This window comes from Bos mutus, chromosome 19, assembly GCF_027580195.1.
Source record: "Bos mutus isolate GX-2022 chromosome 19, NWIPB_WYAK_1.1, whole genome shotgun sequence".
Taxonomy (NCBI): Eukaryota; Metazoa; Chordata; class Mammalia; order Artiodactyla; family Bovidae; genus Bos; species Bos mutus.
Genome location: NC_091635.1, coordinates 30,546,780 through 30,690,958, shown reverse-complemented (window position 1 = coordinate 30,690,958; position 144,179 = coordinate 30,546,780). Strand labels below are relative to the sequence as shown.

At 40.9% G+C, this 144,179-nt stretch overlaps 2 protein-coding genes across 2 annotated transcripts; one reads left to right on the top strand and one right to left on the bottom strand.

Moving 5' to 3' along the window:
• Window positions 1-494: 494 nt before the first annotated feature.
• Window positions 495-3,336, bottom strand: FZD2 (frizzled class receptor 2). The gene has a single exon (XM_070389940.1). It carries the CDS (start codon window positions 2,984-2,986, stop codon window positions 1,289-1,291), a length of 1,698 nt encoding a protein of 565 aa, XP_070246041.1. The 5' UTR covers window positions 2,987-3,336; the 3' UTR covers window positions 495-1,288.
• A 43,385-nt stretch (window positions 3,337-46,721) lies between these two features.
• On the top strand, window positions 46,722-141,822 carry GPATCH8 (G-patch domain containing 8). The gene is given in 9 exon segments (XM_070389937.1): window positions 46,722-46,957; window positions 67,972-68,046; window positions 76,296-76,368; window positions 96,272-96,339; window positions 97,733-97,819; window positions 117,696-117,839; window positions 130,848-130,978; window positions 135,677-139,104; window positions 139,107-141,822. Coding segments are annotated over 9 exon segments (4,527 nt in total). The 5' UTR covers window positions 46,722-46,912; the 3' UTR covers window positions 139,583-141,822.
• The last annotated feature ends 2,357 nt before the right edge of the window (window positions 141,823-144,179 follow it).

Here is a 144,179-nt window from a genome sequence, read left to right as displayed (position 1 = left end):
TCTGTTATAAACATTCTATCAATCTTGTGATAGAGAATGTCATGTAAACACTCAACCCCATCCCCACAGTCACAAAGAGCCTGCCCAGAGCCTGTGTCCAAAGCAAAGATACCCACTTCTCCCCTCCCCTCCCTTTTCTGGGCAAGTTTGAAAAGAAACCAGTCTTTTGTCAAAGAAAAACTAAAAATCCCACCAGCCCGTCCATCCGTTCCCTCCCTCCAACCCAACCCATTTTATTGCTTTTTGAAAAAAAAACCAAAAACCCACACGGACCACACAAACCACCCACAAACGGCTAACCTGGATGCCAGAGGAGACATTCAGTTGGGGGCGGGAGTGGGGGAAAGAGCAGGCGTGGAGTAGACAGCAGGGGAAAGGACAGAGATGCAAGGTATCTCCAGACCTATACATCTGAGAACTTGATGATGCTCCCCCTAAAAACGGAGGCAGTCAGGATCCGTACTCAACCTAGTGGGGTGGGGGTGGGGGTGGGGGGTTGTTTCAAAACACACATCACAAAGCACTTTCTGCCCACTCCTAGAGTTCCGGGCAGCCAGTTGAAAAGAAGAAAAGTCAGAAGAGAAAGATCTTCCTGCCAGCAGTGGGGTGGGCCTGGGATGGGGGTGTGTGGAGGCCATTCCTCACTCGATCTCCGCCCTCTCCCCACCACCCCACCCGTCGGTTTGGGTTAGATTTTTTTTTTCCCTCCACGTCTTCATCTCCGTTGGGAGGTTTCCAAAGACTGAGTGAAGGAGACAGCACAAGTGAGGAGAGAAAGGGGGAATGGGAAATCAAAATGAATCCAAGTCTTGTTCAAAACTATCCAACAGCTTCCATAGGCCCAGCGTCAGTGAGAAAGCTCACAAATTTGGCTTGAGAAGTTGAATGTGCCAACTCCTCAGAGCCAACACCTCTTCCAGCAGGCCCGGCCCTGTCAAACCAGGGATGGTGTTTGAAAGGGCCCTGGAGAAAGGAGAGAACCCCTCAGATCCCCCACCCCCTACTCCTCAGGCCCTGGCGCCCTTGCCCTCCCCCCTTTTTTTTTCTTTTAAATACAAAATATATAATTAAATTTACAAAGACTATTTACAGTTTTAATTACAAACCTGGTGGGGCTGTTGGGCAGAGTTTTCTTTAAAAAGCGACCTAAAAAAGAAATGGTTTCGATTGTTCTTTATTTAAAAAAATAAAATAAGGAGTCTGTAGGAGCCCCCGCCCCACCCCCTCCCCGCGGGCGGTGAGCGCGCGGTGCGGGCCCGGCCAGGGACGCGGCGCACAAGCGCCGGGCTCACACGGTGGTCTCGCCGTGCCGGCTGTTGGTGAGACGGGTGTAGAACTTCCTCCACGAGTGCAGCGTCTTGCCGGACCAGATCCAGAAGCCCGACGTGATGCCCACGATGAGCGTCATGAGGTATTTGATCATGTAGACGGTGAAGTCGGGAGACATGCGCGGCGTGTAGTGCGCCGGGCACGGGATGGCCAGGCTCTTGCAGTGCTGGCTCACCCACGAGCGCTCCCAGTGCTCTCGGAAGGCCTGCTCGTAGAAGTAGCAGGCGATGACGATGGTGGCGGGCACCGTGTAGAGCACCGAGAAGACGCCGATGCGCACCATCAGCCGCTCCAGCTTCTCCGTCTTAGTACCGTCGTGTTTCATGATAGTACGGATGCGGAAGAGGGACACGAAGCCGGCCAGGAGGAAGGACGTGCCTATGAACAGGTACACGAAGAGCGGCGCCAGCACGAAGCCCCGCAACGGGTCCAGGCTATTGAGGCCCACGAAGCACACGCCGCTCAGCAGGTCGCCGTCGATCTGGCCCATAGCCAGGATCGTGATAGTCTTGACGGCGGGCACGGCCCACGCGGCCAGGTGAAAGTACTGCGAGTTGGCCTCGATGGCCTCGTGGCCCCACTTCATGCCGGCCGCCAGGAACCAGGTGAGCGACAAGATGACCCACCAGATGGAACTGGCCATGCTGAAGAAGTAGAGCATCATGAAGAGGATGGTGCAGCCCTCCTTCTTGGTGCCCTGCACCACCGTGCGGTAGCCGTCCTCGGAGAAGCGCTCGTTACACACCACGCGCTCCTGGAGCACGAAGCCCGCGATGTAGGCCACCGACACCATAGTGTAGCAGCCGGACAGAAAGATGATGGGCCGCTCGGGGTAGCGGAAGCGCTGCATGTCCACCAGGTACGTGGTGACGGTGAAGAAGGTGGAGGCGCAACACAGCACGGACCAGGTGAGGATCCAGAGGCGCGCAAAGCGCGTCTCCTCCTGTGAGAAGAACATGGAGCCATCCGGCCGCGCCGGCTCGCAGGGAGCCGCGCAGTCGCGCTCGCCCAGGAACTTGTAGCTGAGATAGGACGGCACCTTGAGGACGCGCGGACAGTGGAACGGGTGCTCCAGCGTGGCATAGCGCGGGGGCGAGCCGCCGCCACCCGGGCCGCCCGGGGTGCCCCCCGCACCCGGCTGCAGGCCGGGCGGCGGCGCGGTGGTAAGAAGCGCTGGCGCGCCGTCCTCCGAGTGGTTCTGGCCCACGCAGATCTGCTCCGCGCCGTGGCGAGGGAAGTGCTCGCAGCGCAGGCGCTCCGGCCACTGGAAACCGAACTTGTTCATGAGCGCCTCGCAGCCCTGGCGCGCGCGCTCGCAGATGGAGCGGCACGGCGGGATGGCCTGCTCCAGCACGGTGCACACGGGTGCGTACATCGAGCACAGGAAGAAGCGCAGTTCGGGCGAGCACTGCACCTTTACCAACGGGTAGAACTGGTGCACCTCCAGTCCGGCGTCCTCTTGGTTCGTGTGGCCCAGAAGGTTGGGCATGATGGTCTGGTTGTAGGCGATGTCCGTGCACAACGGGATGGAGATGGGCTGGCAGAAGCCGTGGTCCGGGATGGATATGCCCTTCTCTCCGTGGAATTGGGCCGGCCCGGCGGCGGGCAGTAGCAGCAGCGGCAGCAACAGGCGGGGCAGGGCGCTGCGGGGCCGCATGCTGGCCGCCGCCCCCCACTCGGCTCCCGGGCGCCCCCCCGCCCCCGCCCCCAGCCCGGAGACCGCGCGCCTTCCCCGCCGCCTCCTTGCCGCGGCCGCAGCCTCCCGCGCCTCTTTGCAAACTTTGCTCTCGGCTGCCGAGTTGGGGAGGCCGGGCGGGGGAGGGGGGCGGCGCGCCTGCCCGCTAGCTCGCCGAGGTCGGACTGAGCCGCCGGAGACACCGCGCGCGGCTTGCCCTCTCTCCTCCTCTTCCTCCTCCTCTCGCCTCTCCCCTCCCTTCTCCGCCCAGCGACTCCTTTGTGCCTTCCTCCAGCCCTCACCTCGGCCTCTCCGATCCCAATTAGTCGGTTTCAAGGGGGCCCCCGCCGGCGGCCCCGCCCTCTCCTCAGCCCCCCAAAAAAGGGATCCTTGAAACCGCCCCGTCGAGCTCTAAGCACCATCCCAAAATGTTCTCTCGGCCAATGAGATTTAAACCCGAGGACCAGCCCCGAGGGCTGGATTGGTCAACCACAACATAATGAGATCAGAAACCAGATGCCAACAAAACTTTCCCCCCCTCCTTTTGCTTTTTAAAGAGACAAGCTATTATTATATTAAGGGCTTTTTGCCCAACACGGGATTTCTCTGGAGTCTCGGCGGCGAGATTCGGAGACACACGTTCCTCAGAACTGCGGAGGCCCGCGTCACTCAGCCCTGGATCACTCTTCTTCCCGGGGCCACGGAGCTCTAGGGGTACAGCCTCTTTAAATCCGTGCCTCCGCGCCTGCTCCTCGAACCCCACTTATTTCAGTCCAATTTTTCAGAACAAGTAAAAATAAATCTCAAATTTGAAAAAAAAATTGTTTAAGGGAGATTTTTTTTTAATTAAGCTAACAGTTTACAAAGACGCTTCTCTCAGCCCATTTTCATGGCATCCAGACAAAAGTTTCACGTCGCCCTATATGTAGACCTCTAGGAGTTTGCCTCGCTTCTCCCTCTACATGCACCCTTAAATAACCCTCTGAAAAATGAGAGCTTGTCTCTTTAAGAGGCTCTTAAAGGGGCCTGGACTCCGGGGCGTAATTGCCCCGTAGCGAGCACAAAGGAGCCCATTATGGTTCTTTGTGTTCGGTGGCACCTCAAAGTGAGAAAACTCAGGAACTCTAAGGCCCTGAGCCGGAGGGTTGGGGCGGGGGTGGGAGGGGTGAGATGAAGGAGAATGGCCTAGAGCTGCGGCTTCTCCCTCCCCTTTCTTCCGAGGCAAATCTTAATTATGCAAAGTAAAGTTTAGTTGCCATAAAGAGGAGGTCTTAATCGGAGGTTAATGGTGGGGGGTGGGGGATGACGAGCAGTTTTCAGGGAAGAGATGGCTCTTTTAGGCCGTTTGGGGGAATTTTCCTCCTCTCTCTGCACCTCTGCCTCCGCCCCCTAAAAGCTTCCAGATATGGTCTCCTGGGAGAGAGGGGAGTTTTACCCAAATCTTAAGTGATTCCACACCAGAAAGGGGTGGTGTGTGTGGCGAGGAAGGAGGGGGGGTGGTGTGTGTGGCGAGGAAGGAGGCTGGGGGTTGTGGTAGTTGGAGTGCCCCCCACCCACACACACACACACACACACACACACACACACACAGTGCCCCCCCCACACACACACACACACACACACACACACACACTTCTCTCACCTGACTAGGGGGTGGAAGGCAGTGGCCAGCAGGGTTCCGGTTGGTTTAGAAAGGTTTTCTTCTTGGTTTAGAAAGGTTTTCTTCTTTTTTATTCATTCTTGGATTTTAAGTTTGGTGGGGAGGGAGTTCTGGGGCGGAGAGGGGGAATTTGCATGTAAATCTCCTGGGCCTGGTGGTGGATGATGGATCAATTATTTCTATTGTTTCTCAGTTAGGGGAGGGAGGCACTTAAAAAGAGGAAAGAAACTTGAGTTTAGAAAATCTCCTTCTCTTCTCTATATGGTCCAAATCCTCCCAGCCTGGCGAGCTGTTTCCTAATTCAATCTAGAAAAGGATTGCTTTAAAAACAAGACAAAAAACCAAACAACAACAAACGAAACCTAAAAGGAAAAAAAAAAAAAGGAGAGATTAGGAAAAAGGAAAGAAAATTCTCAGTCATAGATACAAACAATAGATCCAGGTTTGATAGGATTCAATTTTTTCCCCCTCCTTGGTTGAATGAAATACGGATTTTCAGGTTCTTTACAACATGAAAATTGGCCTTATCATTTCCTGGAGAGGTTGACTTTTCACAGCTTTCGGAAGAAAGAGTTCCTTCAAAATCAGGGAGGCTATGCCTTAGCTCTTCCGTTTTATTTTCATTTCACCCACAAGTCCACCTTCACCCCAGAGCAGTCTAGGGATGGGAACATTGTGCTGTCTTGCTCTGTGGGGCCCAAACTAAGCCCAAGGTGCTGTGCCTTCAAATCTCCCCTCTTATTCTACCCCTAGGACATCTAGAGCTGGTACCAAGCCTCTGAGCTGAACAGTGAAAAAAAAAAAATGAGTAAGGCACACTCCTCCACTCCACTCAGGAAGAGCTCACAGTCTGATAGGAAATTGAGAGTAAATCTCCAATAGAAATGCAGCATCTTCAATTTCCTTCCATGACAAACCTGTTTTCCTACCCTAGGGCCAGGCTTGAGTGCCAGTTATCCCTTCCACCCCCAAGGCAAAGTGGGAGCTGAAGCTGCAAAAAGAAAAAAGAAATGAAAGACATTCATTCATACAGTCAACCTTTCTGTATGCATCACACTTTTACTGAGTTTTCTGATTTTAAACCACTGTGGTAGAGGTTGTGGCCAAGACAGAGAAAAACGGCAGCATCCCTGCCCTTGAAGAGTTGAATTGAGGTGGTTGAACCTAGAGCTTGTCATTAAGAGTAAAATAAGTCGAAAGAAGAAAAACAAATATCGTATATTAACACATATATATATGAAATCTAGGAAAATGCTACTGATGAGCCTATTTTGCAGGGCAAGAATAGAGACACAGACATAGAGAACTAGACTTGTGGACACAGCAGGGGAAGGAGAGGGTGGGAAGAACTGAGAGTAGCATTGTAATGTACACATTAGTGAAAGTGAAAGTCACTCAGTCGTGTCCTGAGTGACTGTTTGTGACCCCACGGACTGTAGCCCGCCAGGCTCCTCTGGTCATGGGGTTCTCCAGGCCAGAATATTGGAGTCGGTAGCCATTCCCTTCTCCAGGGGATCTTCCTAACCCAGGGATCTAACCCAGGTCTCCGCATTGCAGGCAGACTCTTTACTGTCTGAGCCACCAGGGAAGAATGATATATATACATTACCATGTATAAAATATGATAATATAGCAACTTATATAGTGGGAAGCATAATTGGGAAGGGAATTTGAGTTGGAGAGGGCAGAGGAGTGGGAAGTTGTGGGAGAGATTCACAATCATCAAAGTCACTTAAATTTATGTAAAATGGCCACAGGATTCAGTGCTACAAAGGGAAAGGCGGTGGTGCTAGGAGGCCTCTGTGGTTGGAGTGAGGAGTTAAACAGGATGAAACAAAGGGAGGTCAGCAGGTGTCACACCTTCAGGGCCTTGCAGACCAAGTGTTAGGTGCTAGACGTAGAAATATGACCTTATAATCTCAAGGTAGGGATAGGCATTTCAGACAGAGGGAATAGCATGTGCAAGGGTGTAACGTGGTGAAATGGATGGACTGGGCAGGGGGCACAAGTGTACAAGTACTTTGGTCCTGTTAGAGACCCATGTACACCTGGGAGAGTGACAGCAGAGGAGGTTTTAAATAAGGCAAGACCTGAGATACTGTGCACACAATCTGGACTCCTGGAGATAGAGATGCACTGGCGTATTTAGGGAAGCAAAATGTTTTTTTCCCTCTTAAGTTTTAGATGGTATATTTGGACAGTTAGGTGGAGCATAATTTGAGTCAGCTAAGTCAGAGATTCTAGTTAGCAATAGATCATAAGAGATCAGGCAAGAGATGCTGAGAGCGTGAACTGAGCTGAGGCAGTATAGATGAAGAGAGAGTGAGGGAGGAGCCCAACCAATGTTTCTGACTTAGATGACCTGATGTCATTAACCAGGATAGGAAATGCAGGGACAGGAAGATAATGAGCATAGTCAAGCGAGGTCAAGCCTATATTATGTTCAAAAGAAGATTGTATGTTCAATAGAAGGTGACTATTCTAATACAGGGCTTTCCAGGTCGTGCAATGGTAAATAATCTGCCTGCCAATGCTGGAGAAGCAAGAGACTCAGGTTCAATTCCTGGGTTGGGAAGATCCCCTGGAGAAGGAGATGGCAACCCACTCCAGTATTCTTGCCTGGAAAATCCCATGGACAGAGGAGCCTGGTGGGCTACAGTCCATGGGGTCGCAAAGAATCAGACATGACTGAAGCGACTGAGCACACACACACGTTCTAACTCAGGGGCTTGGAAGGAGCTCTTGATGGATTTAGATCTAGTACCTTTAGCTATAGTTCAAGCTATGAGAGCAGCTAAGATCACCTAGGGAAAGGGGATTGAATGGGAAGACTCAAGTTTTGGGGGCATCAGCATTTAAGGACCATGGGCTGTGGAGAAGGGAGACAGAGAAGGAGCGGTGGGGCCAGGAGACATTCTAGTCAACAGAAGGATGTCCCTGGCTTGTTTTTCCTGGGTCTTGAGACCCTCAAGTCAGAATTTTTTAATTTACCTTGTTTCAGTTGTGAGACTGAAATGAGATAGATTATGGCACTTGCTTGACCTAATGCTAGGCAAAAAGCTTGGTGAGTAATAGCTATTATTTTAATCCAACAAATTATTGAGCATCTACTATAGGCAGAGTAGACTAAGTCTGCAGAGACCTAGGCTGCAGGTTCAGGGACTTAAAGTCTAAGGGGTGATGGTCTGCAGAGAATTGGGCTGATTTTCCTTCCTGAGAAATATTTCTGGTTGGTCTGGGGCTTCCGCAATAGACTGGAAGCCCACGTTGCTTCCAATGCCGCTGCCACTTCTGCCCCAAACCCTGGGACACTACTGTCAATTATCTCTTGGCTTACAAATCTGGTATCTAGGATAATTGTTGAGTGCCCACTGGAAAGATGCCACCCACTCCATTCAATGGGAGCAGAAGTCTCAAGTCAACAGGAGAGCAGAATAAATAGCTGGTGGAGAGGAAAGAAGCCTGCTCTGGGGCTCATTGAGTGACCTCAGGCAAGACATTTTCCTTCCTTAGCATCAACTGCCTCATCTGCATGAGGGGATTATTTAAAAAAAAAAAAAAAAACCTACCGATTTTACCTTTGGGCCAGATGTAGGGGGCTGTGAAAATAATACTTTGGGATTATCACAGCTGTCCTTACTAGGTGCCTCCTGGACAAGGTGAAAGGCTTGTGTGCTGGAGCCAGTCAACAATAGCCAACACGCCACAGGGGTACTGAGAGCACAGGGAACTTCTCCCAGCTAAGGAAACCTGGGTGGCTGGGTGGGGAGGAGGGGTCTGCCCACTCTTACAACACAGCCAGGCTTATGGGATCTTAGTTTCGTGACCAGGGATTGACTGGGCCCTCAGCAATGAAAGCGCAGAATCCTAACCACTGGACTGTCAGGGAATTCCTTCTGACCTTTCATTTTGCCAAGAAGAGTCCTGGAAATTGCGTGTGTCCCTGTCTCCTTGCTTACAGAGAAATCGTCCCACCTAGCAGCGTTAGGAGTCCTCCCTTTGTTTCCTCAACCCCGGTCATTAGGTCAGTATTCTTTCCCTTCAGAAGCACTGAGGTCCCTCCACCCTGAAGGGAAGGGGTGTGTGTATCCATTCAGGAGGGGGAGGACTGAGGCTGAGCCCTGAGAATGAGAATCTTCATACCACAGTGAAGATCCTGAGGCTGGAACTAAGACCCAGTGTAGCCCAATAAATATTTTTAAAAAATACTCTGTTCTCAGTGGGGTAGGTTCTGGATGCCTGGTGAAAAACAGATTTGAGTCTTCAGAGACTCTACTTGGTTACCCCCATCTTCAACTTACAAGGTATTCCTCTGCTCTTCCAGAATCTTCCTTGTCTTCCCTGAGCCTAGAATCTACCTTCCGGTGAGATACCAAATTCCTTCTCCCTGAACTCCATCCTCCATTTAGTTCTTCAGGTACAGAATAATCAGGAGGTCTAGGACTCCTGGAACCCCCACTTGTAGATCTCCTTCAGTGCACTTCAGCCTCCCCCCTGACAATTCCCAGGCTGCTCGGCTCTGGGGACAGAGGCGGGTGGGGAATTGGCAGAGTATAGCTCTTATCCCCTTTATCTCTCCAGCACTCTTCCCCCAAGCTCTCTGGATGGCAAAATGGGCCATAAAAGGATTAAACAGATATAACAGATGATGTATTAATTAAGGACTTTAATTAGCCCAGGCCTCAGCCAAGCAAAAGCACCGTGTGGGCTGCTAAGAGCAGACAGGGGAAAAACAAGCTGAAAAAAAGCAGTGCTGAGTTTGGTTAGTGAGGTTCTTGGGGGTGACTCTGCCTTCTTGGCCCAGGAAATAAGTGTCCCTGGGACTGAATGAGACAGATAAGTTTTCTCCTGGAGACTTCTAGAACTGAATGTCAAGAGGAGTGGAATGGGGGAGCCTGAATCATTGACTTGTAGATGCGGAGGGCCCCTCAGAGGGGATGAGTATGGGGGTGCTCACTGGGGAAGGAGAACCGAGACAAAATTGCTTCTAGGTTGGGGGCTCCCCTCCTGGGCCTGCAGAGCATACCCTTCCTTTCCTAGGATGGCACCCCATCTCCTAACTTGCTCTCCCCTCACTTTTTCTTTCTTCCTTTCTTTCTTCTTCCCTCTCTCCCTTGTCCCCTTCCCTTCTCCCAGAATTTCTCTCCTTCTCCTCCAGGCTGGGCCACCTCGCCCCCCTCCCCTTTCTCTTTCCTGTAACTTAAGCTGTTGTTGGGAGTTGGAGGAGCTGGGCTGGTTTGAAAGGAGGCCCCACTGCTTTTCAGGGAGGAATTGAAACCATGGAGCTGGGGGTGAGGGGAGCAGAGGGGGAGGGGGGGCAACTTGAGAAATCAAAGCGGCTGCAGCTCCATCTGGGAAACCAACATTGATTTACTAGCAAGGACCTGGCTCTCCAACCCACACCCCAGCCCCAGCCCTGTCCCTCCCCCTCCTTCCCTGGACTTTGCTTTGTGGTGATAACTGGGGGGATGAGGAGGCCTGACGCCCTCCCCGAGCCTGAAAGCCTGTTCCTGTCCTAGAAGAACCAGCCTGGAGGAGCAATGCTGCCCCCCCACCCCCGGGGACCCTGGCTGAGCAGGGCTGCAGATGCTTCTAAAGGAGCTGGGTGTGGGAGGGGACCCTCAGGAAGGAGGAGAGCCCCTCAGTCCAGGCAGCCTAGCCTCACAGACTCAGCCCTGCTCTGGCTTGAATTGACCTCCTTCCCCAGAGATGTGGGGCTGGGGGTGCTGACAGGAGGAGGCCACCGCTGCTTCATCTGTTGTGGCCTTTCCCTTGGAACAGGGCGGGGTTTTGGGGCCTGGAGTGGAAAGTAAGAACTAGAAAAAGAAAAGGAAAATCTACTTGAGTGAATTCGTTTGTGTTGAAGCTCAGCATGGGCTGTGGACACCCCTGGGTTTGAGGGGAGACTCAAGGCCATTCTAGATGGCAGTGCCACCTCCCTCCTCCCCACCTCGCCCTTCCTTTTCACTTTGCTCTTCTTCTGTCAGGTCCTTAAATTCCTTGAGGTGTAAGAGCTCTCTAAAGGAGCCTCTGCAATGGGAATAGGGTCCCAGGAGTCCTAGACACCACTGCCAGATGGAAGTAGAGATCAAAGTGAGTCACAATCCCAGGAAATGTTTGTGCAGGTTTTTGACTGACTACCTGGTCCTCCTCAGTTGGGGAGAGGGGTTGGTTTTGTTTTGTTTGGTCTGTGCTATGGGCCTGTGGGATCTTAAGTTCCCCAACCAGGGATCAAACCCTTGCCCCCTGAAGTGGAAGCATGGAGCCCTAACCGCTGGACTGCCAGGGAATCTCCAAGGGGTGGGGGGTTAGATCCCTGGACTCATTCCCCTGCACACTCACATCATTGGTATTTTTCAGGGTTCAAGCATCCAAAATTCAGGGCTAACTCTCAGGAAGAAGAGGAAAAAGAAAGTAATAGTCGCTCAATATGTCCGAGTCTTTGTAACCCTGTGGACTGTAGTCTGCGAAGCTCCTCTGTCCATGGGATTTCCCAGGCAAGAATACTGGAGTGGGTAGCCATTCTCTTCTCCAGGGGATCTTCCCAAACCAGGAATCAAACCTGGGTCTCCTGCATTGCAGGCAGATTCTTTACCTTCTGAGAGATCAGGGAAGTCCAGTTCAGCGTGTGCCCCCCACAAATCGAAACTTTTTAGAGCTCGTAGGACTCTATGGGATGGACCCATCAGAGTCAATGGGAGAAGGGCGCCCAGGCAGGATCTGCCTATTAGAAACACAGATTCCTGGGCCCTCCTAATTATAATCCCCAAGTGATTGTGGAATTTTAGTTCCCTGACCAGGGATTGAATTCTGGGCCCTTGGCAGTGAGAGCACAGAGTCCTAACCAATGGACCCCCAGGGTCCTCCCAATTGATTCTTATGCACGCTCTAGAGCTCTCTGTTTTCCAGACCAGTCAATTCGCTTTCAGAGCCCTGGTTAATCTTGGCAGCTGCCCAGGCTTGCTCTGTCCCCCATGGCAAATGGCAGACCCATTCAATCACCTTTCAAAATCTGACCCTGAAGTATCTTTCCAGCAGTAATTTCTCCCGCACTTGCCCCATTGTGGACAAGATGGACTGGCCCTTAGCATCCATTCTCACCTTCTTCTAGGTACCTTCCTATACTGCAGAGGTTGGAAAGCCAAAAACCTGAGCCTCCCTTGCAGCTAGAGTTCTGGATGCAAAATGCATTCATTCAAGACTTGGAACGTGGAAGGGAGATAAGGTGATAAGGCCATGTTCTTGCTGCTCTAGCTATTTCTGCTGGCAAAGTCCTAGAGATGGGTTTTTTCCCCAGCAACAACACGTCATTCAGTCTCTTGACGACAGTAGCAGCCTTGCATGTATTCCTATGGGGCCCTGAGGCTATAGAGGTGTATCTGTGACCTCAGTTCCAGTGGCAGCCTCATCGTGGTTCTCCTTACCTGATTCTGGCAGAGGAGACTGCTTCTATTGGAGGCTCATTTCTATGGCTACATTAGAAAGTCTGCCCCTCCAGTCCCTCTCACAATTTTGCATGCTCTAATTTCCTGTCATCTTAGTCTGCTTTGGCCACCATAACAAAATGCCATAGAGCAAACGGCTTAAAAAATAGGAATTTATTGTCTCCCTTCTGGAGGCTGGAAGTCTGAAATCAGGGTGCCAGCACAGTTGGGTTTTGGTGAGGGCTCTCTTCCTGGCTTGCAGATGGTGTCTTCTTGCTGTGTGCTCACATGGCTTTCCTTGGCATATACCTGTAGAAGAGAGAAAAAAATCTTCTTGTCTTTGTTTAAAAAATTATGTATTATTTTTATCTATTTGGCTGCATTGGATCTTAGTTGTGGCAGGACGGATCTTTGATCTTCGTCGCAGCATGCAGGATCTTTAGCTGCAGCATGCAAACTCTTAAGATGTGGAAAGTGGGATCTAGTTCCCTGTCCAGGGATCAAACCCAGGCCCCCTGAATTGGAGCATGGAATCTTAGGCGACCACCAGGGAAGTCCCTCCCTCTTCTCATAAAGTCACCAATCCTGTCAGATTAGGACTCCACTTTTATGATCTCATTTAATCTTAATTACCTCCTAAAAACCCCTCTTTCCAAAAATATTCACATTGAAGGGTAGAGCTTAGGTATGTGAATTTCAGGGGGACACAATTCAGTCCATATCACCAGTATTAAATATCCTTCTGCATAAAGCACCTAGAATGGTGTTCATTTCTTGCACTGAATCCTGACTTTACCCATGAATTACAGCATTTAGTATGTGTTACTTATGGTGTCTAACTAGCATCCACTCTCAACAAGATCATCTCTTGAGGGCACAGGTTGTATCTTAGTTTTTATACACACCCTATGCTTATATAGTAGGTGCTCAGTAAACTTTTGTTAAGGAATCAATGCCCTCTATAAGCAGGACAGAGCCTGAAGCACTTCTTGGGTTGAGTAGTCTAGAAATTCAAGCATCCTGCTCTGGATGCCTCAGTCCAGCTCCCTTACCCTGACCACCTTGCCCCATTCTGGAACCTATACTTCAGAAGGGGAAGAGCTAAGTTCTCAGGAAGAGAAGTGAGCAAACCAGGTCTGGGTTTCCAGTCTCCATTTTTGACAAGATTATCCAGTTCCTTGAAGACATATTTAATTGCAAACATGTTCTTGTCCCTAATCTTGGAAGGGATAAACAACAAATTTGACATAATGGTGAGAACTCATGAAGTGGACCCAGGAAATCTAAATGCTCAGGCCCTGGCCTTAATAGGCCACAGCTGACCTACTTCCTAGCTCTCCAACTTTCTGTGACTCACTTTGCTTTGGAGTATCAGTTTCCCTATCTGTAAAATGGGTACAATAAACCTTATTCCCTTTGAACTGAGGACTGAATGATAAAATGGACTTGCAGGAACAATTGCTTTGGGAAGGGACACTTGACTCTGTAACCTGGAAGCAGAATGTCAAGCAGAGGTCACTCAGAGGCCTGAACACAAGTACACAAGTTGGACCTCCTAACAAGGCGGTGTGTTGGAGCCCGGCATAGGCCTCCACAGCGGAAGAGGGGGTTTAAATCTTGGCTCCACTTCCTTGCTACATTCCCTGAGATGGGTCACTCACACTCTCTGAAGCTCAGTCTCTTCATCTACAATATGGGATATTAACCTTCTCTCTCTGAGGGTTGGGAGGATTAGATGAAGTGGTAAGTGAGCTGTAACATTCCTTAGTAGACACTCGGTACAAGTCGTTAGGAGTTATATTTTCTCCTTTCCCTCAATCAGGTAAAGGCAGCTGAAAGGGAGGCTTCCAGGGAAACTGGAGCAGGTGTCAGACTTCTAATAAGCCCTGAGGAGTTCAGGAGGCTTTGCTCCATGGCTGGGTCACTCCGATTAACCCTTGAGGGATTCTGTAGTCTGAGAACTGGCAACATAGACGAACAAATATGTTAATGTTGGGCTAAAGTAAAAATCTACAGGGGACTTCGTTTTGGGGGACAGGGAGACAAGGCCTCTTTGAAGCTGAGGCTGACCCAGTCGTTCTCCAGGCAGCTGTCTTTTGACACCCTCCTCCACTCCTCCAGACAACTCTAAGCGTCCCAAAAGGAGAGAAGCTGACTCATTAGAAAGCAAAGAAAGCGATCAGGACCTCGCCTGAGCCCTCTAAATACCTCCATTTGTTGGGAAGGGCCTTCCTGTTGAGGGTGCCTTTGCAGGAGGGGGAGGTGTAACACCGAGGATAGAACTGGGAGAGGAAGGCCCTACCTAGAGGGTGGGGGTCATTGGGAGGAGAAAACCCACTTCCCTCCTCTCTCCAGGAAGCTTTCCTACCCTGCAGCTGGTGCCCTAAGGATTCCCCCGCTCCATCCCAGGCCCTTTCCTTAGAGAGAGCCTGCTGAGCCTGGAATGAAAAGAATCTGAACTACAAACAGACCTCCCGGAGGCACCCCCAACTCCCCTCCAACCACTCCAAGGCAGCTAGAGACTGGCTTCCTGGAGCGGGAGACCCGGACTGAGAGTCTGGGATGGGGTGTGGGCTATGCTGGGCTTGGAGATGGGGCCTCAGTGGGGGGACCTTTCTCCTGGAGGGGGATGGGGTGGGGGAAGGATTGAGGGGAGGGGAGGGACTAGGCCATACAAAAGCCATATTTTTTTCAAACCCCAAATCAGAACTGGGAAGAGTATACCGGCAGGGACCATGGGATTGGGCGTTTGAAATCAAGCCTGGCCCTAGCTGTAAGGTCTCCACCCCAGGAGTGCAAGCAGTCACCCAAATATATGAGGAGAGAAAGAATCCAGTCTCTCCCCCTCCCACCCCACCTCCAGCGTTCTCTGTCTCTCTGGACACTGGGGCGTGGTGGGCCAGGGAGCGTCTTGTTTGGTCACCCCTCCAGGAGCCAGACGCTCCCAGTCCTCAGTCTGGGCTGTCCAGCTGAGTCTGAGACAGCTGCAAAAGAGCTTTGAGGAGTCGGAGGGCAGGGGCTGGAATCAGAGGAAAGCTGGACAGACCAGCCAAAAGGACCAAAGGCACCGCGCCAGAGAGGCCCCCTCCTGTCCACCACACTTCCCCAGCCCCTGGCCTCCTGCCCGCTGTCCCCTGGGAATCCCTCCCCCCTCCCTCCACCTGGATCCAGCCTAGGGCTTGGATGTGAGTTAGCCAGGGCTGTCAGTGGCCACGGATGCCCAGACAGGGCATTAGTGGGGGAAACCCTGGGGAGATGACCAGAGAGGACAGGCTGCTGAAGCTGGAAGCTGCCTTAGGCACGATGACCTCTTTGCAGGGGCCGTTCTCTCCGGCTTGTATAACACAGCTCCTGCCAAGGGTGGTATATAGAAAGGCACGGAGCCCACAGCGGGCTGGGGAAGGCCGCTGAAAAGGCAGCTTAAGGGCTTCCTGCTGGGTGAGATGGATTAGGGGCCTGTGGGGAGAGAGCCAGGCAGTAAGAAAGGCACTGGCCCAAAGCCAGAGCCCCTTGGCCCAAGGCCCTCTGGGATCAGGAGCCCCTGGGTGTCTGGCAGGCGAGGGTCAGCGCGCTCCACCTGGACAAGGGGCGGGGAGGATGGGGGCCCAGTCAGGGTGACACATAGTGTTGAGGAGATACCATGGGGTCCCTGTAACAGAAGGGGGAAGGAGACACTCCTGAGTGAACTAACCAACTTCTAGTAAGAAAAGGGAGAAGAGACAGAGCTGATAGACCCTGCTCTTTGACACAGGAAATTGCTGGGTCTCCCTGCTACCTCCCAGAGGAAAGTTTCATCTCAGAGGCTCCCAGGATGGAGGGGGAACGAACAACCCTTCCTACCCATAGATGGCCCCCTCTGCTTCCCAGGGACCCCCGATATGGAATAAAATGAAGGGGACTCAACTGGTCCTGAAGTTGCCACACAGACATTGATTTAGGGGAAGAGTCTAGGTGGCCACCAAGACAAAGTATCTGATTGAGAAACCCTGGCTGGTGCCCGGACTGTGCCATGGGGACTGGCTTCACTCTGGCCCTCAGCTCCATGGTCTCATCTGTGAGATAATATCTCTTGAGGCCACACTGTGGAGTGGGGTGAGCAAGTGGTGGAGAAGTCAGGAGATCAGACTATCCCGCTGAATTTCAGTTTCATCACCAGTCAACTGTGGAGAAAAAAATCTGTTCCACTTTGTGTATTGTCAAGAGCTGACACAGGCAGTCTGGAAAATTTAAATGTGAGGTTCCAAGACACCTTTGCCTGCCAATGCAGGATTCATAAAAGATGTGGGTTCGATCCCTAGGTCGGGAAGATCACCTGGAGAAGGGCGTTGCCACCCACTCCGGTATTCTTGCCCAGAGAATCCCATTGACAGAGGGACCTGGTGGGCTACAGTTCACGGGGTCGAAAAGAGTTGGACACAACAGAAGCGACTTAGCATGCACGCACACACCAAGACTTCTTTATCCCTGGAGTGTGTGTGTAAAATGATGAGTGTTTCCTAAGAGGGGAGATAACATGGAGAATAGAGACCGCCCCATGGGCTGCTTTCCATCTCTTTCCATCTTTACAAGGACATTTAGAGCATGATATTATTGCCCCCTGTTTCACAGATGAGAAAAGTGAGGCTCAATAACATTATGCAATTTCTTATCCAGGTTTATAGAAGCTTATATAATGGAGCATCCAAATTAGAAGGCAAGACTCTTGGGTCTTTAAGAGGTTAAATGGCCCCAGGGCCTGGAAGCTTTATTCTTCTGTTCCTATGCTTAGAGGATTTCTCTCCAGGTTTTATTCCTTCTCCTTTCGGGTTGGGCTCAGACAGGAAGCAGGCTTGGATCTCAAGACGCTTCCTCATGGTGCAGAAGGGTTGAAGGGTTGGCAAAATGGATGAGGAAGTCAGAGAAGGTACACGTGGCCACTGGGGCCCTTCTCTGGGGAGAAGGGGCTCCAGCCATGGGTACTTCAAGCTCAGGACATCCCTGGATCAGAGCTGCCCTGTCTCCCAACTCAGCTGGGCCAGCCCCCTTCTTTGTGCTCAGTTTTTTCCCACAGCCCTGTAAGGCGGGTGCTGGGATCCCAGGCCCACCCCCTCCTGCTGGGCAGCACCCCACCAAGCCTCACCGCAGAAAGCTTGAGAGTGGAGCAGGAGGGGGGTGTCCTCATTCCAAGGAGGCCTCGGCACCCTTCTCCCTTTCTGGGGAACAAGAAGCTTGCTAACGGCTTGGGCCCCTTCCCCAGCCCCTGGCCCCAGCCCTGGCTCCCCCAGACAAAAAGCTGCTTTACATGAGAAGAGCAGACTGGCCTGGCCTTACCCGGGCACTCAAAGAGACGGTAGCCCCTGACAGCCGGGAGACTGCCCCTTCCCCCACACCGAGGTCTCGTTTAGTTGCAATTAGCAATTCTTTGCAACCCACGGGGCTGAGGGGGACGAGCCCCCTTACCTCGCAAACCCTAGCCTCCCTGCCTGGGCTCCTCTTCCCCCTCCTCTCTCCTCTCTCCCTCCACCCTCTCCTCACCGCTCCACCCGCCAGCTCTCCCGCTAGTCCGTCGACTTCCTTGGAGTTCTCCAAACAAGGAAGCACCTAGAAGTGCCAAGCCAGGGGCGGCTTGGTTCGGGATGGGGCGGGGGTGGAGAGGACCCCCTCCTCAACCCACACTGCACTGCCTCTTCTTCCTTCCTCTCTTCCCACTTGCCGCCCCCTCTCCGTAGCAGGCTTAGTTTTTGGATCTGGAGGAGCGGAGAGACGGAAGGAAGTTTTTAGAGATCTGAGGACGGGAAAGAGGGTGAGCGGCGGTTCAAGCACCGGGTGATGAGGGAGGCGGAGGTTCGGTCTCAGAGAAAGTCGGAAACTCGCCTCTTCTCCGTTGGCTGCCCGCCCCCCCACCGCCGCCATCCCCGCCGAGGATGCTGCAGTTTGGGTTCCCCCTTCATTCACCGAGCCTCAGTGTAGGGCTGGGGGCCTAGAGCTCTGATTCAAGCAGTGGGAGGGTGCTGCCGCTAGGGAAATGAAAAAGGTGAAATCGGATCCCAGAGCCCTTTTTCAGTTCAGTTCAGTCGCTAGGTCGTGTCCGACTCTTTGCGACCCCACGGACTGCAGCACGCAAGGCTTCCCTGTCCATTACCAACTCCCGGAGCCTGCTCAAACTCATGTCCATCGCGTGGGTGATACCATCCAACTATCTCATCCTCTGTCGTCCCCTTCTCCTCCCACCTTCAATCTTTCCCGGCATCAGGGTCTTTTCCAAGGAGTCGGTTCTTCGCATCAGGTGGCCAAAGTATTGGAGTTTCAGCTTCAGCATCAGTTCTTAGGCTCACACAGATCCGTTTCTTGGCGTCTGGTCCCCGCGGAGGGTGGGGGTGAGTTGAGGGGCGGGGTCCAAGCCCCTTACTCCTTTAGTTGTTTCGTCCTTGGTCCTCTCCTCCCTTCGGTCAAAGTCTCTGGTAGTAGGTTTTTCTGTCGCCGCCAGGGGGCAGCCTGGATACAGTGGGGGCTCCGGAGCCGGCGGGGAGTCTGTACCCTATCGCTAGTGCGGCCTCCCTGCACCCACCCGCCTTCCTTTCCCCTTGGACCGCGACTGAGCATCCCCAGAAGAGAAGATCCCATCCTTTAAGGGAGTTCGCCCTGATTTTAAAGAGAGGTAGAAGAAAATGTCCAGCATAATGGTTCAGCTGGCCATCGAGGGACATAGCAAGGTGCAGCGACAAAGGGCTCCCCTGGGGTCATCGCAGCTCGCTGCCTCACAGCTTTTTGGGAGGAGTTGGGGATGCTTGTTGGCACTGGGGTCCTCAGGATTTATGAAGGGAATAGGACAAGAATGACTTGGAAGTAGAGCAGGGGATTCATAGTTGAGCTGAGATGAGCTGGGTGGTTTTGGGTGGCCCCCTCCCCTGGAGGAGGAAATGGCAACCCACTCCAATAGTCTTACCTGGAAAATCCCAAGGACACAGGAGCCTGGTGGGCTACAGTCCACGGAGTTGCAAAAAGTATGACACAACTGAGCGACTGAGCACAGCACAGCTTGGCTCCCTGTTTTAAGTATTGATACTATACTACCCACCTCAGGGTGTGTGTGTTGCGGGGGAGGCATGGTTTAGGCTTGGGAAGTAAGGAAGATCCCACCCCTATTACCAACCTTCAGTGGGCTCTCAAAACTCACATCCTAGGAGCCTCATGACCTCATGACCTAGGAGCCTAGGTGACTGCAGCCATGAAATTAAAAGAAGGAAATCTCCTTAGAAGAAAAGCTATGACCAACCTAGTCAGCATATTAAAAAGCAGAGACATTACTTTGCCAACAAAGGTCTGTCTAGTCAAAGCTATGGTTTTTCCAGTAGTCATGTATGGATGTAAGAGTTGGACCATAAAGAAATCTGAGTGCTGAAGAATTGATCCTTTTGAACTGTTGTGTTGGAGAAAACTCTTGAGAGTCCCTTGGACTGTGAGGAGATCCAACCAGTCCACCCTAAAGGAAATCAGTCCTGAATATTCATTGGAAGGACTGATGCTGAAGCTGTAATACTTTGGCCACCTGATGCGAGGAACTGACTCATTGGAAAAGACCCTGATGCTGGGAAAGATTGAAGGCAGGAGGAGAAGTGGACAATAGAGGATGAGATGGTTGGATGACATCACCAACTCAATGGACATGAGTTTGTGCAAACTCCAGGAGATAGTGAAGGACAGGGAAGCCTGGCATGCTGCAGTCCATGGGGTCGCAAAGAGTTGGACATGACTGAACGACTGAACTGAGAAGCCTCACAGCAGAACAAGGAAGGAAATTGCAAATGGAGGCCCCAGATGGTTCTAGGGAAGGAATCACTTAGCACTGTTTCCTGTGGAATTTGCACACACCCCCCTTTTACAAAGCCCTATCCTCTGTTGGGGAAGAAAACCTGCCCTATAGATGAAGGAGGGATGTGAGTTCCCACCCAGAGCTGAGGGGTGCACAGGGGTAAACAGGCCCAAAGGAAGGAAAGCGAGATCTTCACCCCAGGGCAGAGAGGCAGGGTTGGCTCTCGCCTCCAAAATCTGTCCTCGGGGAGTTTCACTGCGAGGCCTGGACTCCAGGTCCTCAGAAGGGTCCGGGGAGGTTGGGCCTCTGGACACCTGGGATTCTGCCTCCTTCTGCGGCGGAGGTGCTGGTCTCAGGATCTGCGAAACCCAGGAGGCCCTCGTGGCCACCCACCTCCCCTGGGAGGAAGGGATTTAATGGGGGTCAAGGGTTTGGAGCTCTGGGCAGGAAGTAGTTGTGAGCCAAAGGCAGGAAATGCTCCTCAAGAGCCATCCTCCCACAGCTAAACTCCTCGGAGGAGTCTGTTCTCCCGCACGCCCCTCTAGGAGCTGGAGGAGGGGCGACCTGGGAAGCGGAGAGAAAGCTGGGAGGAGGAGGGGGGCGGGGCCTGACACTCACTGCCCCGCCCTCTCTCCCGTCTCCCCAGGAGCCTCGCACTGGCAATTTCCCCCGCCCCTCCAGGTCCTCCCCAACTTTCAGTGTCTGGAGTTCCGTCCTGCCTAGAGCCTTTGGCCTCACAGTCAAAGCCCCCCGCAGTCTGAGGTCTCCTGGCCTTGGCTTCCACTACTTATCCCCGGAGCATGAGCTGCCCCAGCTTCCCTGTCTTGACTTGCTGTTCCGGCTGCTTGGCTGCTTTGGCCTTTGCTGTCCCCACCTCTCCTCTCTCCAGGATCTTGGGAAGTCTGCTCAAAGCTACCTCCACGGTGAAAGCGGCCCTGGGCTCCTTTCACACCACCTTGTTTTCACTTGCCATAACACAAGCCGTGTTTTCCCTTATTTTAGAACTGAGAGCCTGTCTGTCTTTCCACCGAGGTAAGAGTTCCTAGACCTCTTTTGTTTCCCACGGAGATAAAAGGTGAGCCACCTAAGCCATTTAAAAAGTTCTTTAAAAAATTACTAAAAAATAAAAAGTTCTAGTAGTCACATTAAAAAGAGTAAAAGGAAACAGGTGAAATTAGTTTTGATAATAGATTTTATTTAGCTCAATAGATTCAAAATATCATTTCCACATGCAGTCAGTATTAAAATTATTATTGCTATATATTATATACATATGTATTTCAAGCTAAGTCTTTGGAATTCAGTGTGTATTTAACACTCACAGCACCTCTCAATTTAGATTTGCTCAGTAGTCACATGGCTAGTGGTTACCGTACTGGATATCCATATTGGATAGCACAGTTATAGAAATCAGGGATGGAGCCCCAGGTCTATGCTAAAGGTTCAGATAGCATCTTGTTTAAGAAGACTGGTTGTCTGAAATAGACTTCCAGGCTTTGACTACCAGCTCAGCTATTAGCTGTATGATCTTAGATATGCCCCTGAACCATGCTGTGCCTCAACTGTCTCATCTGTAGAATGGGTCTAACGAGCCTCACAGGATTATGTCAAGTGGTTAGAACAATATCCGGAGAAGGCAATGGCACCTCCCTCCACTACTCTTGCCTGGAAAATCCCATGGATGGAGGAGCCTGGTAGTCTGCAGTCCATGGGGTCGCTAAGAGTCAGACACGACTGAGCGACTTCCCTTTCACTTTTCACTTTCATGCACTGGAGACGGAAATGGCAACCTGCTCCAGTGTTCTTGCCTGGAGAATCCCAGAGATGGGGGAGCCTGGTTGGCTGCCGTCTATGGGGTCGCCCAGAGTCGGACACCACTGAAGCGACTTAGCAGCAGCAGCAGGAGCAAAACAATATCTGGCACAGTAGTAGTTGCTCTATAAAGATTAGACATCTTCATTTCTGGAGGAGGCTAACTTTGGCCCCAAACAATTGTTAAGCCAAAAGACAGAATGGAAAAATAAAAATAAAAAAATAGTCCTTTGCCTTGCAGCAGCTTGAGGCAAAAGTAAGCTGGGTGGGGTGAGTGAGTTTTTTCTCGAGAAGCTGGAATAGGATGGAAAAGGACAAGGCTGTGGGCGGCTGGCAGAAGGCTCCTTCGAGACCCAGACCAAGGTTTACGGCTGTGCTGTCATGGAATTTGGAAACAGTAACAGGGCTGGGATGATTCACTGCTGAAGTGAAGCTTCAGGGGTTCAAACAAGGGGAGGTCTGGAGGGCTGCAGCCTTGAGTAAATGCTCCAAGGAGCAGCGTGAAGTCTGGAAAACCAGCTGGTGGTGGGTGCCAGAGAGTTTGCCCAGTGCGCGGTGAAAGGGACTAGTTGGGACAAAGGGTCTGACTGGAGTCAGGCCTACCCCCGTCAGGTACTCTCCCTCCCTGGCTGCAGGCTTCCAAGGAAACGGAAGCGTCTGCTGGTTGCATTTTGAGGCCCTAGCGCCCTCTGCTGGACACGGGGACCTGGGGCAGCGGTAGCCGTGTGAAGTGCTGGAAATAAGGCGTTGCTGTTCAGTCAGGTCGTGTGCTATGAACTACAGCCCACCAAGCTCCTCTGTCCATGGGATTTCCCAAGCAGGAGTACTGGAGTGGGTTGCCATTTCCTTCTCCAGGGGATCTTCCCGACTCAGGGATCAAACCTGCGTCTCCGGCATTGGCAGGCGGGTTCTTTACCAGGGATAAAGGGAGAAGAAAGTTCTCTGCTGGATAGGGTCCTTCCTGATCCCCAGACACCACTGAGGCAACCACACAAACAGAATTGACAAGAATATAGGAAGCTTAAGCAAAATGAGCATCCCCCAAGGTGTAATTGTCTATTGGATCATCTTTCTTTGCTCAGTCGGTGTAGATAAGTGTATACATACTAATTTCACCTCCTAATGCTTTGGAGTAGCCCTCCAGGCTCCTCTGTCCATGGGATTTTACAGGCAATAATACTGGAGTGGGATGCCATGCCCTCCTCTAAGGGATCTTCCTGACCCAGGGATTGAACCCGCAGCTCCTTCGTTTCCTGCATTGCAGGCAGAGTCTCTACCCACTGAGTCATCTGGAAGCCCCATGCTACCTACTGCTTCTCTTAAATGCTCAGGACTGCTTTCCCCCTTTCATGAGATATGATAAGTCTGTGTGCTGCATGAATCTGAACCTTCTGAGTTTGTCTCTGAGTCTCTGAGCACCGCAAACTGATGTTGAAAAATCAGGCCTAACATTTATTGATTTGTTGTGTGCTAAATACATGCCAGGCCCTGTGCCAAGCACGCTGTTGGTTTATCTCATTGAAGCTCCATAATGGCTCAATGAGATGACTACTATAATCTCCCCTCTTTTACAGATGGGGAAGTGTATTAGTTTTCTATCGCTACATGACAAATTGTCATAAACCTCATGGCTTAAAACAACACATATCAGAAGTCTGAGGGTTTGATTTCTGATCGGGGAACTAATCCCACATGCTATGCAGCGCAGCAAAAAGGAAGTCGAGGCATGGTTTAGTGGATGGGCCTCTGCTCAAGGTCTCATGAGGCTGCGGTCAAGGTGTCAGCAGGACTGTGTTCCTATCTGGAGGTTTGACCAGAGAAGACTCTGTTTCCAAATTCCATCAGGTTTTTGGCAAAATTCATTTCCTCCAGGGTATACTGACCATCTCAGTTTCTTGTCTGTTGTTGGCTGAAGGCAGTTCCTTTCCACAAGGGGTTTCCCAGTCTATCAGTCAGTGTCCTCCAGAGAAAAAGCACCAGTAGGATGTGCTTTATACCCAGCACCAGTGGGTATAAAGATATTTATTCCAAGAAGTTAGCTTACATCCAAAAGGGGGCTGGCAAGTATGACATTCACAGGGCAGATCAGCAGGGTAGAAACAGTCAGGCAGGAGCTAAAGCTGCAGTCTTAAGGCAGAACTTCTTTATTCCTCAGAGAAACTTCAGTTTTGTTATTCTTTTTCTTTTTTTCTTGTTTGGCACAGCTTGCAAGTTCCCTGACCAGGGATGGAACCTTTGTCCCCTGCAGGGTAAGCCCAGAGTTCTAACCCACTGGACTGCCAGGAAACTCCCCAGTTTTGTTCTTAAAGCCTTTTGATTGATGGGATGAGGCCACGTGGCGCTAGTGGTAAAGAACCCGCCTGCCAGTGCAGGAGACATAAGAGATGCAGGTTCGATCCCTGGGTGGGGAAGATCCCCTGGAGGAGGGCATGCCAACCGACTCCAGTATTCTTGCCTGGTGAATCCCAAGGACAGAGGAGCCTGGTGGGCTGCAGTCCATGGGGTCGCAAAGAGTCAGACACGACTGAGGCGACTTAGGATGCAGCACACACCCACATTACCAGGAACAATCTCCTTTACTTAGAGTCAACTGTAGTCTTCACCACATCTACAAATTACTTCCACAGAAACATCTAGATAAGTGGATGGGATTGAATAAGGGGGTACTAGAGCCTGGCCAAGCTGACACGTGACACTTGCCATCACACCTCCCATGGCCTCTTGCTTCCCCAAGCCAGCAAGCAGCTTCTCTCCAGTGAGCTGTCTAGCAAGGAGTCATATATAAATCATATATAAATGTAACCAATCATGGGCCTGACATCCCATCCCCTCTGCCAGATTCTACAAAATTAGAACCAACTAGAGGGATCCTCCCACAAGCAAGGAAAGGGGATCGCAGAAGAACATAAACCCCAGGAGGTGGGGACATCTTAGAGTCTGTCCACCACAGAAGCAGAGGCTAGGGAGAGGCCTGGGATCCTACAGTGGTAAAGCCTGGGGTCTGTTAAGGGCTATGCTGGAAGCCCCCTCTCCTGCTCTCTGCTAGTTCCACGCCCACGGGCTAGCCCAGCTGTGTGCTGTGCTTCTCATCTTTCCCTCATGCTTTTTCCCCAGACAACTCGGCCTCTTGTAGGTTCAACTGTCACTCGCAAGCTGAGGATGCCAAATCTGGGTTTCCTGGCTTCTGACCGTCTGATTCTCATGGGCCCATATTTCCACATGGTTGTTAGCGTGTCTCTAATGCTACATGCTACATTGTGGTGAAGAGACCCTGGTGCAGTCTCAGCCTTGGCTCAGCCACCAGCACTTTGAGGAGCCTGGGAAGTCCCTGGACCTCTGCCTCTCAGTTTCCTGGACTCTTCTCCCCTACTCCCCCCAGTCCTCTCCATTTACTCTCCCACATCTGCCCAACGCACTCCATTCTCCCCGTCTCTCAGTGAGATCTCTATTATGGTTCCCCTTACGTCTCCTCCCAAGTCATTCTGCACCCCAGCTGGCATGATCACCTCATCCACTCCCAAAAACCTGTCAATGACTTTCCACTGCCCTTGGCATCAGTGGTGAGCTCCTTGCTCTGACCTACCAGTCTCTGTGCGGCTGGGCCCTGGTTCACAACTCCAGCTTCCTCTCCGGAACCTACAGTTCCCTGAAAACTGAGTTCAGGCACCAGTGTGGCCCCAGTGCCGCTCAGCACCATGCCTGGAACCTAGGATGAACCACCGCATACCTGGTCATGTGAAAGAGAGCAGTGAATCAGGCAACCCTTCAGGTCCTCCTTATGATTCCTCTAATCTCTGTCCGCTCCAACCAGTAACAGGTCCCGGGCAGCCAGTGTTATTGCGAATAGATGGATTGGCCACACCGGGCCTGATTGCCATTTCCATGCCCCTTGTTCCTATTCCTTTATTGATGATTCTACAAATTATATAATTACATAGAGGGCATATTGTTTTGGCCTGTACCCTAAACACTACACTGTGCATCAAAGTCTAAAGCTAATCAATATATTTACTTGCTTTCCTCCTGGACCAAAGAACTCTTTAATATAATTTACCATTTATGTTGTACATTTTAATTCTCTTCTTTAACCTCACTGGACATTATTATTATTATTATTTATATCATCAATACTTATTTAGATTTGTGTACAGATCTTTTCACTTCTTAAAAAATTTCTTTGAATTGAGATAGAGTTCATCATTGTAAGTGTAGAGTTCAGTGGTTTTTAATACAGTCACAAGATTGTACAATCATCAGACACTTTCATAACATTTTTATCATCCCCCAAAATAAATCCTGTACTCATTAGTAGTCATCCCCATACTTTCTTACCCTAGTCTGGGCAACCACTAATCTACCTTCTGTCTTTATGGACTTCCCCATTTTGGATATTTCACATAAACAGGATCACTCAGTATGTGACCTTTTGTGTCTGGCTTATTTTATTTAACTTAATGTTTTAAAGATTCATATGTATCATCAGATCAGGTCAGTCGCTCAGTTGTGTCCAACTCTTTGCGACCCCATGAATCGCAGCACGCCAGGCCTCCCTGTCCATCACCAACTCCTGGAGTTCACTCAAACTCACGTCCATCGAGTCGGTGATGCCATCCAGCCATCTCACCCTCTGTCTCCCCTTCTCCTCTTGCCCCCAATCCCTCCCAGCATCAGAGTCTTTTCCAATGAGTCAACTCTTCGCATGAGGTGGCCAAAGTACTGGAGTTTCAGCTTTAGCATCATTCCTTCCAAAGAAATCCCAGGGCTGATCTCCTTCAGAATGGACTGGTTGGATCTCCTTGCAGTCCAAGGGACTCTCAAGAGTCTTCTCCAACACCACAGTTCCAAAGCATCAATTCTTCAGTGCTCAGCCTTCTTCACAGTCCAACTCTCACATCCATACATGACCACAGGGAAAACCATAGCCTTGACTAGACGAACCTTTGTTGGCAAAGTAATGTCTCTGCTTTTGAATATGCTATCTAGGTTGGTCATAACTTTCCTTCCAAGGAGTAAGCGTCTCTTAATTTCATGGCTGCAGTCACCATCTGCAGTGATTTTGGAGCCCAGAAAAATAAAGTCTGACACTGTTTCCACTGTTTCCCCATCTATTTCCCATGAAGTGATGGGACCAGATGCCATGATCTTCGTTTTCTGAATGTTGAGCTTTAAGCCAACCTTTTCACTCTCCACTTTCACTTTCATCAAGAGGCTTTTTAGTTCCTCTTCACTTTCTGCCATAAGGGTGGTATCATCTGCATATCTGAGGTTATTGATATTTCTCCCGGCAATCTTGATTCCAGCTTGTGTTTCTTCCAGTCCAGTGTTTCTCATGATGTACTCTGCATATAAGTTAAATAAACAGGGTGACAATATACAGCCTTGACATACTCCTTTTCCTATTTGGAACCAGTCTGTTGTTCCATGTTCAGTTCTAACTGTTGCTTTCTGACCTGCATACAAATTTCTCAAGAGGCAGATCAGGTGGTCTGGTATTCCCATCTCTTTCAGAATTTTCCACAGTTTATTGTGATCCACACAGTCAAAGGCTTTGGCATAGTCAATAAAGCAGAAATAGATGTTTTTCTGGAACTCTCTTGATTTTTCCATGATCCAGCAGATGTTGGCAATTTGATCTCTGCTTCCTCTGCCTTTTCTAAAACCAGCTTGAACATCTGAAAGTGCACGGTTCACGTATTGCTGAAGCCTGGCTTGGAGAATTTTGAGCATTACTTTACTAGCGTGTGAGATGAGTGCAATTATGCAGTAGTTTGAGCATTCTTTGGCATTGCCTTTCTTTGGGATTGGAATGAAAACTGACCTTTTCCAGTCCTGTGGCCACTGCTGAGTTTTCCAAATTTGCTGGCGCCCTTTCACAGCATCATCTTTCAGGATTTGGAATAGCTCAACTGGAATTCCATCACCTCCACTAGCTTTGTTCGTAGTGATGCTTTCTAAGGCCCACTTGACTTCACATTCCAGGATGTCTGGCTCTAGGTCAGTGATCACACCATCGTGATTATCTGGGTCATGAAGATCTTTTTTGTACAGTTCTTCTGTGTATTCTTGCCATCTCTTCTTAATATCTTCTGCTTCTGTTAGGTCCATACCATTTCTCGGAGAAGGCAATGGCACCCCACTCCAGTACTCTTGCCTGGAAAATCCCATGGACGGAGGAGCCTGGTGGGCTGCAATCCATGGGGTCGCTAAGAGTTGGACACGACTGAAGCGACTTAGCAGCAGCAGCAGCAGCATACCATTTCTGTCCTTTATCGAGCCCATCTTTGCATGAAATGTTCCTTTGGTATCTCTGATTTTCTTGAAGAGATCCCTAGTCTTTCCCATTCTATTGTTTTCCTCTATTTCTTTGCATTGATCGCTGAAGAAGGCTTTCTTATCTCTTCTTGCTATTCTTTGGAACTCTGCATTCAGATGCTTATATCTTTCCTTTTCTCCTTTGCTTTTCGCTTCTCTTCTTTTCACAGCTATTTGTAAGGCCTCCCCAGACAGCCATTTTGCTTTTTTGCATTTCTTTTCCATGGAGATGGTCTTGATCCCTGTCCTCTGTACAATGTCACGAACCTCATTCCACAGTTCATCAGGCACTCTATCTATCAGATCTAGGCCCTTCAATCTATTTCTCACTTCCACTGTATAATCATAAGGGATTTGATTTAGGTCATACCTGAATGGTCTAGTGGTTTTCCCTACTTTCTTCAAGTTAAGTCTGAATTTGGCAATAAGGAGTTCATGGTCTGAGCCACAGTCAGCTCCTGGTCTTGTTTTTGCTGACTGTATAGAGCTTCTCCATCTTTGGCTGCAAAGAATATAATCAGTCTGATTTGGGTGTTGACCATCTGGTGATGTCCATGTGTAGAGTCTTCTCTTGTGTTGTTGGAAGAGGGTGTTTGTTATGACCAGTGCATTTTCTTGGCAAAACTCCATTAGTCTTTGCCCTGCTTCATTCCGTATTCCAAGGCCAAATTTGCCTGTTACTCCAGGTGTTTCTTGACTTCCTACTTTTGCATTCCAGTCCCCTATAAATGAAAAGGACATCTTTTTTGGGTGTTATTTCTAAAAGGTCTTATAGGTCTTAATAGAACTGTTCAACTTCAGCTTCTTCAGCGTTACTGGTTGGGGCATAGACTTGGATTACTGTGATATTGAATGGTTTGCCTTGGAAACGAACAGAGACCATTCTGTCGTTTTTGAGGTTGCATCCAAGTACTGCATTTCGGACTCTTTTGTTGACCATGATGGCTACTCCATTTCTTCTGAGGGATTCCTGCCCGCAGTAGTAGATATAATGGTCATCTGAGTTAAATTCACCCATTCCAGTCCATTTCAGTTCGCTGATTCCTAGAATGTCGACATTCACTCTTGCCATCTCTTGTTTGACCACTTCCAATTTGCCTTGATTCATGGACCTGACATTCCAGGTTCCTATGCATCATAACATATGTCAATACCTCATTCCTTTTCATGACTGAATGATATTCCATCGATGGAAGTTCCACTTCTGTTTATCCTTTCATCTGTTGATAGATGTTTGGGTTGTTTCCGCTTTTGTATACAAGTCTTCATTCCTTCCTGCATCTTAGACCTTCCCTTTGGCATCCCTCTCCTTCTGCTTGAATTGCAACCTTTAGAATTTCCTTCAGTGAGGCTCTGCTGGTAGCAAACTTTCTTAGTTTCACTAGTTTTCTTTGAAAATTCATGGTTGAACTCTAGGTCAGAAGTTACTTTCTTCCAGCATGTTCAAGGTATCATTCATTCCACTGTCTTCTAGATTCCATTATCGGGTTGAGAAGACTACTTTGAAGGTTTTCTTTCTAGATTTGTCATTCTGAAGTTTCATTGTGACGTATCTACATGCAGGTTCTGTTTTATGTATCCTGTTTGGGTATTTGGACTCCTAGAACTTGTGGATTGATGCCTTATCAATACTGGAAAATTTGTAGTCATTATCTTTCAAATCTTATCCTTGCCACACTGTCTTGTCTTTTTCTTCTAGAACTCTGATTAATCTATGATTGACTTTTTAAAATTTATCCTCCGTGTCTGTCAGTCTCCTTTCTCTTTTTGCCCCTCTTTTCCACATTCTGGGTAATTTCTTCTGCTCCATCTTCCAATGCCTTTCTGGGATCCCACTTCACCTTAGGCTTCACCTGGAAATTCATTAACTCTTTTGTCAAATATCTGTGATATCGTTGAGATTTAAAAAATCTTTTATGCATCATTTGCTGTTGTTTTCAGTGGGAAGGTTGGTCTAACAGTAGCCCATTATTACTGGAAATGGAAGTCCTTTATCCTCGTTCCTCCTGTTTGTCATATATTCTCCCTTCCCTGCTGCCCCAAATTGGAGCCATTCTCTGAGGACTGGCTCCCTTCCACCAGCCCTTTCCCTTCCTGCCCTTTAGAACTTTCCTACCGCAGAACTAGAACTGACCGTACCCCATTCAGCGGCAGCACCCTCGGACTTGTCTTGCATGATTCACTTATCAAACAATTTGGGGAATGACTTATTATCTCCCCCACTAGATGATCATCTCAGGGAAGGCAGGAAAAGACCCTACCAGTGGCTCCAAATCCTAGCAAATCAGAAGATGTGGGGATGGGGGAGATTCGAGTTCAGGAAGTTTGAAGCCGTTTCTGGGTCTGACTAGACATCTGGAGGTGCAGGCTAAGAACTCCTCCCCTCTCCGACACACACACACACACATACACAGTGGATCTTCTGCCCAGAGCTGAAGGCTTCTGGGAAAGATTGTTTCTGGTCTGGACCCGCCTGGTCTAGTCTGAGATCTCCATTAGTCTCCTCTGAGAAGGCTCGTCCGCACTGCCTCTAGTCGACAGTAGGTGGCAGCACACACATTCTCATTGCAGCCCTGCAGCTGTTCGCGGACTTCCGGGTGGGGCTGGGACAGATCCGAACATGAAGGAATGTGACTGTCCCAAGTTGGACCTCCTTTTAGTCCCCGGTGCCCAAAACACAATACAGTAAACAAGTTTTCCTCCAACCCTCTCCCTGTCTCCTCTCCCCTAAGGCTTCGAGCTACGGCGATCCCCACCAAATCCCCGTCTCCTGTCCAGTGTTGTTTTTTTCCCCTACTTAATTTTGCCCTGGCTGACTGTCTTCTCAAATGCTCACTCTTTCGATCCACTGTCTTAACCATTCTACGTTCAAAAAAAATTTTTTTAATTGATTACAATGATCTTAAACTTTACAGATGATAATGAGTGCCAAGAAAACTATGAAAAGGAACAGAATGAAAGAGGTCTTGCCTTACAGACTATGAAGCCCCCAGAGTTAAATCGACATAGTATTGGTATGGGAATGGATAAACAGATCAGAACAGAATAGAGAATCCAGAAATAAGTCCCACTACCCAGGTTCAATCCCTGTTTTGGGAAGATCCCCTGGAGAAGGGACTGGCAACCCACTCCAGTATTCTTGCCTGGAGAATTCCAGGACAGAGGAGCCTGGCAGGCTACATACAGTCCATGGGGTCGCAAAGAGTCTGACAGGACTGAACGACTAACACACACAAACATCAGTTTCTAAGATATAACACAGGGGGTTGTTAAGTTAACCAGGGAAAAAAAAGGAAAATGATTTTGCAAAAGCAGGCTTTCCAAATGAAAGAAATAAAACTAGAGCTTTATCTTACACCAAATACAAAAAAGAACTTTAGATGCATTAAAATTTTTAAATGTAAAAAAGTGACTTATTTTACAACTAGTGGATAGAGAAGTTCTGGAGATCTAATTCACAACATAGTGAAAGTATGCAATAATACTGTATTATAAACTTCAAAAATGCTGAGAGACTAAATCTTAACCGTTCTCAACACACACAAAAATGAAATGATAAATATGATGGAGGTTTTAGCTAACACTACTGTAGTGATCATATTGCTATATGTAAAGGTATCAAACCAATAATTTGTACACCTTAATATTGTATGTCAATTGTATCTTGAAATAATTTCATAAAATCTTGTATGAAAATCTAGAAGCCTACATGTACAATGTAAGGATGAGAAAATCTTAACCAAGACTAAAAACTCCAAAGCTGTAACAGAACTATATACGTTAAAAAAATCATTTTGCAATATACACATCTATCAAATGATCATGATGTACACCTTAAACTTATACAATGTTATGTGTCAATTATATCTCAGTAAAGCTGAAAAAGGGCTTCCCTGGTAGCTCAGCTGGTAAAGAATCCACCTGCAATACAGGAGACCCCAGTTCGATTCCTGGGTCAGGAAGATCCCCTGGAGAAGGGAACAACTACCCATTCCTGTATTCTGGCCTGGAGAATTCCATGGACTGGGGTCCACAGACTCACAAAGAGTCAGACACGACTTTCACTAAAACTGAAGAAAGTTCCATTTTTGGATGGAAAAATAGACCATAAACACAGTTGTTTAGATTAACAATAGATTTTTTTCTAAATGTGCAATGCAGTTGGGAAATCATAGGTTAACAGCTCTACCATACAGAAAATTCTTACAAATTCAAGACAACCCCATAGAAAAATGGCAAGGTCATGCTCCTGCTCAGTCATGTCCGATTCTTTGCGACCCTTTGGACTATAGTCTGCCAGGCTCCCCGTCCATGGGATTTTTCAGCCAGGAATACTGGAGTGGGTTGCTATTTCTTTTTCCAGGGGATATTTCCAACCAGAGATCAAACCTGCAACTCCTGCATTGCAGGCAGATTCTTTACCCGCCGAGCCATTGAAATTCATGAAGAATTACTTGAAATTCATAAGTAGATAGAGAAATGGAACATTAAATAGCAAAATAACATGTCACTTTATACCCACCAGACTTACCAAAATTAAAGGATGCCAAGTCATCACTTTCTGGAAGGAATATGGAGAAAGGTGGATTCTAGGATGTTGTCGGGTATTGTTGAGGGAAGGAGGTGGTGCCACCGCTCTGAAAAGTAACCTGACAATATCTATTAATATTTAAAACCCTTCTACTCTTTAACTGAGCAATCCCACTCTTGTGAATTTATCTGATGGAAATGAAACCACCACTACACAGGGACAAGTGTATGAAAGTGTACAAAGATGCTCAGTGTAGCATTAATAACAAAGACACTGAAAACAGTGAACACCCGTCAGTGAGTGGTTGAATAAAGGATGACACACAATGGAATATTATGCGGTTTTTAAAAAGAATGAGAGCTGTACCAATTGTCTTGGAGCAATCCTCATGAGGAATGGTTGTATAAGAAAAGCAAGATGCAGGAAAGTGTGAATAATGTGAACATGTATTTTTAAGACTAACAACAAAAATATTTCACATATATGTGTATATATATGTGTGAGTATACAATTATATGAGTGTGTTTTTTTTTTTTTAATGAATGAATACATGGAATTCCCTGGAGGTCCTATGGTTAGGAGTCAGTGCTTTCACTGCTGTGGACCAGGGTTCAGTCTCTGGCTAGGGAACTAAGATCCCACAAACAGTGCAGTGTGGCAAAAAAAAAAAGAGTGAATACCAACTGGGGCTGTAGATATGGATTAGCTGGTCAGGGAAGTAGGAGAGGGAAAACCATGTTATTTTTTTAAGAAGAAGACTGCTTTAAAAATTTGGGGGAAGATTACACTTGTATGTGTAGATTAAATTATTTATGATGATATGTGGAAAAAATAAACACATTTGACAAGAATAAAATTGGAAAATATCTATTTCAGACATTCATCATGTTCTGTCTTCTCCTATCAAAAGGGGGTGACATTCCCAGATTTCAGCACCAAAAAAACCCCAAACCCAAAAAACAAAACAAAGTAACAACCAAGAGTTGACTTTTCCTTTGAACCCACACAGTACCCCTTACAAACTCATTCCTATCCCTACACCTGGCCTGGGAACATTAAGAATTATATCTAAATCACGTTTGTCTCCCACAAAGTTTGGGGGTCAGGGGACATTATTATCACAGTTCAGTTCAGTTGCTCAGTTCAGTCGCTCAGTTCAAACTCTTTGCGACCCCATGGACTGCAGCATTCCAGGCCTCCCTGTCCATCACCAACTCCCGGAGTTTACTCAAACTCATGTCCATTGAGTCAGTGATGCCATCCAACCATCTCATCCTCTGCTGTCCCCTTCTCCTCCTGACTTCAATCTTTCCCAGCACACAGGTCACACAGGTCAGCTGAAGGTTAAATATTCAGTAAGTCTCCCTAAGTGCCTGGTTCATTGCTCAGCCTGAAGAATCTGCAGAAAGGAAGTAGATGCTGTGGGCTCTGACCTCATAGAATCTCTTAGAGTAGCAGGCTTCAGATTTTCATGGTCATCGGAATCATGTTTTGGGGGGTGGAGGTGGTGTTCAGATTTGGCAGAACTGGAGACAGGGGACACCATAATCTGCATTTTAAACAGCACTCTTGCGTTATTCTGACCCCATTTTGAGAATCTCCTCTAAACTCAAGATCCACATGGACAATTTCTTTTCATCTCCATTTTAATTTTCAAAGACATCTCAGGCTTATCACATCCAAAATGCAACTCTTTATACCCTCTAAATTTGTCTGCCACCCACCCAACCTTCCCAATCTCAGCAAATGACTCCACATTCCATTGGTTATTCATACTAGGAACGTGGAAGCCGTTCTTGATTCTCTCCTTTTCTTATTAGCAACATCTAATCCATTATATTCAGAGAAGGCAATGGCACCCTACTCCAGTACTCTTGCCTGGAAAATCCCATGGATGGAGGAGTCTGGTAGGCTGCAGTCCATGGGGTCGCTAAGAGTCAGACACGACTGAGTGCCTTCACTTTCACTTTTCAGTTACATGCATTGGAGAAGGAAATGGCAACCCACTCCAGTGTTCTTGCCTGGAGAATCCCAGGGACGGCAGAACCTGGTGGGCTGCCGTCTATGGGGTCGCACAGAGTCGGACACGACTGAAGTGACTTAGCAGCAGCAGCAATCCATTATCTTACCAAATCCTTCTTCAAAATGTACCTTAAGTTACTTTCTCTCCATATCTATTGTTCTGTCAGTCGCTCAGTCGTGTCTGACTCTTTACAACCCCATGGACGGCAACTGCCACCTTAGTCCAGGTCATCACCATTTATCATCTCTCATGGAATTTACTGCAGTAGATGCATTTCTGTTCTTCCCACGTCCATTCTTGCCCCCTTACAATCCATACTCCTTATAGGCAATGACGGAGCTCTTGAAAATGTTAATAGGGTCACATTGCTTTTTTCCTCTAGATCTGCCAAAGACCCCGCCCTGTGTGGAGCTCCAGCTTCTTGCCATGACTTTGAGGTCCTCCTAGGTAAGACAGTCCCTGCCTCCCTTTCTGTTAGAGGACCCTTGACTGAAACCACTGCCTTGGCCAGGCTTAATGATAACCACTTGCATGAGTTGTCTCGCAATAGGAGGTTTCTCCTTCCCTGGTGGCTCAGGCAGTAAAGAATCTACCTGCAGTTCAGGAGACATGGGTTCGATCCCTGGGTTGGGAAGATCCTCTGGGAAGGGAATGGCAACCCACTCCAATATTCTTGCCTGCAAAATCCCTTGGACAGAGGAGCCCGGCAGGCTACAGTCCATGGGGTCACAAAGAGTCGGACACGACTAAGCGACTCTTTCACTTCACATAAGTAACATGGTGCTGCCACCCAAAACTAACCAGGAAGACTTGGGAGGTGCCCAAAGGAGGGAGTTCATAATATTGTTCTACCAACCTCCCAGACTCCTTTGTGCTGGAATCCATCTTGGCTGAGAGATGTGCACACCACCAGGAAGGACCCTGAGTCAGACCAATATGGACCAAGCGAGATGACTGGCCACAGACAACCCAGAAACTAACCCCATTACCATAAAACCTGAGACTGTGAGCCATGTGGCAGAGCAGTTCACCTGGGTTCCCTTACCTTTCTGCTCTCTGCCTGGGAGCCTCTTCCCAATAGTCTTTTGCTTTATCAGCATGTGTGTCTCCTTGGACAATTCATTTCCGAGTGTAAAACAAGAGCTCAAGTGAAAAATGAAAATGTGGGCCCCTTATTTAAAAATTGTTAAGAATTTCAAGATATGTTAGCAGAGTATTAAACCAAGCAAAGAGCCCTTCTGAGTACAGATCCTTGTGCGACTGGCCCTGTCTCTGTCTGGAACTGTCTGCCCCAGTTTATAATAGCCAGCTCTCAGCTCAAATGTCACCTCATCAGAGGTGTCACCTGATTGTCACTGAATTTAAAGTAGGCTCATCCAGTTCTTCTCTATCACATCACTGGGTATAATTTTCTTCCCAGCACCTGGCCATATCTGAAATGATCTCATTTGTTTACTTGAGTATTGTCTGTCTCTCCCCACCTTCTCCCCATGACCAGAATATAAGGTCAATGAAGGACCTTTCTTGCTGTGCTCAGCTCTGTATCTCCAGCAGCTAGAGCAGGGCTACTTCAGACTAGGTACAGGATAAATATTTGATGAATAAAGGAATGAATATGCTAACACAGTCCAGGAAGCTGGTCTAGCATTGACCACCTACCATGGGGGAATCCAATGGCCAGCAGTGTTTCTTTCTTTATATATATATATGTATATATAATTTTATTTATTTATATATTTTTGACTGTGCTGGGTCTGTGTTGCTGCACAGGCTTTTCTCTGGTTGTAGAGAGCAGGGGGCCACTCTAGTTGCGATGCACGGGCTTCTCGTTGCGATGGCTTCTCTTGTTATGGAGCACAGGCTCTAGGGTTCATGAGCTTAGGTAGTTGTGACTCCAAGACTCGAGCACAGGCTCAATAGTTGTAGTGCACTAGCTTAGTTGCTCTGCAACATGTGGGATCTTCCTGGATCGGGGATTGATCCTGTGTCTCCTGCATTGGCAGGTGGATTCTTTACCACTGAGCCATCAGGGAAGCCCCAGTGTTTTCTTTTTATCCTTTGTGTATTGCGAATACCTTAGGCTCTTTTTCTCCCATTGCCTTAATTCTATCCCAAGTCTCACACTTAAGTTCCTATCTTTCCTCTGAGTGAGGAGGGATGAACAGACTGTGTTTGAATCTGATTAGCTGTGTGACCAAGAACAAATGATTTGACCTTTCTGAGACTTGCCTTTTCATCTACCCACTGAGGAATTTTTTTTTCAATTTTAAAATTTTATAATATGTATATATTATTAGTGTAGTTGACTTACAAGGTTTCAGGTGTACAGCAAGGTGATTCAGTTATACATATACACATATATAATTTTTCAGATTATTTTCCATTATAAGTTATTACAAGATATTGACTATAGTTCCCCTGTGCTACACAGTAAATCTTTGTTGCTTGTGGCATATCTATTTTTAAAATTAAAAATCTAGCATTCTACTCATGCTAAGTCAAACAAGTGGAGTCAAAATATCATAACTTTTTAGTTTGGCAAAAATTCAGAACTTTACTAAGATATGTAATATGCATACTATTTATATATTTGTACACAAAACTTTTGTATTATGCTTGATAAAGGCTTGAGAAAGAATTTTTTAAAAAAAGAAGAGATGGAGAAATGGAAAACAAACTAAATGAAATGGGAGCACTGGATATGAAATAGAAAAAGTGGAACAAGCTAGATAAAAGTAAACGATCATCATCCAGTCCAGTTGTTTTTAAACATGGCTGCTCATTAGAAACATATCTAGAACTCTGGAGAACAGAGCAATAACTGAGCATATGTATTTTTCAAAAAATTTCAAGGTAATTCTGATATGCATCTAGATTTTCAAAAGTAATTACAGGTTTTTCTATTCGATCCTAGTTTTGATGCTATAGGGGCTTCCCAGATGGTGCTAGTGGTAAAGACCCTGCCTGCCAATGCAGGAGACGTGAGAGACACAGGTTCGATCCCTGGGTCAGGAAGATCCCCTGGAGGTGGGCATGGCAAACCACTTCCGTGTTCTTGGGCTTCCCTGGTGGCTCAGACAGTAAAGAATCTGCCTGCAATGCACGAGACCTGGGTTCAAGCCCTGGATTGGGAAGATCCCCTGGAGAAGGGAACAGCTACCCACTGCAGTATTCTTGCCTGGAGAATCCCATGGATGGAGAAGCCTGGTAGGCTGCAGTCCGTGGGGTCGCACAGAGTCGGACACGAATGAAGCGACTTGGCGGTGGCGGCGGCGGCAATATTTTTGCCAGGAGAATTCCATGAACAAAGGAGCCTGGCAGGTCACAGTCCATGGGGTCGCAAAGAATCGAGCATGACTGAACGACTTTCACTTCCCTTGTTGATATAGAGTTCTATTATTTTTCTGTTGACCAATCATGATACATGGTATTAAGTGAGTAATAGTTACATAATCACAATAGTAAAAGATGTTTGTCAGTTTTCACAATCAACAGCCAGAACCGCCCCCCTAAAAAAAGATAATTACAGTTGCAAGCCATAATGGGAACATGATTAACCTAACAATATAAAATAATTACATACAGTTCGAGGGCGTCAAGCAGAGTGATGTAGTAAGTGGAAGTGCATACATGCACATGTTTTCATTCGCCCAGCTAGTCTATGTCATTTGGTTGGTGCATTTAATCAATTTACATTTAAGGTAATTATCAATATGTAAATTCCCCAAGCCAGGCTTGTGAACTTCCAGATGTTCAAGCTGGTTTTAGAAAAGGCAGAGAAACCAGAGATCAAATTACAAACATCCGTTGGATCATCGAAAAAGCAAGAGAGAGTTCCAGAAAAACATCTATTTCTGCTTTATTGACTATGCCAAAGCCTTTGACTATGTGCATCGCAGTAAACTGTGGAAAATTCTGAAAGAGATGGGAATACCAGACCACCTGCCCAGACCACCACCTGCCTCTTGTTGCTTCTTCTCTCTAAAGGAGGAAGCTAAGAGGCTCGTGTAAGCTTCCTGATTGGAGGGACTGGGAGTGGGAAACCTAGGTTTTGCTCTGGTGGGCAAGGCCTTGCTCAGTAAAGCTTTAATCCAATCATCTGCTGATGGGTAGGGTGGTACTCCCTCCCTATTGTTTGGCCTGAGGCAACCCAGCCCTGGGGTCTACAGGTTCTATAGTAGGGTTAAAGGCAACCTCCAAGAGGGCTTATGCCAAAAGGGGCCTTCCAGGACTGCTGCTGCCAGTGCCACTGTCCCTGTGGTGAGCCCCTGCCAACCCTCACCTCCACAGGAGACCCTCCAACACTAGTAGGTAGTTTTGGTTCAGTCTCCTGTGAGGTCACTACTCCTTTCCTCTGGGTCTTGGCGTACACAAGATTTCATTTGTGCACTCCAAGACTGGAGTCTCTGTTACCCAGAGTCCTGTGGAAGTCCTATAATCAAATCCTGCTGACCTTCAAGGTCAGAGTCCATGGGGATTTCCAGGCCCTTTGTCAGATCCCCAGGCTGGGAAGCCTGATGTGGGGTTCAGAACCTTCACAACTTCTTTGGTATTATTGTTCTCCAGTTTGTGGGCCACCCACCCAGTGGGTAAGGGGTTTGATTTTATTGTGATTGTGCCCCTCCTACCATCTCGCTGCAGCTTCCTCCCTGTCTTTGGATGTGGGATATCTTTTTTTGGTAGGTTCCAGCATCTTTCTGTTGATGGTTATTCAACAGCTAGTTGCAATTTTGGTGCTGATATTTATGTTATCAGCTATTTAGATGATTTTGAGATTAAATATGTGAAAATTAATGAAGGGTTGTTGTTATTGTCATGTTATTGTCATCGCTAAGTCATGCCTGAGTCTTTGCAACCCTGTGGACTGCAGCATGCGAGACTTACCTGTCCTTCACTGTCTCTCAGAGTTTGCTCAGACTCATGTCCATTGTGTCAACGATGGCATCCAACCATCTCATCCTGTCACCCCCTCCTCCTCCTGCTCTCATTCTTTCCAGCATCATGGTCTTTTCCAATGAGTCGGCTCTTTGTATCAGGTGGCCAAATACTGGAGCTTCAGTTTCAGCATCAGTCCTTCCAATGAATACTCAGGGTTGACTTCCTTTAGAACTGACTGGTTTGATCTCCTGGCAGTCCAAGGGTGCAGTCTCCAGCACCACAATTTGAAAGCATCTTCAGCACTCAACCTTTTTTATGGTTCAACTCTCATATCAGTACATGACTACTGGAAAAACCATAGCTTTGACTGTATGGACTTTTGTCAGCAAAGTGATGTCTCTGCTTTTTAACAAGTTGTCTAGATTTGTCATAGTTTTTTTCCCAAGAAGCAAGCATCTTTTAAGTTCATGGCTGCAGTCTCCATCCACAGTGATTTTGGGGTCCAAGAAAATAAAGTCTGTCACTGTTTCTATTTTTTCCCCATCCATTTGCCATGAAGTGATGGGACCGCATGCCATGATCTTAGTTTTTTGAATGTTGAGTTTTAAGCCAGCTTTTTCACTCTCTTCTTTCACCCTCATCAAGAGGCTCTTTAGTTCCTCTTTGTTTTCTTCTGTTAAAGTGGTATCATCTGCATATCTGTGGTTGATGATATTTCTCCTTACAATCTTGATTCCAGCTTCAGATTCATCCAGCCTGGCATTTCATACGATGTACTCTGCATATAAGTTAAATAAGCAAGGTGACAATATACAGCCTTGATGAACTCTTTTCTCAATTTTGAACGAGCCCATTGTTCCATGTCTGGTTCTAACTGTTGCTTCTTGACCTGCATAAAGTTTTCTCAGGAGACAGATAATGTGGTCTGGTATTCCCATCTCTTTAAGTATTTTCCACAGTTTGTTGTGATCCACAGAGTCAAAGGCTTTAGCATAGTCACTGAAGCAGAAATAGATGTTTTTCTAGAATTCTCTTGCTTGCTCTACAATCCAATGGATGTTGGCAATTTGACTTCTGGTTCCTCTGTCTTTTCTAAATCCCTTCAGGGCTCACCTAGGGGGATGTAGTGGCTTGACGGCTGCATTATCTTTTACCTGATATGGCAGGCAACATTTTTTCATTCACAATATGAACAAGGATCCCAACAGGAAGAGATGTACAGTAAACAAAGGATGTTGCATCCATCAAGTCCACATTATAACCTCCCTAACCACTTCAGTATTCTTGCCTTGAGAACACCATGAACAGTATGAAAAGGCAAAATGATAGGATACTGAAAGAGAAACTCCCCAGGTCAATAGGTGCCCAATATGCTACTGGAGATCAGTGGAGAAATAACTCCAGAAAGAATGAAGGGATGGAGCCAAAGCAAAAAGAATACCCAGCTGTGGATGTGACTGGTGATAGAAGCAAGGTCCGATGCTATAAAGAACAATATTGCATAGGAACCTGGAATGTCAGGTCCATGAATCAAGGCAAATTGGAAGTGGTCAAACAAGAGATGGCAAGAATGAATGTCGACATTCTAGGAATCAGCGAACTGAAATGGGTGAATTTAACTCAGATGACCATTATATCTACTACTGTGGGCAGGAATCCCTCAGAAGAAATGGAGTGGCTATCATGGTCAACAAAAAAGTCCGAAATGCAGTACTTGGATGCAATCTCAAAAACGACAGAATGATCTCTGTTCGTTTCCAAGGCAAACCATTCAATATCACAGTAATCCAAGTCTATGCCCCAACCAGTAACACTGAAGAAGCTGAAGTTGAATGGTTCTATGAAGACCTACAAGACCTTTTAGAACTAACACTCAAAAAAAGATGTCCTTTTCATTATAGGGGACTGGAATGCAAAAGTAGGAAGTCAAGAAACACCTGGAGTAACAGGCAAATTTGGCCTTGGAATACGGAATGAAGCAGGGCAAAGACTAATAGAGTTTTGCCAAGAAAATGCACTGGTCATAACAAACACCCTCTTCCAACAACACAAGAGAAGACTCTACACATGGACATCACCAGATGGTCAACACCCAAATCAGACTGATTATATTCTTTGCAGCCAAAGATGGAGAAGCTCTATACAGTCAGCAAAAACAAGACCAGGAGCTGACTGTGGCTCAGACCATGAACTCCTTATTGCCAGATTCAGACTTAACTTGAAGAAAGTAGGGGAAAACCACTAGACCATTCAGGTATGACGTAAATCAAATCCCTTATGATTATACAGTGGAAGTGAGAAATAGATTGAAGGGCCTAGATCTGATAGATAGAGTGCCTGATGAACTATGGAATGAGGTTCGTGACATTGTACAGGAGACAGGGATCAAGACCATCTCCATGGAAAAGAAATGCAAAAAAGCAAAATGGCTGTCTGGGGAGGCCTTACAAATAGCTGTGAAAAGAAGAGAAGCGAAAAGCAAAGGAAAAAAGGAAAGATATAAACATCTGAATGCAGAGTTCCAAAGAATACCAAGGAGAGATAAGAAAGCCTTCTTCAGCGATCAATGCAAAGAAATAGAGGAAAACAACAGAATGGGAAAGACTAGGGATCTCTTCAAGAAAATCAGAGATACCAGAGGAACATTTCATGCAAACATGGGCTCGATAAAGGACAGAAATGGTATGGACCTAACAGAAGCAGAAGATATTAAGAAGAGATGGCAAGAATACACAGAAGAACTGTACAAAAAAGATCTTCATGACGCAGATAATCACGATGGTGTGATCACTGACCTAGAGCCAGACATCCTGGAATGTGAAGTCAAGTGGGCCTTGGAAATCATCACTACGAACAAAGCTAGTGGAGGTGATGGAATTCCAGTTGAGCTATTCCAAATCCTGAAAGATGATGCTGTGAAAGGGCGCCAGCAAATTTGGAAAACTCAGCAGTGGCCACAGGACTGGAAAAGGTCAGTTTTCATTCCAATCCCAAAGAAAGGCAATGCCAAAGAATGCTCAAACTACTGCATAATTGCACTCATCTCACACGCTAGTAAAGTAATGCTCAAAATTCTCCAAGCCAGGCTTCAGCAGTATGTGAACCGTGAACTTCCTGATGTTCAAGCTGGTTTTAGAAAAGGCAGAGGAAGCAGAGATCAAATTGCCAACATCTGCTGGATCATGGAAAAATCAAGAGAGTTCCAGAAAAGCATCTATTTCTGCTTTATTGACTATGCCAAAGCCTTTGACTGTGTGGATCACAGTAAAGTGTGGAAAATTCTGAAAGAGATGGGAATACCAGACCACCTAATCTGCCTCTTGAGAAACCTGTATGCAGGTCAGGAAGCAACAGTTAGAACTGGACATGGAACAGTTTCCATGTCCAAATAGGAAAAGGAGTACGTCAAGGCTGTATATTGTCACTCTGTTTATTTAACTTATATGCAGAGTACATCATGAGAAACGCTGGACTGGAAGAAACACAAGCTGGAATCAAGATTGCCAGGAGAAATATCAATAACCTCAGATATGCAGATGATACCACCCTTATGGCAGAAAGTGAAGAGGAACTAAAAAGCCTCTTGATGAAAGTGAAAGTGGAGAGTGAAAAAGTTGGCTTAAAGCTCAACATTCAGAAAACGAAGATCATGGCATCTGGTCCCATCACTTCATGGGAAATAGATGGGGAAACAGTGGAAACAGTGTCAGACTTTATTTTTCTGGGCTCCAAAATCACTGCAGATGGTGACTGCAGCCATGAAATTAAGAGACGCTTACTCCTTGGAAGGAAAGTTATGACCAACCTAGATAGCATATTCAAAAGCAGAGACATTACTTTGCCAACAAAGGTTCATCTAAAGGCTATGGTTTTTCCTGTGGTCATGTATGGATGTGAGAGTTGGACTGTGAAGAAGGCTGAGCGCCGAAGAATTGATGTTTTTGAACTGTGGTATTGGAGAAGACTCTTGAGAGTCCCTTGGACTGCAAGGAGATCCAACCAGTCCATTCTGAAGGAGATCAGCCCTGGGATTTCTTTGGAAGGAATGATGCTAAAGCTGAAACTCCAGTACTTTGGCCACTTCATACAAAGAGTTGACTCATTGGAAAAGACTCTGATGCTGGGAGGGATTGGGGGCAGGAGGAGAAGGGGACGACACAGGATGAGATGGCTGGATGGCATCACTGACTCGATGGATATGAGTCTGGGTGAACTCCGGGAGTTGGTGATGGACAGGGACACCTGGTGTGCTACAATTCATGGGGTGGCAAAGAGTCAGACACGACTGAGCGACTGATCTGATCTGATCTGAACAGGGAGCCCTAAGGGAATTCAGGTTGTAACAGAATGTCCATGGCTGCAGCCATGCCCAAGGGTTCACCCTCAGGAAACTCAGGATGAGAAAGCACAGGATACCGGCACCAGAGAGCTGAGGTGCATTATCACTGAGCCCAGACTCTTGCATCTTCCCATACATAGAAAAGTGCTAACTTCTTTAACTTGAGGTATCTGGTTTTCTTTAATTAATAGTAATCTTTTGATGTCCTGACTACCTGGTTTACTGCAAAAACTTCTATAGATTCTGGCTCTTCCCCTCCCCCCCTCTTCAGAGAAGTTCCTCAGAGTGACCTGAGAGTCCTATCTCTCAGGCTTGAAGTCCTCAGAATATCTGCTAAATAAAACATGCTGTGCTTAGTTGCTCAGTTGTGTCCAACTGTTTGTGACCATAGACCATAGACCATAGACCATGGACTGTAGCCTGCCAGGCTCCTCTGTCCTTCGGGATTCTCCAGGCAAGAATACTGGAGTGGGTTGCCATGCCCTCCTCCAGGGGATCTTCCCAACCCAGGGATCGAACCCACATCTCCTGCATTGCAGGCAGATTCTTTACCTTCTGAGCCACCAGGGAAGTCAGAATAAAGCATTAACTCTTAACTTTTAGGTTGTGCTTTTTTGTTGTTGTTGTTCCAGCCTCCAGATGGTATAGTCTCTCACTGGGGGAAGCCCAACTCTGTGATCAGAATGTTGCCATCTACCAAAACTTCCCATTTTCAACATATCTCCCTCTTTTGCTATCACATGAAGCCTCACTGGTTCAGTCTTTTCAGAGACCAACCCTCCAGTTGTTACCTGGGTGGGAAAGGGATTTACAGTCTAACTGCTCCCTGAACTGCTTTGTAACCAGTCCTCTTGTTTTTAACCCCATTTACACCCTCACCTTCAGTGGTACCTGGCAATTCCAGGTCTTGAGCTTCTCTGCTACACCTTAGCTTCAATCAATTTGTTTCCTGGCTTCTCTACTCCAAGACTTTGTTTCTCCATTCTGCTAAAGCCATTTCCATTTATCTATGCTCTCCAGCTTCCAAATGTTGTTGACATCACATCATTTATTTGCTATTGTCCCGTCTTCAGATCTGTTTGTTCATGGGAGCTTATGCCCTTCTCATCCTTTTAAGTGTCATTTCAGTGGGGTTGGCAGAGGGAGAAGAGGTAAATGTGTCTTGTGACTGCATGGAATTCAATCTACCCTATTTACCCTCAAGTCTCTTTATAAAATGTTTCAATTATGTGTGTTCTGCCTCTCCTTAAATAGAGAGCTCTTTTCACTGCTTAGCATTGTATTCTGCTTGGACTGGGGGTAACGTGAGGCAGAGGGTAATAACAAAGGAATAGAAGATACACACGTTCTCAAAACATTTCATTTGACTCTCTCAGGGTAGGGTAAGAGCCATTTTTCCAACGTGTGATTTCTGTCAACTACTATTTTCAAGGTGGCACTAGTGGTAAAGACCCCACCTGCCAACGCAAGAGAAGTTAGAGATGCAGGGGTTCTGTCCCTGGGTTGGGAAGATCCCCTGCAGGAGGGTACTGGCAACCCACTCCTGTATTCTTGCCTGGAGAATCTCATGGGCATAGCAGCTTGGCAGGCTACAGTCCATAGGGTTGCACAGAGATGGACAAAACTAAAGCGACTTGGCACATCACACTCTTCTTTTAAAAGTCCTGCCACCTCTCCTGTTTTATGTATTTTGGCTAAGGAGGCTGGAGGGCTAGGTGTGGTGCTCAGGAAGTTCAAAGGATGGAAAAATCTGATTCATAAACCATACAAAGTCAGTGCTGGGCAGGGGCAGTAGAGATTACCGAATTCAATTTTCTTATTTTTAAAATAAATTTATTCAATTGGAGGCTAATTACTTTACAATATTGTAATGGTTTTGCCATACATTGCCAAGAATCACACACTCCAGTACTCTTGCCTGGAAAATCCCATGGATGGGGAGCCTGGTAGGCTGCAGTCCATGGGGTCGCTAAGTGTCGGACACGACTGAGCGACGTCACTTTCACTTTTCACTTTCATGCATTGGAGAAGGAAATGGCAACCCACTCCCGTGTTCTTGCCTGGAGAATCTCAGGGACGGGAGAGCCTGGTGGGCCGCTGTCTATGGGGTCGCACAGAGTTGGGCACGACTGACGTGACTTAGCAGCAGCAGCAGCAGCCATGAATCAGCCACGGATGTACATGTGTCCCCCATCCTAACCTCCCTCCCACCTCCCTCCCTGTCCCATCCCTCTGGATCATCCCAGTGCACCAGCCCCGAGCACCCTAATTTCCTTATTTTTTAAAAAAGGAAACTTAAGTCCAGAGAGCTGTAGTTTATTTGGATCAACTGTGGTCTCTTGAGAAATACTCTCAAGCGATCGCTTGAAAATGCCACGTTATTAGCAGTCTTTGGCCCTTTGGGTCTAAAGGTTCTCTCGGTCCCAAAGCAGCGTGCCCCTTGCTGCTTCTTGGATCAAAGGTCGTTTCGGAGGTCGTTGCTCTCATCACCCTGTTTGTTTGTTTTTTTTTCCCCTAGCACTCGTTAACTTTTAAAATTATGTAATTATTTTATTATTTATCTCATTTTCCCCACTGGAATATAGGCCTTGTGAGAGAAGGGCTATTTCCTGTCTGGTTCGACGATTAATCTTCAAGGTAAACAAGGATTCTAAACTAAGAAGTCTGGCTCCAAAATCTGCGCTTTCGGCCACTACATTATGCTGTTATTTGGTGAAGAAAGTAGAGGGTGGGCTTCTGTGTATTCAGGCAAACAAGCGGACAAAAAGAGAAACCACTAACAGAAACGAGCTGAAGAAAAACATCCGGATCCAGGAGCTCAGCGCCCGCTCGTGACCTTTCTCTCCGGAAGCGCTTGCGGCCCTCTAGCGCGAGTACGCACGCGCGGCGCCGGGGTCGCTTTGGGTCGCGCGCGAAACCGAGACGCGAGGGAAGGTTCCGCCTCCAGGACAGAAAGGCGCCTGCGCCGTCGGGGCACTGGTCGGGATACGCATTCTCGCTTCCTCCCTCCCTCGCATGCGCGCGCGGGTGGGCGTGGGAGGAGGCGGGGAACACAGAAGGAGAGCGAGGGGGCGGGTGTCGCGGGAGGGAAGGAGCGAACCGGAGAGCGTCGTCCTGAGAGCAGTGAAGGCGGCAAAATGGCGGACCGCTTCTCCCGCTTCAACGAGGACCGAGACTTTCAGGTAAACACGGGCGTCGCCGAGGTCCGGGGAAGGCGCTGGCCGAACCAGAACCTCTTCATCCCCCACTCCCAGTTTTCTTTCGCTCGGGGCTCTGCTGTGGCTTCCGAACCTGCTCCCTTTTCTCCCGCCTCCGATTCCTCTAGGGGCCTCCGGGTTTGAGGCGAGGCCGCATCTTCTCTCACTCTGTATCTTACGTCTTTAACTCGGGCCGCTGGGTTTGCGGCCTCGTCCTGTTTGGCCTGCGGGTTTGGGAGCCCCAGCCTGGCCGCTGGGTGGGGTGGCTGTGCTGCCCTCGGGTGTGCCCAGCGTGTGCGGGCGCTGGGATGGCTCCCAGGGGAAAGCGGGGGTGGGGGGGTGGGTGGGAGGTTTTGGGGCGAGTGTTGCTGAGACTGGGGCTCCTAAACCCCTGGATTTTGCTCGCACGGCTCTTCATGGGATCGGTCTCCCTCCTTGCTCACTGTAACAAGTCGCTTTCATTGTCTATTTTTCCATTTCCTCACCCGGAAAAAGGGGGCTTTAGTTATCAGACGCCTCCATGGTTAGTCAAACATTGAGATTTCCCAGAGCGTAAATGTTGCTGTTGTCATTACGTCGTTAAATGGGCTTGCAAAACAGTAAGTTACAGGAGGATGGTCGATGTGAGCTTAGCCCCAAATGCTACCTTGAGAGATTGTAGAAAGCGTCATGATAATGGACTTTACAAGCGGGTGGTGACTGCTACCAACAGCTTGATTTTTCTTTTCTTCAGTTGCAAACGTTGTATGGAAAAATGTCCTTGCCGTGGCCAGCATGATTGAGGAAAAAATTAAGGCCAAATTAGAACAACACGTCTTTCGGCTGCTTCGAGTACCTTCCTGTTGAGCGTTGTTAACGCAGAAATCTCAGCGACTAAAAGGGATTTAGTAGAGATGGGCTATTTCTAGGGTAAAAGACGTCCTTAGTCTCAAAGAAATCCCTGCATTACTGCCGCAGACCCTGGCAACAGCAGTTTGGTTCAAGGGATGAACGTCCGAACTCAAGTTATTATCCCGCTGCAGCTCTTTCTCAAAGTTACGTGGGAATACTCTAGGTAGGTTTAGGAAGGTAGTTTGAAGGGTTTGAATTCCGCCGAATGTTTGGGTTGGTAACTAAACAGGTAAAGCATTGAAGGCAACAATGTAACAATGTAGCAGCTAGAACGCTGAAGAGAAGTTTTGCAACAGTAGAAGACCTAAGGCTGTTGAAAAGCCTTGTGATCATGCGCCTGCTGAATAGCTGCAGCACAATACAGGATCTCAAGGTGTTTAAGGCTGGAATGCAGGTCCTGGAAAGTTTAAAGCCGTTCTTATTAGCTATTTGATCCTTGGGAAAGGTGAGGTTTTTTGTTTGTTTTTTAGGGAGCACCATAAAATAAGAGTAGGCTGCAAGATGTGGGGGTTTTATTGGTAGTTTTTAAGGAGACATGTTGATAATTAAAATCTTCTAGTGCTTTTCAGAATTTGAAGGTCACTTAAAATTGAAAATAGATAATACGGACAAATAAGTTTTGTGGGAAAATGTTAATTAACCACAGGATTTCAGCAGTGTTGAACAGGCAGGATTTTTAGGACCTTAAAAGATTTGAAAACTGGAGAACAGAAAATGAATGCAGTCACCTGAATAAATTGAGGAAAGCTTCTTTTTCAAGTTAAATGACTTTCTCTTCTCATGCTTTAGTTGTGTATATATGATATGCTTTTGGTTGCTTGGTAGGCCTTTGAAGATATTACATATGTTTTATCTTCTGCTTCTATATTGGTATAGCCAATTTCTGCTGTATTGTGTCAGCCGGGTAAATGTTGGTTTTTAAGATTCACATGTCCCAGCATTATGGGTAAATAGGATATTAGTAATGAAAACCTATTAGACAATTACAGGATGCTAAAACTTCTGTAAATTATTGTGCTAACATTTTTTTTAATCATTCATTTTAAAATATTTTAAGTACTATTTTTTCTGAGTGTTTCAATAAAGGGGAAAATGTAGGTGAATTTTCATTAATGATGTCATTTGATTTAAAGTTATTGGAGAGAAAATGCCCTAGGAAGCTCCTGCATATAGCTTATCTGAAACATTGTTCAAGCTCAGGTTATTCAAAATTAACTTGGCCTTTTAAGGCTTTAAGTGATAAATGAGGTGAAGCTACTCAGTGCACTTGAAAACAAATCCAAAGTAGGTTTCCAGATACAGTACATGATCCTGTTTCTTTAAACAGATCTTCTAGCAGTGGAAATTTTTCTGTGCACCTTCTCTGGTAAGTTCTAGATGACTATCATTTTCTTTGCCTTTAATTTGGCAAGGGAATTTAGAATTGTAGAATTTCACTCTTTACCAGTTTACCATTAGGTGCAAATTTTGGAGAGTTTAAGGGTTGTCTCTTGAATTTAGTATGGAGTCAGAGGAGGCTTCACTATTAGATTTTTTTTTTTCACTATTAAATTTTGTGAACACTTAAAAGTTTCAAAGGTGTTTTATATAATATAGAGAGGAGCCTAATTGGCATATTACTTGAAGCACTTAATGAATATAAAGAGTAATCATTATTATCAGGGATATGTTTGAAAGCATTTGATAACTTCATTTTAATAATAAACAGGTACTATTCTGTGGACTTTACATATGTTGTCTCCTAATCTTCCAATAACTCTATGAGGTGCGTAGTGTTACTCTTACTTTCAAACTATCTGTACCTGAGGCAGCTCAGGTACAGATAGTTAAATAACTTGGCCAAGTATCCGCAGCTGGTAATGGCAGAACCAGGATTTAGACTCCTGCTTTTTGACTTTGAACCTGTGCTCATGACCAATAACTTTACTGGCAATTGTGTATTTTACATAACTGTAACTGAGTCATCAAATATGGAGGATAAACTTATAGGTCACAAAGAATAAATGAGCTTTCAGAGAGGTGATACAATTACAGTTTCTACTCTGTTGCATTTTGTCCAGATCTGTTTCTTGTTGGTCTCCCAAGGGCTTCTAGGAAGGCTTCTGACAGTGATGTTACCCTTTGTCATAGAGGATATATTGTTAACTCTTGTCTTAGTTCTGACATTATTTAAAAATACCCCCTTTAAGTGGTGTTTTATCTTTGGAAACCTTTGTGGTTTGGGCTGATGTATTTATTTTTTAAATGTTTTAAGAGTTTTAACTACTTCTTTAAGAATCTGACCTCAATTTCTGAATGAGACATGACTTCTGCCTACATTTACCAGATTAAGGCATATTTGTTCACAGATTGAAATGTTACAGAAACTAGTGGAAAATAGCATGGTATAATTTACAAATGTAGATATATTTTCAACACTTTGAATTCCAAGTTCACTAAAGAAAGTATTTTTTGTACTGTGATGTATAGCAAGCAATGAGGTATATATACACACTGCTTAGCATTTAGTGGTTGCGCAGCTATTAATGATGATGCAGCTGAATGTTAGTGAGGAAATGTTCCTCAGCTTGTGTGCTTGCAGAGGACTGGTGATTTCAAGTAGCTTCTCATTTCCTCTTGTTCTGAATGCATTCTGCTTGAGGTTTCTAATGAAAAGAAGCTACGGTAATAGATCAGTAGGTGATAAAGTAATGAAAAAAACAACTATCTTAAAGGTCATAATAAAAGTGTAGAAATTACCCAAGAACTTTCTGTAACGTATATAGTAATCATAGTGGTACACAGCAATAAGCTATATAACTTTTATGTAGTATGTTTTTTGTGTTTCATATGTGACACCAGGATGTGACCTTCAGATAATTCTTAAGTGAGACCATTGTCAGGAGGTTTACAGTTTTAAAATATTTAGGTCATAGAAGTATATTAATATATTTTCTATGTGGGACTGTGTAATACAGTTGGCATTCTGATGCAGACATGCCAGAGATCACACATGGGCAAATGTTCTAACCTCTGTTTCCTATCATCTGAAAGATACCACTGCTGTGAAGATCATTGTCAGCTTTGCTTAGGATATTGTAACTTACGCAAAATCATTACTGTTTCGATTCCCATACACAGGATAATAGGTGGAAAGGCCTGGAATCAAGGCTGTACAAACTTCAATATACTTACCATGCATTGGTATAGTTATTAGCAAATGCACCATTACTGGTTAGTATATTCTCAAGGGATTAAGAGTGACCAAAGTAAGGTAAACATAAAAGAAGTCTCCCTAGTTGTGATGTCAAGGGTACAGGGTATATATTTAAGGCAAAAGGCATTTAAAAACATGAGACATATTAAGAAATAACATCAGAGAGAAAGACATTTATTACAACCTTCCTCGAAGGGAGGATGGGGTTGGCAAGAACTGTGATCATAGGGCTTCATTTGATGGCAGCCTTACTTATTTCATTTTAAAGTAGGTATGGAAGACCAAGAAGAAAGATATCTAGATAAATATATCATTAGGCTGAGTGCCAATAAAGTTATGGAAAAATAAATGTTCTGTTGTAGTCCTTCCGTTTATTTTGTATATGTCACAAACTTCTCATTAAAGTACTGCGAGAGATATTTTTATTACATTTTCTCAGGTCTATTTATAAGTTAAATAACCAGAACTAACATTTGTGACTTAAAAAATTTTTTAAAGCATATATAACTGGCTACCTCGATTGTGCTGCTTCATCTCTGGGATAATTTCCATATCAATTCAATCTATTTGGATAACATGATAAAATGAATAAAGGACGGTTTGTTTTCTTGATGTGGTCAAGATTACCATTTTCGGAAAAAAAGCAAAAGTTCATGAAATCTTGAACCCCTCCATGTAGAGGTTTCATCTTTGCTCTTGTGACTTAATAAGTTTCTAATGTTTTATTAATGAAAATGAATTCCAGCTTGAGGTAGACATCCAGTTCTTGAATTCTGTTAAAATTCCTTCCTTGAAACTACTTGATACTTATATGTCTGGCATTCTCTTTTCATATTAGCACTGGCATTTAGTATTAAGTGAAAGCTGACTCATGGCAGTTACTAAAGGCATTACAAATGACCACCACAAATACTGAAAGAAGGCATTGATTTGATATTGCAGTGAATACCAGAAGATGTTGTAATGATTTTCCAGTTATAAAAAGTGAATTGTCCATTTAACTGTGGAAGTCTAACCAAATGTGCTTAATACATGTTGTATTAATCAGTGCAAAAAATTAAATATGCCCAAGCTGAATATAGTGTATTGTTATGCCTATACAAAATGATTTCTTTGAGATTTAACATACACTTAGTATTTTATATCTAATTTAGGAATGTTTGGGAAAAAAAAGTATAGCTAAAGTTACTTTGGCATTGTACACAAGTTAAATGTTTTAGTATGTACTATAGTGAGTAAGAAATTAACATTTGGGCCCCAAACAGAGTTTCCTGTTATTTGCCTGAATTCTTCTTTTTACCAACAATGTTAGAGTAAGGTAAATCTTGTATTTTGTGTCACTCAAGTGACCAGAAAGTTACCTTTGTAATATTACATTTACTCTTGTCTCATGAGTTTCCAATTATTTTTGTGATCCTTGCTAAAGCATTTTATGTTGATTTCAAGGGGGCATTTCAGTTTATGTCTCTGTTTATTAGAACTGGAATACAAAATAGCTCTCCAGGTTTAAAGTTATTATAGAGAAAAGTGATTGATCATGTTCTGTATCTGACATTTTAAATAATGATTGTTGGAAAAGTCAGTATTCATATCTCATGGTTCATTCAATATTATTTTTCCAGAGTTGATGAGAGGGAGAGGCTTAATTTTTCACCCTTTTTATAGGCAGTACTGATAAAATCAATAAATTAATATGATACTTTAGGTCTTGACTATAGAAGAAACTAAAGCTGATGCTTGTGGATTATATGCTGTAGTGTCAATAACTTATCTTGTTCCTATGAGTAAAATTATGGAGTATAAAAGGGACAAAAGTAGTTGAAAATCTAATTAATACTACTTTAGGGATTCATCTGCACAAGAGATACAAAAAGGTATATTTACTTCAGAAATATTTTTTAGAATATAAGTTAATTTTTTTGAAAAGTTGTTAAAACAGTATTTGAAGTGTTTGTTTTAGGAATAGTATATATGATTATGTCTTTGGGGGAGTTGATTAAGAAGTGGTGTTTTTCAGGGAGCTATTGTTACAGCTGGAGAGACACCAAAAGTAAAAACAGTATGTATTATACACAAGACTAACATGATTATCAGATAAATAGTATTACAGTAAATAAATGCAAAACCCTAAGGGAGAAAGAGAACCCTTAAAGTGGGATGATTAAGTGTGCCTTTATGAAACATTTAAACTGAGTCTTGAAAGATGGGTTTGCATCCTTGCAAAGGGAAAGATTGGGAGGCATTCAGCTGGAGAAAATAGCCAGGGTAAAAATGTAGAGGTAAAACTAGCAGAATTGGTTGTGGGTTTTCTTGTTTTTTTTTTTTTTAAGGACAATGAATAAACCATTGGGAATGGGAAAAGGAAAAGCTAGGGCTACAAAAGTTTTATTTTAATGCTGTAAGCAGGCATGCACTAGCTATTTAAGGTGTTAAGCAGGGGAAAAGATGTAGGAAGACTGATTTAGATAGAGTTGTGTTAGATGTGCTACACATACTGTTAAAGCTGTGATGACCAGTCTCCATTAACTGGAATTAATGTGAATGGGGGCAAGGGAGTAGAGTAGAAGGTGTATACAAGGGAATGATTATGATAGTGGGCTATGTGATTTTAAGCTTGACAGAGACACAAGTGAGGACTTCGAGGGTTAAGGGTAGAGAAAGTTGGATCATTGGGTCGTAGGTTCTGATGAGGCTGAAGGATTCTTGGAATGGAGGTTCTAGAGGAGTTGGAAAGACAGAAGGTTGTGGCTGGAGAGCACAGCGTTTGAAATAGAGATAATGGAAGAGTTGACATCGTAATGACCATGAGAGCGAAATGGCTACAGTAGAATGGACATCAGGGTCATTTTAGGAAAGGAAGTTTGGAAACTGAGGCACCGGGATGTTGTAAAATCGTCTAACCTGGATCTTAGAATGGTAATATTGTATAGTTGCATACTGTCATGACAGTTTAATAAGTGCCCTTGTAATACAGTCTTGTCTAATTCTCCCAGTAACTCAGCAAGGTAAATAGAGTAGGTAGTAAGTCTATTATAGATGAGGAAACTTGTGTAGTACAGACCTGAGTTTTGAACTTTAATCTTCTCATTTCTTTTATAGCATTCTTTATGCTGTGACTTATAGCCCCTTTGAGGTGATGAGTGTTGGTATGGTCTACATTGTACAAAGCATTGTTTCTCTTTAATACTTGGCAGCATTTTCTACCAGTTAACTAACTGGTCGGAAATAGTTGGTATGCTTATCGTTAATTTTTTCCCCCCAGGAGTATCTTACCTTTATAAGCGTAATTGGTCGTTTATAACTTCTTGCCTGCCTTTTTGCTGTTTATAGGTCTACCAGAAATTCCATTCCATTTCCCAGTCATTTATTGAGTTCCTGTTTGTTGGCACGGCATCATAAAATATAAAAAAGGATAAGAAAAGGTTTTAAAAAATCAGTCTATTTTTTTCATTTATTCCAGTAGAAGAGTAGATGGCAGAGAAGAGTGGTACTTCTACTGGATACTGTCAAAATAAGGTGTCAAAATGTATCCATGACCATTATAGCATCAGAAGTTGACTGCTGTGGAATCTAGTGATGAAACTATCAGCTACTGTTTGTTGAATAGTATTAAATGACAGGCTTTGTGCCAAGGCATTTTGGAGATGTTTATCTAAGTAACCATCCAAGCGAGGTGGTAGTATCCTTCACTTTACAGAAGAGAAAACAGAAATTGAGGCCACACAGTAAACTCAGATTTGAACCTTGTTCTCTCCTTAGATAATGACTTTTCCTGTCATTCCTGATCGTTTCAAGAATAAAATCCAAATGCACTAATTTGGCTTTTGAGACTGTTAAGCATCTGGTGCCATTGTAACAGATGTGTTTCTTTTCTTGCCCTGTCATTGTCTTGCCATCCTGTAGTTTCTGTTTTTATCTGGACCTGCTAGGCTTTTTTGTTGTTTTTGTTTTTGCATGTCCTCCTACCTGTCTGAAATTCTTACCACTCATTCTTCAAGACTCAATTTGTTGTGTCTCTGACATCTTCCCTAGGCAGTTAGTTGCTTATTTTCTTTGGTCATATTTCAGTAACAGCATTTTTATTAGTAATAGTAGCAGCTAACAGTACAGAGTGCTCTCTGTTGGGCACTATGTTATGCTTATTATCTCGTACAGTCTCCCAGTTAGGTAGATTCTATTTTTATCTCCGTTTTACAAATGAAAAACTTACCCACTTCACACAGCTAGTGAGTCGAAGAGATAGCTTTCAAGTAGTTTGGACTAGTCTCAGCCTTTAACCACTGTGTTGTTTTTATCTCTCCTACTGTATAGTTTATGATACTTATTATTTTATTATATTATAATGCTTATAATTTATCTCATCTCCCTGGATGTAGAACTCCTTGAATGCAGATTCTTTCTTGTTCATTTTTCTAGAATTGGTTCAGGGTCTGGCACCTACAAGTTGCTCAGATATTTGAATTAATGGTTAAGTAGAGGCACATACAGAGAAGGCAATGGCACCCCACTCCAGTACTCTTTTGCCTGGAAAATCCCATGGATGGAGGAGCCTGGTGGGCTGTAGTCCATGGGGTCACTAAGAGTCCGGCACAACTGAGCGACTTCTCTCTCACTTTTCACTTTCATGCATTGGAGAAAGAAATGGGAACCCACTCCAGTGTTCTTGCCTGGAGAATCCCAGGGACGGGGGAGCCTGGTGGGCTGTTGTCTATGGGGTCGCACAGAGCCGGACATGACTGAAGTAACTTAGCAGCAGAGGCACATGTGTAGGAAGGAAAGACTGTGTAGAGTCTGAGGATTATGTCTAACTTGGGGGATCAACTTCCTGCTGTGTTGTGGATTATCTAAGTTGAACTGTTAGTTCTGTGATATCCTATAAAGCCAACTGAACGATATTTCAGGAATGGAAGTTGTCTTATGGAGAGTTGTAGTCTCACTTTATATTGTATATGTTAATGATAGCAATCTTAGTTGTGAGTTTTCTTTTGTGTGACATATTGTATATACACATTGTTATTCTGTGGAATAGTGCAGAATTTTTGTCACATGTCTAAATAGACATTTATCGTACCAGCAAGTGGCGAAAGAAATAATAAGCATTGATGTGGATCCCATAGGACTTGTTAACTACTGTCTCCATATCTTTTTGAACACCTCAGAAATTGTTTGCTGATTTTGCCCGCATTTCTGAAAAAGGTCTATTTCTATTGTGGGGTTTTTAAAAGATACTAATTTTTCAGTGTAGTGAGTTTTTGGAAACCAGTCCTTTCTTGGTCTGAAGTCCAGTTATCCAGAAAATTTGATATGTCAAACAGATGTACATGTATTTTTAGACAAGGGTGTGATATGCTCATACCCTTGACTCAGTGTAGTGTGTTTTCAAATTCTTAGATACTTACTGAGATTGCTTAGCCAATTATCTCTCCTACCAAATTACATAGAATTAAATTTAGTAAGTGGATTTATTTTTCTGGGTTACTGACTGGCCTCAACAATGTCTTGAAACAATAATTTATTACTTTTTTTTAACTCTTTAAATCTCAAAGCCTGTGCAGTAATACAGTAGTGTCATCATCTGGATTTGATAGCTGGGGAAACAGGCCTAAGCCCAGCGAGTGGTTTGGTAATCTGCCTAAGGTTATAGATGGCTCAGCGGGTAAAGAATCTGCCTGCAGTGCAGGAGACAGAAGAGACACAAGTTCAATCCCTGGGTTGGGAAGATCCCCTGGAGGAGGAAAATGGCAACTCTGTCCAGTATATTCTTGCCTGAAAAAGCCCATGAATAGAGGAGCCAGGCGGGCTACAGCCCAGGGTCCCAACTAAGTGAGTAAGCGCGCATGTGCGCAAAAACACACATACACCCATAATTGGACACAACTGAATGAGTAAGCACACACACACACACACCCCCCCCAGCAGACACACACACACACACACACATCCCTAGCAGACACACACACACCCCTAGAAGACACACACACCCCCACTCCCATCCCCACCCCCAGCAGACTGCTTTGATTTCTGGTGTCTGACTTCAGAGATCTTTGGCTTTACAGTAATGTACTGAAAGTCATTGGAAATCAGACTGTATGATGATGAAAACAATAGTGAAGAACTTGGGTTTTTGAGGAATTGACCCCAGTGGTGTTTCTAAATTTAAATATGTTTTTATTATACTAGTAAAATGATATCAGTAATCCCCCAGGATGTTCATTTCTTTATTTTTATGGCCAAGCCATGTAGCTTGTGGGATCTTAGTTCCCCAACCAGTGATTGAACCTGGGCCCTCAGCAGTGAAAGCTGAGTCCTGACCACTGGATCACTAAGGGATTCCCCAAATGTTCATTACTTTTTGGATATGTTTTTCATCCTGAGATGTTTTCTTTCTGATTTGAGACCATACTAGAATTAGTTTATTTGGCAGGGGTAAGGGAGAGGGAGACAGAGATGAATTCTCATTATTTGTTGTCAGAGGAGAACAAGTTTTGTTCATAGGTGAAATACGAAGCTGTTCTGTATGGCTCTGTACACTAAACAAAACCATTTTTAATCCATGACAGGTGAAATCCGCATCATTATATGTTTTGAATTTAGAAACTCCAAATTATAAACAAATATATTATTTGAGTTGTGATGTAGGGTTACGATTAATATATCTACTTTGTGACTTTAGACAGTCTCTAAGGGGATAATGGTAAATACAGTAGAAAAAATAAATTTTGATTGCAGAGATTTGGAGCCGAGACAGGAACATCTATAACAGGTAGCTTAATAGCTAGAGACAGGGGCTAAGATGGGTTTGCATGAGTGGTACAATAAAGCTGACAAAGAAAACTTTAAACTTGGCTCATACCTAGTCTAGGTAGGAAAGCCAGACAGGATTTAAATTTTCAGTCTGTATAATCCTCCTGTTAATAATGGATTTGATTCAAATTGGAAACTTTGGATCTGCCGACTTTTACTATGAGTAATACTTTTCATCAAAAAAATTTTTTTTAGAAATGGTATGAAATTTTAATAACTAAGAAGACGGAAGAGGCTCACCTCTTCGGGGTCTTAAATATTTTGTTTTGCTATTTGAAATTACGGGTTGTTGGTTGTGATCCTTAAAGAGTGGTCCCACACTTTTCTTTATTTCTCATTTTCCGTATTAATTACCATATAGTTAATTACTGGAAAAGCTGTGGGATCATGTAGATTCCAAAATCAGCACTGGTTAGCAAATAACAAGATTCATTTATATGGATAAATTTAGGGCAACCTTAGTCTCTATTTATATTGAAATGATCACTGCAGCTAAATTTATAATAGAAAATTTCCACATTTGTCCTGTGCTTGGAAGCAGAATCCTTGACCTGTAAGGAACTAAAGCTACCATGTACTTCAATAATACGCAGGTCAGTCAGGTTCTATTCATTTGTAGTTAAGACCTACCCCAAGTTGATCCTTTTTTGAAAGAAGAGGCAGTTAAAAGAAAGTCAGCTGGCAGTATGTATATGTGGGTGTGCATTTAAAAATCTTTGACACATTATGTGTATGTCTGATCTTTTTGAACTTATATTTCTGATCAGCATAAATGAAAACCTATATTTCACTCTAAAAGCAGGTAATATTTAAAAAGGAAGAATTGATTTGGACAATGAAATAACTGTTCAAAACAGTGATCATTGAAATCAAATTTTAAGAATGCCTTAATAATCACAGGATCTGTGAATTTTCACCAGGATGACTGTTTATACCTCTTGTCCAGGGGTAATTAGGATTAGCACACCCTCTTCCTCTGTCTATGCCCTGGTTTGTATGATACAGTCATCCTAGCTCTAATGGGATTTCAGAGATCTAAATGTGGTTTTGGAAGCAGGGTAAAGCAGAAAAAATTACTTCTCTTCAAATCCCTGTTGAGGCCAGCAGATAATCAGATGTCTTGCTGATTATTTTTGGAAAGAACAATCTTACTAAATTTATCAGAATGACTTGGAAAAAACTTTTGTGGGGGAGAAAGGCAAGAAATATTATCATCATCATCACTGCTACTGCTACTATAGTTTGTGCCCTGGGAGTTTGAAATCGCTTCTTATATCCCATCCTTCATTTTGCTTTTCTAGTACAACATTCAGAAGAGACAGAAGGATTCAGAGTGAAAGGTTAAATCACTTCTTCTCAAAGACAACCACTGTTTAATTATACGTGGATTCTTTCAGAGTTACTTAATATATACAAGCAGTCTCCATTCTACCTTTCCAAAAATACAGTTTTTAGCTCTTTGATTTTTTTCTCATAATATGCTTTCAATAATAATGATAACTAAAAGGTTTTTGCTTTTATTTTTAACTAATTTTAGACTTACAGAATAGTCCCCAAAATAGTGTAGAGGGTTTTGGTATACTATTCACTCAAGTTCTTCTGCTACAATATTTGTATAATAACCATAACATAATTATCAAGACTAAGAAATTATCTTTGGTAAGATAATATTAACTAAATCATAGACCTTATTTGAATTTTACCAGTTTTTCCACTGATGTCCTTTTTCTGTTCCAAGATCCCATCCAGGTTTCCACATTGTTTACATTTAGCTGTTTCTTGGTTGTCTTCTCTCATTTGTAATACATCTTCAATCTTTCCATGTATTTTATGATAACTAAATTTTAAAAAATTTATTGGAGAAGTGAGTTCCAGAAAAACATCTATTTCTGCTTTATTGACTATGCCAAAGCCTTTGACTATGTGCATCACAGTAAACTGTGGAAAATTCTGAAAGAGATGGGAATAACAGACCACCTGACCTGCCTCTTGAGAAACCTGTATGCAGGTCAGGAAGCAACAGTTAGAACTGGACATGGAACAACAGATTGGTTCCAAATAGGAAAAGGAGAACGTCAAGGCTGTATATTGTCACCCTGCTTATTTAACTTATATGCAGAGTACATCATGAGAAACGCTGGACTGGAAGAAGCACAAGCTGGAATCAAGATTGCCAGGAGAAATATCAATAACCTCAGATACGCAGATGATACCACCCTTATGGCAGAAAGTGAAGAGGAACTAAAAAGCCTCTTGATGAAAGTGAAAGTGGAGAGTGAAAAAGTTGGCTTAAAGCTCAACATTCAGAAAACGAAGATCATGGCATCCGGTCCCATCACTTCATGGGAAATAGAGGAAACAGGGTCAGACTTTTATTTTGGGGGGCTCCAAAATCACTGCAGATGGTGACTGCAGCCATGAAATTAAGAGACGCTTACTCCTTGGAAGGAAAGTTATGACCAACCTAGATAGCATATTCAAAAGCAGAGACATTACTTTGCCAACAAAGGTCCGTCTAGTCAAGACTATGGTTTTCCCTGTGGTCATGTATGGATGTGAGAGTTGGACTGTGAAGAAGGCTGAGCACTGAAGAATTGATGCTTTTGAACTGTGGTGTTGGAGAAGACTCTTGAGAGTCCCTTGGACTGCAAGGAGATCCAACCAGTCCATTCTGAAGGAGATCAGCCCTGGGATTTCTTTGGAAGGAATGATGCTAAAGCTGAAACTCCAGTACTTTGGCCACCTCATGCGAAGAGTTGACTCATTGGAAAAGACTGATGCTGGGAGGGATTGGGGGCAGGAGGAGAAGGGGACGACAGAGGATGAGATGGCTGGATGGCATCACTGACTTGATGGACGTGAGTCTGAGTGAACTCTGGGGGTTGGTGATGGACAGGGAGGCCTGGTGTGCTGCAGTCCATGGGGTCTCAAAGAGTCGGACACGACTGAGCAACTAAACTGAACTGACAGTTGATTTACAGTGTTGTTGGTTTCAAATGTACAGTAAAGTGAGCCAGTTATATATATATATGTCTCCACCGTTTTGGTTTTTTTAAGATTCTTTTCCCATATAGACCGTTACAAAGTATTGAAGAGAGTTCCCTATACTGTATATCCACCCATCTGTACAGCAGGCTATTATCTGTTTTGCATATCGCTAACTAAGTTTTGACTATTCTGCTTTCTATAGAGAATATTATTTCAGAATTATGGAGGTAAGGTTATTGTTTTTTTAATCTTTGGGTTTTGTATAGTAGAATACAGTGGCAGGAATATGGGACTAAGAATCAGAAGCCTTTGTGAATTTGTGACAATCTCTGTATCAGTTAATGTATCAGTTCTCTTGTTTGTAAAATAGAGATGATTAAAAAAAAATCCCCTAAATTTAACTGGTTCCCAGATCCTGTATTGAGTATATCATGAGCTTATTAGGGTAAGATTTCTAAAGGATTTTATAAAGCTAAAGAAAGCTATACATGTCTGTGTCTGTGGAATGGTATTGATCCTTCCCAAAACTTTTAAAAATAAACCTTTTATCTTAGAACAGTTTTAGATTTACAGAAAGTTTGCTAAGGTAGCACAGTTTTTTTATACACCACACCTCTCATATACTCTGTGCCTGTTTCCCCCTCATTAACATCTTTCATTAGTACGGCACATTTATTTCTGTATTAATGTCTCTAATCACCATGACCATGATGAATTTTGCCTTATGCCTTGACTCCTGCCATTTTCCATGAAATTAATACTGTTATTCTTTTCCCTTGCATTTTCCTGATATGCCTTTACTGATCCATTTGCTGTAAACCTTTTGTAATTTCCATGTGTCAGATGTTACCAGCTTCTAATTGGACATTGCCTTGGTACCCAATCTAAGTTTCACCCATTTGCATAGAAAAATGTAAAGTTTTAAAGCAATTAAAAAGCAAAAATCAGGAAAAAAAAAAACCCTCCACTAAAACAGAGCAAGTAATACAAATGTAAAAGTAGATATTGTTAAAAGTTCAGGCTACATTGTAATAGGAAAAAGTGAAAGAAAGTGCTACTTTATTTCATTTCTTAGAGATAATCATTGTTATCAATTTTACAATTTTGTAGTCAAGTTTTAAAATGAACATACTATTTTGAAGAAATGCTTTGGAAATTTTGACTATGGGTTTACTCAGATTATTAACTTTTTTGTTGTTTACTTTTTAAAAAATACATAGATTTTATTTTTTAAGTCAGTTTTAAATTAGGCTCAACGTTCAGTTTCCATATATCCATTCCCTCCTTCACATCAGCTGTAATCAACAATTCCCACCAGAGTGGTACATTTGTTACAAGAGGTGAACCAGCATTGACACCTAATTATCACCCAAGGTCCTAGTATATCTTAGGGTTCACTCTTGATGTAGTTCTGTAGTTTTGGCATATGTGGTATAATGACATGTATCCACCTTTACAGTATCATATAGTTTCACTGTCCTAAAAATCTGTGTTCCATCTGTTTATCCCTTTTTTCCCTTTAAGCCCCTGACAGCCACACACTGTATGTGTGTGTACCTGTAACTGTTTCCATTGTATTGCTTCTTCCAGAGTGTTACTTACTTGGAGTCAAAATATGTTATCTTTTCAGATTGGCATCTCTCACTTAGTAATATGTTTTCAGGACTCCTCTGTGTCTTTCTGTGACTTGATAGCTCATCTTTTTAGTGGTGAATAATATTTTGTTGCATAGATGTATCATGGTCAGTTAATCTGTTCATCTCTTCAACATCTTGGTTGTTGCTAAATTCTAGCAGTTGTGAATAAAAACTACTGTAACTGTCATGTACAAGGTTTTGTTTGATGTAAATTTTAAACTCATCTGGAAAAATACCAAGGAATGCAATTGCTGGATGGTATGGTAAGAGTATGTTTAGTATTGTAAGAAACTGCCAAACTGTCTTTTGTATTTTGTTTTCCCACCAGCAGTGAGTGAGAATTCCTGTTGCTCCCACATCCTTGCTAGCATTTGATGTTGTCAGTATCTTGGATGTTAGCCATTCTCATATGTAGTGGCATTTCATTTTAACTTGCAGTTCTCTAATGAAATAAGTTGTTGAGCATCTTTCCATATAGTATTTGTTATGTGTATATTTTCTTTGGTGAAGTGTCAGTTTAGATCTTTTGCCCATTTTTTAGTTGTTTGTTTTCTTATTGTTTGAGTTCTTTGTATATTTTAGATAACAGCTCTTTGTCCGATGTGCTTTTTTGCAATATTTTCTCCTGATTTGTGGCTTGTCCTCTTATCCTCTTGACAGTGACTTTCACAGAGCAGACGTTTTACATTTTAATAAAGTCCTTAGCAGTTATTTTTTTTTATGCATCATACCTTTTGTGTGCTGTGCTGTGCTAAGTCACTTCAGTCGTGTCTGACTCTTTGTGACCCTGTGGACCATAGCGTGGCAGGCTCCTCTGTCTGTGGGATTGATTCTCCAGGCAAGAATACTGGAGTGGGTTGCCATTTCCTCCTCCAGAGACTCTTCCCGACCCAGGGATCAAACCTGCGTCTCCTGCATTGGCAGGCGGGCTCCTTACCACTAGTGCCACCTGGGAAGTCCCGTGCCTTTTGGTATTGTATCTGAAAAATCAACAGCAAACCCAGGATCACTTAGTTTATTTATTGCTTGCTTTTACTTGATTTTCATGTCATTATGTTTATTTTGGTGTAGATGAAAAATGTTTTATGCTTCACCACTAGGGATTATTAGCTTTTTGGTTAACATTTTACTTTTGGTAGTAATTAGGTTTTTGTAGTGGCAAATTTTAAATGTCAGGTTTTTTTTTCCCTTGTAGGATACTTTTAATTCACTTTAAATCTGCAAATTCGTAGAATTTTAGGCCAAGAAATGACATGAGTGTCTAGTTCAAGTTCATTTTGCAGATGAGTACAGAATGGATGAAAACTATAACATGATTTGTATGAGGCCAAATACAAGATAGTAATAAAAACAGGACGCTAATTGGTTTATTATGGCAAATCAGATACTCAAAATATTGAGAAGTGATCTCTCTCAATTCCCTAAGTTAGTTATGATAATTTGTAGGATATTTCTTTTCAGGCTGTTTAAATTCAAGTGCTATCACTAAAGTCAGCAGATACTTAAAAAACTAAACTTTAGATGTTGGTTAGTTTTTTTTTCCCCCCCCCAGAAATACTTACCAGCTCCTGTCATATTTACGTAACATTGCTTGTTTAATTTTTGTCCACATAGTCTCACACAACCTTTTTGAGTTTTTCCCTTCCATTTAACTTCAAATTAACATACTTCCACATAGTTTTAAAACTTTTAAATGACTCCCTAATTGTTGCATTAATAAAATAGAATTAAACTCTTCCCTTGTTGGACATTGGTCTCTACTTTTTAAAACAAAAGAGAAATGCTACAGTATTATCTGCATTTTAAATATGTAATAGCTGTGGAAAATGTGATACTCTTCTCTCAGTGTTCCCCCCCTAGTACCTTTTACTTCTGGGGAAAAACTCCCAAAGAACACAGCATAATACATAACTGTATTTTTGAATTAACACCATTTAAAATTTCTGGGGAAATATTTTAAAATTTATTTTAAAGTGATACTGATTCAAAAATACATAGAGCTTTCATTTTAAATATTCAGAGATAAAATACAAAGTGATTGTGATTTCTATTAGGATATTTGAGTATTGGGTAGTTAAGTATAAAATTCAAAAGAAAAAAACATGTGCAGTTAAAAATGGCCTCTGTCTCATCTCTTGTCTCTTAAACAGATTTCTGAGTTAACTTCTAGAATCAAGCAGTTTTTAGGGGGCTGAAAAAACCACTAGTTGGTGTTTTCCTCTAGTTTTGCTTTTTTCAGAATGCTATATAAATAGAATCGGGTAGCTTCTTCAGCATGACCTCTTTTACTTAGCATAATGTGTTTGAAATTCATACAGATGTTGCTTATATGAGTAGTTTGTTCCTTTTATTGCTGAATATTTGTCCATGTATGGGTGTACTATAGTTTTTACATTCCTTTCCCAGTTGAGGGACATTTGAGTAATTTCCAGACATTCACAGGCAGGTTTTGTGTGAACATAGGTTTTCGTTTTTCTTGTGTGAATACCTAGTGACAATGTTGATGGGCTATTTGGATAAATGTGTGTAGAAGTGTGTAAGAAACTGCCAAACTATTTTCTTAAGTGGCTGTACCATTTTACATTCCTACCAGCAAACTTTTGCCTACTTTAGAGCTAGATTTTCTTAATATTGTGTTCTGTGACTTCTTTATATATTCTGGATACAAATCTTTTAAGGTTTGTGAATATTTTCTCTCAATTCAATGTTTCAATTTTTTCTTTCATAAGTTGTGCTTCTGGGATTGTATCTTAAATCCTTGTCTCACCCAAGGTCTGCTTTTAGGTCTGTGATACATGTGCAGTGTGGATTGAGACTTTTTTACATATGAGTACCTAGTTCTAGCACCATATATGGAAAATACTTCTCTAATTGTTTTTGAACCTTTTTGAAGAACAATTAATCAATTGTCCTAAGTCAAATAAAGGTTTAGCTGCTTTAAAAAATAGTAGCCAATTATTGTTGGTAGTTTGAAATTATTCTTTTATAATTAAATTATATCAAGCTATAGAGTAAAAGAACTGACGTGAACATGAGTTTGAGTGAACTCTGGGAGTTGGTAATGGACAGGGAGGCCTGGTGTGCTGCAGTCTATGGGGTTGCAAAGAGTCGGACACAGCTGAGCGACTGAAGTGACTGATAGAGTAAAAGAGAATTATGAAATTTGGCCAGACATTGGTGTCCTATGGGCTTCCCTTGTGACTAAGCTGGTCAAGAATCTGCCTGCAATGTGGGAGACCTGGGTTCGATCCCTGGGTTGGGAAGATCACCTGGAGAAGGGAAAGGCTACCCACTCCAGTATTCTGGCCTGGAGAATTCCATGGACTGTTTAATCCATGGGGTTGCAAAGCGTCTGACACTACTGAGTGACTATCACTTTCACTTTGGTGTCCTATACTGTGAGATTTGGGTTAATCTAATTTATCCGGATATTTATTATTTAGGAATTTAGATGTACTTTGCAGTTAACAACTTTTAAGTAACTGTTAAACTTAAAAAATAAATTTATTTATTTATTTATTTTTGGCTGTGCTGGGTCTTTGTTGCTGCACAAGGTTTTCTCTAGTTGCTGTGTGTGGGCTTTAGTAGTTGTGGCACATGGGCTCAGTGGTTGTGTTTCCTAGGCTTGGTTGCTCTGCAGCATGTGACATCTTCCCAGATGAGGGATCAGACCCATGTCTTCTGCATTGGCAGGTGGATTCTTTACCACTGAACCACCAGGGAAACCCCAACTATTAAACTTTTAAATGCTAGAATAGAAGTTAAATGCCAAGAGGCAGGTGTTACTTTAAAGAGATCATTGGATGAAATATTGGAGATTAAGACAGACTTTCAGGATTAATGGCTATTTTTTTTATATTATTTGTTGATGGTTGTTTTTTCATCATTCTGGGAAGGGAGAGTTGTAGTGTTAGTTGCTTAGTCATGTCCGACTCTTTGTGAGCCCGTGGACTGTATGTAGCCTGCCAGGCTCCTCTGTCCATGGGATTCTCCAGTCAAGAATAATGGAGTGGGTTACCATTTCCTTCTCCAGGGGATCTTTCCAACCCAGGAGTGGAAACCAGGTCTCCTTCATTGCAGGCAGATCCTTTTACTGTCTGAGCCCCTCTGCTCTTAAATCCTGTTCCATTTTTAAGATTAGCTTTTATCTTTGGAAACCCCACTCCTATCCTATTACTCCTTTCTTCTTTTGGATAGACTTTACCATACAGTTTTATTATCTTTAACCTGGTAAAAACAAATAACATAGCATTTTTTCATTTTAATTAAAGTGCATAGTCCAGTGGCGTTAAATACGTTACCAGTGTTATACAACCATTATTACCACTGTCTAGTTCCAGAACTTTTTCGTCACTACAAGACCCCATTCTTGTCCTTAAGGACTTCACAGTCTGGTTGCGAAAATAAGTAACTTAATGTTTACCATATAGTGTGGCAAATTACATGTCAGAGCTTGCTATAGTTAAGCTGTATTCGTTCAACTAAAATTTTACTTTGAAAGAGCAAAGTAATTTTTGGTTAGGTTAACATCCGGGTTGTCCTACCACTCCATACCTGAATTAAATTTAGGCTAGACTGAAATCTTTAGTCTTCTTGGCTTAAATAAATTCAGGACTCACAACTCCTCATGCTCTTACTTTGTAAGATCATTTGAGGAATAGCTGTATTTGGGATGGTAAAATAATCTGCCTGCAGTGCAGGAGACCCAGATTTGATACTTGTTACTTTATAACAAGAAGGAAACTGAAAAATTGATATTCTGATTTAAAGCTAAATTATGAACTCTTCCTTTTCTCATGGAGCAGAAGAAAAAAACAGAGAGAACTTCCTAGTTGTCTGTTCCCACCTCAGTTGAGCTGTTTTGACTTATTCTAGTTGTAGTGACAGCTTCCTTGATTATGGTCAAATATAGCGTTATACAGGCATGCTTGTGTCTTTTAGCAGATCATTTGAGGAATAGCTGTATTTAGGATACTGTGTCAAGAGATTGTGTTTCTGAACTCCTTGAAGCTTTGGAGTTGGAAATTGATGATTTAAAGTTGACCATTTTAGCAGTTTTAGTGAAAGGCAGTGTTAGCAACATTGAACAGTGTTGTAATACAGATTTTATTTGCATTCTGCTGTCAGGGTTTGTTTGCTGTAGCACAAGATTGTTTTGGAAAAGTAAAACACAATACAGCCCTTTGTTTTTAAGATTCTGCAGTCTTCCTAATATAGTCAGTCTAAGAAAGAGTTGCTATCCCAAATGATGGTTAATATTTTAGTTAGCAATTTCAATGTTTATCATAAGAAAAGTTCATATTACTAGATCTAGACTTCTAATAAATTGTGTTTACAGATTTAAGAAAGCCTGAATTTGTGACAGTTTTGGTTGTTTATTCAAAAAGAATGAAAAATTAAAGATAACCCCCTAGTTTGATTAGTTTTACTAATAATTTTGGCATTTGCTTTTAGAAAAATAACTGTAGTCTTGTTTTTTTCAGGGTAATCACTTTGATCAATATGAAGAAGGACATTTGGAAATTGAACAAGCATCCCTTGACAAGCCTATAGAATCGGTAAGATCAGTGCTTAATTTGGGGTCGTAGATAGTTAGATAGGTAGTGTTCGTGTGACACTTGATGTGAATGAAGTTAAACTTATTAATTAACTTATAGTACAGTTTAGAGCTGTTTTCTTGCATGCCCTACAGTAATCAAGTAGAGTTTGAGTTGTAATCTAATATTTAGTATGTTAGGAAATCAGTGAAAAAAATCTAGAAACACTTTAGAATTTTGATGGAAAAATATCATTTTTGGCCCATACTCTGTTAAAGATAATAAGTTTAAGTTTAGTTGAAGTTTTTGTAAATTGAATAAAGGAGTAAAATGTATTTTGATCCTTTAAAAAACTTCACCTTTCCTGGCAACACAATCATGTGTGAAATGTTCCATTAGGAACAGTTAGGGGCTAATATTTTTATTTACCAGACTCTTGTGAGACATGGTAACTTTGGTTTCTATGGTTTAAGAGATGTCTGGTTTTTGTCGAAAGTTGATTGTATCTATTCACATGACTTAATTTTAAATATTGATATAATGCAACAGAACAAGTAGATTTGTTTTCCTGACTCTTTAATTTTTGAACATTATTTTTATTTTGAAAAGCCCTTTATTTTCAGATTACACAGTCCATTGTTAAAATGTCTAAATTTGTCAGTATTGTCAGTATTTAATATTTGTTCTTAAGTGTATGTATTTAGTAAGGGTTTCAGAGTTATTGATTAACTAGAATGCAAAGTCAACAGAGAGAGAGTCTCTATAACAGTCAAGACGTTCCCCCTTCTCCTTTTAAGAAATACTAGCTTCTCCTCCTCCCTCAGGAAAATAAGGCAATTTAGAGAATACAGATATTTTAACTTTAGCTTTTATTTTAATAGCTGTAGCATAGTAAAGGATCAACATATATTTATGTTCCTAACTAGGTTGGTGTTGTGTGTGTTTGTGTGTGTGTTTAGATGTTTACAGAAATTTACACAACTTGGGGTGTTCGACATTTTTCTTCCACAGCAGTTGGCCCATATTAGCTAAGCAGCCATGATCTGGTTTGTATTGCACGGTCTGCCTTTTTTTAATTTCTTCTCTAGGGTTTCTTTCTCCCCACCTCCCCTTCTTATTTCTGTTCTTCTGGTCCAGTGAACACTGCATATAGTACCTTCTGTCTTAATGTGCTGGCATGATGCTAGACTTAGGCATGGCAGTAATTGATGACGCATGTGATAATGCTGCAGAGGGAGAATTCACATCTGATGTTGTGCTGAAAGCCCAGTCTTGTGTTTTGACTTAAGGATGAAATGCCAGGCCCACTTTGATGAGTTAAAAAATATTTGAAGTTTTTGTCTTATTTTACTATCGTCTTGGGAATTATCACAAGGTGGAGTTTTACAGTGAAATCTATGGGCTAGCTAGGTCAGTATTTTATACTTGGAAAATAACTTTTCCATATCATTTAAATGTTTCTTTGGGTCAAAGTTTAAGAATAGATAGCTGTCAAAAGAAAGGCCCAGGTGCCATATTCTGCAAGGTACAAAGTTGAATAATATTATACAAGCTATAATTCAGTGGGTACTCTGACTCAACAGTAGCAGGAAATTTAGCTGGACTAAATTTGCGGCCTAGTATTCATTATTACTTTACTCAAGAAAGTTTTAATAAAAGCATGAAATTAAATGATTTTAACATTTTAAAAGCCTTCTTTTAGGACTGCATTTAAAGGTTTTTGGAAAGTTCATTCCTTCGGCATGTGGGACTAGTGCTCTTTTTCCTCTCACAATGTCCAGGAATTTTCCCAGCATATGTCATAGAAAGAACACTATCATAAGGCAGTCTGACTGAGTAATCTCAGTGAGTAGGAGTGGAATTGATATATGCCTTATTTATTAAATAGTATTATCTTCTCCACTAGAAATAGCAAATATCCTTGGACTGGATGTTTAATTTTTTATGAATAAATACATGTTCAGAGATGTATAGTAGTAAATTGTACTTCTAATGAAAATCTACTCCTGAAACACATTAAAACATGGATTATTTGTGATGTAGTAGTTTAGGTAGTAAGGTGCTTCATAGCCAACGTGGTGTTAGATAGAAGTGGGGCAAAAAGAGAAGGATTTTATTTCTGTTCCCCAATCATTTGGGGGTAAATTTAAAGTTTTAAAAGAAAGTCCTAAAATGATTGGCATAAAAATAGATAGTGTAGTAACCTCCAAGAGCCCTGTCACCTTAGAAATGCCCACCAAGTAAGTGTATATTAGTTACATGTCTGGCTGGCTGGCTATCTTGTTGAGCACTATTGAGCTATCTTCTTCTTAGGGGGAAATAGAGGTTGCTTCTAACACACAGAAAGAGTCTCTGCTGAATTAAAATCTTTCTCTGCAGCAATATCTATTGAGAGGTGCTGACTGTTTTGCTACAGCATGCAACTCAAAAGTGGCTGGAAATATGCAGCTTTGGGAGTCTACAGATCATTGCAGGAGCTAAAGGTCTAGTCATTTTTTTTTTTTTAAACGAAGGTAATCTGCAGCAGCTGGTAACCGAGGAAGTCTCTGCACAGGTTTGTGCCAAGAATATGCCCGTGTAAGGGGTTATTGTGAGTATAGGATTAAGGTCTTTTTGTTTTGTAATAGGGTAAATGTGTTGCAAACCAGCAAGATAGGAAATGAGATACAAAGATGTAATAATACATTATGATTTTGATAAACTCCTGAAGCTTAGATTTGTTCCTGAGATGATACAGGTATTTCAGTTTCAATCTGGAAATGTTGAAAATACATCAAAATCCAGCATTAATGAAATAGTTCAGTATCTTTGGTATAAATTTTTATTTTCCCTGGTTTATTTCAACCAACCAGATATCTTTCAGTGAAGTTTCTGGTCAATAATAAAACAATGTTCCAAGAAAATTATTAAAGAATTGCCAGATAACTTGTTTATCTGAATTAAGGAGAAGGTGGGAAGTATTAACATTTTGCTCTTATTACAAAAAACTTTTTAAAATTTATGTTTTAATGTAGCTACTTTATGAGATTTTTAGGTCCCACCTATGATTATGATCTCCACTTTATACTGAAAAATAAAGCGTTTAAAAACCAAAATCTTAAAACCATAACCCAGTCTAGGATTCCACCATAGATCCAAAAATTGGTTGATCTGACTTAAGGTATATGGTTTGTTGTGGTCTTTACCATAGAAAGAAGATGAGAAATCAGATGGGAGAGTGATTATAAGCTGTACAAAAGGCAAATCCCTGCGCCATAGACTTAAAATATGTTGTCATTGTTGCAGTTGGAAGTGAAACTGCCTGTCATCCAGTACTTGGTCTTTGTTCTACCTGACTGATTAAAATTCTGTCTTTATAGTTGTCAGGTTGACTGAGCAGGTTTAAAAAAATTAAGTTTTCAAATTCCAGTTGCTGATGTTTACTTTGCATATCTAAGGATTTAGAAGTGTATGTATAAGTGGGTTTTGTCATGTTGCATATCTGTTTAGATCTGTGGACTCCACTAGTTCCAAACTGTAACTCTATAAGACTGCTGATTTGATATTTAGCAGTGACCATATGTGGACTGCACTATAAATAATGTGCTTCTTGGAGCTGAATGGTGTAGCATTACTATATGGCTTTTCTCTCTAGTCTTCATTGTGTCATCTGTAGTGAGCTGTAGATTTTTTTGTTGGGGAATTTTTACAACTTGTTGTTTGCATGGGTTCACCTAGTAGCACTTGGTTTTTGCTTATAGAGTCTTTAATACACAATCAGCAAAGCTTACAATCCACTCAAGAGATTTGCCATTTTTGTCACTGTTGAAAATGAGCTAAATGGTGTAAATTGAATGTGGCTGTCAACTAAAAGAAAATTCAGTGTGGAATTAGTATTCATCTAGTCACTGCCATAATTGTAGTATAGTTTTCTCTTGAGACTTGGTATTCTATTTCCTATTATTAAAAAACTTAGAAATCAGCCCCACGCAATGAAGTGAATTTTAGTCTATATTTTGGCAGACTCCTATTATACAGGTTTGGTGGGGTTTGGCAGACTCCCGTTATACAGATTGGTGGGGCTGTTTCCCAAATGGTTATTGTTTCTTTGATGGTATACAGCTTCAGGGAGCAGAGAGAAGTTCCTGGGAAAGTTTTCTACTTGGTATTTAATTAATAAAATTGTTGAGGAATGGCTGAAACAATAATGAGATGGTTTTTTGTGTTTGTGTTTTGGCTGGTATTGTGTTTTTAGCATATTGGTAGTTGTTTCTAATACACATTTCTTGCTATTATTGATGTTCCCATTTAAAAATTATATCCTCCTTTCTTGCACATTTAGTACAGAGGATTAAAATATAGCACTTTAATTTACATTTGAGTTTAGAAACAGAAAAACCATAAAGGCCAATTTAGGTAATCTAGATGAAAAAAGTTTTGAGTTTTTAGCTCAGCTTCATAGTTTAACTAGAATTAAGAACTTCATTCCTAACCAAATAAAATGCCACATTGCCACCATTTTTGGAGTCTTAAGGACAGAGAGTAATGAATAGGTCATGGGAGGAATTCCCTGGCAGTCCAGTGGTTAGGACCTCTGCACTTTTAACTGCCAAGAACCCAGGTTCAATCCCTCATCAGGGTACTGACACCCCACAGGCTGTGTGGGACGGCCAAACAACAACAAATAGTTTGTGGGAATTCTTTATGAATGATCTGGAAAACCACCCTTTTGCCTACCTCCCTTGGGCAAAGTTAGTTGCTTTATTAATTGTTTAAAATTAGTATTTCCCTGCATTTTTTCCATGTGTAGTTAAATTATAAACAGCCTATCACTATACATGCCCCTTTGTCAGTCACAAACCAGGCTGTGTTAAAAAAAGTTATTTTCAGTTCTGTAAGATTATAACTAAACTTCAAATTATTTATTTTGCTTAAAAATAAAAAATCAAGTTTTTTTAGTCACTTTTGTAGTAACCAAAATAATAAACTGTTATTTCAGGAGTTAAATAGTGCTCATTGCCCTTGTTATGTCTAGATTACCAGTTGAGGCCACAGATTGCTGCAGTTTACTGTTATAAATGACATTCATAGAAATGATTGACACCCTAACCAGAGTAATGATTATCACCAGTTGGCCACTGAATTCCTTGCTCTTTCACAGTGAAAGTTCAGTGAACAGTTTGATCACTTCAGATTAGACAAGTCTGCTTTGTTCTATTAATACTTTGTTATGAGATATTTTGACGTGCCTTTCTTGTGTTACCCATCATCCTTAAGCCTACTGGATTTTTCACTAGTCTTTATAAAACTTTTTTCTTTTGGTAGGAAAAGGGACCATAGTGAATACTAGTCCTTTCTGCAGAGTTGCAGAACTGCCATTTTTTCTCCAAAAACAGATAGTCTGAAATGATAGGAAAGGCTCAGATTTTCCGTAATAGTCATTCACTTAATCTCAGAGGTTGGTGAGTAGAAGACTTTCTGGGAGATATGCCTATTATTATTGTTGCTTTTTGTTATAATTGCAAGGTCATAGAGTGGCATATTAATAATATTAATACATAACCCCTGACATTTCATTCCCTGTTTATACTTGGGGAAAGTGAAAGAAAATGAAGTCACTCAGTCGTGTCCGACTCTCTGTGACCCCATGGACTACAGCCTACCAGGTTCCTCCGTCCATGGGATTTTCCAGGCAAGAATACTGGAGTGAGTTGCCATTTCCTTCTCCAGGAGATCTTCCCAACCCAGGGATTAAACCCGGGCCTCCCGCATTGTAGGCAGATGCTTTACTGTCTGGGCCACCAGGGAAGTAGATTTAATTAAAGAACAGTTTTCGTTTAACGATTTAGAAGAGAAGTACCACTGCCATTTTGTATCAATAGCTTTTTTTGAGAAGGTGACAGCCATCTTGAGTGGTTTTGTAAAAGTGATGCTAATGTGTATAACCCTAAATTTTTCTTTTTTCTCCCTCTCCCTTTAACATTTGCTTTTCCTTTCACTGTTGTCAGTCACAACACGCTGCTCTTGAATCTCTCAGCTGGTCTTGACTCGTGAATTTACTTATGCTTTCACTCTTCTTTAATAAATACATTAATTGCAAGCAGTGAATTGAAAACAAGACAAAAAAAAAAAAAAAACGACCATTAGTGATTGGACAGTTTCTTACTTTGTGTTACATTTAACTGTTCTTTTGACAGCCCAGTTTTTAAAGCCAGGTTCGTATGGAAATGCTTTCACTCCACTTGCACTGCTTTTGGAAATAGCATACTGCTTCATCTGTCTGTTTATTTTAGTGCATTCATAATATAACACGGTCAGCATAATGTCTCATCTCCACTTAGCCAAAAGATAGAGTTTTCTTAATTTAAAAAAAGGGACAACAATTTTTGTCAGCATGGTTTTAATACCCTAAATCTGTGCCTAGTTATAAAATTAGCCTATTAAGAGATTAAACAATACTTTATTCAGCTACCTTATCTTAGAGTCATTCTGCTATCCTTGTCCTTTCTGTAGTTAATTTAGTTGTAGGAATTATGATATAAAACAAGGATTTTATGTGCAGGTAAGTGTATTTCCACAGTAGTACTATAAAGGCCTCTCTCTTTATCTTCATTTTCTGCTAAAATTAGTTGTGTTAAGACTTACAAAAGTTTTTTTTTTTTTTTTTTTACAGTAAGGTTATTTATATATAGGCATTCAGTACTGGGATTACATATAACCATAGTATTTTCTCATTCTCTCAATTTCTAGCAAAAAATAATCTCTAGTGACCTTTTGTGTACAGTAATGACTGTGTATATGTATGTTTAAAGTAATTGCATGTTTTGTTATAGAAACATTTTCATTATCATTTGCCCATTTTTTCAAGTATCCTGATCTTTGTTCCTCTAATCAATAAAGTAATAAGCTGCTCAGTCCAGTTTTCTAGTTGGCATCCTGTCATAATACTCATAGAAGGAAGTTGACCTTTTTTTTTTTAAACAGAGCATTAAAGAGACCTAATCTTCTTCTTATAACTTACTATCAGAGAATATAATAGTAACATATTTTTTCCTATAATTCCAGAGCATTTTACCATTGAATATGTAGCTGGAAGATAAAAATCAATTTAATATGTCTGTTTTTAATTCAGAGATTTATGGTTTAGTTGACTTCATAATTTGATTTTAGGAAATACAAGATTATTTTCAAGTGGTGATACCCAATTAATATTATAAATTACATTTTAATGCATACAGAACACTTTCTGTTTACAATTTTTAAATGTTTTCCTTTTGATAAGTAACATCATTTTATCAGATACAGCTAAATGATTATTTTAGTGTTCTCTCCGTATTTGTAAAAAGTAAAGAATTGGACAAAGGTCTGCAGAGGTTTCTAAGATCTTGAAACCTTACGCAAAAGCTGACATTTAATTGTTGTTTCTAGTGTCTTTACATGTGATTTACATTGAATGATCTTTTCCACTGTGCTCCTAGGAAGATGAGACATTATGTATATTGGTTTTTTTCCCCTACATGCACTAATGGTTCTTTACTGTTAACTTATTGCTAGGCCTGTTTCATTCTAACATTTTAGCATTTTTGTTAGATTACATGTTGAAATGCATCACTCAGTCTGTGCTTGAGCTCATTTTATTTTTCTGTTTAATCAATTTAATTTCTCGTTTTACTAACCTCACTGTTTTTTCAGTTTAATATTGGCTGCATGCTAGTTAAATATTTATATTTTATATATATGTATTAAAAAACCAATCAAGTCTAGCCTGGATTTTGCTCTGATTGTGTTTTCATTTCTAGTGGTGGGGCAGTCTTACACTTACAACTTACTTTGTATCATGAAAGCCTGACACATAAGCAAAATAACTAAATACAATGTAGATTTTCTTTATTAAAAAAAAAAAGCTCTTAAAGTGGTGCTGTCTAGGTGGTGGATATGATTGTATAAGTACTTTGATTTTATGCTTTTTAATGTTAGTTTTAAACTTCATAAGTGTATTCTTCCCCCTTTCCCCTTCCCTTTTTTCTCTTTTTAAAAGTGTTGTGTATAAAAATTGCCCAACACACCATCAGAAAGGACCCTTTCCCTCTTTGTTCTTCCTGTATAAAATACTAGCCAGTATTTCTTTTTACATTAATGCCCCCTTTATTGGGCACATTTCCCCTATTAGCACCTTTTTTGCATGCATATATGTAGAATTATCTCTTGTTCATCACCTGTTAAATATCACTAGGAAGGGAAGAATATATTATTGGAATATTTTTGGTTTGTCTCTCTGTTCTGTCTGTCAGGATAATATTGGACATCGCTTACTCCAGAAACATGGGTGGAAGCTGGGCCAGGGATTGGGAAAATCTCTTCAGGGTAAGTTTTTTAAATATACCAAGAAAAAAGAAAGAAAAAATGTTTCTGATGCAGATCTTATGCCTGAATATATTTTTTGTCTTTTTGAAAAAGTTTTTGGGCTTTCTCCCACTGCCTTTTATCCCCTAGAGTAGTCTGTTTTTCCTATAACTGTATTTGAAATCACTGTTAAGCTAATAATTTGCAAGAGTAAGCTGCTGTGTCGTGAATACTTTCAGGAAACATACTGTGTATGGCTCAGTCTGTTTTAAATTTCTTTTGGTGGAAGTGATGGTTGGGTAAAGTAAATGAAATACGTAGTATCAGAATGTACTCTCTTTGTATCACTTAGTGATGTATTATGGCTGCTGTATTTTTAAGAGAATTAATTTCAACAGCAGAGTTTAATTTTTGCCCTCCTGAATTCTTCCTGAAGCTGGTGATTGCCCTTGTTCTTTGTCTCTAATCAGAATCCATGCAATAGTAGAATAATTAACCTATATGAAACATAAAATTGAAACAGAGATTTCCTAGGGTTCTCTGAGAGGCCATTTCTCAAGTTCAGGTCAGTCTCTGGGAAATGTATGGTTTACAGTTTACATTGTATGTAATTTTTTCTTTTAACTGTACTAATCATTTGGATAACAAACACTGCTAACATTTCTGCTTCTGAGTTCTTACTAGTTGAAAACCAGTCAACCAACTCCATTTACTTATTAGCTCCGTCGTATTCAAGGGCTGCTGTTCTCTGCAGATGTGAACAGTACCTCAGAAATGATGGAAATCATTGCACTTCTACATTTGGTCATGAAGGGTCTCATTGTATAAAGGGATATTTGGGGAGAGGTGCACTACTGTTGACTAATTTTTTGAATTTGGGAAATGAATTTCCATAATATGAGTGGGCAGTCTAATCAGTTCAAATGTCTGTATTAAGGGCCACAATAGGACGGGGCATGAAACAGGATGTTTCAGTCTTTAAAGCCTTTGCTTTTTAAAGTATACATCCACAAATTCTATTCAGTTGTGACATGAGAAATGCTCAAAAATATATTTCAAATGAATATTTATTACTAAGCATTAACCTATCCTTTGGGGGAGGTAGAAAGATTTGATCACCACTAAACTTGTTTTCCAGTGGTGCAAGAACTCATTGTACACAGTATAAAGAATACTCAACAACTGAGAGCAATTTGTATGGCATAGACCATAGATTTTCTAAGAGACCAGAAAAGAGAAAGCGTCATCAGGACTAAAGTAGAAATGACTTCTTGGTAGGTTTAGTCCCAGTGGTTTGCACAGTTAAATGTTGGGTTGGGTTGAATGGAGGTGATAGTTCAGAATAAGGTCTGAAGATTTTATTTGATCTTTTCCCCTACTATTTGAAACCTCTCTTCCTATTCAGAGATTCCCAGGAGCATTGTTGATTGTTACTGTTTTTGTTCAGGTACAGAGGGGAGTAGAATTTGGGGACATTACGTAGGGGACTAGTGAATCTGTTTGAATCCCAGAGTTTTCCATTGTAAGCATCGGAGACTTCAAAGTACAACTAAAACTGGCAGAGAAGAAGAGTGAAAGAGACGTGTAGCAAGCGAGTTTAGAAAGGTGCTCTGTGATGGTCTAAAGAGGTGGGATGGGGAGGGAAGTAGGAGGGCGGTGTAGGAGGGGAGGGACATATATATACCTATGGCTGATTCATGTTGATGTATGGCAGAAACCATCACAATATTGTAGAGTGATTATCCTCCAATTAAAAATAAAGTAAAATTTAAAAAAGATCAGGTAAACGGGTGCTTAACTATTTTTGGGTGATGGAAAATTATTGTTTCATTTTAAGAATACTTTCAAATTTGGGTGTCTTTAAACTTTGAACTCCTTGAAAAGAGAAATCAGATTTTATCCATATTTCACATTCATCTCTGTGGTGATTGGCATGTAATAAGCACTCAATAACTCATCAATCCATTATTTATTTAAAATAGAAATTTGAAGCCCTTCCTTTTTTTCTTTTTAATTGTGGCAAAGCCCACATAACATAAAATTGTCATCTTACCCATTTTTAAGTGTACATTTCAGTAGTGTTTACTAAATTCACAGTGTTGTTCAAAGCCCATGTGTCTTGAATGGCTAGTATGGTCTCTACCCTTCAAAAAGAATGAGACCTTATTCTCCTGCCAACAAAATGGATTTCCCTGGTGGCTCAGACGTAAAGCGTCTGCCTACAATGCGGGAGACCCAGGTTCTATCCCTGGGTCGGGAAGATCCTCTGGAGAAGGAAATGGCAACCCAATCTAGTACTCTTGCCTGGAAAATCCCATGGATGGAAGAGCCTGGTAGGCTACAGTCCACGGGGTAACAAACAGTCGGACACGACTGAGCAACTTCACTTTCACTTTAATTGTCTTGGAAATGGCTCTTTTATTTTTTTAGTGTCACATTCAACATTGTCCAGGCATTGAGTTGATTTCTCTTACATAGCTCTTTCTGTAATACCCACATAGTTTGGCTAGAATATAGCCACATTTATGACATATTTAGATAATTCATGACAAATTTTTTTCATTGTACCAAACCTTTGCTACAAATAACCACTGAATAAAGAAAGCCCTGTTGCTCTGCAGAAAATCATAATGCCTTCTTACTACTGCATAGACTAATCACTGCAAATAATTTCTAGATTCATGGCTTTGTAAGTTCTTTGCATTTACTTGTTTATTGTCCACTTTTAGTTGCTTTTGTTTGATTTTAGGCTCTAACATTTTTTAACATGCAGTCATCCACTGAATTTAAGCCTGATCTTTTCGAGATTTTGTTAACATCTAAAAATTATTGAAAGCCCTGTGAGACTTTACGGAGTGCTAGTCTTTGGGGCTGCGGTGTATGTATATAACTTGTCACTGGATAGGTTGGAGAATAGGGCATGCTAACTCTGAAACAGAATTCTTTGTGGCACGATAGAAAATTCAACTTTGTTAGGTGGGTTTAATTTTTACTTGAATTTCCCTTATTTACCTTTTGTTCTCCCCTAATTATTAGGGCTTCCCTAGTGGTGCTCGGAGAAGGCAATGGCAACCCCCTCCAGTACTCTTGCCTGGAAAATCCCATGGACGGAGAAGCCTGGTAGGCTGCCGTCCATGGGGTCGAGAAGAGTCGGATACTACTTCACTTTCACTTTTCACTTTCATGCATTGGAGAAGGAAATGGCAACTGACTGCAGTGTTCTTGCCTGGAGAATCCCAGGGACGGCGGAGCCTAGTGGGCTGCCATCTATGGGGTCGAACAGAGTCGGATACGACTGACTCGACTTAGCAGCAGCAGCAGTAGTGCTAGTGGTAAAAGAACCCGCCTGCCAATGGAGGTTAGACATAAGAGACACCAGTTCGATCCCTTTCGGGAAGATCCCCTAGAGAAGGGAATGGCATCCCACACCGGTATTCTTGCCTGGAGAATCCCATGGATAGAGGAGCCTGGAGGGCTTCAGTCCATGGGGTCGCACAGTTGGACACAACTGAAGCGATTTAGCACACATCACAGTGTTTATTAAAATATTCAAAAGTTAAAATTTATATGTGGCAGATAAGTGATTGTTAGTATTAAAAAAAAAGACTTGTAGAAAAGGTTGTTGCCAAGATACCTGAAGGAAACAACAATAAAGAAAGGCCTGCTGATGAGAAATATTATGAATGGTTGTGTGTGTTTTTTTTAATGCAGGCAGAGGGTATGTTTAATTTGGAATAAACAACAGCAAATGATAGTTGTATTTTGTGGCTGTTGAATTGGATTTGGTTCTTGAAATTGTTTTATGACCTTGTGGCAGCTTTGAAATGGAATGGAATGTAGCTCAAAATCTTTATTTTGCTATGAAATAGGTAAGTAGATGTAGCCCAGAAGTGGTTCCTAAACTTTCTTTGTTATATTGTCTAAGAGCTGTTTGATGATGTGGCTGATTTTTTTGGTCACAAAGACAAATGAAGAGGTATGATATATTTCATATTCCATATTTAGAGGGTTCACTCAGTGACAGTCAATCAGCATTAGCTCAGCTATGAGATAATAATGTATTCTAGTTATACCAGCTGTAAATAATGTAAGTCATGGGCAAAGTAAATAAGATTGTTCCTGCTCTTCAGGTTTATTTTCCAGTCCTGTAAGTCTTGCTTTTTAAACTTACACTACACTTTTGAAGGTTTTTTGAGGCCAGGGACCGTGTTTTATATTTTTTAGTATGTGATCAATTGAATACTTAATTGACAAATTGCTTTAAGTTCCTTGAGAGTAGGGATTCTCTTTTATTTTTGTTTAGAAGCACTTGGTATAGGGTATGAAGCAGTGTGAGCAGCATTTGGAAACTTAGGATTTAGGTTTGAATTTGGCTCTGCCACTTACTTTAAGTAAAGGGACAAGTTGAATTATTTGTTTCAGCAATAAATGAGGATTAAAATCTCTGCCTATATTCTCACAGTGATTATGAGGGTAAAGTAATTAAGTGAAGTTACTTTATGCAAACTGTAAAACACTATGTAAATGCTAATTGTTATTAACACCTCAATTGTATGATGTGTGTTTAAGTATTTTAACTGAATTTGAGTTAATCTTTAGGTATTCATCAAAAACCTAAGTATCATAAAAATCACAGAGAAGCCTCTATCTTGCTACTCTGTATTTCCCAGAATTTGTAACAGTAGTAGCAGTAGCAGCAGCAGCTAAGATGCTGCTGCTGCTGCTGCTGCTGCTGCTGCTAAGTCGCTTCAGTCGTGTTCGACTCTGTGCGACCCCATAGACGGCAGCCCACCAGGCTCTGCTGTCCCTGGGATTCTCCAGGCAAGAACACTGGAGTGGGTTGCCATTTCCTTCTCCAGTGCAGGAAAGTGAAAAGTGAAAGTGAAGTTGCTCAGTCGTGTCTGACTCTTCACGACCCCATGGACTGCAGCCCACCAGGCTCCTCCGTCCTTGGGATTCTCCAGGCAAGAACACTGGAGTGGGTTGGCCATTTCCTTCTCCAATGCATGAAAGTGAAAGGGAAGTCACTCAGTTGTGTCTGACTCTTTGCGACCCCATGGACTGCAGCCTACTAGGCTCCTCTGTCCATGGGATTTTCCAGGCAAGAGTACTGGAGTGGGGTGCCATTGCCTTCTCCGCTAAGATACTAATATGTGCTATTACTGTTTGGATGGCATCACCAACTCTGTGGACATGAGTTTGAGCCAGCTCCGGGAGTTGGTGATGGACAGGGAAGCTTGGTGTGTTAGTCAGTGGGGTTGCAAAGAATCGGACATGACTGAGCGACTGAACTGAACTGAACTGAATATGTGCTAGATATTTGACTCCCAGTTCTGTGCTTTTAATGCTGTGTATGTTTTAGGGTCATAAGTCCCTAATTTTGCTTTTTGTTTCAGTAATTCTGAGCTCTTAGTTACATCTAAAAGAGCCTCAGTCACTAAGCAGTGGGGTTGGGACAAATAATTAAATGTAAAAAATAAAATTGTTAAAATAAACAGTAGGATAATTATTAAAGATAATCTTATAATAAGGAGAACTTTAAGTTCAACTCCAAACCCAGAAATCCTTAAAAGAAGGATAAATTTGACTATATTTCATCATAGTAAAGTAAAAGAACAACAGCTAAACAAACTGGGGGAAATATCTGTAATATATCATTGTAGACAGAGGACAGATTTCTTTATGTATTTATCGGTATGTGAAATACTTGTAATCAAAATAGAAAGGGGGAAATGGCTATGAATACTGTTTACAGAAAAGTATTGCAGATGACCTTTAGGCATATGAAAATATTCTCATTTCTTCTCATATTAGAGATAATGCATATTAAACTATGAGATATGATTTTTTACTTGTTGGCTTGGAAAAGGCTTTAAAAAAGACTAGCCTGGTCAGATTTGGGGAAAATAGGTTCTTACATTATAGACAGTGATACTGTAAACGGATAAAACCACTATAGAAAACAGTTGAATTACTTAAAGATTAAAATGCATGTATCCCTTTAGATCCAACAATTCTATCTTTAACTTATTCATGAAATGCAAAAAATAATGTATGATTGAAGTTATTCATTATATCACTGTGATAAAAGATTAGAAATAGTCTACCATATTTCCTTGATTCTAAGACATTTTTTCATATTTTAATAAAGGTAAAATTAGATGTACCTTATTAATGGCATTAAAGTTACAATGGCAGCTTTTAAAATTTCTTAGTGGCACATAAAACAGTGTGTTTCTATTTTCCATTATTTTAAATGGAATACACATCAACCCAGCAGCTAACCAGCTTCTAAAACATAGTTGCCTGTTTATTGATTTTAAAAAAAAATTAAGATATAAAGTATACATTTTTTCCTGATTACCAAATAATTTATATGGTTCTTAACAGTTGCTTTCTCTGTTGTAACATGTCCATAGCTTTTGTTGATACTTAAGCAGCTTTCCCAAAGTCCTACAAGTTGTATATGAAATGTATTATATCTATAGGTTTCTCACATATCTTTTTCTTAAAAATGTTGAATTAGATTTTTGAGATTGAAGCATAAAAATTTTATTGTATGAAATCGTTGGCTGGAAAATATGTCAAGAGAGATGAACTGAAGCATTTCACTGTGAAACATTAAAAGGGTACATTCTGTGGGGTTTGTGCATATATTTGTTTCTTATTTGCTTTACTGTGCAGAGAAAAGTCTTGCCTGGAAAATCCATGGACGGAGGAGCCTGGTGGGCTGCAGTCCATGGGGTCGCGACTGAGCGACTTCACTTTCACTTTCATGCATTGGAGAAGGAAATGGTAACCCACAGTGTTCTTGCCTGGAGAATCCCAGGGATGGGGGAGCCTGATGGGAGGCCGTCTATGGGGTTGCACAGAGTTGGACACGACTGAAGTGACTTAGCAGCAGCGGCAGCAGAGAAAAGTCATTGTTAAGGCAGACTGTGAAGGGAAAGTGAGTTGCTTTTTACTGTATCCTTTTAAAATTTGATATGATACACTATTACTACTAAAAAATGTAGAAAGAAAATTGTTTTGAAAAAGACTCAGAGTAGACAGAATCCAAGCAGAGTAGAGTTGGTTTCTTTAGTGTTTCTTTGGTTTTATGTATGTATCCCTCCTCCCACTCTAGTTTCAGTTAGCAAACAAATGGTAAATATAGTTGGATAAACCCTGCATTAGCTAAGCCCCAACAGTGCTTATATTAATACATTTTATGACTAAAGAAAAACTAGATTTGAATCCCATACAGTAGAAATATGTAGTGTTAAAATTTGGACTTTATTGTTAAGTTAGAATGTTGATTTTTAAAACCACACTAACTTCTAAGAAAAATCATTCTTTGGCTGGGGAAAAATAGGTTTTCTTTAATACTATGATGACACAGTAAATGTTCTGGATAGGATATTTGTAAAAAGCTGAGTTGTTGTCCTTCCTTAGTTTCCCTTTGAAATTTGTTTTCATGGATTATATGCCACATCTAGAATGTAAACATTCTGCATGTCAGTATGGATTGTCAGAAAGGCTTAGTTATACTTGTTGCTGGTCTAGCTGAAGGAGCCTGGTAGCTATAATGATCTTTGTTCCTAGGTAATTAAATGAGCTGTGCAGTCTTTATGCATTTTCAAAGGTAAGCATAATTTTAGTAATTCAGGTATCAAATTTAGTAAGATAACAGATTATATATAACCCTGACTATCTTAAGGGAATTTAGTTAATATAAACAAATGAATCCAGCTGAATCCAGTTAGTAAACAAAATTTAGAATTGACAATCTGTAGTTAAAAAGTCTAGATTTTAGAGCTAGAGTTATTACCAACCTGCTGCTGCTGCTGCTAAGTCGATTCAGTCGTGTCCAACTCTGTGCAACCCCATAGACGGCAACCCACCAGGCTCTGCCGTCCCTGGGATTCTCCAGGCAAGAACACTGGAGTGGGCTGCCATTTCCTTCTCCAATGCATGAAAGTGAAAAGTGAAAGTGAAGTCACTCAGTCGTGTCCGACTCTTAGCGACCCCATGGACTGCAGCCTACCAGGCTCCTCCATCCATGGGATTTTCCAGGCAAGAGTATTGGAGTGGGGTGCCATTGCCTTCTCGATTACCAACCTAGATGGCATATTAAAAAGCAGGGATATTACTTTGCCAGCAAAGGTCCATCTAGTCAAGGCTATGGTTTTTCCAGTGGTCATGTATGGATGTGAGAGTTGAACTGTGAAGAAGGCTGAGTGCAGAAGAATTGATGCTTTTGAACTGTGGTGTTGGAGAAGACTCTTGAGAGTCCCTTGGACTGCAAGAACGTCCAACCAGTCCATCCTAAGGGAGATCACTCCTGGGTGTTCATTGAAAGGACTGATGGTAAAGCTGAAACTCCAATACTTTGGCCACCTCATGTGAAGAGTTGACTCACTGGAAAAGACCCTGATGCTGGGAGGGATTGGGAGCAGGAGGAGAAGGGGACGAGAGAGGATGAGATGGCTGGATGGCATCACTGGCTCGATGGACATGAGTTTGAGTGAACTCCGGGAGTTGGTGATGGACAGACAGGGAGGCCTGGCGTGCTGTGATTCATGGGGTCGCAAAGAGTCGGACACAACTGAGTGACTGAACTGAATTGAGAAATGAAAAGGGATTGGGGGATATGAGAAGGGGAAATAGTGAACTCAGATGCTGTATAGACTAGTTGCTCAGTATAGAGATTGTTACATTTATAGACAGACATTAAATATATGTTAAAGTGTTATTTAACCAGAAGACATTAAATATATATCAAGTTCATGCAAAATAATTAGAAAGGAAGTAGCAAATTTTTCTAAATTTAGATCAGATACTTTTTTACTAAGAAAAGAGTAGACCAGTTATAGAAGCAGTTTGGACATCCTCAAGGTAGATTACGTTAAATGAAGCATTCACTGGTGAAGAATTACATTAAAATAGTTGCACTTCTATTAAATACTTGTTTTCAAGAGACCATAATAAACAATATACATGACATTGTGAGATACTACCCTTACTCTCATAAGTTTGCCATTTATTTTAGGAGATAAGTGGAAGAAACCTTAAGAGTAAACTCTGTAAGGATAAATGACTAGGGAAGACCTCACAATGAAGTCTTAAGGAGGGAGGAATAAGTATTACCAAAGAAAGAGACACTGATGTATACAAGGTGATTACAGTTGGTGAAGAGTAGGTGTAGCTGGCTAGAGCAGAAAGTGTCCATTCGGCAGTGAATGTCACACTTTAAAAGCAGAAGAACTTATCAAAATACATATTTTTAAAGTGAACTTTGACATATAAAAGAATGGAAAAAACCATAATTATTTGGTTGAAGCAGGGTTCTGGGTGTCCAAGAGCAGATGAGAAACCATAACTAGAAAGCAGTAATGGGAATTTGGTTCAGATAGGCACAAATCTAGTATTATCTTAACTAAAACCTCATTTAATTATTTTTTTTAATTTTTAATTGGAAGATAATTGCTTTACAGTGTTATGTTGGCTTCTCCCATACAACAACATAAATCAGCCGCCAGTCCATGTATGTCCCCTCCCTCCTGAATCTCCTCCCACTCCCTACCTCATCCCACCCCTCTGGTTTGTCACAGAGCACCGGGTTGAGTTCTCTGTCCCCATATAGCAGCTTCTTCCATTGTCTGTCTATTTAACACATATAATTCTTAAAGCAAGACTATGTTATTCCAGCTTTGCAGAGGAAAAACTGAGGCTTAAAGAAGTTGAGCGAGTTGCTTAAGAATAAACCGTCAGTAAATGACAATATCAGAATTCAAACCTTGGTCTTTCTGACTCCAAAACTCATGCTGCTAACTAACTACCACACTGAGTGTAGAAGGCTGCTCCAATTTGGAACTTTATTTTGTAAACAAAAGGCAGTTTTTTATTAGAAGAGAGGTATAGACTTATCTAGCAGATAGAAATATTAAAGCTAATTTAATCAGAAATTCATTTTACAAATGAAGAAATGTAGGTTTAGGGTTCCAGAATGTTGAAAGGCAGTCCCTAGTTCTCTTGATTTGTGATCTATTTCTTTCCATTATACCAATTAGCACATTGGTGGTAGAAGTTAAGTACGAATCTTGCCAAAGTATGACTGAAGATGTAAAACCATTTAGAAAGTTGTCTGAGTTGATAAGGGCATAGAATAAAATGATAGCAGTGGAACTGGAAAGGAAAGTGTAGTTATGAAGCATGATAAATCAACTATGAAGCATAATAACAGTTGATTCATGCATGTGTCTTGCTAGCAAGCCTTTGTTCACTGGGTTTAGTTGTTAATCCTTAATAATAGCTAGTGTTTAAGTGTTTACAAAGTGCTTACACATGTATAGTCTAATTTAAGTCCTCTCTGGGGTAGTTACTCTTTTTTTACAGATGAGGAGATTGACATTTTAAGCAATTCTTTGCCCAAAATCTTACAGCACATAGGTAGTAGAATCATGTTGCTAAAAACCTATGCTTTTAATCAGTATGCTATCTAAAATGTACTTAAATGCTGTGTAGTGGCTTACTTCTGTCTTCTGGAGAAATGTGATGGTGGTGAGAAATAAAGTACTGCATAATTGAAATGTACAATAGTTACTCTGGTTGAAAAAAATGTAGGTAGCTTTGAATGTGATGTTTTTTCTTAGAGCTCGTGAAGTGGTCATTTATGTTCTTGATGATAAATATAAATTTCTGTAAATTCACTGGAAACTTGAAGCTAGATTGAGTAGTAAGAACCTTGGCCACATTTTTAGGAGTGATAGATAATTGATCTCCAAAGGTAAAGAGAATACTGTAATTTCTTGTCTCATACTATAATTTCCTCCTTTATTTTTTCTTACACTTTGTATTTCTCTTGTGGTGTTTTTAACATTCTACCTTGAATAATTTGTATTTATGTGTCTCTTAACTCTCGTGAGCCATCTTCCCTGGTGGCTCAGAGGTTAAAGCGTCTGCCTCCAATGCAGGAGACCTGGGTTCGATCCCTGGGTCGGGAAGATCCCCTGGAGAAGGAAATGGTAACCCACTCCAGTATTCTTGCCTGGAGAATCCCATGGACAGAGAAGCCTGGTAGGCTACAGTCCATGGGGTCGCAAAGATGGGGTCGCAAAGAGTCGGACACTACTGAGCAACTTCACTTACTTACGTACTTAACTCTTGTTAGACTGTAAACTCCTAAGTGATAACAATTACAGGCGTTTATGTGTTTTCTGTTGTTGCTTTTCAATATGTTTTTTTATTCTGCATATAGTTACTGAATCTGTAGAATGTGCCAGATCTGTACTAAGTCTTAAGAGTTAAGGAATGAATAAGATATAGCTCTTGTCTCCGGAGGCTTATGTCTAATATAGACACAAGTGTAACAGATAAATCTAGTGCAATATAATACTGTAATTGTGAAGTTAAAGGTACAGTGGGGGCTTAATAGAGAATTGAAAAACATAACTTAGAATTTTAACTTATTTCTTGAAGGATTTAATAAGTGAAAGATTTCATTGCGAGAATAAGGAAGCAAACAACTGTATTAGCATCTGCCCAACTATACTTGTTAGTTGATACATGGAATCATTCATCCATAAGAACCACTGGTATTTAAAAGGAGGGCCAGATATAAACATGATAAGAACACAAAGTTTAAAAGTATGATTTGTGAGAAATATATTTTGATAAAGAAAAAAGCTAAAAACGAAAATATTTATTAAAAATGGCTACCAAAATTTGAAGTAATGGATTGTACATTTAGAAAAGGGGACAAAATAATATCATCTTACATGTATAAATGTGGTTTATTAGTTCTAAATTCAGCCTTTTCTGTCTTACTAAGTCTTCTGAAATCTGTGACGTAGATAATTCTGTAACCAAATGAGTTACAGAGAAAATCTAGCTGGAGCTTAGAAGGAAAGAGCAGAGGACAGTCTCAGGAGTAGGACTTGGAAGCTCCGATGCCTGTTGGGGCCAGGTGGTAACATACACAGTTGCCCACTGAACTTGAGACAGTAAGTAGGAAGTAGTGTGAGTTGTGCCATGTCTGGAGAGGAATAACTGCCCCTCAGCTAGCTCCTGCTCATTGTTACTGTGTAGGAATATAGTGTCATGTGTTGCCAGACCTGAATTTAAAAAACAAAACCAGAAATCCAGATATTCTGGTGAAACTTAGTAATTGAAAAATGTTGGCTCAAAGTTTAAAGTAATCTGAGATAAACAAACATATGCAAGGCCTATATTTGATTCACAGGTTACTACTTTATGACCTCACTTGAAATTTGACCTGGGTTTAAATTCAAGCTCTGCAATCAGTTAGTGGTGTGACCTTTCTTCAGTATGCTCAAATCTTTAAAAGATTTCAGAACTGTTTGGGGAATTAAACATGATGGCATATAAGCTTTATACCTGTATCTTATCTCATTTTCCTCTCCCAATAGTAGTTTGGGAGATAATGCCACTTTAAACAGATTGAGAAACCTAAGTGTTTATCCATAGTCAAACTGCTGAGGATAGTAGCTGTGTTTATAACAAATCTTCCTACCTCTACTCTAGTACTTTTACCATTAGACTGGTGATTCTCAAGCTTTAGTGAGCAGCAGAATCACTTTGGGTGCTTGTTAAAAATGTAGATTCCCAACCAGTACAACTCAGCAGGTCTGCATTGGGGTTCAGGAAATTACATTTTAAATAAGCTCCCTAAGTAATTTGCTTTAGATCATATGAATAAAATAAGCTTCTGAGAATGTTACCTTCACTGTGGCAAGTCGGGGTAGACGGTTCTTTTGCTCATCCAAAATAGATTAGTGATTTTTAGTCTGATTTAGTATAATGCTATTTATTTTTCTTATAATCTTATCTTTATCCTGATTTACACTGTTTCCTACATTATTATTTATGGACTTCGTGCCCTAGATTAGTTTGCATGATTAAAATGAAACTGGTTTCTCGTACTTCTTACGAGAGTGGCATGTCCAAGAAACTTAAAATTAGCAATATATAAAATTAGTATATAAAATATACCAATATATAAAATTAGTATATAATCATCATGATTTTATTGTAATTAGAGTAGTGTTTCCAATCAGGTGAAAACAGTTGAAAATATAAAATTTCACTGGTTAGCCAATATTTGAAAAGTCGAAACTAAGAGGAGACAGAAATGCCTTCAAAGTTGTATGGAATCATAGACTTTAGAACTGGAAAAGAAAATTTCTATGGATAACCTAGGATCTCTGGGCTTTTTAGAAGAGATGCCAGAGGAAATAAGGGAGATTTTTCAGTAATTTCAATTTATTTGACTTTCTCAATTTACTTCTACATTCCATGTAGACTTCATCTATTACAAATTTGGCATACAGTGGATTAATAACTTACTATTCAGTACACATACATAGGTGTTAGTGTATTTCTCAGGTGACAGTAATAGTAAAATAGTAAGCATTTTGACAGTGTTTAAGTTTTTCTGTTTTGTTTAGGTATAATTTACCTAAGAAAATTGTTTGTACCTGATAAATTTCTTAGGTGATCTGTTTTAATTTGGAGAAAGTCTTGCTAAAGTATACTTCATTCTTTTGGCTTAGATGTAGTATTTGTGTAACCTTTTCAAACTCAGTAGTCACTCTTGTTAATGGAATGATAATATGGGAAGGATTTGGGGGTAGATGATAATTTTCTCCTTCAGTAAATAGGACTGTTTCATTATCACCAGGTTGTTGGTAGAACATTAGAATCTATCACAGCTTCTTAGAGTATTTTTAATTTTAAGGTATTTTAAAATGCCAGTTTTGGAAATGAACAAATTGATTTTTTAATTTTCTGAGGCCTTAAGACAACAGTGTTTAGCAGCATCATGGTGAAATGTTAGGGTTTACAAAGCATCTTCTATTGTCTGTTTTGATCTACATGCCAGTCCCGAAAGTGGAGATAATGTCTCCATTTTGCTGGAGAGGCTGCAGGGACTCATGGGCTAGTTGTCCAGAGTGACACAAGTGTTTAGAAGTTACCTCTTACTAGAGAACTGAGATTTTGTAGCCACCTTTTTTAGGGACTACCTAGAAAAATATAGAAAGAAAATAAAGGTGAGTTGCGAGTTTGAGGTGTAGGATTAAGGAAGAGCAGTTTAAATGGAGCTGGAAAACATTTTGGGGTTTAAGAATGATCTTGGAATATTAAGGAATTCTCAGTGTAGTTATGGAATAACTTAATAGTAAGTGAATACAACTCTAAGAAAACATTGGATTGTTGGACATTACAATACCATAGGACTAGCTACTCTATACTGTCTACATTTAGCCACTAAGTCGTGTCTCTTTTATGACCCCATGGACTGTAGCCCACCAAGCTTCTCTGTCCATGGGATTTTCCAGGCAAGAATACTGGAGTGGGTTGCCATTTCCTTCTCCAGAGGATCTTTCTGACCCAGGGATCAAACTTATATCTCCTGCATTGGCAGGCAGATTCTTTACCACTGAGCCACCAGGGAGTTGTTTTGAGGCCCTGTCAGCTGACAATGAAATAAATATATGTATGCTTAGCCAAGAGAAACAAAACAAAACTAACCTTTTCTTAATATATTAGATTACATGATTAAAATTGAACTATTTTGTCCTAGAAAGTAGCTCTGATTCTTTGGGAAGATGGAAGGATTTTTAGGTCATAGTTTTTTAAACTTCTGTGCCCTTAAAAAAAAAACAAACACCTGTGCCTGAAAATCAAAATAACCTGGTTGTTATATAGATCATTAAACAGTCTGTGGCAAGAATATAGTTAGTTTTTGTAGCACTAGAGACTTTGGATTCTATTTTGAGTAGGAATTCTTTAAAAAAAAAAAACTTAAAAGCCATAGGGTATAATTAATATACTTGATGTTTACTAAGAAAAAGATATCTAAATGATGATGAAAATAATCATTATTTTTATGCTACTGAAGACTGTTATTTTAAGGAGAAATTTGCAGAAGTAAAGCTTTGGTTTGGAAATATATATACCACTTTTTACCCAGGAAGTATTTCTGAAAGTTGTATGTAATCACTGTTTTTTTAAATGAATGAAATTATATTTAAACACATTAACATAATGACTTCCCTGGTGGCTCAGACGGTAAAGCGTCTGTCTACAATGCGGGAGACCCGGGTTCGATCCCTGGGTTGGGAAGATCCCCTGGAGAAGGAAATGGCAATCCACTCCAGTACTATTGCCTGGAAAATCCCATGGACAGAGGAGCCTGGTAGGCTGTAGTCCATGGGGTCGCAAAGAGTTGGACACGACTGAGCGACTTCACTATAGCTTACTATAGAGTCTTATTTTGAGTAATTTTACAAATCAGAGAATAGTCACCATCCTAATTTTGTATTATTCTTGATTTTCACATATATATTTGAGTTGCTTAAAGTAAATAAATTTAAGATGTCAGGTCAGATTCTTGACTTTTATCAACTTAGTGGCCTTTTGGAAGTAAAATTTGTGACTTTTTTGATGGCTTTTATATTTACTTTTGCCTTATTAGGGTCAGTCTTTAAAAACAGTTTTAGACTTAAGCTTTTTGAACCATACATGCATTAGGTCCACAAATGTTATTTTCTACTCCCTCATGCCAGAAGTTTATGTTGGTAAGATTATTTTGCCTAATTATAGATTATTCATGGGCTATAGGACTTTGTTTTAATTACTATCACAAAAATATGCCCAAAGCCTTGCAGTAGTGCTTGGTATGTAGAAGCAACTCAATAATTATTTGTTGTTGGATGAATCTCAGCAAAGGAACAGACAGCAAAGGTAAATTGTAGTGTTATCTTATCTGCTGACTATCCAAAAACTGTTTTAATCACTTTGGAAGCTTCTTCATTTCTAATTTGTTTCTGTGGAGAAGTCATGTGTCTTCTGTTTCTGAAATGTGCTGTTTACCAGATTATGGTTGTTCTTCAATATTTTCTCTCCAGTTGTTCTTTTCCTGGGGTTTATTTAAAAATAGTGTTTGTTTAAAAAAAAAAAATAATTTCTCTACAGTCCAGTTCTTTGGGCCAGTTTTGTAGATTGGAGTATCCTAAAGTGTTTCAAAATCAAAACTGGTTAATGAAAGGGCTCATTCTCAGAAACTGTGGCTATAAGCAATCAGTGAGTTTTCATATTTGGCCTTATTCTCTTTTGAGTTAAGATAAGTTATAATACCTTTACATTTTAGCAAGAGATGTGTACATGAGTATTTTAGCACATGTGTCATTGTAGAAGTAAGCCTACCTTCTAAAATATACAGTATACAGTACCAGTTGGTCAGTGAAACCTCATTAAAAGTTTTTTCCATCTCTTTAAAAAAATTTTTTATTGAGGTACAGTTGATGTAGAATATTATTTTGGTTTCAGGTATACAGCATAATGATTCAATACTTGTGTGTGTGTATATATATATTTAAAGTTTTTATTTAGAAAATATGAATATCAATTTTTTTCCCCTCACATGAATACATTGATAGTAGAATTTTCTATAAGTAGTATGTTTTTTTCCCACCCTTGTCCAGTCAGCTAGATCACAGTCAGAGTATCTATATATAGACCTTTGGCTGAAGAGGACAGTTTCTTCTTAAGGAAAGTATTTATTGTTCTGGTTGAAGTTGCCTCCTTTGAAATGAAATAAACAACAAAATGTTCTTATTTTAATGAATTTTAAGAAATACTTGTCCCTGTTAAGAGAAGCCAAGAAATAAGAGAAACTGGATGTAGTTCAATTTGTATTAAAAAGAAGTTGAGTTTTCTAGGGGATTATTATATTAGCAAACATTCTTTTGCTATTTATCATTGAAAAGTCATCACTATGGGTTGTTACTCAGATATTCCTTTATGATAGGATTTGTCATTGATCACAAATGAATAAATGAGGTTTTTTTTTTTTTTTTTTAATACTGCAGCCTCTTCATGTATGTATTCTTCAGTGTCTTTTCCCAGTGGGATTTTTCCTTGGTCTGGAACTTCTAATAATGGAAAAAAATTACTACTTGGCGGAGGCAGCAATGTTACCTTCAGATTGTTTTTAAAGCCAGACTGTTTTCTCTGAGTGGACTAATTGTAAATGTGACAGGCCTTTTGATGCCAATTTCTCTGGAGTTCCTGGTGTTCTTCAAAGTTTGGCTTTATTATGTGCAGAAAGAAAGCTGTTGGTGGACTTGGGAAGACTTGATTAAAAGGAAACAAAGTTCTGAGGAAGTCTACCACAAAAGTTGTATGCATTCATAACAGAACTCAAATGTTCATGTTTTCCAAGCACTGACAATCTAAGATTATTTTCCAGACCTTTTATTTATTATAATGAGGTCTTGATGATCCCCTCTACGAGACAGTCCTCTTAGAGTTCTTTTAGTGCAGCCAATGACTTGATAATCACTTGATGATCATCTGTCTTTGATGTTATTTCCTTAAGGAACAAGTCCCACCTCGGGCCTTGAGTACTGATTTGAACAGAATGAGTAGTTAAATGAGAAACTGGAAGGGAGAGATAGTTCTCTCACTTTCTAGGGAGAGATAGTTCTCTCACTTTCTAGCGAGAGATAGTTCTCTCACTTTCTCCCACCTTCCCCCCAACCCCTGCACTGTTGTAGAAGAGGTTGTTCATGTTTTTCTCAAGTAGCAGTACAAAAATCTCACACCCTGATCCAACCGGTATGAAAACAACTGCGGTAGCACACAGTGACCTTCCTGCATCCCCAGCTGAAATTGGGGGAGGGACAAAGCCCAATTTGTTACTTTACCCCATCCTGTCTGCCTGCTAGAAGGCCTGTTTCCTACCCTAATGGTTTCTGCCTAACAAATGGTGTTTCTTTTTTACAGCATTATGATCCTGGACTTGTTGTGGTGATGGTAAACTTAGCAGTGGTAATTTTTTATTTTCAGACTGAATTACTCCTTTGTCATCAGTGCACCAATATGTTAGGCTTACTTTCTCTGTTGTAGCCTTCATCCTTCTGCTTGGTCTTTTTCATTTTCCTTTCCTTTCCTTATGCAACTTGTCTGATCTTTGTTCATGAAAGGGTAATGTTAAGAAGGGATGTATCTGTTTGTGTTAGAATTGCCAAAAAAAAAAAAAAAAATCAGTTAAAACATTAAATTCTAATACTGTAAAAACTTGATTTCCCCACAATATAATGGGCACTAGCACTTGCTACTGCAATTTATAAATAAATTAAAACAAACTTTGACTGCCCTAGAAGGCAAAAGTACTAATGCAGAGTTTATAACAGGGGTTTACAGAGGTAATGAATTTCTACCAAAATTTTCTTGATTCTTAACAAAGCAAATTCTGACAGATCAAAAAATATATCAAAACAAAAAAAATAACTTTGACATTTCTTTCCAATTCTTTCATTGGACCATTTGTTTTTAACCAGTAAATCCCTGATTGAGACGTTATGAAAGTGATATTGCACCTAGGAAGTCATTTTTATAACCTGTCTTAATTTGGTCCTTTTGCTAAAGATTGCAGTCACTGCTTATTTATTATACCATTGGGCAGAAGGTAGTAACACATTTTTATTTTGTTTAACTGGCAGTTTTTGATAGTATCTAAAATAAGGCTGTTTTACAACTTGGTTCTCTTTTCTAGTGTGAGATGTTCTTTATTTACTTAAATTTTTTTTTCATGTGATAATTATTCTTGATTAGCTTCTTATTGTTTAAAAGCAATAATGGGAGATTGATGATAAGTAATTAAGCTTCTGAATTTGTTTTTCATTTCTTTTTGAAACAAAAATCAATCCCACAAATACAGAGCAACTAGATTCAAGTGGTTGCTGGTCACTTTGGAAACAGCTTTTTTCCCCTCCGAGACTAATCCTAGTCATGGGCATGGCATTTATTGCTTTTTTTTTAACCCCCCAAATTCAGTTTTGGTCATATCTCAGATTTAGCCTGACAAAACTCAACTTTTAGCCCAAAGGTATAATATATATGTGTGTATAACAACAACAAAAAAATAAATTAATTTAAAAAACAATTGTTTACACCAGCCTGAGTGAAATGATGAGGGAAGTAAACATTGTGTTTTTTCACTAAAGGTATACAACGGATAAGGTAAGTCCTCTTTTCAGTGGGCTTACATCACAATAAACAGCGCAAGTTGTGATGTAAAACAGCTGTGGTAGTAAAGTGCTTGTCTGCCCCATTTTGCTTTGTTTGGCTGGTTATGAGTGGATTAAATATACATTTTAAAAAATCTCCAGCATAGATCAATTAGTTTAAAGTCAATTTTCTTCGCAACTAGTCCTTTTCACAGCTTACTGATTGCCATAGTCAGTGTTAAATCCACTCTGGAAAAATGGGACCTTGGAGCACCAGTTTAAAAGTAAAACTAAAAAAAAAAAATAAAAGTAAAGTAAAACTATTCTTTCCTCAGGGCAACTAACTGTTGCGTTCCTTTTAATTATTTTCACCCCTTCATTTAATTGTAAAGCATGTTTTGAATACAAAGAAATATTAAACACGCTGAGTTGCAGTTATTGAATTTTCCTGTGTCATGTTTGAAACTGTGCTCTTCCGATTTAAACCTGTCAGTTGACATATTTATTACCAGTTTTAAAAGTGTGTGTGGGAAAATGTCAGTGAACAGTAAGAGTGAAGTGATTCTTGATGGAAAGTTATTTGGGAGCCTTTTTAAAAAGGAATTTCTAGTGTTCTTGATTTTAAACTTCCTGGTGCCATTGCTTAGGAATGCTTTGCATTACTTATTTAATTTTGCTTTAGTAATCTGGAATCATCCCCAACTGGAAGGTCAGCCAAGGTGGTTAGTTGGGCTTAAACTGGAGAGGTAGGTTTGGTTGTAAGCTGTGAGAATGGCTTGTGTTTGGTTCACTGTAGCTTTCTGGTCTCTGCACTCCAAGGCAAGATCTCTAACCACCCAAACCCAATGTGTAAAGAGAGCTGTTGGCTTAGCCTTACATCTCACCTTGATTATATGTTTCTGTTACAGGGAGAACAGATCCCATTCCAATCGTCGTCAAATATGATGTCATGGGCATGGGTCGCATGGAAATGGAGGTAAATTGATCTCATTGGTTGACTTGTTTTATGGGGTATTTAAAATGGATACTAATTCCAAAATTCAGGTGTAATATTAATATTTTTGAGGGAAAATTAAAAAACTTATTTTATATTCTCATTTAGTGCTGTCTTTGAGGTAGGTAGGTGGCAAATAATGCCCCTTTTACAAAGAAGTTGAGTGATTGCCCCAACATTATGCCACAAGATAAGATCAGACTTAAACCCAGGCCCTTATGCTCATTTCAGTAGGCTCTGTAGCTCAAATCTTAAAATATTTGTTGTGGTAGAAGCTTTGCCCCTATAGAGCTGTGTCAACAACCTCAGATATGCAGATGATACCACTCTAAGGGCAGAAAGCGAAGAGGAACTAAAGAGCCTTTTGATGAAGGTGAAAGAGGAGAGTGAAAAAGCTGGCTTAAAACTCACATTCAAAAAACTAAGATCATGGCATCCAGTCCTATCACTTCATGGCAAATAGACGGGGTAAAAATGGAAACAGCAGCAGATTTTATTTTCATCGGATGGTGACTGCAGCCATGCAGTTAAGAGATGCTTGCTCCTTGAAAGGAAAGCTATGATAAACCTAAACAGCATATTAAAAAGAAGAGACATCACTTTGCCAACAAAGGTTCATGTAGTCAAAGCTATAGTTTTTCCTGTAGTCACGTACAGATGTGAGAGTTGGACCATGAAGAAGGCTGCACGCTGAAGAATCGATGCTTTCCAACTGTGGTACTAGACTCTTGAGAGTCCCTTGAACAGCATGGAGATCAAACCAGCCAATCCTAAAGGATGTCAGCCCTGAATATTCATTGGAAGGACTGATGCTGAAGCTCCAATACTTTGGCTACCTGATGTGAAGAGCCAACTCATTGGAAAAGATCCTAATGCTGAGAAAGATTGAGGGCAAAGGGAGAAGGGGGCGACAGAGGACGAAATGGTTGGATGACATCATCAACTCAATGGACATGAGTTTTAGCAAACTCCGGGAGATGGTGGAGGATAAGGAAGCCTGGCTTGCTGCAATTCTTGGGGTTGCAAAGAGTTGGGCAATACTTAGTGACTGAACAACAATAGAGCTGTGTACTGCTCTCATCTGTGATACCTTCTTTTCATTGCTTGAAATATTATGCTCCATTTACTGCTAATTCTTTGTCATTGAACATTGAAGTAAAATCTGTTATCAACTATGCCTGTTGGGAACCACCAGCATGAGAGGATTAATGAACTATTTTGCATGTTTTTTTTTCTCTGTGATGTGACAGTAAAGCAAGAGGCAGTTGAGCAAATTACATATTTTCATATAGTACTGTAGTTGTGTAAATGACTTTTTTATGGCTAGATGGGAGTACTATGGCAATTAAGTCTAATTGTATCTATTTTTGTTAAGCTTGATTATGCTGAAGATGCTACCGAACGGCGCCGTGTCTTAGAAGTAGAAAAAGAAGACACGGAAGAACTGAGGCAGAAGTACAAGGTACTTAAATGAAACCATTCTTGCATGTGGGGCTTTCACATTGAGGTATTCATTTTGGTGAAAACAATCCTTTGACAACAATATTTGTTTGCCATTTGGTATTGATTAGTCTTAGTCCTCAGGTTTCTGTTACTTATTGCTTCTGTTAAAAACTTTAGAGATATTATTATCTCTAAATGTAACAACCACTTTGTATGTCTGTTGTGGAGATTACATTAGGGTTTGAAAACAATGCCTGGAATACATTAGGTAATAATAGTAAGAATTGATGAGTCCTTTGAGAGCTTGATACTATTGATAAGCCTTTTTTTCCTTTTTTAATGGATGAGGTGTTTAAAGAATAACAATGGAGAACTTTAGTATCTTCCTTTTTAAGCTGATAGTAATAGAAAACTGTAGCTTAGAATATAAGTTAGCTTTCAAAAATGACTCACCAGGGGCATCCCCCTTCCCTTCTCTACCAGGAGGACAGAAATTAATCACCAGAGACAACTCTAGACCCTAATCAGCCCAAAGATGGGCACCAGAGAGATCTACATAGCAAACCTTTATCGTGCTTTGTGCTGAGTCGCTTCAGTCATGTCCTACTCTGTGCAACCCCGTGGACTGTAGCCTGCTAGACTCCTCTGTCTTTGGGATTCTCCAGGCAAAGATACTGGAGTATGTTGCCATTTCTTCCTCCAGGGGATCTTCCCGACCCAGGGATTGAACCTGCATCTCATGTCTCCTGCATTAGCAGGCAGGTTCTTTACCACTTAGCACCAACAGGGAAGCAAACCTTTACTAACTAACTCTTATCTTCCATTAGTTCCCCCATTTGCTGTTCTAGAAACTTAAAGTCCTTTTCCTTTGTCTTGTCACTTCTCTAAAAAGTTATTGTTATTTTGTTAAGATGCATATAAGCTCAAGTTTTAACCACCCCTTTTGAGTTAGCCATCACTGACTACTCGGATGTGTATGCATGATGCCCTGATAATAAATTTCTGATTGTTTTTCTCTTGGAAAAAAAAAGACCAACGTACTTGCTTTTTAAGATGTTTCAGTAAGTTCAATCTCTACTATGAAATAGGTAAATTTGAAGATAAGAAACAGATTTAGTGAAAACTATCATATAGAAACTGATTTTGGTCTTGGTATTTAAGGTAAGCGGAAAGTAAAGGGATTCATTTTTAAAAACCTGTTCTACCATTAAAAAAAAATGTATAAAGCAAAAACTGACAGAACTGCAAGTAGAATTGTTAAATCTACCACAGTAATGGGAGATTTTAATATATATCTCTCAGTAATTGATACAAGTAGAGGAAAGAAATATCTGCAAGGATGTTTGGAAGCTTGGAACAACACATTTAACAAATTTCACCTAATGCTTTTATAGAGCTGTGTATCCAATCACTTTGAAAATAGCAATTTTCAAATGTATATGAAACATTTATTTAAACAAAAAATTTTTTTCTACCATGTTTGGTGTGTCATAAAAGTATGAACAAATTTCAGAGAACTGAAATCAAGTTTTGTGTGTGTGCTTAGTTTCTCAGTCATGTCCAACACTTTGCGGCCCCACAGACTGTAGCCCTCCAGGCTCCTTTCGTGGAATTTTGCAGTCAGGAATACTGGAGTGGGGTGCCGTTTCCTCCTCTAGGGGATCTTCCAGACCCAGGGATCAAACCAGCCTCTCTTGTGTCTCCTGCGTTAGCAGGCGGATTCTTTACCACTAGTGCCACCTGGAAAATCAAGTTATCAAGCCACAAAACAATTAGCTTTTTAAAAGTTTTTTAAAACCTTTCAAAATTAAGATACACATTTTTATTTAACCTGCCAGTAGAAGCAGAAATCACAATCGTAATTGCAAAATATTTTGGACTGAAAGAAAAAAATGTTACACATCAAAATTTGTAAGGTAAGCTAAAGCAATATTATATTTTATAGCAAATACATGTCCTTAAATGCTTACCTCAGAAAAAAAGAAAGGCAAGAAATAAATGAAGTAAACGTTTCTCTTGGGAAGTTAGCAAAAGAATAGCAAAATAAAGACAAAGAATGTTAAAAAAAAAAAAAAAGAAGTAATGAAGATAATGATAAGAACAAAAAAAGAATGAAATAGAAAACAAATATACAACAGATCCAAAAGTTTGTTCTTTGACATACTTGTGGTGATATTAAGAAAGAAAAGATGGTAGAAAACCAATATCAATAATGAAAAGAGAGGATATCATTGTAGATGTGGCAGGCAGTAAAAGATAAAAATAGTATGGATAACTATGCTTTGAATGTAAAGATAGTTTTAAGTAGACAAATTCTTAAAATATATAACTTCCTAAAATAGACTTGAATAGAAATGGAAAACCTCAGTAATCTTATAATGTGTATAAATTATATAAGTTAAATATGTAGTGAAAAATCTTTCCATACAGCCCAAATAACTTCACTATACTGAGTTCTATCAAAAATCATAAAAGAAATAACTTCGGCCTTGAACAGCAGCTATTCCTGATCTTCAGGGAATTGAAAATGAAGAAAAAATTCTAGCTCATTTAATGAAAGAGACTAGTACCATAGATCCCCTGGAGAAAGAAATGGCAATTTAACTCCAGTATTCTTGCCTGGGAAATCCCATGGACAGAAGGAGCCTAACAGGCTGTAGCCCATGGGGATTACAAAAGAGTCAGACATGACTTAGTGGCTATAAAAAACAACAGAAAGTACCATCTTGAAGATAAATCCTGATAAGGACAGTTAATTATAATGACATATAACACAAATGCAGATTTTTAAAATTTTTTTCCTTTTTTTAAACTTATTTTTTAATCGGAGGATAATTGCTTTACAGTGTTGGTTGGTTTCTACCATACATCAACATGAATCAGCCATCGGTATACATATGTCCCCTCCCTCTTGAACCTCCATCCTACCTCTCACCCCATCTGACAGCCCTCTGGTTTGTCACAAAGCACTAGACTGAGCTCCCTGTGCTATACAGCAGCTTCCCATTAGCTATCTGTTTTACACGTGGTAATGTATATCCTAAAGGAAATCAGTCCTGACTGTTCATTGGAAGGACTGATGGTGAAGCTTAAACTCCAATACTTTGGCCACCTGATGCGAAGAGCTGACTCATTTGAAAAGACCCTGATGCCAGGAAGGATTGAAGGCAGGAAGAGAAGGGGACGACAGAGGGTGAGATGGTTGGATGGCATCACTGACTCAATGGACATGAATTTGAGCAAACTCTGGGAGTTGGTGATGGACAGGGAAGCCTGGCGTGCTGTAGTCCATGGGGTCACAAAGAGTCAGACGCGACTGAGCAGCTGAACTGAACTGAACTGAATGTGTATATTTCAGTGTTACTCTCAACTCGTCCCACCCTCTCCCTCCTCCACTGTGTCCATAAGTCTGTTCTCTGTGTTTGAGTTTCTCTCCCTGCCCTGCACATAGGTTACAGGTGCAAATCTTAAAATACGAGAACTAATTTAGGATATACCATAACTAAGTTATCCCAGGAATGCAAGATTGATTTAATGTTAAAATCAGTTTATATAGTCAACCATGTTACATGACTAAAGAGAAAAAATTATGTAATCATCTTAATCATTCATTCATAATCTTGTCCACCTGACCAAGAAAGGACCTTTTTTAACCAGATGGAATGCCTATAAAAACTGTACAGGAGACATCATACTTAATATTGAAAAGTTGAAAACTTTCCTTTTGAGATAGGGAAATGTGACAAGGATGCCTGAGTTATTGTTTTTATTAAATATTGTGTTCGAAGTCTTAAGTAGCAAGGCAGTAAGGCAGACAGGTAGAAACAAAGATATAAGATGAAAGGGAGAGACAACGGTCTTTTGTTTGTAGCTATGATTATATTCAGAGATATCCAAGAGAATTTACAGAAGAGTTACAAACAACAGAGTTTAGCGGGATGCTTGATACAAAATCTAATTTAAATTTGCATACAGACTGTAGCCTGCCAGGCTCCTGTGTCCATGGGATTGTCCAGGCAAGAGTACTGGAGTGGGTAGCCATTTCCTTCTCCAGGGGATCTTTCCGACCCAGGGATTGAATCTGGGTCTCCTGCATTGAAGGCAGATTCTTTACCATCTGAGCCACCAAGGGGTGGCATCTGTATATCAACAACAGAGAATTAGAAGCTGGAAATAACAAAATGTCATCAATTGTAATAGCAAACAAGTATATGAAGCATTTGAGTATAGATCTAATGAGATGTGGGAGACTTAAGAGAAAAATTGTGAAGCATTATTTTCAATGAGGCATTAAAGAACAATAAATTTTAAAAATGAGATTTTTTTTTTATTATGGTCATGAATTAAAAGATCCAGTATTGTAAGGGCATTTGTTTTCCTTCAGTCTTCCTATATATTCAAATCAGTCAGATAGAAATCCCAATAAAATTTTGTATGGAATTTGATAAGCTGATTCCAAAATTTATATGAAAGTGCAAAGGCCCAAGAATAGTCAAAGCATTCTTAAAGTATAAGATAGAAAGCTACAGTAATTAAGATATGTTATTGGCACAGGAATAGGCCAATGGAACAGAAAAGAGAGCCCAGATGCAGACCCTTACATATTTGACCACTTGATAAGAGAAAGGTGATATTGCAAATAAGTGGGGAAAAGAATGAATTTTTCAGTAAATGATTCTGAGACAATTGGCTATCCATATGGGAAATAGTGACTTTGAACTTCTGCCCCCATCAGTTCAGTTCAGTTGCTCAGTCATGTTTGACTCTTTGTGACCCCATGGACAGCAGCATGCCAGGCCTCCCTGTCCATCACCAACTCCTGGGGTTTACTCAACTCATATCCATTGAGTTGATGATGCCATCCAACCATATCATCCTCTGTCCTCTTCCACTCCCGCCCTCAATCCTTCCCAGCATCAGGGTCTTTTCCAGTGAATCAGTTCTTTTTGCATCAAGTGGCCAAAATATTGGAGTTTCAGCTTCAACATCAGTCCTTCCAAAGAACATTCAGGGCTGATTTCCTTTCAGATGGACTGGTTGGATCTGCTTGCAGTCCAAGGGACTCTCAAGAGTCTTCTCCAACACCACAGCTCAAAAGCGTCAATTCTTCAGCGCTCAGCTTTCTTTATAGTCCAACTCTCAAATCCATACATGACTACTGGAAAAACCATAGCTTTGACTAGATGGGCCTTTGTTGGCAAAGTAACGTCTCTGCTTTTTAATATGCTGTCTAGGTTGGTCATAGCTTTTCCTCCAAGGAGCAAGCGTCTTTTAATTTCATGGCTGCAGTCAACATCTGTAGTGATTTTGAGCCCAGGAAAATGAAGTCTATCACTGTTTCCATTGTCTCCCCATCTGTTTGCCACGAAGTGATGGGACCAGACGCCATGATCTTACTTTTCTGAATTTTGAGTTTTAAGCCAACTTTTTCACTCTCCTCTTTCACTTTCATCAAGAGGCTCTTTAGTTTCTCTTCACTTTGTGCCATAAGGGTGGTGTCATCTGCATATCTGAGGTTATTGATATTTCTCCCAGAATCTTGATTCCAGCTTGTGCTTCATCCAGCCCAGCATTTCTCATGATGTACTCTACATATAAGTTAAATAAGCAGGGTGGCATTATACAGCCTTAACATACTCCTTTCCCGATTTGGGATCAGTCTGTTGTTCCATGTCCAGTTCTAACTTGCTTACTGACCTGCATTCAGATTTCTCAAGAGGCAGGTCAGGTGGTCTGGTATTCCCATCTCTTTAAGAATTTTCCACAGTTGGTTCCAAGTGATCCATACAGTCAAAGGCTTTGGCATAGTCAATAAAGCAGAAGTAGGTGTTTTTCTGGAACTCTCTTGCTTTTTCGATGATCCAGCGGATGTTGGCAATTTGATCTCTGGTTCCTCTGCCTTTTCTGAATCCAGCTTGAACATCTGGAAGTTCACGGTTCATGTACTGTTGAAGCCTGGCTTGGAGAATTTTGAGCATTACTTTGTTAGTGTGTGAGATGAATGCAATTGTGCAATAGTTTGAACATTCTTTGGCATTGCCTTTCTTTGGGATTAGGATGAAAACTGACCTTTTCCAGTATGGCCACTGCTGAGTTTTCCAAATTTGCTGGCATATTGAGTGCAGCACTTTCACAGCATCATCTTTCAGGATTTGAAATAGCTCAACTGGAATTCCATCACCTCCATTAGCTTTGTTCGTAGTAATGCTTCCTAAGGCCTACTTGACTTTGTATTCCAGGATGTCTGGCTCTAGGTGAGTAATCATACTATTGTGATTATCTGGGTCATGAAGATCTTTTTTGTATAGTTCTTCTGTATATTCTTGCCACTTCTTAATATCTTCTGCTTCTGTGAGGTCCATACCATTTCTGTCCTTTATTGTGTCCATCTTTGCATGAAATGTTCCCTTGGTATCTTTAATTTTCTTGAAGAGATCTCTAGTTTTTCCCATTCTATTGTTTTCCTCTATTTCTTTGCACTGATCACTGAGGAAGGCTTTCCTATCTCTCCTTGCTATTCTTTGGAACTCTGCATTCAGATGGGTATATCTTTGCTTTTCTCCTTTGTTTTTTGCTTCACTTCTTTTCTCAGCTATTTGTAAGGCCTCCTCAGACAGCCATTTTGCTTTTTTGCATTTCTTTTTCTTGGGGATGGTCTTGCTCACTGTCTCCTGTACAATGTCACGAACCTTTGTCCACAGTTCTTGAGGCACTCTATAAGATCTAATCCCTTGAATCTATTTCTCACTTCCACTGTATAATCAAGGGATGTGATTCAGGTCATACCTGAATGGTCAATTTAAGTCTGAATTTGGCAATAAGGAATTCATGATCTGAGCCACAGTTAGCTCCCAGTCTTGTTTTTGTTGACTGTATAGAGCTTCTCCATCTTTGGCTGCAAAGAATATAATCAGTCTGATTTTGGTTTGGGCCATCTGATGATGTCCATGTGTAGAGTCTTCTCTTGTATTGTTGGAGGAGACTGTACTTCCATACTGTACACTAATCAACTACAGGTGGATTAAAGATTTAAATCTAAAAGGGAAAAACAGAGTTTAGAAGATAGTATAGAGGATTTTCTCTTCTAGTTGTACCTAATTTATCATTTACTTACTTTTATTTCAGTGATACTTCATAATGAAAATTGTTGAGCATACAGGAAAATTGAAAGATCTGTACACTTAATACTTATATACCTACCATGTATATTCTAAAATTAATATTTATAGTTTTATTATATTTCAATGACTTCTTTAAAAACAACTATATTGAAAATCAGTGCCTTTTAAAATATCTTTTTGATTCTTTTCCCCCAAAATTGCCAATTTTTTGGAAAGCAAAACCTTTGCCTTTTGGTTACTATTTCTGTCTTATTTTTCTTAAAACATTCTAAATTTTCTTATTTTATAATTTCTTTCAAGTCTCTATTATCTATAGTACTTTATAAATGTTTTTGTAATTTGCTGCTTCTGACTTTCTCACAGTGGTTTGTTTCCTTGTGTAGTTTGCAGTTTTGATTGTCATCTCATTTGATACACTGTCAGGAATATAAACATTTTAGAGAATGCATTTTTATTGTTTTTCAAGTAAAAGTTATCAAGTAGTGAATACATGAAATATCTGAGTAGTACACAACCTCATTAAATTATATATTATATTTTGAGACCCTTTCTCTCCTGACCAAGAAATTATTTCACTTTTGAACTCTTTGTGGAGATAGAACAGGAATTATCCTCATTTTATTGATCAGATTTTTTTTTTACTCAGAAATCTTATCAACTGTGAATTATACAGCTCCTAAAACCCTCTCCATTTCTTGATGTTTCACTCCTTTATTTCATGTTTGTTCTTCACCTTCACATGACCTTGGAACCTTGACTTTAGTAACTTAGCCACTCCTTAATTTATAGGTCTTGAACACCACAGATTGATCTTTTTCCTTCTCTCAACACTTCAATTCCAGCTTCCTTTCTTCCCAGTCCTTTTTGTCATGCCTGCTTACCAAGAACCTATCTCCACTTAGTACAAATACTTGCATCCTTCATTTCTACATCATTGCAGTAGTGTAGTCTGGGACTGGTGCCAACTCAATGGACTCTCAGAACTGTCAAGGAATCCTTTCATGCGTTATCTTCCTCTTAGTCTGTTCAGCGGTCATTCTCAAAACATTGATCCTCAAGCTCTTACCTTCCCTCAGCTACCCTTGTCCTTCTTGCATCTTTTCTTACTCCTAGTAGGAAGCGTAGAGACAATTTAGACTATCAAATGAGAGTGCCGCCTTCTATCTATAAATCTGCCATCAAACTTTGGTCTATCTGTTCCCATCCTTAAATGTTTTTCCCTGGTTTCATGTTTTGTCAAATGAACTTCCTACCTACATCTGAATTCTGGATCCTAATCCTCTCTGTCTTATCAAGAAGTTTACATCTTTTTTCTTGTGTTGGCAAACTCACTCATACATTTCCTATCACCAGTAAACATTCACACATTCTTAGGGGAAAGGAACCACTAAAACCAAAATAAACTTCACTCTATTGACTCTTAGTTACTGCAGCTACTATTTTTGAAAAAATAGTCTACACTCACTGCCTTCTATTCTTTGTGTGTGTGTGTGAAAGTTGTACATAGTTTTAAAGCCAAATAGCTCTACCACACTTTTAATGGGGGGGTGGGGGGTGGAAATGCTGTCCTATTTTGATACCCTTAGCATCAATATTGATAAGGTATTTAGCAAATATGTAGAAGATATAAAAAGCAACTATAGACACTTGTGTTTAGCACTCTGCTCTATTTAAGAAAAAGAACGTTATCAATAACTTTATGATCCCATCCCATTCACTTCTCTTCCTGAGGTAAGCACTATTCTGAATTTCGTGTTTATCATTCAGTTATGTTTTTTCAGGTAGATTTTTTTTTGCTGCTGTTCACCCATATGTAATATATAGTTTAGTAACTCAGCATATTCACAGTGTTGTACAACCATCACCATTAATTCTAGAACATTTACTTTACTCCCAGAAGAAACCGTGTACTTGTCAGCAGTCACTCCTCCTTCTTCCCCCACCCCACCGCGTCTCCCTCCCCTGGCAGCCACTGTTTGTCACTATAGATCTGCCTATTCTGATCATTTCATGTAAATTATTAATAAATCATTCAATATGTGGCTTTTTGTATCTGACTTCTTTTACTTAGCATAATGTTTCCCAAGTTCATCCATGTAAATAGTATGTATCAAAACTTCATCCCTTTTTAGGACTGAATAATATTGCATTGTATGAGTGTACTACAGTTTGTTTATTCATCAATTAATGGCCATATGAGTTGTTTCCAATTTTTGGCTATTGTGATAATCCTGCTCTGAACATCTTGTGCAAATTTTTGTGTGAATATATTTTTCAATTCTCTTTTGTGTATACCTAGGAATGAAATTGCTAGTTAAATGGTAAGTCAGTGTTTAACTTTTTAAGGAACCACCACTCTTTTCCACAGATGGTTGTACCACTTTGCATTCCCACCAGTGCTATATGAGAGTTACAATTTCTCCACATTCTTAACACTCGTTTTCTTTTTTATTATAGTCATTGTAGTAGGTATGAGTAGGTATGAAGTAGCAGTATCTTCTTTTGGTTTTGGTTGAGCACCTTTTCATGTGCTTATTGACCTTTAAATGATGTTTTTTTGAGAAATGTCTATTCAGATCTTTTGCGCATTTTTAAAAAATAATACTGTATTTCTTAAAATTAAAAAAAAATTTAATTTGTTTTATTTTTGGCTGTGCTGGGAATGAGTGGGGGCTACTCTGTAGTTGTGATGAAAGGGCTTCTCATTGTGTGGCTTCTCTTGTGGTGGAGCACCAGCTCTAGGGTGTGTGGGCTTCAGTAGTTGTGCCACACAGGCTTAGTTGCCCCATGGTATATGGAATCTGCCCAGACCAGGGATCAAATCTGTGTTGCCTGCATTGGCAGGAGGATTATTAACCATTGGACTACCAGGGAGGTCTGTCTTTTGACAGACTGTGTTTTTATTAATTTTATTAATTTTATTTGTCTGTTTTATTAATTTTCATTTTATTGTATTATAAGAACCTTTGTCAGATGTATGATTTGCAGATATTTTCTTCCTTTTTTTTATTGTCGTTTCACTTGATAATGTCCTTTGTTGCTCATAGTTTTAAATTTTGGTGAAGTCCATTTTATCTTTGTTTCTTTGGTTGCTTGTGTTTTTGATATCATATCTAAGAACCCATTGCTTAATCCAAGACCATGAAAAGTTACACCTATGTTTCCTTCTAAGAGTTTTATAGTTTTAGCTCTTATAGCTTTGGGTCTTTGGTATATTTTAAATTAATTTTTGCATGTCAAAATTAACAGAAAGGGGTCCAAATTCAGTCTTTTGCCTGTGCCTGCACGGTTGTCCCAGCATTATTTGTTGAAAAGACTATTTTTTCCCCATTGAAGGCCTTGGCACCTCATCAGAAATCAGTTGACCATAAATGTGTGGGTTTTTCCTCTCATTTATATTCCATTAATCTACATGCCTTTGGAGAAACACACTGTCTTTACTACTGTTGCTTTGTAGCAAGTTTTGCAGTTGAGAAGTGTGAGCCTTTCTAATTTATTCATTTTTAGGATTGTTTTGGCTGTTCTTGGTCCCTTACAGTTCTGTGTGCATTTTAGAATGAGCTTGTCAATTTCTACAAAGAAGGCAGTTGCAGTTCTTTCATTATTTGTTTATTAAATCTTTTTACTTACTCTGTTTTTGGCTGTACCTTGCAGCATGTGGCATCTTAGTTCCCTGACCATGGATTGAACCCGTGCCCCCTGCATTGGAAGTGCAAAGTCTTTTTTTCTTTTTTTTTAATTTAAAAAAAAAAAATTATTATGTGTTTATTTATGGCTGTGCTGGGTCTTCATTGATGTGTACAGGCTTTCCCTAGTTGCAATGTGTGGGCTTCTCATTGTAGTGGCTTCTCTCGTTTCAGAGCACGGGCTCTAGGACACAGTGGCTCCAGTAGTTATGGCACTGGCTCATGGGCCCAGTTGCTCCATAGCATGTGGAATTTTCCTGGACCAGGGATTGAACCCACACCCCCTGCATTGGCAGGCGGATTCTTAACTGCTGGACCATCAGGGAAGTCCGGAAGCACAGTCTTAACGACTCGAGTGCCAGGGAAATCCCCCAGCTGGGATTCTGATAAGGATTATGTTGATTCTATAGATTGGTTTGGGGCGTTTTAAATTGAAGTATAATTGCTTTATATTCCACATGTATGCACTAAAATATGATGTTTTTCTCTTTCTGACTAACTTCACTCAGTATGACAGACTGTAGGTCCATCCACATCTCTACAAATGACTAAATTTTGTTCTTTTTTATGGCTGAGCAATATTCAGTTGTATATATGTACCACCTCTTTATCCATTCATCTATCATTGTACATTTAGGTTGTTTCCATGTCCTGGCTTTTGTAAATAGGGCTGCAGTGAACGTGTGTCACTTTGAATTTTGGTTTTCTTAGGGTATATGCCTAGTAGTGGAACTGCTGGGTCCTAAGGTAGTTCTGTTTTTAGTCTTTTAAGGAACCTCCATACTGTTCTCCACAGAGGCTATATCAATTTACATTCCCACCAACCTGTAATAGGATTCCCTTTTCTCCACTCTCCAGCATTTATTGTTTGTAGACTTTTTGATGATGGTCGTTCTGACCTGTGTGAGATGATACTTCATTGTAATTTTTATTTGTATTTGTCTAATAATTAATGATGTTGAGCATCTTTTCATGTGCCTTTTGGCCATCTGTGTCTCCCCTGGAGAGATATCTATTTAGGTTTTTGATTGACCCATTTTTTTGATTGGATTCTTTGTTCATTTTTTGATACTGAGCTCCGTGAGCTGTTTGTATATTTTGGAGATTAATCAATCCTTTGTCCGTTGTTTCGTTTGCAGATATTTTTTCCTGTTCTATGGGTTGTCTTTTTGTCTTGTTTATGATTTCCTTTGTCATGCAAAAACTTTTAAGTTTAAATAGATCCCATTTGTTTATTTTAAATTTCATTCTTTAGAAGGTGAGTCAAAAAGGTCTTGCTGTGGTTTATGTCAAATAACGTTTTGCTTGTATTTTCCTCTAAGAGTTTTATAGTGTCTGATCTTACATTTAGGTCTTTAATCCATTTTGAGTTTATTTTGTGTAGGGTGTTAAATAGTGTTCTTATTTCATTCTTTTACCTAGTGTCATCCAGTTTTCCCAGCACCACTTATTGAAGAGGCTGTCTTTTCTCCCTTGTATATTCTTGCCTCCTCTGTCATAGATTAGGTGACTGTAGGTGCTTAGGTTTATCTCTGGGCTTTCTATCTTGTATCATTGATCTATATTTCTGTTTTTATGCCAGTACCATAGTGTCTTGATTACTCTAGTTTGTAGTATAGTCTGAACTCAGGGACTCTGATTCCTCCAGCTGTTTTTCTTTCTAGAGATTGCTTTGGCTGTTTGGGGTCTTTTGTGCTTCCATACAAATTCAGTGTTTAAGTTCTATATTTCTCTTGTTAATTCAATCCTATGTATTGTGGTTTTTTGGGCTTCCCAGGTAGCTCAGCTAGTAAAGAATCTGCCTGCAATGCAGGAGACCCTGGTTTGATTCCTTGGTTGGGAAGTTCCCCTGGAGAAGGGATAGGCTACCCACTCCAGTATTCTTGGGCTTCCCTGGTGGCTAAGATGGTAAAGAATCTGCCTGCAGTGTGGGAAACCTGGGTTCAGCTCCTGGGTTGAGAAGATTCCCTGAAGGAGGGGATGGCAACCTACTCCAGTGTTCTTGCCTAGAGAATCCCCATGGACAGAGGAGCCTGGCGGGCTACAGTCCATGTGGTCGCAAAGAGTGGACATGACTGAGTGACTAGGCACACACACTCTAGTTTTTTATGATATTGTTATTTTTTTTATGTTAATCTTGTATCCTATCTTGTATCCTACAACTTTGCTAAATTCATTTAGCAGTGAAATGGCAAAAGCAGATAACTGTCTTAGAAGGGAACAGACATCTCTCTTCTGATTTTAGGGGGCTAGCTTTTAGTCTTTTAAGTGTGATGTTAGCTGACGTTTTTCATAGATGGCTTTATCAGATTGAGGAAGTTCCCTTCAATTCATAGAGAATGCATCTTTTTTCACCCTTTTTCTGTTAACTTTTGTAATCAATATTTAATTGGATTATTTAGAGGTGTTTTATCTAGTCTGTCTTCTAATTTCTTTTTTCCTCCTAGTCTTTCTTAATTGGAATATTTAATCTAGTAATAAAGTCATTTCAAGTATATTTGGATTTAAATCTGCCATCTTATTTTGTCTTCCCTGTTTTCCCACCTTCCCTTCCCCTACTTCTTTTCCTCTTTAAAGCTGCATTCTTTTGTTGGTCTCAGCAAGAAATATTGGACTGGGAGATTTGTAGCATATCGATGATGTTATTGTCATGAAAATGGATTAAATCACCCAGGGAGAAAGGGAAAATACAGTATCAGAGATGAAGATTGAACTTAGCAGCAGACTAAACACAGAAGAGGATAGAATCTATAAATTTGAAGGCAAGTCAATAGAAATTATCCAAACTGAAATTGAAAGAAAACACACACACACACCAAAAAAACCCAAACAGAACAGAATATCTAAGATCAGTGGGGTAATAGTTTAATGCAATATTTTAAAAATCCTAATAGGAGAAAGTAGAGATAATGACTGAGAAGTTTTTTCTTTTTTAGTGGGACATAAAATAAAAAGTGGGACATTTTAAAAACAAATGAAATACATGATAAAATGATCTCAGGCCCTTGGGAAGAAGAAAATTCAAACTTCTCTGAAACAACTTAGGCCTCAAAGAACTCCTATAAAGGGAATTTACCTGATGGTGCAGTGGCGCTTTCACTGCTATAGCGCAGATTCAGTCCCTGAATGGGGAACTAAAATCCTGCTAGTCGCACACATGAAAAAAAGAACTCCTAAATAAAGCTCCCCCAAATAAGAAATCATAGTCAAATCATAAATCCAACTGAGAAACTAGACACTATGGACTAGAATTAATGAAGAAAAAAAGAGACGGGTCAGACCTCTTTAAGATTTAAGATACTAAAATTGTAAGCACAGATTAAAGCATGTAAGACAAGCATATTTAGTATGTTTAAGAATAAATTGGGCTCTTTCAACCATCTTGGACTCTGGAGGCTTGCTGGAAATAGGACTTCTAAAACAACAAATATGTCTGGAAGGTTGTGGTCTGAGGCCATTTTTGCTGTCTATAAGCGAGGTCTATGGAACCAGAGGGAACCACACAACTCGCCTGAAAATGGAAGCTGTATATGCTTGAGATGAAACTGAATTCTGTCTAGGCAAGAGATGAGCTTATGTGTGCAAAGCAAAGCACAACTCACTAACTCCTGGTGGAAAACCTAACAAAACCAGTGACATGGTTCATACCAGTTCCAAAACAATCTTTCCTGCTAAGGCCATTGGATCCGGAATCTGTGTGATGCTGTTACCCTTTGAGGATTTAAACTTACTAAAAAATAAATAAAGTGGATTTGTTTAAAAAAAATTTTTTTTAAGAATTCAGATTATGAGTAAGGAAGGGCACAAGACTTAAGGGGAAGATTTAATAGCATTTTACACAAAGTTGAATTTTGAACTGTAACACATCTGAAGAATGTAGCAAAAAGTGGAGAGAGGGAGGGCAAGAAAAGGAGAAATGGAAAATACATGAAAAAAATGGAGTTATATGATAAAGAATGTAAAACTAATGTGTTTAGGTAGAGTTCCAGAATGAAAGAAAAATGGCAGAGGCAGTGTTCAAAGAAGAGATCCCAGAATTTGACGAAAGACACAACTCATATATTCGGGAAGCCTAATGAATCTCTGGAGCAAGATAAAAAAGAAGGTGTACACATAGATAAAACTGTAATATCCTGATAAAATCCTGATAAAACTGTACAATATCAAACAAAAGACAGTCTTTGAAGAACTGTTACAGTAACAAGGAAATCAGAATACAGTGTCAGTTCTGTTATTGATGCAATCTAATGGAATGTTGAATATGCTCAGAACAAACAACCATCAACCTATAATTGTATACCCAGCAAAAATATCTTTAAGAATAAAGATTAAAAATAAATTTTCAGATTAAAAAAATCCATTTGCTAGCAAAAGACTATCTAAAAGAAATTTCAAAGAAAGTACTTACGAAAGAAGGAATGTGGTTCCCATTGAAAGACTTGAGATACAATAATCTCTTGTAATCAATATGCTTTTGCAGCCACCATTGCTAGAAGATGGATTCCACTTGGCACTTCTTTGTACTGCTCACTTTTGAATCAAAGTCTCATATAAAATACATTTCACAGGAAGAGATGGTAGATCATATGTCTTCACCTTAATTTTAAGGAAAATTGGGCAAGTGAACTTTCTGACTTCTTTCTGGGAAACCAGCACTGATAAGGAAGAATATCCACAAATTGCTTTTAGCCAGACAACATGAAGTAGTCCAGGAAGCTTAGAGAAAACTAGTGAGAAGGACTGAAGAGGGGAAAAAATCATAATGTGCCACATTATTCATTTTTCAGTCTTAACTAGTCTGTTCAAACTAGTTTAGTACTGGCCTTACACAAAACACAGCAACCTTTTCTTGCTTACTAACTAAGTAGCTCAACTTGAATAGTTGTAGAGAGATGTTAGATGATAGAGATGTTTTGAAACTGTCCAAAAGATACTAAACTGAATAAAAAACTGATTGTAGAACCTTTGCAATGAGATTTATCTTTAGGTCTGTTAACTAGAAGGAGCTGCTCATGAGAGTAATGGCACCTACTAAAAGGCTAGCAAAGCAATCATGTTACCATTCCTTTCCCCTTCTCACTCTTCTGTATTACCTTATAGCAAATGAATTAAGCCACTTGCTTTGAGATGTGTCTCGATCTCTGTTTAAGTGGAACTGCTGAGTCAAACCAGACCACCTCTTTTTGCCAGTCCCCACAGTTTTGAGCCAAAACCTCATTAAGACTAATGTAAAACCAGCATATCTTTGTTGGCTTTTCAAACTTACCAGTGCCACTTATTTGGAGAATAATCTTGTTATGTTTAAGTCCATAGCTAGCCACAAACTCAAGTAAAGTTTTCTACTATAAAGTCTAAAAACTTGAACATTAATAGTCATTCCAACTTCTTTTGGTTAGTAATTTGCCTGGCATATCTTTTTCTGTCCTTTAACTTTCAAAGTCCTCATAGGGATATCTCTTCTAATCAGCATGTAGTTAAATTTTTCTGACAGTTTTATTTTAGTGCATTTACATTTCTTGTGATTACTTGTAAGTCTGTTTCTTAGATCTTTTTACTTTCTATATTCTTAATTTTTCTGTGTTTTGTTGGCCTGTATTACCTTTATAAAACTGAAGTTTTCTTAATCTTCCCCCCTTTAGTATTCCTCAGTTCAGTTCAGTCACTCAGTCGTGTCCAACTCTTTGCGACCCCATGGACTGCAGCACGCCAGGCCTCCCTGTCCATCAGCAACTCCCGGAGTTTATTCAGACTCATGTCCATTGAGTTGGTGATGCCGTCCAACCGTCTCATCCTCTGTCTAGGTTGGTCATAACTCATTCCAAGGAGTAAGCATCTTTTAATTTCATGGCTGCAGTCACCATCTGCAGTGATTTTGGAGCCCAAGAAAATAAAGTCTGCCACTGTTTCCACTGTTTCTCCATCTATTTGCCGTGAAGTGATGGGGACTGGATGCCATGATCTTTGTTTTCTGAATGTTGAGCTTTAAGCCAACTTTTTTACTCTCCTGTCTCTCTTCTAATAATGATCTTTGAAATTTTAATACAAATAATGCTTAATTTAACAAAGTCTAATGTTCAGTTCAGTCACTCAGTTGTGTCCAACTCTTTGTGACCCCATGGACTGCAGCACACCAGGCTTCCCTGTCCATCAGCAACTCCTGGAGCTTGCTCAAACTCATGTCCATTGAGTCAGTGATGCCATCCAACCATCTCATCCTCTGTCGTCCCCTTTTCCTCCCACTTTCAGTCTTTGCCAGCATCAGGGTCTTTTCCATTGAGGCAGTTCTTTGCATCAGGTGACCAAAGTATTGGAGTTTCAGCTTCAACATCAGTCCTTCCAAAGAACATTCAGGGCTGATTTCCTTTCAGATGGACTGGTTGGATCTGCTTGCAGTCCAAGGGACTCTCAAGAGTCTTCTCCAACACCATAACTCAAAAGCATCAATTCTTCGGCGCTCAGCTTTCTTTATAGTCCAACTCTCAAATCCATACATGACTACTGGAAAAACCATAGCTTTGACTAGATGGACCTTTGTTGGCAAAGTAACGTCTCTGCTTTTTAATATGCTGTCTAGGTTGGTCATAGCTTTTCCTCCAAGGAGGAAGCGTCTTTTAATTTCATGGCTGCAGTCAACATCTGTAGTGATTTTGAGCCCAGGAAAATGAAGTCTATCACTGTTTCCATTGTCTCCCCATCTGTTTGCCACGAAGTGATGGGACCAGATGCCATAATCTTACTTTTCTGAATTTTGAGTTTTAAGCCAACTTTTTCACTCTCCTCTTTCACTTTCATCAAGAGGCTCTTTAGTTCTTCTTCACTTTGTGCCATAAGGGTGTTGTCATCTGCATATCTGAGGTTATTGATATTTCTCCCAGAATCTTGATTCCAGCTTGTGCTTCATCCAGCCCAGCATTTCTCATGATGTATTCTACATATAAGTTAAATAAGCAGGGTGGCATTATACAGCCTTAACGTACTCCTTTCCCAATTTGGGATCAGTTTGTTGTTCCATGTCCAGTTCTAACTTGCTTACTGACCTGCATTCAGATTTCTCAAGAGGCAGGTCAGGTGGTCTGGTATTCCCATCTTTCTAAGAATTTTCCACAGTTGGTTGTGATCCACACAGTCAAAGGCTTTGGCATAGTCAATAAAGCAGAAGTAGATGTTTTTCTGGAACTCCCTTGCTTTTTCGATGATCCAGCGGATGTTGGCAATTTGATCTCTGGTTCCTCTGCCTTTTCTAAATCCAACTTGAACATCTGGAAGTTCGTGGTTCACGTACTGTTGAAGCCTGGCTTGGGGAATTTTGATCATTACTTTATTAGTGTGTGCTGCTGCTGCTAAGTCACTTCAGTGGTGTGTGTGAGGTGAGTGCAATTGTGTGATAGTTTGAACATTCTTTGGCATTGCCTTTCCTTGGGATTAGGATGGAAACTGACCTTTTCCAGTCCTGTGGCCACTGCTGGTTTTCCAAATTTTTTAGCATATTGAGTGCAGCACTTCCACAGCATCATATTTGTATTTGTTAACAGTCTGCTAAATCAATGTCATGACCCACTAGTGGGTCACAATCTGTGATTTCAAAAATTCTGCTTTAAGAAGGTCCTTTTTAATGAATCTCTTGGTAAATTCTCTTTTTATCTAGAAATGCCTTGATCATTTCTAAAAAATTTTCTTTTGGTATACAATTGAAAATGTTTTCTCTCACACTGAAGCATACTATTTTCTATCTTTTTTTTAATTGCTTTTGAATCTGCTATTAGTATAATTATGGGTGATCCTTAATTTTTTTCTGGGTAGTTTTATGATTTCATTGTCTTTAATCCCATAACGTACAGTTTCACTAGCATGTATTAGGTGCTTATTTTTTATTTAACCTGTGTGGTTTACCTTATGCTTTGTGTACCTGTGAAATCCTGTCTTATCACTTCTGAAAAATTTTCAGCCTTTATGTCAGTTCACCTACCATGAAACTCATCCTTTTAAATTGTACAGTTCAGTGCTTTTTAGTATATTCCACAAGGTCATGCAGCTATTGCTGCAGTCTAATTCCAGAACATTTTCACCACCCCTGCTTTATCTATTTTGAGCTGTTTCTTGACTGTCTTTAAACCTATCCCCTAAAGAGTTAATGCATTTAAAAATATTTTGCAATTAGGTTTTTCAGTTGTAAAAATCTCATTTGGTTCTTTCTGCAATTTGCATAGTTTTTTGGTTTTGTTTTGTTTTTTTATAATAGTGTTTTGTTTGCTCATATCTGTAACTCCATTTTATATTTTAAACATTTTATAATTACTTTATATTCTATAATAGAATATTCCAAAATCTGAGTTCTTGGAGGCTTAAATCTGCTGCTTATTTTTTGTGACTCTTGCTTTTGATAGATTTATTTCCTCTTATGTGTGTACTAATCTTTGATTATAACTCCTATTTTGCTGTTCCTAATCTAGGGGAAAATTTGGGACCAAAATTGAGGATGCTTTCTGAGAACATTTTTTATCCCTTCTGCCAAGACCCAGAGATGCTGAAATTTCCAGCCACTTCCAGGCTCTTTTCCTTGTTAGTGAGGCTTCTCAGGTTTAGCTGCACCACCTTTCTCCAACCTCAAGCACCATTGTCACCCATATGTCCTAAGGCGAGCCCTTGCCTATCACAGCTCTAATTTCAGTTTCAGATCATGGCTGATTTAAATTTTGTTTTGTTCTTTTTTTTCTTCTTTGATTTCCCCTTTTGGGATTTGCTTTTCTTTCTATGGTTCCTGCAATACAGTGAAAATTGTGTTTTATGTCGTCTGGTTGGTTGAGGGGCTTTTAGCCAGGGATAGGAGTAGGGGATGCCACAGTATCTAGTCCACCAGACTGCCAAAAGCGAAGGTGAAATTAAGTTCTTTCGACTTTTGTTTATTTAAAGACAGCTCTTAGTATAACCGCACACTAATTACCCTACGAGATTGCTCCTTGTGTTCTATCTGACTTTAACTGGTACCATTAAATATTATGAAAAGCCCTTTTTCTCTCTTCCAATAAGACTACTTTTTTATAACATTCGCCAAGTTCATTTTGTTTGTTTTATTTTGTGGTTCCTGTAGGATTATGTTGACAAAGAGAAGGCCATTGCCAAAGCACTGGAAGACCTTAGAGCCAACTTTTACTGTGAACTCTGTGATAAGCAGTATCAGAAACACCAGGAATTTGACAACCATATCAACTCCTATGATCATGCACACAAGCAGGTGAGGAATAGTTAATTTCTAAAAAAGAAAAAGATACGTTATTTGTTGTTATAAATTTTAAACTTTATGAGAATACTCCCCCAAACTTGTTGACTGTGGTTTCTTGTATCTGCCTGTCTTTATCTGAGGTCATCTGACTGACTTGATTTTTTTTCAGTGACAGAAGTCCTGACATAGACCTCATCCTTCTAAGATTGTAGAGTGAAGAATTGTGAGGTTCATGCATAAAATTTTTGGCTTTGAATGGTTTCTAAATTTGTATTTAGTTTGATAATTCAGCTAAGGATCATTGGGAGCTTTTTTCCAGTTCTCCCTGTTCCTGAACTTGTTAAACTTTGAACAGTTATCCCAGGCTTTGGTCATTTCATCTTCTGTTATCTAAGAATTCATGCTGTGTTGGGTATTTCCTATCAGTAAGTCATTTTGTTACTTGGTATACCTTGGAAGATAGATAAATCTTGAAAAGAGAAATAAAGTTAGATGCTATTTTAACTTTAACAAAAAAATTCTGATGCTGCATGTTGAAGAGCTTGTTGAAAAACAAATTACACCTTCTTTATGGCCTTTTTTTCTTTCTTCCGTTCATTGATTTAGAAAAGTAAATGATTCCTAACTAGTTACCAGCATAAAGAAGGTGGCATTAATTCCCTTGGGAAATTTTAGAAGAAGGAAATGAGTCCTTAAACCTGTAGGACAATTTTGAGACATTTGATCATAGGTGACTTTAGCAGAACTTGCCAGGTCTTTGGGGGCACAGTGGTTGTATTTGATAAATTTGTAAGATGTATGAGCATTGCTGAAATGCTCTTATAAGCTGGACATTTTGAACCGTTTTTCTAATCTTTGCTTCATCTTCCAGCCAACCATTTCAGTGCACGTAAAAGGCAAGCTTTGACTAAGTTTTCTTTTACTAGCATAGGAATAGTTTATAAGCTAGTTGTGGTCTTCCACTTTTTTGCAGCAATCTTTTCCATCGTTAACCACACCTAACCAGTTTAAGATTTAAGAATCTTTCATTAATAGAGTTGTATTGAAGACAACTTTTCAACTTTATATGCAACTTTAGACATTGTTTTAATATATTGTCAGCTCTGCTTGATTTAAGGAAGAGAAAACTAGAGAGCATATATATGGACAAGATATATTAGCAATTACCTTACTATTTCAAAGAATCAAGAAAGACAAATGTAACAGTGACTGTTGCATCCAATTTATTGCATCCAAATTATTGTATCCAATAATTTTTCTCAGCTTTTTGGTGTGTGTGTAAGTCAAATTTGGGAGTTTTTTGTTTTTGTTTTGTTCTCTGGAGTTAACAAAGACATTTAGCATCTAAATATATGTCTACCATTTTGGGCTCATGAGCATTTCTTTAAGAAATTTCTTTAAGAATTGTATTTGATAAATTAAAAGAGTAGTTACATGTATATGTATAACTAAATCATTTTGCTGTTTACTTAAAACTAATGCATTACAAATAAACTATACGCCAATATAAAATAAATTTTTTTGAAAAAATTAAGACTCCAGAAGAAACTTTAGACACCAAAAGAACATTAAGAAAGATTACATTTGTAGTTGATAAGTTTCTTGACTTCCCTTTCTTAGAAAAAAATGAATGAGGAAGTATGATTCAAACTTGAATCATGTGTTGACTTGCTTTATAACGGGAAAAAATTCTGTCAGAGCAAAACAGTTTGGCAAATTAAATCTGAGATAACTACAAAACTAATAAAATTCACATTGACAACAATTAAAGTGATGATGATTTTTAGTGATGTGCTCTCAGTTTGAGAATAGTAAAATTATTATAGCTCTGGTTCATTTGAGTTTCACATATTTATTCTCTTGTGCACCTTGTGTGGACTCAGTTCTCTCACCACTTTTCTCTTCTTTTGTGATTCTTCACCTGGGGAGATTTTGTCTCCCAAGGGACACTTGGCAATGTCTGGAGACATCTTTGATTATCACAACAAGAGAGATGGTGTTAATGGCACCTAGTGAGTAGAGACTGAGGATGCTGCTAAACATCCTACAGTTCACAGAAAAGCTTGCAACAAAGAATCTGGCCCAGAATATTGATCAGTAGTGCTGAGGTTGAGAAACTCTGTTCTCTTAGAACTACTGAAAAACTTTCAAGTACCCATGATACTGTGTGGCCTTTGTTTGATACAGACCAGTTTCTGTCATTATAAGCCCCTAGTTATGTTGTAAACATTTATACTGTTTTCATCTCAGTGATCTCAGATATATTCATGCATTACTGTGTTTTAGAGATTCATCAAAATGAAAGTAAAAAATTAAGGATTTCTTATATTGAATTACCTTATCCATTAATATAGAATATATCTGTGATTCCTGGTCTGGCAACAAAAATCTAGCTGGTATGATTAATGAATGTATATAAGTTGATTTCTTCATCTTAATCAAAAACCCATCTTAGGTATAAAACAAAGAACAGATGCAGTCTAAGTTTGTTATTATAGTTCTTTTTCCTGCCTTTAGGATTTCTAAGGAGACTTTAATTGACCTTGGTACAAAACAGCCACAAAGCAGCTAAATAACTCCTAAGAGGAGGAGATAGGTCCTATTTTTCATTCCTCTTTGATGGACATGAACTTACCATACAAATGGACCTACCATTTTCCAAATTTATGCTCTAAAATCATAGACACCCTGTCTTGTCTTCCAGGCAGGCACACAGGATTATTATGAATCTGAGATAATAGGTAAGTACTTTCAACCCTATATTAGTAATCCCTAGTTTGCATCTTCTGTCAAAGTTACACCATTAAAACTTTCCAGAGAAATAATCTATATGTTAGTGGTAAACTTCCTAGTATAGGTAGGATCCTGAACACGCACTTATCTTTATTAAGCACAAATAATCGCTAGTGGTTAAGAACCTGCCTGCCAATGCAGGAGACATAAGAGACACGGGTTTGATCCTTGGGTTGGGAAGATCCTCTGGAGAAGAATGGCTGTCCACTCCAGTATTCTTGCCTGGAGAATCCCATGAGCAGAGGAGCCTTGTGGGCTATAGTCCATAGGGTCGTGAAGAGTTAGAGACGACTGAAGCAATTTTGCGAGCACACACACACAATGTCTCAAAAAGGATCTATTTGGTCACCTTCATTTGTGGTGATTTTTGTAATCCTCCCCACCTCCTTGGTGCTATGTACATCTCACTATTCACTAGTTTTTCTCAGTTTTCTAAGATATCTTGTGAAGAGAGTCATTAATATGCAAGTATTAAGACCCAGCTTGATTTTCAGAAATGAAAATCCTAATTAGACATTTTGGCTGTTTTTAGCAGTTTAACACTCTTTAATAGTGATAATTTTGTACATTTTGAGATCTCCAAGGGTAAGCCTTCCTTTTCTTAAGAGGTAATCCAATCTGTGATGCATTTTTATATAAGTTTCATATGCCTGAGTGTTCAATAAACGTTAGTATTCATCTTCTACCTTTGTTGGCTTAGTTACAAAAGTTAAAGTTGACTGTGAAGCAAAACATTTTTCCATCTCTACCTCTGTGCCTTTTTATTTTACATAGCTTTTAAAAACACATATCTGCTAATGGATATACAGTAGAAACCATTTTCTTTAGCCTTGCAAGATTTAAATTCCAAACTCCAAAGAATAATCTCTTTCCCATAGGTAAATTTGTAGCAGCACAGTGGTCGGTGCATTATTTTAACACTGATGTGTTTTAGTTTTGCTTTCTTAGTGCCTTGTTACTCATTCAGGATTCTTCCAGTCTTACTCTTTTATTTGTGCCACTAAGGGGCCCTCCTCACTAGCTTCCAGTACATAAACTAGAGATCACAAATTCCCCCAGATGCATGCACAGTTGACCCTTGAACAACATGGGGTTAGGGGTGCCAACCCTCCATTCAGTCGAAAATCTGAGTATGATTTGTTTTTGGCCCTTCATATCTGAGATTTCTCTCCCTCTCGATGGTTCCATATCTGTGGATTCAACCAACCCCAGATCTGTAGTACTGTAATGTTTATTATTGTACTGTAGTATTTACTATTGAAGAAAATCCTGTCATATAGTACTGTAGTATTTACTATTGAAAAAAATCCACATATCAGTGGATCTACACAATTCAAACCCATGTTATTCAAGGATCAACTGTGTTTGTCTGGTATTTGTGGTGGTAGTTTTTTCTCCTTTAATTTCAGTTGATTCCCAACATTTTTAAATGAGATGTTACATAATTCAGGTTTTGATTTATCTTGAAAAATTGAAGCTTCTGAGAACATTGGGCCTACATAATCAACATAACAGTTGGCTAAAGCTGAAAGCTTACCTTCTCTTTAGAAATGCATGTGCTCCTTCTCCAATTATATATATATGATTTCCACTTCATCTTTTCTCTTACACCAACCTGTGTTACCTGCCAAATCCCGCTATAAACATTTTTAAGTTTGTGACTCAGGACTATACCTTTCCCTCACCTCCAACAAGCTTCCACAGGTTGTAGTTGATGCTAGGAAAGTAGCACATTGAAAAGATGCCTGCTTGTTCCTGCTTAGTTAGTGTTTGTATAACTTCCTTGCAGTTTCAAAACCATGTGGTAGTACGATCCAGTTATCAAAATCTGGTACTGTAAAGCAACCTTGAGAAATTGCTTGAACTTGTTCATAGAATCAATATCTCCATCAGAGTAAAGAATGCTTTCAGCCTGCCTCTTCTTCCTGCTAAAATAGCTTCAGTATGAAAACCCCTGTACTGTTCTACTTTTTAAAAAAAAAAGAAATACCAAGGTCTGTTTTAGCTGTAAAAATAATGGTTTCCTGGACTTTGTAAATGACTGAACTAAATTAAATTACTAAACCATTTAAGCCTGTAACAGGTATTAGTGACTTCTCTATTCTGAACTATACAGAGTAGAATCTCTAACTACTACATGATTTAAATTAACTTTGTCTAAACTGTTGACTTTCTGACAGCATTGCTTGCTCTTAGTTAACTATAGCACCTGGTAATGTGTACCAAAAAACAGAAATGTTCAGAGTTTTCCTCGCCTCTCAAAAATAAAATAGGTTCTGAATTGAAGTATTTTGAGAAATTGTTTGGTGATGGAAGGAATGATCATTTTTGGACTTCACATGGGCTTCATTCAAGTTTGGTGTACTCTCCACTTGAAATTTCACTACTTGTCCAGTTTTTGCCAAGATACATTCAATCCTCTATGCTTGGCACTTCCTACATCAGGACAGTAAGCATACCAAAGCCAGTTGAACCTCTGGCAAGACCACTGCAGATTTGAAATGTAACTATATTCCTTTTTCAGTGCAACTTACGATGTTCAGTGCAGGGGTCACAGTGGATGGGACACAGAAAAGTATCAATAAAAACAAAACTAAAAAGGCAAGGTGAGAAAAGATAATTCTCGGACTAAAGTAAAATGAAAAAGATCATTCTAAGTGAAACCACTAAGATTAGCTACCATGAAGATATTTCATAGCTGCTGTATATTTGAAGTGTTGATAGAAAATTATAAATTAGAAAAATAATAAATTGATTATTGTAAAAATGTGAAAAAGGTTAAGAAAATCATAAAGTATTTATGAATGCCAAAGCTTTATAAATACTGACTTAAAGAGCACAGTTCACTTCTGAAGAGATTTTTCTCTGAGAAGCAAAAGCAAATGTGATGAGAGAGGAATGTATCTCAGAACTTAAGCATATTGTAGTTGTAATTTAATAACCTACAGCAGAGAGGTGAAAATTTTAGGTTCGGTTGTGTTTTGTATTGCTGTGGATGCCATTTTCTTTGGGACTGTTTTAGTTAATAAAAGAATGACTTCATTTGGCCAGTCTCCCAAAAATTGAGCATGATTTGAGCCTTTTCACCTGTTAAATCTTACCCACCACCTCTGCTTTTGTTGAAAATAGACTCCTTACACCCTGCTATCACAGCATAGTTAATCTTGGAAAACTCTGTGTCTGTTCAGGGAAACTGTCTGCTTTTGTGATCAGGGGTAACCCTAAGCAGACCTTTTCGGAGCTAAGGTTGCTGGTAAACCCTATACTTTAATACTGTTAGTATGTATTTCTAACTCTGTTCTTCCTTTTGGCACTCAGTTCCAAAGTGAATAAAAGTGATTCTGCCTTATTTACATTCTGTAGCTTTCAACTGGTTTTCTGCTCGTGTACACATACATTCTTCACAGTGGTGCACCATGGGAGATTCTGGCATATGAGGCTATATGTTCTGTTGTAATCTCAAAAGTTAAAGCAACTTCAGGAATGATAAGTTTATGAACAATATTACTGAAAAGAGAATTCTGAACTAGGATGTTGCTGTTTCATTTGCTTTGGGCCTAAGCAGCTCTTCTGAATTATGCTCCTTCAAATTTTACGTAGAGGGCAAATCTTTGTTTTCAGATATGATCTCAAGGATTACATAGATATTCTTAAAACTTGTTATCTGCAAAACCACAATGGTATACCATTTCACACCTACTTAGGTTGCCAAAATGAAAGAAATTCAGTAAGCGCTAGAGAAGATATGGAGAAATTAGAACTTTTCTACACTGCTAGAGGGGTAATAAAATGGTGCAGCCCCTGTGGAAAACACTTGATAGTTCCTCAGAATGTTAAATATAAAGCTACCATATGACCGATATATACTCAAGAGAAATAAAAATAGGTCCACATGAAAACTTGTACAGGTTTGTTTACAGCAACACTATTCATCATGACCCAAAAGTGGAAACAACTGAAATATCCATTAAGTGATGGATATACAAGATGTGGCAGTCATACAATGAAATGTTATTCAGCAATAAAATAGAATGACTTACTGATAAATACAGCATGCATGAATCTTGAAAATATTATGCTAAGTGGAAGAAGCCAGTCACAAAAAAACCTTATATTGTATGATTTTGTTTATATGAAAAGCTTAGAATAAGCAAATCTATGGAGAATACAGTTCAGGTTTCCACACATTGGGTAGCAAGGGACAGTGAGGAATGAATGCTAATGGTTGGGTTTTCCTTTGGGGATAATGGAAATATTCTAAAATTAGTGCTGCTGGTGGTACAACTCTGAAAATATACTAATAAACCCACTAAATTTTACACTTTAAATGGATTAATTTTATGGTATATGAAATACATATTAATAGAATTATTTTTAAAAACTTCATTATCAAAGTTAACTTTTAGTAGTGATGATGGTGACTTCATGTACATAGATATGTGTGTGTATGTTTAGGTATGGATGTGTGGAAAATACCTTAAAGCAGTATATGCATGATGCTATTCATACCATACTTTTAAGGCTTTTGCTGAATTTCAGAACATAAATATAATGCAGTGATTTTATGACAGATTAATTTGACATTCACCAAATGATATTAAGTTATTGTGTTTCAGAGTAATTGTGCACAAATAAAGTATTGCCATAAATGACTAATTAGAATTACAGTTACTTAGCCCCAAAAAATGTATACTTGTCTATTTCCCCTCTGACTTTTTTCAGTATCTGTAATCAGCATTAGTTTTAGTTTTCTGTTACAAAACATTTGGGTTTCTATGTTACTGAATAAAACTCATTTTCATCACTTACTGATATGCACGTGCTAAAAGAATTTACACCTAATGCCCAGTAACTTGGATTTCCTTAATCTTTCAACTCGAATCTTTTTTCCCTGAGTGGTTTACTGCTGAGGCTCTCTGTGTTCTCTGCTAGTCTTTTCCCTCCCTCACTGCACAGTGATTTCCTGGACTGGCTCATCCAGAGGCATCACACACACTGAATCTTGAATTGGCCAAGTAACTGCAGCATGACTGCTCCGGTTTGGGAGAGGAGAGACATTCCTCATTAATGTTCTGTCATTGGAGAGAGGCTGGGAACAGTGGGGAGAAGAGCCATGGATTTAGGGGTATGTGGGATCGTTGACATAATGGAAAGGGAGTAGTTGAAGCTCAAAAAAGGCTGGATTATGTTTGGGCAGAAAAACAGATTGAGTTATAAACAACCACTGCTTCTTTGCTCACTATTTTCCATCTCCGTTCATGAAGTCTCCTGTACCATAGATAAGGTGTGTGTGTTGGAGGGTTAGTTAAGAAGGAAGACTAAGAGCAGTCTGTCTCCTTGGAGAGAGGGATTGCTGTCTGGTGAGAGAAAGAAATCACAGATAATCTTCTGACCCCAAAGAGATAGAATTCAGTTTCTCTTTAGAATTGCATGTGTATTGGAACATAGGATGTTTAGTGACAATAGAAAATACTCTCTGCCTATTTTCTAATACCTGAAATTCTCTTCACATGGAAATAACGGTTTTATTATTTAAAGTGCAATAATAGATTTTAAATACTTGAGAAAGATAATAGATTTATTCCTAGTGAAGTATACTCAATCAAATATAAGCTTCTAGCATCAAATTTTGTTGTGGTTCAAGAGAGAAGTGTAGCATCAAAAGATATTAAAAGTATTTTATTAGATTGAGGTCGTTACTATCTTTTGTTGGTAGGGAAAACAGTGTGCAGAAGTCTGTGGCTCATTCATTCCTGGCTCGCATACATCACCACTCCTTACTGTTGACACTCCACATTATTAATAACGTGGGCAAGCTTATCACCTGCACCAAAAACCTGGTAAGATATACCAGATTCTCAGTTCCTTGGTTTAATTGTTCAGAGTTGAAAGGTAGAGCAGGATTTTGTGTCTGGAGCAGATATTTTTCTGCCAGTACACTGCGGTTTAGCCGGTTTTAAGAACTGGAAATGTCATTTACATTTGAAGTGGTCTTTAGCCCAACTGTGGATGGATATTTTAAGTGCTGGGTTATTTGTTAAGTTCGTCCCTCTACTGGTCTTTTGGGAAATTTAATGGAAATGCCAGCTACCATGTGATTGAAATCAATGAGAAATTATGTTTCCTGCCACAAGTGTGTATACTTTTTTGGACATTTGTTGTTGATTTTTTAGAAAAACAGGATCTTCAAACCCTTTCATTATGAATGGGGTTTGGTCTCCTTTCCTTTGAATCAGATATTTTCCAGCTAAAATTGTGTTATATGGCTTAAATTTATATTAATAAACATTAATAGTTGAATAAATATGTAAATTTATTAGCAATTTTCTTCAGAAATTATACTTTATAATTTTCAGAGATAATATATAGGACATAGTAGCTTTGGAGTCACCTAAATGATTAATTAGATCCATTCACATTAGACAGTGTGCTGGTTTGAAGGTTTTAACTTGACTTTTTGTGTACAGTATGGAATTTGCTCAGCCTTTGAAAATAGTTTTGGATTGATGACACATCTGTACTTTTTGGTTTCCTTACTGGAACTCTGTCTTCTTTGACAGACAGATATGTTGCTCTTTTATTCTTGTTTAGAAAAGGTTATCTAAAGTTTAGTTCCCCTCAGAATTCAAGTGGAAAGTAAAAGTACAGGTCACAGGGAGAATTTCATGTGGGTATTCAGTGACAAATGAGCTAAGCTTGGTAGCCTTTTGAAATAGGCAACTTCGGAAAACTGACTCTGAATTAGGGTCTTATACCTATATAAAAAATTACTTTTTAGATTGGAAATTGAGAAGTTTCTGGTCAGTACTTTTTTTGCCATTGGTCCAATTCTGTTCAGAAGTTAAGGGGCTTAAAATTCTGACCTTTTGGTTCTCTAAAGAATGAGATTTATGAGAATTCCCTGTCAATGCGGTGGTTAGGACTCAGCACTTTCACTGCCAGTGCCTGGATTCAACCCTGACTGGGGAACTTAACCTACATGCCAAGCAGTGTGTCCAGACAAAAAAAAGAGTAAGACTTCCTTACTATATAATAGTAATACCTAGGAAAACTATGTTATTTAACTTGACTATGTCTCTAGCCGGAGAAGGCAATGGCACCCCACTCCAGTACTCTTGCCTGGAAAATCCCATGGATGGAGGAGCCTGGTGGGCTGCAGTCCATGGGGTCACTGAGGGTCGGACACGACTGAGCGACTTCACTTTCACTTTGCACTTTCATGCATTGGAGAAGGAAATGGCAACCCACTCCAGTGTTCTTGCCTGGAGAATCCCAGGGACGGGGGAGCCTGGTGGGCTGCCGTCTATGGGGTCGCACAGAGTCGGACACGGCTGAAGTGACTTAGCATATGTCGCTAGTAAATATAGGAAAATATTTCTTACCAAACTTTCCTACGGATGATAACAAAAAGAAATTGTTGAAAATCAAGGATCCAGTGTTTTAAGCCATATTATTCACCAGCCACTTACCAGATGCAGTCTGTGGGTTTAGTGCTGCTCCTTAACAATGCAGGGTTGATTATAAAGATAAGCCAAAGTTCCTGCCCCAAATACAGGGGAAGGGGCAGAATTGAACCATTTAGACATAAAAAATGCATTACATGTATTTATTTTGACACTTAATCTTGTTAATCTATTGCTATATAGCCCTGTTTTTCTAATGAGGGATTTTGAGTTCAGAGAGGTGAAACTGAAATTTTATACATACTGCCCTTCTGAAAGACAGGAATAAGTAGTCAGACAAAATGATGGTTGCTAGGTGAGCACTGTAACAAAGTGCTAGTAAGACAGCTCAGAAAGAAAAAGAATCCCATCTTTATGTAGAGATCAATAGAAACTTTGTGAGGGGAATTCAGTTTGACCTTGAATAGAAAGAAGAGACTTGGGTTTAGGAATCCATTTTTACCATTGGAACACCCTTATCTAAGAGAGACCTCAAATAGACATTTTGGGTTTGGGAAAGTTGCCAAGTCTTGTCTTTAAGATTTGAGTTAAATTCTAGGGTTCCAAATTCTCTTTTTAAAACCCCAGACTTGACCATAGAGTTTATAGAGGTGATATAGGAGTGTTGCCTATATCTTGTATAGGATTGGAATTTGCACTTGTTTTATTGATATCATCCTATTTTCTTCCTTCCCTACTTCTAATTATTGTGGTGGGTGGGAATTTGAGATGGGAGGTCTTCAGGATGATGTGGAAATAGTCTGTCCCTTCAACTTCAAGTTTGTACCAAGTGGCTGCTGAATGACTGGAAATCATTGACTTGGCCTGGAGACTCAAGACTTTGATAAAATGTTCATTCTTTTAGACAGGGTCCTTTAGTTTGGGAAATAACTCCTAAAACGTGTAAGACGGAAAGGAATGACTGGGTATGGGGAGATTTTTCCAGGCCTATGAGGTGGCTGGAGAAAAAACAGTAGAAATGAGAAGAAATGGCATTTTATTTATCTTGGCCAGAGAGCCTGTTAAGTGTTTGGGTCAGGAAAAAAACTAGGTTTGTGGCCTAAAATAATCATTCAGTAGACCTGATAGACTCTCCATGCCCCATTCTCCTTGGAAGGAGGAATTTGGAATTCATGTTTATTTAAAATAGTTGCTCCTTCATCTTGAAGTGTTTTTTATAAAAAGCTTAATTCTGAGTAGCCAGCCTCAGTAAAACAATTTTGCCAGCCGTCGGTTACTTGAACATCCCCCAAATAAAGGTAAATAAGACTAACTACTCACAGACCACAGTGGTCTCTCCTGAAGTTCTGTAACCATTTTTCCTAAAGGAATGGAGACAGTTCCATTTATCTAGAAGGGATTATTACTGTGTCAGTCTGTGTATGTACACATACATGTTTTGTGCAGGTGCTTCCCTCTCCTCAAACGTTTTAGAGTTGATGGCTTTGTCCCTGATTGTTCAGTATAATAGTTTGCAGTCACTAAGAGAGCTTGTGTAGTAATGCTTGCTTTATTTTTTTTCTCTTCCACTCTTGTTTTATTTTTTACTTTTTTTTTTCTTTGTGATGTGACATTTTCAGCTGATGTATTGAAAGCAAATCCTTCTAATTTGGAAGCCCAGATCACAAGAGTGAGTTTTTCTACTAGTGTCTTTAGCTGTATATCTTTTTCTGTGTGTGTCTTTCCACCCTTTCCCTCTCCCAATTCAAAAATACTCAAAACACATTTCATAAATATTAGATAAGAAAATTCCTCTGTCTGTTCAGCATCATGCCGTTCCACAAAGCAATGTCCACTTTATATTGGGTCAAATTCCTTTTCTCAGTGCTGTTGTAAAAAGCATAGGTTAATGTATGTGTTTTGTTTTGGTTTGTTTGCTTTTATATTCTCTAGTATGTTGAAACTGATTTTAGTTCTGTCTTCATTGCAGATAGATATGTCTGGATTCTTGTCATCAGTGTGTCATAACACTGTTGTTATTTTTTGGTTGTTGTTTTTGTTTTAAGGATAATTATGTATAGTATCTTCTGAGAATAAAAGACCCATTCTTTCATCAGGATTTTAAGTAATAAATTCTTTGGCTTATCTATTCTCCCATCTCATTCCCTGGTTGTTCCTCTTGGGGCCATGAAGGAATGAAAAGCCACACCTATTACTTTCTAATTTCAGCAGACTGACCAGATGAAAGTGGTCAGACTGGTGAGCTCTGAACATGCAAGCATTAGAAGACGGTTTGATTAATTCACAGGAAAACTGTTCATGATGAAAAGAATAGCACCTTTTAATGGGGAAAGCAAAGTAGGCTTTCTATTTGTTAGTCTGATTCAGATAACCTTCCCATGTAAGCTGTACATTGCTTTTTAAGATCTTACACCTGGGTAATTTTCTGTACTGGCTTAACCCCTTTCTGTTCTCTTTGGCTTGTGTTATTACAGTTTAACTCATATTCTATTTGTCTAGTTTTGCATCCTGAAAGAGCAGGTGATTAAATAGTCCCTTTTCTTTTCTCCTAGTGTTCTAAAATTTGTTTGTTGCTTCTGAAATTATTTAATTTTGGCCAATAAAGCAAATGGTATGCTGTCCTAATTAGGAATGCAGATACTTCAGGTGCTTTACCCAGAGTAATCAGCCATTGTGTTTTCAGTTACCATAAGAGTACAACAATGTATATTCTACACTATGCTAAAACCATTGATTATGGATAAAAATTCTGAAGGCCTTGCTTTCAGGATCCCCAAGTTATTCTAAATCACCCACTCCCTGTTCCTTTCTTTTGTTACCTCAGAGATTGAAAGATCTCAAGCAGAGAGAGTTTGCTCGAAATGTCTCCTCAAGATCCCGCAAGGATGAGAAGAAACAGGAGAAAGCCCTACGGCGGCTCCACGAGTTGGCAGAGCAAAGAAAACAAGCTGAATGGTGAGGACACTGTCTCTCTGAGGGCTTACAAATAATTAATAATTTTTAAGATTTAAGAATTTAATAATCCTTTTCTTAAAAAATTAAGGTATAATTGACATATAATCCTTAAATTTTAAATAGATCTTCTTTCAAGCTAAAAGAATATCTATACTTGGAGTATAATATACTGATTAAGAATATGCACTCCTGGAACTTCCCTGATGGTCCAGTGGTTAAGGGACCATCTGCCTTGCAGTGTAGGGGATGTGGGTTCGATCCCTGATAGAGGGAACTAAAATCCCACATGGATCAGAGCAGTTGAGCCTACATGCTGCAACTAAGACCCAACACAGCCAAATTAAAAAAAGAAGAAGAATATATGCTCCTGAGGCCATAAACCTATGATCTGTGTGACCTTAATTATCTAAGCTCTATGCCTCAGTTTCCTTATCTGTAAGATGGAAATGATAATAACTTAATTCTTACAGTTCTTGTGAGAAGTCATTAAGTTGTTATATCAAAGTGCTTACAAAAGAATTCTAGCACATAGAAGATCCTCAGTAAATCAGTAAATTATGCAAATATTATTCCCATTCTCCATCTTTCCTTGCCTCTCTGCTTGAGGGATCTCAGTGCCCAACCAGGGATTGAACCCCGAGCCATGGCAGTGAAATCGCCAAGTCCTAACCACACCAGGGAATTCCCCTCCCATATTATTCTTATGTAGAAAAGCACATACCTTACAGTATTCTACTGGAGCAGATTTCAGTGTTTTAACTGTGTAGAGTTCAGTCAGTTCAGTTCAGTTCAGTCGCTGAGTCGTGTCCGACTCCTTGCAACCCCGTGAATCGCGCAGCACACCAGGCCTCCCTGTCCATCACCAGCTCCCGGAGTTCACTCAAACTTAGGTCCATCGAGTTGGTGATGCCATCCAGCCATCTCATCCTCTGTCGTCCCCTTTTCCTCCTGCCCCCAATCCCTCCCAGCATCAGAGTCTTTTCCAATGAGTCAACTCTTCGCATGAGGTGGCCAAAGTACTGGAGTTTCAGCTTTAGCATCATTCCTTCCAAAGAACACCCAGGGCTGATCTCCTTCAGAATGGACTGGTTGGATCTGCTTGCAGTCCAAGGAACTCTCAAGAGTCTTCTCCAACACCACAGTTCAAAAGCATCAATTCTTCGGCGCTCAGCTTTCTTCACAGTCCAACTCTCACATCCATACATGACCACAGGAAAAACCATAGCCTTGACTAGACTGACCTTTGTTGGCAAAGTAATGTCTCTGCTTTTGAATATGCTATCTAGGTTGGTCATAACTTTCCTTCCAAGGAGTAAGAGTCTTTTAATTTCATGGCTGCAGTCTCCATCTGCAGTGATTTTGGAGCCCCAAAAAATAAAGTCTGGCACTGTTTCCACTGTTTCCCCATCTATTTGCCATGAAGTGATGGGACCAGATGCCATCATCTTCGTTTTCTGAATGTTGAGCTTTAAGCCAACCTTTTCACTCTCCACTTTCACTTTCATCAAGAGGCTTTTTAGTTCCTCTTCAGTTTCTGCCTTAAGGGTGGTGTCATCTGCATATCTGAGGTTATTGATATTCCTCCCGGCAATCTTAATTCCAGCTTGTGCTTCTTCCAGCCCAGCGTTTCTCATGATGTACTCTGCATATAAGTTAAATAAGCAGGGTGACAATATACAGCCTTGACGTCCTCCTTTTCCTATTTGGAAACAGTCTGTTGTTCCATGTCCAGTTCTAACTGCTGCTTCCTGACCTGCATATAGGTTTCTCAGGCGGCAGGTCAAGTGGTCTGGTATTCCCATCTCATTCAGAATTTTCCGCAGTTTATTGTGATCCACCCACTCAAAGGCTTTGGCATAGTCAATAAAGCAGAAATAGATGTTTTTCTGGAACTCTCTTGCTTTTTCGATGATCCAGCAGATGTTGGCAATTTGATCTCTGCTTCCTCTGCCTTTTCTAAAACCAGCTTGAACATCTGGAAGTTCACGGTTCACATATTGCTGAAGCCTGGCTTGGAGAATTTTGAGCATTACTTTACTAGTGTGTGAGATGAGTGCAATTGTGCGGTAGTTTGAGCATTCTTTGGCATTGCCTTTCTTTGGGATTGGAATGAAAACGGACCTTTTCCAGTCCTGTGGCCACTGCTGAGTTTTCCAAATTTGCTGGCATATTGAGTGCAGCACGTTCACAGCATCATCTTTCAGGATTTGAAATAGCTTAACTGGAATTCCATCATCTCCACTAGCTTTGTTCGTAGTGATGTTTTCTAAGGCCCACTTGACTTCACATTCCAGGATGTCTGGCTCTAGGTGAGTGATCATACCATCGTGATTATCTTGGTCATGAAGATCTTTTTGTACAGTTCTTCTGTGTATTCTTGCCACCTCTTCTTAATATCTTCTGCTTCTGTTAGTTAGTAATAAGCAATAAAGCCTAGGAGATTCTATTTATTTCTCTACAGATTCCTGCCTTCTTGAGTATTGTTTTTAATGTTCCTTCATGGTTCTTGATGATAAGTATGGGGCTGGTATTTAGCCTTAGGTGGAATTAGCCCCCCTTAGCCCCACCTAGGGCTGCATTCCCAAGCAGCTAGTCTTTGATGGACCTAGTCTTTGAGCATCTGAGAATTCATGAGGTATGTGCCTCAATCTGAAGGATTTAGGTCCCTCTGTTTGTTTTTAAAGGCTGGCCAGGAACAAGAGGAGCTGGTTACAGTGGAAAGAAAAACTATGTGACTTTTAAAAGTTTACAGTGACGTTGAGGCCAGAGTTTTCAAGATCGTGACCTTTCTAGATTTTTGGGTACTTGTTTACTTATTAACTTCTCTTGTGTTTTGGAAAAAGGAGGAAGGAGAGAACACATATAGTGTAAGTTTTGAAACAGAATTAACCCATGACCTCTAATACTGAGTTACAATGCCTGTAAACTGATTCTGATTCCTTCTTAGCAGTTCTTTATGTAATAAATACATTCCTCTTGGACTTGTTGTAAGGATACTTTCTTTAAAAATATATACCAGACCACTTTTTAGTTCCAGACATATTTTAGTACATGTTTTTCTTCATTGGTGACTTTTAGTTCTTTTTTATGTATTTATTCAATCAAACTGTGCAGCATTAGTACTGTTTAAGAAATAAACAGTTAAAAGATGACCAAGTAAACTCTTGGGAAGATAGAAGAAGGTTTTGATCCATCATCAGGTATATTTCATCATCCTAGGAGTAATGCATGACCCCATAGTATATTGGAGTTGCATGGCAAAGAGTAAGCAAAAGGTCACAATAAATTCTTTTTTATTTCAGTTTGAAGGTTTCTTTCCTATGGGGTGGATTTTGTGACACAGTGAGAGTATCTCTTGCTACCCTAGTCAGGTGGGTTCCATCTTCCAATAACAAGAGTTCAGATAGCAAAGGGGTTACCATATTATCTGAATATATTTGGTCCCTGAGTTTAGGACAACTAGTAGTTAGGGTTTAGATTAAGAGAATTTCATCCAAATAATTGTCTTCAGGTCTTGAGTTTGGCTTAAGAGATACCTGTATAACCCACACTGTAAAAATTTCAGATGTGACAGGAGTTTAAAACACTGGCTCTGAGGCTCCTTGGTGTTTCTGTTTTCAAAGCTGAGAAAGTACTTGGTAGAATCATGATCGTTGCATGGAGTGCCCAGAAGATGTCATAAAACCAAAGCAAATGTTTGGACATGGTGCCAGGAGATAGACACAGACTCTTCATTTCTGTAACAGACATGCTAACCTAACCACAGACCATCAGAGAGTAGCACAGTGGAGGTCTCTGACTGTGTTCAACTCAGGGAATAGGCACATTTTAAAAAATTGAAATCTGAAAGCAGACAAGAAATCGAGGGTTGTGTTTTTGTTTTGTTTTGTTTTTTAGCTGTACAAAGTACAATTGATCCTTGAACAATGTGGAGGTGAGGGGTGCTGATGACTCCAGTCCCCACACAAACTCATACACCTACACAGTCAGAAATTGTGTATAACTTTATAGTCAGTCTTCTGTATTTGCAGTTCCACATCCAAAGATTCAGTCAGCTGCAAATTGTGTGACATGTATATACTAAAAAAAAAAAAAATCTGTATAAGTGGGCCCTTGTATTTCAAACCTGCAAACCCATATCATTCAAGGGTGAACTGTGCAACCTTTGGGAATAAATTTTCAGCCATATGTTTGGTAGCATAATGATGGGTAGGATGGTACAGTAAAAATTGAGAGCAGATACAAGACAGGTGGGCTATGCCAGATGGTAATGATAGTGTATTCAGTTGTGAGGTTAAACCTCAGTATTTAGACAGCTTAGGAAGAAACAGCAGTAACTGTCTATCCCTATGAATGTAGCTCGGTAGATTAGCAATATGAGACTTTGCCTTACCTTACTGAGCAAGTTCCTTCCGTTAGCATAGTGCTGAGGAAGGACCACCATTCATTGTCTTTAAGATCTGCCTGTGATGAATGGTCAAACATAAGAGAGAAGTGTTTTAGAAGTATGAGGGACTTCCCTGGTGGTCCAACAGTTAAGACTCTGTGCCTCCACTGCAGGGAGCATGGGTTTGATCCCTCCTCAGGGAACTAAGATCCTGCATGCTTTGTGGCACGGCCAAAAAAATAACATAGTATGAAATGTACCCCTAAACCTGTTTTTTTGTTTGTTTTTCATTTTTCTAAACCATTGTATAGTGCACCTGGAAGTGGTCCCATGTTCAGACCAACCACAGTGGCTGTAGATGAAGAAGCTGGAGATGATGAGAAGGATGAATCAGCAACAAACAGTGGCACAAGTACCGCTGCCGCTTGTGGCCTGGGATCTGAATTCTCCACGGATAAAGGAGGCCCATTCACTGCAGTACAAATCACTAATACCACTGGGCTGGCACAGGCTCCTGGGCCAGCCTCTCAAGGCATCAGCTTTGGCATTAAGAATAATCTGGGGACCCCACTACAAAAATTGGGAGTGTCATTTTCCTTTGCCAAGAAGGCTCCTGTCAAACTCGAATCAATAGCATCAGTTTTCAAGGACCACGCAGAGGAAGGGACCTCTGATGATGGAACAAAAGCTGATGAAAAGGGTGCAGACCAAGGACTGCAGAAGGTGGGAGATTCTGATGGTAGCAGTAATCTCGATGGTAAAAAAGAGGATGAAGACCCTCAGGACGGAGGGTCCCTTGCCTCAACATTATCTAAGTTAAAAAGAATGAAGCGAGAAGAAGGAGCTGGGGCTACAGAGCCAGAGTATTACCACTACATCCCCCCAGCACACTGCAAAGTAAAACCTAATTTTCCTTTTCTGCTCTTTATGAGAGCCAGTGAACAAATGGAAGGTGATAATAGTACACACCCAAAGAATGCCCTAGACAGCAAAAAAAGTAGTTCTCCCAAGCCTAAAGGCTGCATCAAGGTGACAGCAAGCCAAGGACCAGAAAAGACAGTCAGTGAAGTCTCCGAACAGCAAATGGAAACCAGTGCGGCTGAGCCCTCAGAGCCTGGAAGCAAAGCTGAGACAAAGAAGCCCTCAGGAGGGGACGTAAGTGAGCATAGTTTAGAGATTCAGAGTCAGAAGGATTCAGAGATCCAAATGTGTGAGTCTGACCCTCCTAAAGAAACTTCTCAGGCTACTCCAGCAGGGAGAGAAAGCCGGGAGGGACCCAAACATCCAACCGGTCCTTTCTTTCCGGTTTTAAGCAAAGATGAAAGCACTGCCCTCCAGTGGCCATCAGAACTGTTAATTTTCACGAAGGCAGAACCCTCCATTTCGTACAGTTGTAACCCTTTGTATTTTGACTTCAAGCTTTCAAGGAACAAAGATGCCAGAGCAAAAGGGACAGAAAAGCCAAAGGACATAGGAGGCTCCTCAAAGGACCATCTCCAAGGCCTTGATCCTAGTGAGCTGCATAAAAGCCAGGAGGAGGAAGAGAGTGTTCAACATTCTTCAGGAGGCAGAATCGATGCACCTGCTTCAGGGGCTGCCTGTAGCGGCCTAAATAAGCAGGAGCCTGGGGGTAGCCATGGATCAGAGACAGAAGACACAGGGAGAAGCCTTCCTAGCAAGAAAGAACGATCTGGGAAGTCCCACCGACACAAAAAGAAAAAGAAGCACAAAAAATCCAGCAAACATAAACGGAAACACAGGGCTGACCCAGAAGAGAAAAGCTCTAAGGCAGAATCTGGGGAGAAGTCTAAGAAGCGCAAGAAGCGAAAACGAAAAAAGAATAAATCATCAGCCCCAGCAGATTCTGAACGGGGGCCCAAACCAGAACCCCCTGGTAGTGGTAGCCCTGCACCACCAAGAAGACGGCGGCGAGCCCAGGATGATTCGCAGCGGAGATCCCTTCCAGCTGAGGAAGGGAGCAGCGGCAAGAAGGATGAAGGCGGAGGCAGTGGGAGCGCCCAAGATCATGGTGGGAGGAAACACAGGGGTGAACCTCCCGCATCATCCTGCCAGCGAAGAGCTGGCACCAAGCGGAGCAGCCGATCCAGCCATCGAAGTCGACCCAGTAGTGGAGATGAGGACAGTGATGATGCATCATCACGCCGGCTGCACCAGAAGTCTCCATCCCAGTACAGTGAGGAGGAGGAGGAGGAGGAGGAGGAAGAGGAAGAGTCGGGCAGTGAGCATTCCCGAAGCCGCTCACGGTCTGGCCGGCACCATTCCTCTCGCCATTCCTCCCGGCGCTCTTACTCCAGTAGCTCAGATGCTTCTTCAGACCAGAGCTGCTATAGTAGACAACACAGTTACTCTGATGACAGCTATAGTGACTATAGTGACCGGTCACGAAGGCACTCCAAGCGCTCCCATGACTCTGATGACTCAGACTACGCCAGCTCCAAGCACCGGTCCAAGCGGCACAAATATTCATCTTCTGATGATGACTATAGCCTCAGTGGCAGCCAGTCCCGAAGCCGATCTCGGAGTCATACCAGAGAGCGCTCAAGATCCAGGGGCCGTAGCCGCAGCAGCAGCTGTAGTCGCAGCCGGAGCAAAAGGAGAAGCCGCAGCACCACAGCCCACAGCTGGCAGCGGAGTCGGAGCTATAGCCGGGACCGCAGCCGCAGCACCCGGAGCCCTTCACAGAGATCAGGCTCCAGGAAGGGATCGTGGGGGCACGAGAGCCCTGAAGAGAGGCGTTCTGGTCGTCGAGACTTCATTCGCTCTAAAATCTACCGCTCCCAGTCTCCCCATTACTTCCGATCAGGCCGGGGAGAAGGTCCTGGGGAGAAGAAGAAAGAAGACGGCAGAGGAGATGATGGTAAGGGAATAGGCCCACCCTCCCAGAACAGCAGCGTTGGCCCAGGAAGAGGGTCAGAAGGTGACTGCAGCCCTGAAGACAAGAACTCTGTCACTGCCAAGCTGCTACTGGAAAAGATTCAGTCAAGGAAAGTGGAGAGGAAACCCAGTATGAGTGAGGAGGTGCTGGCCACCCCTAATAAAGCCGGTCTCAAGCTCAAGGACCCCCCACAAGGTTATTTTGGACCCAAGCTCCCCCCTTCTCTTGGCAACAAGCCTGTCCTTCCTCTGATAGGGAAGCTCCCAGCTACCCGAAAGCCCAACGCCAAGAAATGTGAAGAGTCTGGCTTAGAAAGGGGAGAAGAGCAAGAACAGTCAGAGACAGAAGAAGGGCCTCCAGGGAATAGTGATGCTCCATTTGGACATCAGTTCCCCTCAGAGGAGACAGCTGGCCCCTTATCAGACCCACCCCCAGAAGAGCCAAAGTCTGAAGAAGCTACTGCTGATCACCCTGTGGCTCCGCTAGGCACCCCAGTGCACTCTGACTGCTATCCTGGGGACCCATCCATCTCCCATAACTACCTCCCTGACCCCAGCGACGGGGACACCCTTGAGTCCCTGGATAGTGGCAGTCAGCCAGGCCCCGTGGAGTCCAGCTTGCTGCCTATAGCATCAGACCTCGAGCCCTTCCCCGGTTACGCACCGCCCAGTGGGGAACCCAGTATTGAGTCAGTTGATGGAGCCGAGGATGCATCCCTCGCCCCACTGGAGAGCCAGCCCATCACCTTCACTCCCGAGGAGATGGAGAAGTACAGCAAGCTCCAGCAGGCCGCACAGCAGCACATCCAGCAGCAGCTTCTGGCCAAGCAGGTGAAGGCCTTCCCGCTTCGGCCGCCCTGGCCCCAGCCACTCCAGCCTTGCAGCCTATCCACATTCAGCAGCCGGCCACGGCCTCTGCCACCTCCATCACAACTGTGCAGCATGCCATCCTACAGCATCATGCCGCAGCAGCTGCCGCTGCCATTGGCATTCACCCCCACCCTCACCCCCAGCCACTAGCCCAAGTGCATCATATCCCCCAGCCCCACCTGACCCCCATCTCCTTGTCCCACCTCACTCACTCCATCATCCCTGGTCATCCCGCCACCTTTCTGGCTAGCCACCCCATCCACATCATTCCTGCCTCAGCCATCCATCCCGGGCCCTTCACCTTCCACCCTGTTCCACACGCTGCCCTCTACCCTACCCTGCTGGCTCCCCGGCCTGCTGCAGCAGCTGCCACTGCCCTCCACCTTCACCCACTACTTCACCCCATCTTCTCAGGTCAGGACCTGCAGCACCCCCCCAGCCATGGCACATGAGTTAGGGGACAGGAGCCCAGACAGGGCCAGGGAAGGTGACCCATGCATCTTCCTTTGGGGTGTCGAGCCATTAATACCAGCAAGTAGAAGCTGGAATGGGCAGTGTCTGACAGCCAAAGAAGTGAGTTTTGGCTTGCAGGGGTGGTTTTAGATTTGAGGTTTGCTTTGGGTTTACTATCAGGGATTTTTTTTCCCTTTTTCCTTTTCTGTTTGTCCCTCCCTCTCCTGTGTTTCTAGGCTAGGGAACACCAGTAAGTGCTACCCACCCCTCTTCGGCAACATCCCCAAACTGTCGAGTTTAGATACTCCCCTCCTCCCTCTACTTTTTATCCTCTGCACTTCTGTGTATAAATTTTAAAACATTTTCCTCCTCTCTGGTTGGCGGGTTGTCCATCCGGTCCTGCCTTCTCAGTGTCTTTGACCTTGGTGACCTTATTTATCCCGAGTGAGGTGGAAAGGGAGTCTGACCTGGAACCAGATGCCACTCAGGCTGTCATTTGATCCACTTCCCACACAAACAGAGCCACACGTTTGGCACTGTTGTCCTTGTGTCCCTCATCCCAGAAGAGACATCTGCATATCCCAGAAAAGAAGATCGTATCATGAATAGAAGCTGCGGAACAGAGAGGAGCTCATGTGTCCGAAGGGTGTATTTTCTTCTGTCATGTTGATGTTTCCTTCTTAATTTATAGGATTTTTTTAATGTAAAAAATTGCACTGAACTCTATAAACGTAAATGCTGCTTTTTGTAGCTCATATAAAAAAGGTTCCATATTTGTAGTATACTGCAATAATATTTTTTACATCCAGCTCTTTAAGTGATCCTTGTTCTGGTGGCTTTGTGTAAATATGTTTGCCCTAGTTGAATTAAGAAACTTTAAAGGTTATCAAATGAAAACAAAACAAAAAATAAAGTATTTGTTTTCTGCTAGATGCAAAAATGACTAAGCATGTATATTTTATCAAGTTCATGTATTTTTTGAAGTTATGAACCATAAAAATGTTAAAAAGAGGAACATTGCTTAACTTTTTTTTTTGCTGAGACCTAATTTGCAGTAAGTGGTGCCGCCAGTACTGGGAGTTTTGAACTAACGGGCTGCAGTCAGCTAGGGGTATTGAGGAATAGTTTTGACAGTCTCCCTTATGTGGTTTGCCATTTCATACAGAGAAACTGGTGGGCCCCACGGAGGAGGAGAGAGATTCAAGAGCTTTATTCTCTGGAAGCAGTGAGATTCAAAGTGATTGTCCTTGGGGATTCCTGGGTTTCCAGGGTGCCTGTCCCAGGCAGTCCATTTGCCTTCCTAGTATTTAGCCCCCTCTGACAAAAATTTTTCATGTGCCTTTTGGGTTGGCTAGAAACTGAAGTAGAAGTAGACTGGAGCGTGGTAGAGTTGGGACGGTCTTCCTCCTCTAATTGAGGTGAGCACATTTTTAGATTCTGCAGATTTTTTTGCTTCATAGTTTCCATGCCTCTACCCAGCTTAGTTTAGGCAGTAAAGATTCCTTTTTTCTTTTCTCTCATGACACTTAGCAGAGGCAGTACCACCTGAATTCCTCTTCCTCCTCTTCTTACCTTTCACCTGGCTCTCAGTCCTGATGAGTACAATGACCCAAAGGTGTTCATCTTGTAGATCTCGTCTTCTTTGATGTAGTTAGAACTTCCCTGTTGGGAATTTCCTTACCTACTCCTGTGGCTAGAATTGGTTGGCTGGTCACCTGACAGGAAAAACAAAACCCTACGTACATGGGCCAGGGCTCCGTGTTCTGCCTTTCTTCTTCAATGTCCAAGACAGAAAGGCTTTGAGTTCATGTCAAGCAAGTGCTGGGCAAACAGAGACTCTGTTGAGCCTTCTACCTGTTCAGTGCTCCTCATCTGATTCAGAAGCATCACTTTTTTGATAAATAGCACTGGAAAATGAAATCATCTGTTTGAAGTGAAGGGACTCATTTTTCTTTGCTTTCAGCCCATGTAAATATTTAAATAATACAGTATTAACATTTTTGTGCTGCTTCCCATTAGCTTGTAGATTGAGCCATACTCTGGCTGCCTCTCTACCTTCCTGGGGGCAGTTTCCTTTAATTTCCACAATAGTGATTTTAAAACTAAAAGGAGAAACAAAATAATCTATCCTTACTTACAAGCATAACAGATTGTATTTAACTTTATCACATATGATAGAGATATATACGCTGTAAAATTAGGGAAAGGAACTTTCTAATAAACCAATGATTTGTGGAAACTTTAGAGTCTGTCGTGATTGTTGCCCCATCCACTGAGTGGGGAAGGGATGGAGTTATGGGTCACAAATAACATCTTGTATGAAGTGGTCAAAGGATAGATTCTTATGAACCAGCTGTTTATGATGTTTAGATTGTGCTTCTCAAAGCTCAGTCTGTGCAAGTAGAGGTGAAACGTTGTGTTGTGGGAGGAAGTGATGGTTAAGTTTCTGGCAGTCTTACGTAGATGTCTTGGAATGTATATCTCCTTTCCACCAACTCTCCCAGATTTGTTTTTCTTTTTGGCTGCATTGGGTGGCATGCAGGATCTTTCCCTGACCAGGGATTGAACCTGTGCCCCCTACAGTGGAAGCATGGAATCTTAATCTCGACTACCAGGGAAATCCGATTTGGGGGCTTTTGAGTGGACTTCAGGGCAATTGAAATGAGTCACCTGCCTGGCCTTCCCTGCCAGAGTCCTGAGTCCTCCAGTACCAGTCCTGAGTTATTCTCAACCCTTTACTATGAGTACAGTGCTAGAGAGCTACCTGGTAAAAGGAAGAATGTGCTAATTGTTACTGAGCAGATAAAATTCTCTACTCTTCTATATGCAAAAGGCAGGGGAGATTGTGCATCACATGCTTACCATAGTCCTGTAGTGATGAATTCGTTTCCTCTCTTCTTCAGCCTTTCAAGAAGGAACAGTACAATGTCTATTTCTATTTTCCTATTCTTACACAGTTGTATTCTCCCCTTGAAAAGAAGCTATTCCACTTGAACCTTGAGTTGGATGCTCAACTCAGATCTGCCTATTTCTCTAAAATAGCAAAATCCCCGCCCCCAAGTAAAGGATGTTAGAAAATGAAAAGTGGAAATTCCCTGGCGGTCTGGTGGTTGGGACTCTGCATTTTCACCACCATGGCTTGGGTTCAGTCCCTAGTCAGGGAACTAAGATCCCCCAAGTCTTGTGGCACAGCCAAAAAAAAAAAAAGTGGTGTTCTGAGCAGGCAAGGTGTCAGCAAAGAGGCAGACTGACCTGTAGAGATCCTCCATGTGAAGGTCTGTGCGGCTGCCTGATTACAGCAAGGGTTCTGCTACCTGCCTCAGCCGCCTGGGCTGCAACATGGAAGTTCTTCCTCCTCTACACCCTCAGTGACTAATTCAGGCCTTGTCAACCCTTTCCATTCTTGTTTGCCAGGGGTACCATCACCTCATCCCGTGTCTGAATTATTGCAGCCTTTTCCTGGCTGGCCTCCCTGACTCGGATATACTGGATTTTCAGAATTGTGGTTCATTTAGTACTCGCTGCTTCCCAGTAAAATAGTAAACTCTTGAGAGTGTAGGGACCAATTCTTATACTTTTTTTTTTTTTCTTAATCCCTTAGACTAGTGTTTTATGTAGGGAGTTGAATACTTTCAGTAACATTTTGATTATGTGTTCAAGAAAGATAAAAGCAAAGCAAAATACTATTAGTAACAGGATTATGCATCAGGATTTAGCAAGGAAACATCAAAGATGAAGATTTTTCTATATCCTCCACATTGCCTAGCTCACTGCCAGACCCATGGTAGTTCAGCAATTGTTGACTTCATGAAGGCTTAGCATTCATTGAGAGATTCGAAGACTTAGGCTGATGGGATGGAAAAGTGAGAGCAATGTGTCAGCCCTCCTCTGCCTACTGTCAACCCAGCTGTGTCCCCAACAGCACTCCCACAAGGAATAGAATCTTTATTGAATACCAAAACTGTCCCTTCCCAAATCTGATCCTGTTTGAGTTAATGATACTACCCATCCTACCAGCCAGCCAGCATAGCTCTGAATTACTTTTGACACCTCCCTACCACATGGCAGTTGCTGATTGTGTAATCTCTGCCCTCCTTTGCTCCTGCCACCAGTACCCTGGTTCAGGCCTCATCACCTTTAACTGAGAGGATGGTAGGCACCATCCATCTGATCTTCCCACTAAGTCCTGCCTTTTCTAATCCCTTCTATCCATAGGCAGCTAGTATAATTCTGATTGGAGCACCATTTATCATGTATCTTATTCCCTGATTTATTAATTAAAAAATCTGATTCTCCATCTCCTATGAATTAAAGTTCAGATTTCTCAGACATTCAGGGACCTGCAGTGATGAGACCCCAGCCTTCATTCCACCCTCATGCCCCAGTCCTCCCCTGTGTTGACTACTTACCTTTCTCTATAACTGACCTCTGTGTTCTGCTGTTACTTCCTTTGTCGAAAAACCCCTTCATTCTCTGACAAAAGGCAATATAGTACAATGGTTAAGAACGTGAGTTCAAGCACAAATGTGTTTGACACACAGTTTTTGCCACTCTGTGTACACTTGGACTATTTACCTAAAACTCCGTGCCACAGTT

What these genes read in the sequence shown, in the direction of transcription:
- FZD2 (XM_070389940.1), bottom strand. Translation starts at nt 2,986, where the DNA reads ATGCGGCCCCGCAGCGCCCTGCCCCGCCTGTTGCTGCCGCTGCTGCTA.